Below are 108,523 nucleotides of genomic sequence, written 5' to 3' on the forward strand. Positions count from 1 at the left end.
TATATATATATATATATATATATATATATACACAGTTAGCACAGGTATGAAAAATCATCACTGAGTAGAAGGTACCACTTTTTTTCTCAAAAAACATTGCGTAGAAGACAAGGGATACATGGAATAGAAGGTACATGTTAAAATATGAGGACTCTTTCATTAAATTACCCTTCCTTCTGAAGTCTGAAAAGAGGGCAGGGAAAAGTACAATAGGAAAGAAGTAGAACTTGCATTATTATTTTTATAAATTATTTAAAATTATTTAATTTTTTTAGAAAAATTTTTTTCCATGGATACATGATTCGTCTTCTTGCTCTCTCAAAATTGTCCTAGGTCATTGCATTGCTGATAGTACAGAAGTCCATTACACTCAATTTTACCTCAATGTATCAGTCTCTGTGTATAATGTTCTTGTGGTTCTGCTCCTTTCACTATGCATCAATTCCTGGTGGTCATTCCAGTTCACATGGAATTCCTCCAATTTATTATTCCTTTGAGCACAATAGTATTACATCACCAGCATATACCATGATTTGTTCAGCCATTCCCCAATTGACAGACATACCCTCATTTTCCATTTTTTGCCACCACAAAGAGCATGGCTATAAATATTTTTGTACATGTCTTTTCCCCATGATCTCTTTGGGGTACAAACGCAGCAATGGTATGTCTGTATCAAAAGATAGGCAGTCTTTTAGAGCTCTTTGGGCATAGTTCCAAATTGCCATCCAAAATCGTTGGATCAGATCGCAACTCCACCAACAGTGCATTAATGTCCCAATTTTGTCACATCCCCTGCAGCATTAATTACTCTCCCCTGCTGTCATTTTAGCCAATCTGCTGGATGTGAGGTGATACCTCTGAGTTGTTTTGATTTGCATTTCTCTAATTATTAGAGATTTAGAACACTTTCTCATGTGCTTATTGATAGTTTTGATTTCTTTATCTGAAAACTGCCTATTCATGTCCCTTTCCCATTTATTGATAGAAGAATGGCTTGATTTTTTGTACAATTGATTTAGCTCCTTGTATATTTGAGTAATCAGACTTTTGTCAGAGTTTTTGTTATAAAGATTTTTCCCAGTTTGTTGTTTCCCTTCTGATTTTAGTTGCATTGTTTTTGTGCAAAACCTTTTCAATTTAGTGTAATCAAAATTATTTATTTTACATTTGGTATTTTTTTCTAACTCTTGCATGGTTTTAAAATCTTTCTTTTCTCTGAGATCTGACAAATATACTATTCTGTGTTCATCTAATTTTCTTAGAGTTTCCTTCTTTATATTCAAGTCATTCACCCATTCTGAATTTATCTTGGTGTAGGGTGTGAGATGTTGATCTAAACCTAATCTCTCACATATTGTTTTCCAATTTTCCTAGCAGTTTTTGTCAAATAGTGGATTTTTGTCCCCAAAGTTGGGCTCTTTGGGTTTATCATACACTGTCTTGCTGACGTCACTTACCCTAAGTCTATTCCACTGATCCTCCTTTCTATCTCTTAGCCAGTACCAGTTTTGATGACCACTGCTTTACAGAACAGTTTAAGATCTGGTATGCAAGGCCACCTTCCTTCACCTTTTTTTCTTTTCATTATTTCCCTTGATATTCTTGATCTTTTGTTCTTCCAAATGAATGTTATAGTTTTTTTTCTAATTCTGTAAAAAAGTTTCTTGGTAGTTTGATAGGTATGGCACTAAATAGGTAAATTAATTTGGGTAGAATGGTCATTTTTATTATGTTAGCTCGTCCTACCCTTGAGCAATCTATGTTTTTCCAATTAGTTAGAATCAGTTTTAATTGTTTGGAAAGTGTTTTGTAGTTGTGTTCGTATAATTCCTGTGTTTGTTTTGATAGATAGATTCCTAAGTATTTTATATTGTCTATGGTGATTTTAAATGGTGTTTCTCTTTCTACCTCTTGCTGCTGTGATGTGTTGGAAATATATAGAATGGCTGATGATTTATGTGCATTTATTTTGTATCCTGCAACTTTGTTAAACTGTTGATTATTTCTACTAGCTTTATAGTTGATTCTCTAGAATTTTTAAAGTAGATCACCATATCATCTGCAAAGAGTGCTAGCTTAGTCTCTTCATTGACTATTTTAATACCTTCAATTTATTTTTCTTCTCTAATTGCTACTGCTAGTGTTTCTAGTACAATGTTAAATAATAGAAGTAATTATGGGCATCCTTGTTTCATGGCTGATCATATGGGGAAGGCTTCTAATTTATCCCCATTACATATGATGCTTTTTGATGATTTTAAATATATATTTATTATTTTTAAGAAAGGTGTTTCTATTCCTATACTTTCTAGTGTTTTCAATAGGAATGGGTGTTGTATTTTGTCAAAGGATTTTTCAGCATCTATTGAGATGTGGTTTTTGTTGATATGCTTATTGATATGATCAATTATATGAATGATTTTCCTAATGTTGAACAGTCTTTGCATTCCAGGTATAAATCCCACCAGATTATGATGAATAACCCTCTTGATCACTTGCTGGAGTCTTTTTGCTAGTATTCTATTTAAGATTTTTGCATTTATGTTCATTAGGGAGATTGGTCAGTAGTTTTCTTTCTCTGTTTTTGATCTCCCTGGCTTTGGAATCAGTACCATATTTTGTGTCATAAAAGGAATTTGGAAGGACTGCTTCTTTGCTTATGTCAAATAGTTTTATAGTATTGGCATTAGTTGTTCTTTGAATGTTTAATAGAATTCATTTGTGAATCCATCAGGCCCTGCTGATTTTTTCTTAGGGAGTTCTTTGATAGCTTGTTCAATTTCTTTTTCTGATATTGGACTTTTTATGTAGTCTATTTCATCTGCTGTTAATCTAGGCAATTTATATTTTTTGTAAATATTCATCCATATCCCCTAGATGGCTATTTTTATTGCCATATACTTGGGAAAATAGTTTTTAATGATTGCCTTAATTTCCTCTTCAGTAGAGGTGAGGTCTCCCTTTTCATCTTTGATACTGTTAATTTGGTTTTCTTCTTTCCTTTTTTTATTAGATTTACTAATACTTTGCCTATTTTATCTGTTTTTTCAAAATATCTGCTTGTAGTCTTATTTATTAATTCAATAGTTTTACTTTCAATTTTATTAATTTCACCTTTGATTTTTAATATTTTTTAATTTCGTTTTCATCTCGGGATTTTTAATTTGTTCATTTGCTAGTTTTTTAAGTTGCATGCCCAATTCATTAATCTCTGCCCTCCCTGATTTGTTAATATATGCACTCAGTGATATAAATTTTCCCCTTAGTACTTCTTTGGCTGCATCCCATAGTTTTTGGTAAGAAGTCTCATCATTGTCATTGTCTTCAATGAAATTATTAATAGTTTCTGATTTGTTCTTTCACTAACTTATTTTGGAGAACCATATTATCTAATTTTCAATTAGTTTTTGCCTCTCCATGAACTCTTACTAATAACTATTTTTATTGCAGTAAGATCTGATAAGGTTGCATTTATTATTTCTGCTTTTTTGCATTTGTTTGCCATGTTTCTATGCCATAGTACATGGTCTCTCTTTGTGAATGTTCCATGTGATGCTAAAAAGAAGGTGTATTCCTTTTTGTCCATGTCTTTTTTCTCCATACATCTATTTTTTATTTTTAATATTTTATTTTTTTAGAAAAATTTTCTGTTTCATGTTTCTTCTTTTTACTTTCCCCTTCACCCATATATCTATTAACTATAATTGTTCTAGGGTTTCATTCACCTTGCTTATCTCTTTCTTATTTATTTTTTGGTTTGATTTATTTAGATCTGATAGGGGAATATTGAGGTCACATACTAGTATAGTTTTGTTATCTATTTTGTACTTGAGCTCCACTAGCTTCTCCTTTAGAAATTTGGATGCTATACTGTTTGATGTATACATGTTGAGTACTGATATTTCTTCATTTTTTATGCTGCCTTTTATTAGGATATAATTACTTTCCCTATCTCTTTTAACCAGATCTATTTTTACTTTGGCTCTGTCAGAAATCATGATTGCAACTCCTGCCTTCTTTTTCTCAGTTGAAGCCCAATAGATTTTGCTCCAGCCTTTCATTTTTATTCTACATATTTCTGCCTGTCTCATGTGTGTTTCTTGTAGACAACATATGGTAGGATTTTGGTTTCTAATCCACTCTGCTATTTGCTTCCATTTTGTGGGCAAATTCATCTCATTCACATTCAGAGTTATATTTATCAACTGTGTATTCCCAGGCATTTTGATTCTCTCTCTTTGTCCTGCCCTTTCTTCTTTCATTATTTCCCTCTATACCAGTGTTTTATTTCTAATCAGTCCCTATAATCCCCTCCCTTATTGTACTTCCCTTTCTCTCCTCTCTCTTCTTATTCCCCTCTTATTCTTCTTTAGGGTGTTTCTAAGCCATCACCTCACCCTCTCCCTTTCTAGTTTTGCTTCCCTTTCCACCAGTCCTTTTGTTACCCTCCTACTTCTCTATAGGGCACAAATCAATTCTCTGCCTCAATGGATCTGATTGTTCTGCCCTCTTTAAGTTGATTTCAATGCACTTACGTATTAAATATTTCCTCTCTACAACCTCTTTACCCTTCTAGTGTATTGTTACTCTTCCCTGTTCATCCCATGCACTTCTTTATGGGATAAAAATTTACCCCATTTTGTTTGTTTTCCCAATTTTCTTAATATTGCCTTCTTTTTCCCTTTAGTTATACATATAAATATATATATTTATACATACAAACATATATATACATATACATATATATGTATCTTGACATTTCATCCTATACAGTTTGTCACTGTTCCCTTTAAGTAAATGTCTTCTACTTACCTTGTTGATAATAACAATTTTTAATATTTACCAATATCTTCTTTTCTTCTAGGGATACAAATCAATTGAACTTATTGTGTCCTTTAAAGAAAAGATTCCCAAACCCTCTCTGATCTCTTAATTACCTTATGGGGATTCTCTTCAGTTCTGTGTTTGGGCAGCAAATTCTCTGTTTAAGTCCAGTTTTTTCTTTATGAATGCTTGCAAGTCCTCAATTTTATTGAATGACCATACTTTCCCCTGCAAAAATATAGTCAGTTTTGCTGGATAGTTGATTCTTGGTTGTAGACCCAGTTCTCTTGCTCTCCAGAATATTATGTTCCATGCCTTCTGGTCCTTCAATGTATATGCAGCCAGAACCTGTGTTATCCTAACTTTGGTTCCCTGGTATCTGAATGACTTCTTTTTAGCAGCTTGTAATATATTTTCCTTGGTCTGGCAGTTTTTGAATTTGGAGGTGATGTGTAGGAGGTGATGTGTGGATTCTTTCAATTTCTACTTTTCCCTCTTGTTTGAGGATGTCAGGGCAGTTTTCTTAGATAATTTCCTGTAGGATGATGTCTCAACTTTTTCTTTTGTCATGATGTTCTGGTAAACCAATAATTCTTAAATTGTCTCTTCTAGCTCTGTTCTCTAGATCTTTGGTTGAATCAATGAGGTGTTTCATATTCTCCTCAAATTTTTCATTTTTTAAATTTTATTTTATATATTCTTGCTGCCTTGTGAAGTCATTTGCTTCTAGTTGTTGAGTTCTATTTTTTAAATACTGAACTTCATCCCTTGCCTTTTGGTCATCCTTTTCCTTCTGGTCTGATTTTCTTCATAGATCATCTTTTGCCTTCTTTGCTTCATTTTCAAGCTGGTCAATTCTGGCTTTTAAGACTTTAATTTCTTGTTTTTGTTCATGTATTTCCTTTTTCAAATTGTCATTTGGCTTTCTTGATTGCTTTTTGAGTTCCTAAAGTTCTTGAGTTAATTGAATTTTGAGATCTTCCAAAGCCTGTGTCCAATTTGCTGGAACTTCTTTCTCTTCTTCTATTTCATTTGCTCTCTTTTCACTTCCTTGAAAGAAGCTGTCAATTGTCATTTCTTTTCTTTCTTTCTATTGTTTACTCATATTTTTTCCTTTTCTGTTCTGCTAGTTTAAACAGATTGATTTTATGAGCTTTGATGAAAGATCTTCCCTAAGGTGGTAATGGAGGTTTCTAGTTACTTTTTCTGCAAGTCTATTGGGTAGGGGTGTTGGAGTTTCCATGTCCTCTGAAGACTTCTTGTCTGTCAAATTGATGGGATTAAGCCTGTATTGATTGGATCAGTGTGTATTGCTTAATGTGCCCTGAGGCTAAAACCTCAAGTGGAAAAAAAGGGGGGGGCAAGATAGAGTGTTTTCACTGAGCTGTCCAGCAGTAGGGTCCCCCTGCTCTGTCCTGCTGTTTGTCCTGATTTTCTTTCTTCTTGAAGCCCTTTGTTCTTTATCTTGGTATGATAAAGCCAGGAGGTCTGAGTTTTGGCTCCATCTAAGCTGCCATCTTCCGAGTGTTTTTGCTGTGTTTCTCTGGCTTTCTCCTCCAATCCCCTCCCCAGTGCCTGTGTTCAATTCCCCAAGTCTAGCTCCAGCAAGGCACTCACTCCAGGCTGGTGTCCCCTCCCTCCAGGAGATTTCAGGGGCCACTGGTGACTCTGCACAGCAAGTGAGGAAGGGGTCCTGGTATTCCCCTTCTATAACCTCAAACCCAAAAGTTCAAGAATTCAAGCCTTTTTCTTGGCATACCTATTTAGCTGTCCAGCAGTAAGATCCCCCTGCTCTTTCCCATTGTTACATTTGGTCCTCTTTCTTCTCAAAGAGCATTGTTTTTCATATTGGTGTGGAAGGGTGAGGAAGTTTTAAGATTTGCTCTGTATAAGCCACCATCTTCCCAGAATTCTAGAACTTGCATTAGAAGAAGGAACTTTGACTCTCCACCAACTTTCCTTCAAAGGACAGATGCAGTAGAGATAAAAAGTGTGAGGTCAGATGGAAGTTTTTTTTCTTTGCATAGGAAATTTTTCATATCATAGTGAGGCAAGCAAGAAGGAAGCAGGAGGTAAAAGTTGCCTTTTTGCTGGCATAGCTAGAAGTTGGACAAGTATAGCCCCTTACTGCCTTTTGTCAGGGGATAAGCACAGAAAAATAAGGAAAGCACTTCATCAGATGAAGAGTTGCCTCCTCTTTTCACTTGAGGCACTGAAGATCAGGTGGCACAGTAGAAATTTGTAGATTCCCTACACAACCTTATCACACTTATCCAACTTGATAATTACTCAATCCTGGTAACTCATCAAAATAAATAATTACCATCACCAGGAACCTAGAAAATTAGCTAAGAATTATGGGGAATCAATTTAAACCTTCAAAATTTAATGCCTTTAGAAGAAGTATTTGAGTTCAAAATCTGGCTCTACCACTAGCTTCCATATGACTTTGGGCAAGTCTTTAGCCTCTGGTATATGAATAAATGAACAACAACATTTATCAAGTGCTTACTATATACCAAAACCTATACAAAATTCTGGGGATATGAACACATAATAGAAGGTAGACTATCCTTAAGGAGCTTATATTCTTATAGGTGAGATAAATAACAGAGACAGTGGTCTTGTAGCTAGAGAAGTTAATTTTGATTTGGACTATTGCATGGATGTTGAGTGAATCCATAAGAAAATAGAATAACATACTCACAATAACAAAAGAAATGTTCGCTTCATTTGGTTGTGATTTCAGAACAAGAAAGCAGGAATTCTCTTATAGTAAATAGCCTGGCAACAGACACAGAGATGTTTAGGTAGCCAGTCAGTCAGTCAGTAAACATTCATGAAACATGTATTTTGTGGAAACACTGTGTTAAGTATCAAAAAATAAGAAAATTGGTTAAAATGTAGTCTTTGCCCTCAAAAAACTCCCATTTGAATAAGGGACAAAATATGAAAATAATGGATCTACAAAAGAGATAGGGAGTAAATAGGAAGGAAAACCCCTAGTAGAATTAAGGGGAAGGGAACAGGAAAGACTTCTTCAAGAAAACAGATCATGAGCTATGTTTTGAAATAATCAGGGAAGCAAAGAGGCTTTTTGGTTAGTGGAAGAATTCCAGGTATGGGGAACAGACAGTAAAAATGAATATTATTTCTTTAAAAAATTGCAAAGTATTAAATTTGATCATGATAGAATGTCTCAAATCATTAAATAATAAGAGAAATGTAAATCAACACAGTGACCTCACACCCTGCATATTGGAAAAGTTGACAAAAGATAGGACTAGTTAAAGTTACAGGAATTATGGGCAGAGGTACACTAGTACATTGTGAGCTTTGAATTTGTATGACCATTAAGCAAAGCAATTTATTTATAATTGTATTATCTAAAATTATGAGACTGTTTGTAGCTTAATAACTTTATTAAATCAAAGAAGTATTAGTAGAAAAGAGAAGGAAAAGTAGGAGAGAAGTCGAGAGATAACTTAGCTTTCTAATCTATTGGCTGCCATAATGGGCCTTTAGCTAACCTCCAAAAAGGGTTCCCTCAGCTCCTCCATGTGCAAGCCAAAGACCCCCACTTCCTGCTGGGTCTCCCCTTATAAGCTGTTTTCTCCACCCACTAACTCTCACATGTCACATCTTAGGAACCAATCACAGTTTCTTAATTTGCCTGTGGAATCAGTTTCCTATCTCATTGGTTCCTTGGTTCTTTAACTTCCTTTCTCTGAGGGCTTATGCATGCTTGAATATACTCAGTGATATTTGACCTTCAGGTCACTGAGAGATGACATTAATAAAATGGTGACACTGGAGAGAAATAAATTTGCTTCTGACATAATTAAGCAAACAAAGAGACTAAAATGTCAAGATTCTTTGACCCAAAGATTGAATTATTAGTCTTATACCATTGATTTGGGGATAGTCCTCATATACACTTTTTGTGATAGCAAAGAGTTAAAAACAGACCAGATGCCCATAAGTGGAGTGGCTAAAATATTTTGATTCATGAATGTAATAGAATATTACTGTGAAGGTAAGATGAACACCAATTAAAGAATGATTAATTGTGTGGAGAATGTATTATGATATATGAATGTACCATGTAGAAAATGAATTACAAATACAAAGAACCCTGTAAATATTTACAACCAATGCAGAATGAAAAAAAACAGAAACAAGAAAATGACTAAAATAATATAAGAGGAAAGGACAACCACATTAAAAAAGAAATCAAACACAAACATCCCAAAACTATAAAGAACAGGCATTGCTCAAAGAAGAAGAGAGACTACTGAAGGGCTCTCAATAATGAAATTAAGAAACAAATACAAATTATTCCAATATGAAAGAAAAAGAGAAGCTCTTGTTGATACAGGCATAGACATATATTAAAAAAAAAAAAACGATACGTATACAATAAGGGAACATATAGTCATATAGTAGCCGAGAAAAACAAGAGTTCCAGTAAATAGCCAAAGAAACACTAAACTTCAGAATAAGATTTGTCTAGTGTTTAATATAAAGAACAAATAATGCTTAAAAACCTGTTTGGGAGAGAAAAGAAAGGACGGAGAAGGGAGATGACTTCAGTTTTTATAATGATGATACTGTACAATATAGAGAAGGTAGATTTGCTCATTACTGTCTCTTTTTTCAAGAAGCTCTCATTTCTGCCAAGGAAATACTCTGAACTAGGAAAAAGAAGCCAAAAATCGTTAACAGGGAGTTGTAAGCAAGAAATTGGTAAAAAAAAAATTCCCAGTGATGTGATTTCAAGTCACCAGGCCTGGACAAACTACATTGCAGGTAACGAAAAGAAATGTCAAATATGATTACTGAGCTGCTGTCAGCAGTCTTTGAAAAATTGTTGATACCAGAAGAAGTGCTACAAGACTAGAATCAGACAAATGTTAGCCTAATCTGCAAAAAATAGGAAGAGAATGGAGTCTTCAAATTTTAAGCTGGTGAGTTTCACTCATGGCAAAAATCCAAGAATATGTATATTTTAAATGTATTATATCTATTATCAACAAAACAGTAAACACAGTGATATTTTCTACATGCCTTTCAATCCATATTATTTAACTGTGAAGATTTCATCATCTTTAGAAAATTGTTTATGAAAGCCTATTTTTCTCTTTTATTTGTCGAGAAAGCCTTTGATTCAAGTGTATGTAGGGGACACAACAAATACTTTGGCTCTGCAGGATTGATTTGATGATTGTTGCTTTTAGCTTGATATCTGGTACAGTCAGGGCTCCTTCATATTTTTTTTTCATCAATTCCCTTGATATTCTTGGCCTTTTTTCTGTAGATGTGGTTACCCTACTGGCTTGCCTTGGAGTCAGTTGTTTTTGTCAAGCTATATTCAATACCTACTCCCAGTTCCCCATGGTTTTATGGACAGGTCTGGTTCCTGCTTTTGTTCCAAGTTCTGTAAATTCCTAGAGATGCTTTGTGGCCTGAACCACATTCTCTCCTCTCACCCAAGTGAGATGGTTTGCTCCAACTTTCCTTTGTTTTGAGGTATATTATTTTATATATTTGCATATATAGAAGGATCAGGGATGCACAGTTTTCTTGACTCTACCATCTGACCTCCCATTATCCCTCAATCAATTAAATGTTTTATATCTTGAAACCTTTCTGTTTTCCTGTCTCCTTACACACTTTCCCCCTCTATATATTGTGAGATCCAGCTATACTGGCTTACTTGCTGTTCTTCACTCACAATACTCCATCTCCTGACTTTTATCAACCTATGTCTGAGAAGTTCTCTTTTCTTTTGTCTTTTGGCTCTCATCTTTCAAGACTTTGTTGTAATGTTACCTTTTGAAGGATGTTTCCTTCTTTCCCTACCCTAAATATACTTCGTGCCTTCTCTCTAAGATTGTTTTCCCATTTCACTCTAGGTACTATATACATATATCAATATTTGCTTGTTGTCTGCTATACCTGAAAGTGAAGTTTTTGAAAGCAAGTACCCTGTTTTTCCCCATTTTTTTTTTATTCCCAACACTTAGCACAGAGGCTAGCACATATAAAGTGTTCAATAAATATTTGATTAGTGTCTGAATGACTTTGTTACTTGCTCCCAATCTATTTTTCCATACTTTAGTCTCCTTTCCATAATCAGCCAAAGTTGTTTTCTAGTTGTTTCTCATACACAACACTACGTCTCCTGGGCCTGGGCCTTTATACTGGCTATCTTTCATTCCCGGAAATCACTCCCTTTCTTTTCCTTTCCTTCTCAGAATCCCTTATTTCCTTCAACTCAAAATACACCTCTCCTATAGGAAGTCTTTCTGGTCTCTAGTGCCCTGCATTATAGAATTACTATGGATTTAATTGATATATACGTATATATATATATATATATACATACATACATACATACATACATACATACATATATGTACATATATATAGTGGAAAATATAAGTAAGGTAATGGGATTACCAGGGATATTATAAATAAACTAAGTAGTTTATGGGAATACACTCTAGGATTTATGAGAGACTGGACCAGGGTGGAGAGACCAGGGTTTACTGGATTTCCACAGGAATGGCAGTTGATCTTAACTGTCACCCAGCTTCCACTAGGCCAGAGTATAGTAACAGGCTAACAAGGTAAAAGGGACTTAACAGCTTTAATTATGTTTGACTAAAAGGTGGGAAAAGGATTTCTATACTTAAAATCTAAAGGATAAAACCACAGGGCAATGGGAGGACTTATTCTACTCTTATCTAAGTGATCTAAACTAACAGGGCCCAAGGAGCTGTAAATGGAGTCTCTGCCTCAGACCTGGAACCTGCCAGGCTTGAGTACAGCTGGGGCTTTTGTGGCTTTGGGATGCTCACTGCAATCCACTGATGATTTCTGGATACCAGGAGTTAAAGTGGTCTCAGGTACCAGGTTGTGAGGGTTTTGCTTGAAGCACTGTCCTCCAGAACTCAAACTTCTCCTCCTCCCTTGGCTCTGTAGATTTTGTCCTTTTTGCTAAATGCCACACCACATAGGATCCCAGGGAAAATCAGAAAGCAGGGTGTCCTTTGCTCTGAGGTCTCCCAGGCTGGCAACAGTTTTTACCCACCACTAATGGAGTCCTCACTCAGGACCAAGTCACCTCTTCCTGCTCCTTCATTCCAACCTAGAATTCCCAGCTCCAGTTCCTTCCTGCTAGGTACAACTTAACCAATACCTAATCAATACCTAATCTAATCTTTCTCACAACAATATACACACACACACATATATATGTATGTGTGTGTTGCTTCCACCAATAGAATATGTTCATTTAAAATAAATCCTTTTTCTTCATTGTATTCTAAGCATTTACTTTATTGAACATCCCTAATATTCAACTCACATTTGAACATTTCCACTCATTAAGATTACCTCTTTACACAGACAGACTTTTCTATGAAATATGTCTAATTATTTGGTAGTTCTTTCTTTAAGTTAAGTACAAATTTAAGTTAAGTACAAATTAAGAACAAGATTAAGTTAAGTAAAATCTATCTCCCTCTTTAGTAATTTCCCCTTATCTTTTCCATTATTTCTAAATCTTTTTTCAGAATAAATGAATATCTATTATATTTTATATCATAGTACTTTAAATATTCAGAAAAATCTATCCTATTTTCACTTCTAAAGTTGAGCTAAACAGCATCAGTTCCTTTCACTATTTCTCATATGACTTTGTTCCTAATCCCCTTACCATTTTGGTCAACCAATTCCAAATTGCGGTCTTAGAACCAAACATATTAATCTAAATGTTGTCTGAACAGTGCAAAATATTGGAGGTTTAATCTTTTCCTTCATATGGGCATTACTTCATTTTTATTAATGGCACTTAATATTATATTAATTATTTTAATACATCATGTTATTAACTCAGATTGAGCTTAGAGTCAACAGACCCCACTATGTATTTTTTCCTTGTTTTCCTTTATTGAGTAGAATTAAAAAATTAATCTTCCATTATTTAAAACTATTGATATTTTTTATCTTAGAGTACCTTAACTTCTGAACAAAAAACTTCTCTGCTACCCAGTGTAATCTCATAGTTATTTATTTGTTTACATGTTATATTCCCCAGGAAAAAAAATGTAAGTCATTTGAGGTCAGGGACTCTTTCCTCTATCTCTATTAACAATGAGTATAATATGGCCTGATATAACATATACTTCATAAAATCTTATTGAATTAAATGTGGAGAGGGATTCACAAATATTCACGAGTGATTATGAAATCCAGGTTCTGTATGGAAGCAAATGATGGAAGAATGGGCCTAATAAACAAAAAAGCATAAAGATAGGCAAAATGACATACTAATGAGGCTCATAGAGAAAACTGAAGTGGTATAAGGTAAGTCATTTCTGGTTAGCTACAGTCTACTTTGATTTTATTAATTTAGAAATGGAATATGTTTGGATGAGCCCAAGGAATATTGTATATATTGGTGTTGTTGGTATTGGGAATAAGGACAAGTACTAGATATGATTTTAAAGGGTATTAAAGATATAAACTTTTAAAGTTCTCAGAGACCTAAACACTTTGACCTAGTACAGTGTCTTAATGTCAAAATGAGTTAATTTAAGCCTAGAGATAGTAAGTAACTTCTCCAAAGGCAGAATTTGATTGAGTGGTCAAATTGAGTTTATAACATAGGTCTCCTCACTACCAGTCAAAAGTTGTTTCCACCATGTCAGGAAACTTTTCATAGAGTTAAAATAAAGAACATTGGAGAAAATCTGAGACTAGGTAATTGTGTGCATCAACAAGATGAATTTTAGGAGATAATGATAGCCTGAATTACGGTAGTAGTCATTTGAATGGAGATGAGACTGGGTGTGAAAGATGTTGTGGAAGTAGAGATTGACAGATTTAGCAATTGATTTGTGATGGAAAGTGAAAAAGAGTGAGGTGAAAGATAATATCCAAATTATAAACTTGAGCTACTGGAAAGATGAGTGTACTTTCAACTCAAGTTAAAAATTAAGAGGCAAAGGTTTAAAGGGGGGAGATCATGATTTCAATTATGATTTTGAGATGTTTTCTAGACATTCAAGTACATAATAAATGTCCTTTGGAAAACTGATGATTTAGGACTGAAGCTCGAGGGATATTCTTAGCTTGGATTTCTAGATTTGTGGATCATTTGCATGGAGATGATAATTAAGTCATGTGAAGTAGGGAAGACACTAAAGAGAGTATATAGAGAAAAGGGGAACCTGAAACAGAACCTTGGAGAACACCCACATTTTGGAGACACTATAAAGATCAATTGGCAAAGGAGATGGAGGAAAAGTCAGATAAACAGAAGAACCTAGAAAGAAAAGCATCATGAAAACTCAGAGATAAGAATAAAAAAGGAAAGAGTAGTAAATAATGTCAATAATGTAAAATATAGCAGGTAAGTGGAGAATAATTATTAAAAGCAATTAAGAAATAATTGACAACTTTGGTGAGAATAATTTCAGTTGAATGATTGAGGATGTAGTATATTAGAGAAGATGGCAGAAGATGAAACTAAGAGTGCAAATAGAAGGGTTGCCCTTTGCAAAGAGAAGGACCACCTCATTTTAGGAGTGGGGTAAAAAGAGTGAGCAGATGACTATGTCAAGGAATATTGTAATAAAGAAATTTATAATTGACATTTCCAGCACAGTATGATGTGAAATCCTCAATGCTGAATAGGGGGAAAGAAAGGTATGGAAAGTTTGAGGAAAGAAAATAAATTTTAGAATAGTTTATTTGAGGAGCAGTATAAGAAATCAAATAGGAAGGAATAAAAAGACTGTTTTTAGTGAGCATCCAGTTGAAAGTAGATAATATAAATTTATAAAACACCAGTAAGCAAAATTGTCCATCTTCCTCAAGTTTGTTCAGCAGTCTATGAGAAGAGGCGGAAGAAGGAATAATCCAAGGCTAAGGTTCAGCAAGAAATGAATTAGGGGAGAGAATATGAGAAAAAAATGTTACTTGAGGGCAAAAGATAAGGTAGATTTGAAATGGCTGACTTATAGTAAAGAATAAAGGGAACAAAATCAATGGTAGAGCAGGATTAATGGCTTAAGAAAGCTGTAAGGGGTTAAAGAAGTGGACATCTCAGTGAGGATGAAGAATATGTTTAGGAAAGTTAAGGCTGGTATGATAAAAGATTATGGACATACAGAGAAATTTCCAAGTTTCTCATTAAGGAAGTAGGACATGTGGCTATTGATGATATCCTAAGAGTGGCTAACTAAGATGGAATGAAAAAATAGGTCATTAGATTTAAAAAATGCTAAAGAACTGAGAGGTTAGGAAGGTTGAGAGAGTATTGGTAGCCTTTGTGTGTCATCTGCCAGCTTTTGCGTTTTTTTTTTTGTTTGTTTTGTTTTGTTTTACCAAGTTTAACTGTTTGTTTTGGGTTTTTTACTTATTTTAACTTTAAAAAAGAAATGTCTGTATTTATGCCATTAGAAGGTAAAATATGTTGATATTATAGAACACTATATGTATATTTTATGCATTTCTGAGTTTTAAAATATTGTATGTGTAATCTGTTGGTCTTCACATTTCATCTGTGGCTTCTGCGAAACTCCTCTAAAATCCCATTTTAATTTCTTATGCCAAACCACAATATATCAAAACCATGATGGAAAATGTCACAACATGGAAGGGAAATCTGTATTATTAGAAATATGCTGGAGTTTGCTGATAACACCATGTTTCTTTTCATTGTCCTTTGAGTCACTGCAATTTTTGTCCTTTAAGATTTTGATGTATATACCTTTAACTACAGTATTTAATTTAAAAAGTCTTTTCATATTACTATTCTAAATAAAAATACTACAAAAATATGTAGCACTTGGATTTTACATAGGAGTTAAAATTTTATGAAAATACCTAGAGAATAGTAGGAGATGAAAATTAGATGATTTTAACTACATCAAAATAAAAAGTTTTAGCAAAAACAAAACTAATGCAACTATGTTTAGAAGAAAAACAACAAAGAATGGAAAAGAAATATGAGTGTCTCTTGACAAAGGCCTTAATTCTCAAATATATTGAATGGAGTCAAATTTATAAGAATACAAAGCATTTCCCAACTGACAAAGTGTCAAAGGATACAAATAATTCTCAATGAAGAAATTAACAGCATCACTAAGCATAGAATAAAATGCTCTAAATGACTACTAATTAGAGAAGTACAAATTAAAACAGCTCTGTAGTACCACCTGTAAGGGGTAGAAAGGGGTTTTGATTGGGTGAATATTAAAAGGTTTGGTTGACAGAGAATTGAATAATTATCAATCCCCAATTAAGGAATAACCTCAAGTCAAATTGACTTGTATGAAAGTTTATTTAGAAATGAGAAGAGGAAGTGGAAATAAGGATATGAGAGAGAAGATAAGATAGGATAAATAATCTAACACTAGATAATTTGCTCCAATCCCCTAGTTTAACCCAGGCAGACCTAATTAGCACTTAGCCGAGAGAGGCTCGGCCTTGAGCCCAAGGCTAAGGGTCAGAAGGCCCTCGAATTCCAGGAAGATTTAGTCTTTATACTCACCATGTGTAATTCTAAGAGAAATATTTAAGAATAGTCTCACCAAGGTTTTAGGGTCCCAGGTTCAGAACAAGAAGAGCTCCTTCAGATCCAAGACATGAACCAGAAGAGAGAAGCTGAATTCATTGAACTCTCTTTTAAAGGGGCTTCTTTGGCGTGTGTCACTTCCTGTGCCTTCCTCCTAGTTTACATGTCCAATTACAACAACTGCTTTTCTTAGGACTGCCCAGGAGGCAGTTAGTAAATTCTGATTCGTCACTCATTCTAGCACACAGGGGTCACAGACTTCCCAACTTGTGAGTTAAGTGGAGTTGTTTACACTTTAGGTGATTAGATTTGAGAATGGGCAAGGTAGATTTAATCTCATTATTACACACCTTATGCCTATCAGACTGCCTAAAGGGAAAATGATAAATTTTGGATGGGATAAAATTAGGACACCATTACTCTAACATTAAAGCTATAAACTAATGGAACAAAAACTGAAATTGTGCCCCAAGGGCCAAAAAACTCTGCATATCCTTTAACTCAGCAATATCACTACTTGGTCTATATCCAAAGAGATCAAAGTTAGGGGTAAAGGACCTACTTGTACAATAATGTATATAGCAGCATTTTTTTTTTGTAGTGGAAAAGCACTGACAGGGATGTCCATCAATTGGGGGAATGGCTGAACAAGTTGTATATGATTGTAATAGAATACTACTGCACCATGAGAAATAACAAACAAGAGGACCACAAAAATAAATAATAAATGAACAAATGAATGAATGAATGAACAAATAAATAAATAATAGCTGGATGGGCGGATAAATAAATAAATAAAGCCTTTAAAGATTTAATGAAGTGACACAAATTGAGCTGAGCAGAACCAGGAGAATCTTTTATATAGTAATGGCAATAATGTATGATGGTCAATTGTGAATAAATTTATAATAATCAGTAATGCAAATATATAGTACAACTCCAAGGGACTCACAAAAGAAAAGGCTATCCACTGCCTTAGAAGGAATGCAGATTAGGGGCAGCTGGGAAGCTCAGCGGATTGAGAGGCAGGTCTAGGGACAGGAGGTTCTAGGTTCAAATCTTGCCTCAGACACTTACTACCTATGTGAACCTCGGCAAGTCACTTAATCCCCATTGCCTAGCCCTTAATGCTCTTCTGCCTTGCAACCAGTACATAGTATTGATTCTAAAACAGAAGGGAAGGGGTTTAAAAAAGAGAAGGAATGCAGATTGAAGCACACTATTCTTCACTTTATTTCCTCCATTAATTTTTCTTTAAATAGAAAATATATATTTTCTTTCTCAACATGATGATTATGGAAATATGTATTGTATGATAAAATGTTTATAATCTATATCATATTAACCCATATCTTCAAAAGGGAGGAGTATGGAAAGGAGAGAATATGAATCACAAAATTTCAGAAAAAATAATTAAAAATTGTATTGACACTTTAAAAAATCTTAAGAAATTTTATGAGAATAATAAAGGATACTTTCAGTTACTTGAACCAGTAAATATTAGCTAAGCATAGATGATTGACAGAAAGAAAGAGGTAGTAAATAGAGCACTAAATGATTATCTAAAAGTAAGTTTCCATACTTAGTAAGGAAAAAATATAAGGAGATAAACATAAAATTTACTCTTTGAACAAAATTATATATTTTATAGAAAATTATATAGAAGCAAAATATCTAGATATAGACTGAATTAAACATTTGTCATAACAATTATAAACATTTCCTTAGTAAATTTTTCTTTTCTTTCTCCTTTAAGGATGGAAATGGAGTCTTATTTTGCTTTGAATTTTGGACTTGAGTTAATTGATGATTCTCAAAGAAAAGGACTTTAAAGTGTAGGCTCAATAATATTCTGTTTAATTAAAGAAAAAAAAACCTTCAAATATAATTCTGAAAGTACCATATTTTCTGTCCCAAAACTAGCTTAGTTAAGTACAGAGAAAACATAGTGCTAAACACAGGATTTTTTTTTTGGGGGGGGGGCATCATGAACCATGAATCTCTGCTTTTTTTTTTGACTCCTGTACCAGAAACAAAAACTTAGTTCATTCATATAAAGGTTATAAATGATATATGTAATTCTGAGCTTATAATTGCTGTCTTTTTCCTATAGCACTCTTAGCTAAAGGAAAGTCAAATCAAAATCAAACAATATACTTGTATTTGCAGTGTGGCCTTTTCTTATTTAAGAGAGTGCTTCAGGAGCATTTTCCTGACTCATTCAATTTCTCTTCCCTCCTGATTAATGATTCAACTCCATTTTGTAACATGTATCCTGTTTAATTTGTGTCTTTTCTTGCCAAAGACTTCCTAAAAACGTAAAGTTTTTCTCCTCAAATCTAATAATTTTAAAATACTTAAAAAAAGAAATCATTTGAGAAACACCTGTAAAATTATTATATAAATCCTATAATAGGATAACCTCTGCTTAACATATGAAATATGATGCAAATTCCTTCTCTTTTTGCCAGTGTTTTATATAATAAAGCACACAAACAAAAAACTAAAGAAAGGAAAAAAACTGAAAATGATCAGAGTAACTAGAGACAAGGCAGAGCTTCTCTGATACTGGAATAAAACCAAGAGCAGACTGCAATATAATATTTTCAAGTAGACTCAAAGGGGAAAAATGACAAAAATTTACAAATTCATTATAACATCCAAAGCGGATGATGACATGTGACTCCTTTGTTGTCATTGAAAGCTAACTGTTTTGATTGAATTATACAAATAGAAAAAAAAAAGCTTTTTCCAGAAGTTCAGATTCAAATCCAGGTCCTCTGGCACTAAATTCAGTGCTCTTAAATTTATGATTCTCTAAAAGAAGTGGTGAATGAATAAACTCATTTTCTTATGGCTCACTTTTTCAGATATGTCAATGACTTTCATTATCTGAAACACCTTAAGAGCTCAAGAATGTTAGTAACTAAAATAGTAATAACTACAAGGTCATTTTTGTGATACATTTTTTAAAAAGGGGTGACATTCAATTTGTTACAAAAGTATTCATATTGAGAGACCTGACACCTAGTATCAGATAAGGAAAAAATAAAAATAAAAAGTTACTTTTCATTACAAAGGGCTATAGATATTTGTTAATGACTGTCATTTCAAAATGGAACATATCAGATTACTTTGAGTTATATATCAAGCAAGGACAGCAGGGAAAAGACAAAAGCTGCATTAATAAACTAGATAATTTTAAGGTATCTTGACATTTTGTCATAGAAGCTATGTTAACATGACAATATTTGTTCTCTGAAATCCTATGTACATCTGAAAGACTTTTTAAAAGTCTAAATTACAATACCAAAACTCTAAAAACTGAAAGTTTAATGGATTTGGGCATCAGAAATTAGCCTGTAGGGACGGTAGAATGTGGACTTGATTCAACCTTAGGTAGGTACAAACAATGGTAGACATGACCAGACATTACATGCCTGGAAGCGTTCAGAGTACTCAAGCAGATAAGGGAGATAAATAATAGAGCTCTAGTTCTAAGGCCATTGCAACCTAGGACAATCAGTTGAAGTATGTATAGCAGAGAAAGGATTCACTTCCCAACTGGATACTGAGGAAGACTATGGGGTCAAAGCCAAAAATCCTATTGGGCCATAAAGACAGAGAAGCAGGAGGCAGCGATTGCAAGGAGAGCTAGGATGGATCCCAGCCACGCTAATCAGAACCATGACGATCATGGTAAACAGATGACAGGGGAGAACAAGGCTGAACCAAACTTGTCCTACTCATCTATGAGAATAAGAAGAGGTGGAGCCTAGCACTAACACAAACACCCATTCTGCACCTGGAGACATGAATAAACAATAAACCAGAGGTTGGGAACTCCAAATATGATGAAGCAATATTATGGGTTAAGTGAAGCCCCAAGACAATAAACCTTAAAAGAGAATAACACCAAAAAGTAGAAGTAGAGGCTTAAAAAATAGTTTGGTCAAAATAATTACAAGAATGTCTGGACAAAATGAAACAGTAGATTTTTTTTAAATGAATTGGTGCTATGAAAGTTGATAGTTCCAAATACTTTGGAACAGAATGTGAAAAATCTTACCTGAAAAAATAGAATGGAGTGAACATAATTCAATAAGTAAATTTAAAAATTGTTAAAACAAACTAAAAAAATTGAAAAATTAGAATAATGTGTAACATGTATTAATAAACAATGGGCCTGGACAATAGATATAGGAAAGAACTACTAAATTTCCTAAAACTCACGACCAAGAAATAAAAAAAATCCAATCCAATCATTAAGATTTTTAAAATATTAAAATTGCTTACATCTAAAAAGACAAGAGGGAAAAATGTAAATAGAATATCAATCTCTTCATGAAAGGCAAATAGATGGTGTAGTGGAGAATGTGCTGGTCCTGGTGTCAGGAAGAACTTGGGCACTTACTAACTGTGATACCTTGAACAAAACACTTAATCTGTCTACTTAAGTATCCTCATCTTGCATTCTTCATGCAAAAAGAAAAATGCAAAAAAGAAGATAGCTGTAATCTTGGTTGAGCATAAGCTCAAAGTGAGTCAAAATATGATTATTTTGCCCCAAATAGTGCCCCAAATAAATAACAATATTTGTTTTCATTAAGTAATGTACACTTTACAGATCATGGGAAAGAATAATCACATTATATTTTTCATTGGTCAGACCATATCTAGATGACTCTGTTTAATTCCTAGTATCAAAGATTACAACATATTCTGAGGTCCATGAGCAGTATGGTGATAGAGCTAGGACCTAAATAGATATAGGAAGGGTGAAAAGATCTGGAGGAGTTTTGTCCTCCTTTTGAAATGTAAACATGATGGATGTATCAAAATAGTTTAATGATTGTCTTGTGGAAGAAGAAATAAGTTCTTTTATGCTGCAAAGAACAGAGCCAGAACCAGTAAATAGAAGTTATTTAAATTTTGTTTAAAATAAAAAGACATTTTCGGTAATGAGAAGTGTCTGATGGAACAGACTATACCCAAAAAGGGGGTGGGGGGAAGGTTTCCAGTCAGTGAAAGTATTCAAGCAGAATCTAAATGATTTTCTGTCAGGAATATTATAGGAACTACTCCTGCTTTGAATTAGAAATTTGATTCACTGACTTTTAACATTGTTCTATCTTTAAGATTCCAGATAACTCTTGAAATTGTCCTAAGAATTTAGATTATTAAAAATCACTATATTGATCACTATGAGTAAGCTATTTTGGTATCATTTTGGGATATCTTTGACTCACCTGAATTTTAACTCTTACTCCATTTGAGTGTTAGTTTGGGAAGGTCCAATCATTCTGAAATGGATGCTCATATGGTATCAGTGGTACACTAGTTTTTTTTTAGTTTTTAAATTTTTTAAAAACTCTTACCTTCCATCTTGGAGTCAATATTGTGTATTGGCTCCAAGGCAGAAGAATGGTAAAGAAGGGAATGGGGGTCAAGTGACTTGCTCAGGGTCACACAGCTGGGAAGTGTATGAGACCAGATTTGAACCTAGGACCTCCCATCTCTAGGCCTGGCTCTCAATCCACTGAGCTACCCAGCTGCCCTCCTAAGTTTTTTTTTTGTTTGTTTTTTGTTTTTTGGTTTTTTTTGTGAGGACTATTACTACTAAGCTCAAAGACTCATCACTTGAATAGAGTATAAGGCTATACATTTTTGGCTACAGATTTCTCAGAGACAATAATGCAGTTATGACCTTCATTGGCAAAGGAAACAACCGTGCTCATTTAGTTACTATTCTATGAACTTGAAGTCATGCAAATGAGCTATTTGCATGATTCATTTCACTATATAATGCTAATGCCAATATAAGTTCTTTCATTTGGCTAATTGAGATGTGTGAGTTTATTCCAGGATATAGATGACTCAATTGGATTGATAAATGGAAATGCAGATGGATAAGAAAATTATCTTGAATTTTTAGTTCAATTCTGTGCATCATTTTTAGAAAGAATATTGACAAAATGGAGTCTTTAGAGAGCAAGAAGATCACATAATACTGAGGGTACTGGAAACTATACTATGGTAATTATAAAATAATTTTATTAAGAACAGGTCAGGTCATGCCACCCCCTACTTAAATGCTAGTGGCTCACTATTATTTCCAAAATGAAATACAAAAGAAATGTTCAAAGTCCTACATAACCAAGCCCCTTCTTAACATCCAATCTTACACTTTATGACCTGCCATGTATTCTTGGATCCAATGGTATTGGTCTCCTTTTTAGAGATATCCTGGCATTTTCTCTGGCTGACCTTCCTTCCTGGAATATTCTCCCTACCTGTCTTCTTCTATTAACTTCCCTGATAATTTACCTTCTTCAGTCTCTCTTATAATCATAATTTTCTACTATTATTTTTTTATTTTTCAAGTTTATATGACAATACAATTTTATTCTGATATTTTGCATCTCATGCTCTCTCTCCTGCCCACTGCTCCCTTGTCCCAAAGAAGGCAGATAATATGATGTAGGATATGCATATATCATCATGTAATAAAATTTTTCATATTTGTCCTATTGCAGAACAACACAAATGTTGCTTACACTAGAGAAAAATTCAGAGAGGAAATAAAAGTGAAATAAGTTTGATTGTTTTTTTAAACCTGCATTTAGACTCCATTTATTCCTTCCTTTTTTTGCCACGAGTCCCTTGGAGTTGGCCTATATCCTTGTGTTATTGATAATAATTAAGTCATTCAAGTTGATCATCATATATTATTGTTGTTACTATTTACAATGGTCTCTTGGTTCTGCTCATTTCACTTTGAATTGCTTCACATTTGTCTTTCCAGGCTTTTCAGAACTCATTTTGTTCATCTCTTGAGGATACAGACCTACCTAATAGTATTACTAGGTAAGAAGATATGCACAATTTTATAGCCCTTTGGAGATGGTTACAAATAGACTTCCAGAATGGTGGTATCACTTCAAAGTTCCATGAACAGTGTATTAGTGTCACAATTTTCTACTTCGACATTTATCATTTTCTTTTTTCTGTCATGTTAGTCAGTTTGCTTGGTGTGAGGTGGTATCTTAGAGTTGTCTTAATTTGTATTTATCTAATTGATAGAGATTTTGAGTATTTTTAATGTGTCTAAAAATAATTTTAATTTCTTCATCTGAGAATGGCCTGTTCTTATATTTTGACCATTTTTCAACTGGAGAATTCTATGTATTCTTCAAAATTTGACTTGGTTCTCTATATATTTGAGAAATGAATTATTATAAAGATTTTTCCCAGTTTCTTGTTTGCCTTTTAATCTTGGTTGCATTGATTTTGTTTGTGCAAACCCTTTTTAATTTAATGTAATCAAAGTTATTTTTCTTACGCCTTAAAATGTTCTGTTTTGTTTCACCTAAATTTTCTTATCTATGAGTCTGACAGGTTACTATTTTGTACTCCCCTAATTTGTTTTGAGTATCACCCTTTATTTCTAAATCATGTATCCATTTTGATTTTAACTCGTTAGTATATTGTATGAGATGTTGGTGGTCTAACATACTGTTTTCGTCAAATATTAAATTCTTCTTTCAAAAGCTTTGCTTGTTAAGTTTATTAAATGCTAGGCTACTATTGGTCATTTATCATTGCTTGTAGTGAGGCTAATTTACTTCATTGGTCTACCATTCTTTTTTTTAGTCTGTACCAGACTGTTTTGATGGTTGCTACTTTATAATATAGTTTAAGATTTTGTATATAATTCCCTTGCTATTCTAGGACTTTTGTTATTCTAGATGAATTTTGATAATATTTTTAGAGGTCTATGGAATAATTTTTGGTTAGTTTGATTGGTATGGCACAGAACAGGTAAATTACTTTAGGTAGAATTCAATTTTTATTGTATTCACTCAGCCTATCTATGAGCAATTAATACTTGTCCAGTTTTTTAAACCTCACTTCATTTGTGTGAAAAGTGTTTGAGGCCTGAAATCTTATAATTCCTGCATTTGACTTGGGAGTAGACTCCCAGGTGTTTTATATTATCTATAGTTATTTCAAATAGGATTTGCCTTTCTAACTCTTGCTATAGGGCTTTAGTGGTAGTGTCATGAAATGCTGATGATTTATATGGATTCATTTTATATCCTGCAAATTTGTTAAATATGTTAATTGTTTCTATTAGTTTTTTGGTTGATTATATTTCTGTACATATACCACATCTTCTGCAGAGAATGATAGTTTTGTTTCCTCATTGTCTATTTAAATTCCTTCAATTTACTTTTCTACTTATAAGAATAATGAGAGCCAACTGACCAATGTTACAATAGAAGGGAAGAGAGAGAGTCTATGAGGTGAGACTCTCTTCTAGCTCTCCCCTCCTGCCAAATATACACTTAGAGTCTTAGAGGGGGTGTCACCCCAAAAATGGGTGACCTGGATGATCGTGCCACCCCACAGGAGTTGGGGGTGAGCCTTCCCTATAAGATGAGGTATGTGGCACCCCAATCTGATTCTGAATAAGGTCGGGTTCACACAAACCTCCTCCCAATAAGTTAAATTCACAGCAGGGGTCTGGCTTCAAGATGGAGGCAGCCAGACCAAACTGGGGTTCCCTTCTCCCTCATTGTCTCCCAGGCACTCTGGAACACTATCTGACTAATGAATGGCTTTTATTAATCACAATTCAGGGATTGGGGAAAGGGATGAAGGGTAGAGGGATCTGGGGTGCCCTCTTCTCTATTCTTATGGAGTCTCTCTCTCAAGAGGGAACCTCTGGGGTTCCCACTCCCAAGTGTCTCCCCCCACCTCTTCTCCTTCAGATTCTATTTCTATTTTCTATTTCTATCCTTTTCTATAATTGTAAGTTAGACTGGAAAGAGTCTCTCAGCAAGGTTGGGTAGTTGGGAGAAGGAGAGTAAGAGATCGCTCCCAAAATGGAGTCCAAAAACTTAGCTGACTCGATGATCTAAGGCTTGCTGGGTGAGATGTGATGGAATCTTTGACCAGGGAATGGGGGATTCAATATCCAAATAAAGATCCTCAGGAAGCCCTCAGGACTGGATTCGAGCTGAGATATCCTCCTCTTTTTTCCTTCCAGTCTTCACTGGAAGACCTTCCCTCTTCTTCTTCCTCCAGAGAATTACCCAGAATCCCCCTGGTCTCAACTGTCACCAACTGTCATCAACTGTCAGCCACTCCTTCTTTGGCTCTTTTTGTCCCGTTCCCCTTGCACAAATCCCATCCTTACATATGCTTATTGCTATATGTGGCACTTATAATATAATGTTGAATAATAATTGTAATAATTGGCATCCTTGCTTCACTCTTTTTCTTATTAGGAGGGCATCTAGCTTATCCCCATTATAGATGTTTACTGATGGGTTTAGATAGATGCTATTCACTATTTTGAGGAATGTTTCATCTATTTCAGTGTTCTCTAATGTTTTTAAATCATTGCCTTCTGTCTTAGAATCAATACTGTGGATTAGTTTCAAGGCAAAAGAAAGGTAAAGGGCAGACAGTGGGGCTTAAGTGACTTACCCAGAGTCACACAGCTAGGAAGTACCTGAGTCCAGATTTAAACAAAGGAGCTCCTGTTTTTAGGCCTGGATCTCAATCCACTAAGCCACCTAGCTACCCCACATTATTGATTTTAATAAGAATGGCTGTTGAATTTTTTCAAAAGAATTTTCTGCATCTATTGAGATAATCAAATGATTTCTTTTAATTTTCTTATTGATATAGGAAATGATAATGATAGTTTTCCTATTATGGAACCATTATTGCATTTATTGGTAGAAAAAGTGATAGTGTATGATCATTGTGATATTCAGTATCTTTGCTAAGAAAACCCTAGGTTGAGCCACACAGAGTTGGGTATGTCTAAAAATAACTGAACATCAAAAAAAATACATATATAAATATACCAGATTAATTTAAAAGGTTACTGGAGCTCTCAGATAAGTCTGGGTTCCCCTAATATAAAAAGAGATTCACATATGGAATTATGCTCAGATTGATTTTATTTGTTATAAAACTGAACGTGAGTCACATAAGCACACTCATGCTAATATAAGATAACTTGACATACCTGTTGTTCTCTAGAGAAAGGTTTTTATTTTTTTCTCCTCATTTCTATTTCCCTTTAGGTCTTTAGGATTTAGCTGATGAAAACTTCCTATTACTCATCAACTTACTTACTCTATACAATTTTGATTCATGACATTACATTTCCTCCAAACACTGAATTTTAACTTTTAAATCTAATATATATGCAGAACTAGGCCCAGTTTTATTCTCCTCTTTCATAAAGTTTAATAAGTACTGGTTAATCCCATTTCCAAGATTCTTTTTGATTAGTAAAAACAAAATCCAACATAAAAGGTCATCTTCTGATCTATCCACCTTTTGAAGGATTTCCTTCAAAGTTAAGGAACTAGATTAGTAGATTTTTACACCTTAAAGTTCCTATAATTCAAAATTATTTAATTGAAATTCACTGAACTTTTAATGCCAAGCATTGTGTTGTACTGTGGATACAAAGGAAAAAGTAAAAAATCTTTGTTTATAAAATTTCTAAGTTTCTAAGTACACTATACCATATTCTAAGTATACCATATGTCCATGCCAGGTTTCTAATCTGTTTCCCAAACTTTTCATCTATTTTCCCTCCCTTTTCTAAATGGCCTGTACTATATACCAGAATTCCATGATCATTTTAGTTTACTTTTGCCCTATCTGCATCCAAATATTCTCCACTGTGCTTCTCCCCTCAACACCCCCAAGGTATTTTATGCACTTCACATTAATATATTATACAACAAACAGCAGCCTCACTCCCTTTACCTAAAGCATCCTACTTCTTTTCTAAAAGACATATACCTATACCTATAGACCCATGTGCCAGGCCTTGGGCTTTATCTCTTGAAATTTACATGAGACCATATTTGCCTCCCTAGGACAAAAATCTTAAATTATCTTCATTATTGATGTTTTGGGCATTTGCATGTAGATAATTAAACCATAACCTTTTCTACTGATTATTTTCTCAAATGTAGTTTCTTGTGAACTACTCCACTCTTCTTGAAAATTTGCCTCTTCTTATATTTAAATTCATAATCCAGGAATATTCATGTAATTCCTAGGACTAGCTTCATAGCAAATTCTTCTTTATCTATAGCCATTTACCTTTCTAGGCAAAGTTTACTTATACTGAAAAAATAATTTCCATCAACATTTTCTTAAGGATCTCTGATTCATGGGATTTATATTTCATTATCTATGCTATTTGATGCAGTATAAAATAGTTTGTACATTAGCTAGAGGCCAACAACCCTTTACTTTTGAACGTCAGGAAATTTATCATTACATAAGAGTGAGAAAACATTTTGATGTTATTATTTTATTTTGATTCCTAGATAGGTTAATTGCCATACCAAAGGTCACATAGCTGGTTTATAACAAGACTGAAAGTAAAATATATATCTGCTCACTCTCAGAAAAGTAGCAAATTAATAAATTTGGGCTTTACTTTTCAAAGTGTTATAGACCATGTCTTGGTCTTAATCCATAATATATGTGCAATCATTAAAATAATATTATTTTAAAACTTAGTTTTAATTGCTGGACAAGTATTAAGTAAATTAAAATGAAAAACAAATCCATTTTATGAAGACAAAATAAACGAGTGACTGGAATATAATAAACATACAAAAGAGCTTATTAGGCAAGGTTGTTCAAGGAAAACCATTGCCAGACAGTCCAAGAAATAATCATTAGGTGAAATAATAAAAGATGAAATACAGGAATAAGAATGCAATTTGACAGACTAAATAGCTTTTGCCCACTCTCCCTCCAAATATTTTGTTCCTACTTATGGCTTTCCTCAGGGAAAACGTGTCCTTGTTGAATATTCCTATTTAAATGTCCTGTAAAATGGTTATAGCACTTGCTGTGGAGTGACCTGACTGGTTTATAGCCACACAGATAGAGCTTTGCTGCCATAAATCTAAGAGCTGACACAATGTTCCTATATATTGCACTAGGACAACCTATGATTGTTTCATACTCTTTTACTTTTTTCTTTTACTCTCTTGACACAAATCCAATAGTGTTGTTTTTGGCTCTCAAGGTCAGTTGTGAAGGTCTGGAGTTCAAGTTGCAACCCCATAAATACACAATCTCTCAGACAATACCATAGCACCAAAACTGGAAGGGAACTCGGAGGTCATACAGTCCAAACTCTTCATTTTTCAGAAGTGAAAACAGCAATTTGAGAGGAAGTAGCTTTTCCAATATTATAAAGGCAACAATTGGTTGAGCTTGTTTTTGAACCAGATCCAAATTCAGGGCTAATTCCATTGTGCCCTGATTCTGTCTCATCACTTAATTATAACAATGAGGGAAAAAATTGACTTTTTCTAGAAATATAATCCCGATTTACATCTTAAATCACAGAATTTCAGATTTGGAAAGGAAATTAGTCTCTGCCCAATTCTTTTCAAACCTGAGGAAAGATATTAACTATAACAAACATAATGATTAGTCGTATATTCTCTGTCTGAAGATCTCTAATTTCAGAGAACAGTGTTACACCTAGAGAAATCCACTTATCATCCCACCAAAAATAATGACTTGATCCCTTACTACATGAAAAGCTTCAAACTAGAAAAGAGAATTTATTCCTCTTGAATATTTAAATCCAGATATTTTTGTTAAGCAATTTAAGTTGTGTCTTACTCTTCATGATTCCATTTGAGGTTTTCTTTGCAAAGATATTGGAGTGGTTTGAAATTTCTTTGTCCAGTTTATTTTACAAATGAGGAAAGTGAGGTAAAAATGGTTCTGACTTGCCCAGGGTCACAGAACTGGTAAGTCATCTGAGGCCAAATTCAAACTGAGAAAGATGAGTCTTCCTGGGTCTCGAACTTGCACTCCATTCATTGTACCCCTTAACTTGCCCCCTAATCCTTATTAAATATCTCCATTTCCTTCACTTGTATCCAAAATCCTTCATTATTCTGACTGGCTCTTCTAGATATTCTCTACCTTGTCATTGTCCTTTTTAAACTTTGGGACCCAGAACTGAATACTCAACCTGTGGTTTGTACAAGACAAAGTAAGCTATGATTATCTTCTTAAAAATGGAAGATATGTTTCTCTTAATGATGCATATAGTTGCTACTGTGGTTAGTATAACCTGGTACTGGAACAAGGAACCAGCTCTATTCAAATCCATCCTTTCACACAACTTAATTGTGTTAATCTGGGCAAGTCACTTAACCTCTCTCAACCTCAGTCTTCTAATCAAAAAAGTGGAGATAATAATAGAACCTATTTTGCAGGGTCATTGGGGAGATTAAAATGAAACTTTATAGAATGATTTGTAACCTTAAAGTTGTATATAGATACTAGCTATTATTATTAAGATCCATTTACTTTCTTTAAATGTATGTACTCAGTTAACCTGCTGAAACTTCAATCCAATAAAACTTTAAGGTGCTTTTTTTCATAGAACTGATTTTAATTAAGTCTAAATTTCTCTTGAACTTTTAAAGTTGATTTTTTTGAACCCAAGTTTAGAACTTTATATTTATCCCTATTGGATTTTATCTAATTAGATTCAGCTCAATATCCTACTCTGTCAAAAGCTTCTTGTACTTACTCTGTTATCTAGAGTGTTAATTATCTATCATAGTTTAGAGTTGTCTACATATTTGATAAGCATATCATACCTATACCTTTGTTTAACTCAGTGATTAAAAATATTAAACAGATTCTGGTAATTACAGATCCCTGGAGCACTCTACTAGAGACTGCCTGCCAAGTTGACATTGAACCATGAATGACGACTCTCTGAGTCTGGTCATTCAACAAATTGTGAATCTCTTTACCTGAGTTATCATCTAATCTGTCTCTCTCTATCTTTCCCCACAAGAATTCTATAAGTTTCTTGTTGTAAACAGTAATCACATTCCCAGAGATGTTTCTATAGAAACTATTCACTCTACATAATTGAGAGTAAATAGTGGTAGATGATGTTTACTCTTCCTCATCATGTCTTAGCCCATTGCTATTCCTCAATCTCTTAGGCTAAGAGCTTGTCTTTCTCTCTGAGACTGGGTCCAAGAATTTAGGTTTGTCTCATAAATCCTTTTTATATCCTAAAAGAAGAGTTCAAGATCTTTTTAACCATTATATCTTAGCCCTGAGCTACTTTTCTCACATAATCAGGTTTTTCTCTCCATGAATTCTTTGGTCACTGAAGCTATCTTTCCACACCTGCCCTACACACACCCCACCAACCCCCCGTTATGAAATATTTGGAAGTTGTTTTTTTTTTTGAGTAGGAAAAAGGCTTCTCTACCTAGGGATTGAAGTCTACTGTGCGTGTGAATGTGTGTGTGTGTACGTGTGTGTATCTGTCTCTGAGTCTGTGTGTGCTCATTTCAGTCATTTCATTGCTACCTCTCTCTGCATACATATTGAGCTTAAAAGCTCAATTATAAAGGTGCATCTAATATATTTTATGGCCATGTGTCTCAACTAATCTCACCACTGTGCTGTTAGGCACATTAGCCTGCATCCCCAGAATTCTCTCTCTAGTAACCTGGGAAGATTCCATAATTGCCTTCTTTCCTAAACGCCTTCCTCTTCCCCCAGGAATATTTAGATATTTCAATGATGCTTTCATGGTAATTCTTAGATACTTCCCAAATGAACAATCTTTTGCTCACTTATCTGCAGACAAGACAAACAAGGGCCCTTTACTGGGTGACCCGAGTGCTTTTACTCAACCCCAGAACATAATTATGCAACACTTCCTTCAAGACTCAGCTAGCATCCCATTAGCCACAGGAGACCTTCTCTTGCCCTTTCCACTGCCAGTGCTTTCTTTCCAAGATTATCTCCCATTTATACTCTATATATCTTGCAGGTATTTAGGCTTTTACATGTTGTCTCCTGCTTTAGATTGAGATTTCCTTGAGAAAAAGAAAAATGTTTTGCCCTTATTTCTTTACCCACTGTTCGCCACAGTGTTGGAGATACACTTAGTAAGTGTAAATAACTACATGATTAATTATTTACACAAGAGTTTGCATTTATATAAATAAGTAAATTTGTATTTAAACACTCAATAAATGATTGTGGAATGAGTGACTAAGTTTTCCTTTAGGCTCACCTGTAGCTTGGTGCTTTTGAGGATTTATATAAATAAACCATAGTAAATGAAATAAACATATCTAAAATAAACAAACAGCAAATAAACAAATAGTAAGATAAAAGAGAAAATAAACCCCCCAAGAAGAATCTCCTCAAAAGGAAAAGGCTATCTCCTCAATCAACTCATTTTAGAGAGATCTGCAGTTATAATCAATCTTCGATCCTTAGAATATTTTCATTTGATTCATCTGATTCTGAGAGGGGCAGGTTAATGACCTCTATTAAAATAGTTTTATTTTCTATTTCCTCTTGTAATTTGTGTAATATCTCCCTTAGGAATTTGGATGCTATGTTATTTGAAGCATATTTGTCTGATATTGATTGCATATGGTTCTTTTTTATAAAAATATAATTTCCTTTTTTATGTCTTTAAATTAGATCAGTTGTCAATTACTACCCCTGTTTTTTAAACTTTAGTAAAGCAAAAGATTTTGCTCCACTCCTTTACCTTTAGACTGCATATAGACATATCAAATGTGATTCTTGTAAATAGCATATTATGGGATTCTGGTTTTTAATCCACTCTCCTATACATTTCCATTTTAAGGGTGAGTTCATCCCCTTCAGATTCATAGTTATGATTACTGTGTGTTTCCCTCCATCTTATTATGAAAACTGTTTTATCCTTCTCTTCTCCTTTTAGCCTTGTCCTGTTCACAAATGTTTTTCTTTCTGACTACAACCTCCCCAAGTTCACTCTTTTTCCCCATTCTCTCCTTTTATTGTTCCCTCCTCCTATATAGTTAATTAAGTGTGGGCTATTTTTTCCATTTTGCACTCATCCTGATGAAAGTAAGTTTCAACTATTGCCCATCCCACTACACATTTCCACCTACTGTGTTAATTCTTACTCATCTCCTTAAGTGAGATAATTTACCTCCAACTTTCTTTCCTTTTCTCTTTTCCTAGAATATTTCTCTTTCTTATTCCTTGATTTTTTATATTATCCCATCTATTCAACTTATTCCCTATTTATTGTATGTATATGCTTCTATTCATTGCCCTAATACTGATAGTCCTTAAATATCATCTATATCATAAAGATCCTAAGTACTTTAGATACCTTAAGTACTTCAAGTATAGTAGATATCTTAAGTAACCTAGTTATTATCTATGTAGTAATATAATCAGTGGAAACCCACTGTTTCCCTTGGTTTCTTTAAGTATTTAAAAACTTTAAACATCTCCTTTATCATACATATCTTAAATATCCTAGTTGTCACCTGAAATAGTGGAATGGGGGAATCAGGAAATACTTGATATGACAGTTACACACTCAACTTAGCCAGGGAAACTAATTAAATATTTTGTGAGTCCTTTGGGGTTATAATGAGGCAACAGGAAGCAACATAAAATAATTTTAATAATTAAATAAGGTAGGGCAAGTGGGAATGTGACAAGGGTTTAGGTGGTTCAGGAAATCAGGGCAGGGAAGATAAAACTTACACTACACTAGACTAGACTAAATACAAGCTTGACAGGGTTTGGGGATCTCACAACTTGCTCCAATGGTGTTCTCTGCCGTCCCAGGGTCCAGGATGTTGGTACAGTCCACTACCTCTACGAGGTCGCTCCAGTGGGCTGTCACAGACCTGGAGGTCCGCCCTCAAAAGCTGCTGATCCAGACCTATTTTTGTAGTTCCTCAAGTCGGGTTTCTTCATTGAGATAAGGGTACAAACTCCTGTACCAGTGGCAAACTCCCAACTGTCCCAGAGTTCAAAAGCTCTGTGCCCTTTCTGCAACATTCCAAAAGCCCTTTGAATGTTTAACTCAAGCTTGCATTTTCCAATACACTTTTCTAAATTTTGCACTTATCTTATTCCTTATTACCCATCCTCCCAAGCAGGAATGTGATTAGTTTTATCTCATGAGTCCCTTGAGGTTTTCTTTTCTGTTTACCTTTTTATGTTTCTCTTGAGTGTCTAATTTGATAATCAAATTTTCTTTTCAGCTCTGGTCAGTTGTTCAAGAATGCCTGGAAGTCCTCTATTTTATTAAATATGTATTTTCCCCTGAAGTATTTTGCTTAGTTTTGCTGGGTAGGTGATTCTTGGTGGCTGTCCTGAGCCTTTGCCTTGTGGAATATCCTATTACTTAACTTCTGATCCTTTAACCTAGAAACTTCTAGGTTCTGTGTAATCTAATCCTGATTGTGGCTCCACAATATTTGACTTTTTTTCTTGCTGTTTCCAGTATTTTCTCCTTTGCCAGGGAGTTCTAGAATTTGGCTATAAAAATGATATTTTAAAATTTGCCATCTCATTCCATTTATATTTTCCCCTCTTGTTCAAGAAGAACAGTGCAGTTCTTCCTGATAATTTCTTGCAATATGGTGTACAGACTCTTTTTTGGAACATGGCTTTCAGGAAGTTGAGGTTATCTCTCCTGAATCTATTTTCCAGGTCACTTATTTTTACAGTGAAGTATTTCAGATTTTCTTTTATTTAAGAGCTTGTTTGTTTTTGCAAAGCTGGTATTTCACCTTTTGTTTCTTCCCCCAGCACCCTTTCCCTTCTGGGTAAAGTCTGAAAACATAGGCATAGGACATGAGTATCCTTCTCTAAACAGTAATAGAAATGTGTTAGCTGTGGGGAAGGTTGAGCTGTATGGACCCAAGAAGCTAACCTGACCTCCTTGGGACAATTCAGAAAAGACTAAGGATTATGAAACACCTGCCTCCCCCTACCCCAGCCCACTGATTAGTGTTAACAAATGCTTCATCTTCAAGTTTTGAAGTACAAATGATTTGGGTACAACTGCTACTGATATGAGGCTCTTAGGAGATGTTTTCCAGGGTATAAAAGGTGAGTTCAGGGGCCCTTGTTGAGCTGACAAGCACCCCCATGAATCATGAGCACCAGGGCACTATCCCGCTCCTTCATGTACTGGGTGGGCAGAGGCTGACCTTTATTCTCAGCCTGATAACCAACCTGCTTGAAGTTAAGGGCCACTTGCAGTCCCAGCTGGGTGATTCTATCTTCCTTGAGTAGCTTTAGGTGCAGAAAGAGGCCAAGGCAAAAGGCTTTGGCCACCTGCTATGTCAGTAGGCTGTGATCTGCAGGGTTGCTCAGGCCATTGTGCTGGTCTTCATTTTCCAGGAAAAACACCTCGGACCATCTAATGACTTTTCCATTTGCTTTATACTCCAAACCATAGAAGATTTTCTCTCATTCACTGGGTTTTTATTAGATTGCATATTCCACATGAATTCAACAGTGTGATGGTAGTCTTAAAATCAATGTGAACTTAGGCTACCAAAATGACCTTCCTAAATTTCAGGTCTGATCATGTCTCACCCCTCAATTCCAACTCCACTACTCAATCAATTCTAATGCTTCACAATTTCTTCCAGAATTAAATATAAAATCTACCATTTTGTTTTTAATGACTATCACAACCTGGTCCCATCTTCTCTTTCCAGTCTTCTTTCACATTCTTCCCCTCTACTTATACTATAAACCACCTAAGCTGATCTCCTTTCTGTTCTTCACAGGAGACACCTTTAAGCAAGCTTAGAGGAGGCTGATACCTGTAAACCTGTTTCCTTTCCTTAGTCAAGGGAGGATAGGCCACCTTCCAGCTGACACCAGCCTATGAATATTCAGTTGAGATCCTGAATACAGATGATCAGAAGGGGAGCCCTTTGTTTGCTAGGAGCAATGTCAAAGTAACCCTACAAGACTCCAGACAAGTGCTCATTGTAAGTCTTGAATCTTTGCTTCTGTAAGACTGCTTTCTTTGTTCTCTGAATGGGTGCCACTTTCTTTGGTCTATACTCCTTTCTTCATAGAAGAAATACTCGTCACTTCAGATATTCTTCAATCTTCTCGTCATCTATAGAATCCAGTGATTCTACTCCAAAGTTTTTGAAAGTCATCCACTTTGAACTGACAGACAGCTCTTATCACTGAAAAAAGGATCTTCTCCTCAGGATGAGTGACAAAGATTATCTGGTCCCCCAAAACCTTGATTGCTTTCTGGGAATAAGGCAGGCCCTCTTCAAATTCTTCTAGGAATATTCCCCATAAGCCTCTCTGGTCATGCTTGTCTAGGAGCTGAGGCAACTTGGTTCTTCAGGTTGTAATGCAAGGTGGCTGACAGAAACTTTTTGCTTCTGTAATTTCTAATGGTCACAAAAAGTCAGTTAAACATCTTAGAATCTTCAGAAAGTCAGTTGAAACTTGAAACTATAAATAGAGGTGAAGTTCCAACTGAGGGGGCTTTTTCCTTCTGGCTTTCACTGTGGCTGGAGGCTTTGCTTTGGCTTAGCCTATTAGCTGCGGCCTTTTGGCTTGGCTTTGGCCTAATTGCTTCAGCCTTGGCCTGTGCTTATTTGTCTTGGGGAAATTTAAATCTATCTCATTTCTCTGGACCTCTCCCTGATCTCTCCATATACATCCCTCCCCTTCCCCTGATTTTCCTTTGGGCCCTAGGTGGAAGGGAGGCTTAGTGATTGAACATTGTGGGTTTTAGTTTCTATAGACAAGTAGAGTATCCTCAAATAAGTTACCCCTAGTTTTAGTGATTCAATAAGGACTTTACTTAAAAGGCAGTCAAATCTCCCAACTGGGAGCTCAGGCTCTTTCAGTCTAAACCTCTCCTGTGGCCCATGCCTGCCCCCATCACCCCTCTCCCTAGCAACATTTAGAAAATCCTAAACCTTTTCCCCTTCTGACTGACCCTGGTATTAATAAATCCCCTTGTTACCTATTCAAGCCTCTGGTGAATCATTGTATCGAAAATTGAGGGAAGGGCTAATGAGGGAAGGACTCATTTTCTTTTATTTCTTGAGAGACCTGGGGGCATCCATCTTGGCAGGAAGTACCTACCCAAGACTTCCTCCAGCCATCAGTTTGACTGGCAGGGAGGGGCCCTCTCGACTCCTCCCTCAAGGGACTTTAGAAACTAACAAGAGAAACCCTCCAGCCAAAACCTAAACATTTCTTACTGGCCTTAATTTCCTCCTTGTATCCTTTGTCTCAAGCCTCTGGGAATAAACCTGTTTGAGCTGCCCTCTCCTCCATACCCCATTTCCTTTATCTCCTATATATCTTCCCTTACCTTCTTTTCTTCTCCAATCACCTTATAATCACCTACTTTCCCCTTTTATCTTTCCTCACACCCAAATTGCATTTGTGACCCAGTCAGATTACCTTACTTTTTATAACAAGGTTGTGCTTGGGCTTGAAGGCATATTTTCAGTCAGTACTTCAATTTTGGGGTGGTTTTCTAATGCCTCAACTATCAGTCATTTTTTTCTGCATGAACCCTATGTGCAAATGGTGGGTTTCATTCAAAATTTCTTCTAAAGTCAAGGGATATGTGTCAGCTCTTTATATAATTTGCAATATTTTCAGCAACTCCAAATTTAACACTTGATCCTCCAGAGAGTGCTTTGAAGTTAAATGATTCATTACTATGATCTGAATTTTGTTTTGAGCCTGATGATCCTCCCTGCTTGAGCTTGACTTGCTTTTTCTTGGATAATGATGATGACTCTGAAAGTATTTGATGTTTTTCTACAGATGAATAGGAGAGGATTCGTTTCTCTGTGATGTTTCCACAATGACATTGTTCTATTTCCCTATAATCTTATGTAACTTCTTAGTACATCTTAAGTTTAATAGATCCTTCTACTTACATAGTAAACACAGGTTGGAAATGGGGTTTACTAATTATTGAAGTAATCTCTATTGAAGTTCCTTACTAAAAGTGAATTCCAAGTAAAACATTTTAATGAGAATTATCTAAACATTCATTCAGGTTATCTTTGCTTCTTCTTCCAATTATTCCCTTCCATGCTCAAAAGTATTAAGACATTCCTTAAAATTTTGTTGGCTCTGGATACTAAAGACTGAGATTACTGATGTTATTTTCTCATTATCTGCACATAAAGAAGTCTGGAGAACTTTGGGAGGGACCCTTCAGATTTTTGGTTAACTTATTCAGCTCAATCAACTGAAGGGCTGTTTTAATTTCTATCCTTGTTACATATCCTTAAGTTGTTTGGCTGTCAATTTTTTTTTGTTGTTGACTGTTGAATATCTCTCTCCTTTCTTTCTCATATCATGCCTAAATTGCCAGGAACTGGTAGATAGGCTTTTAGGAGTGATATTTTATGGCAAATTATTTTCTTTCAATCACATAGAAGACTGAAAAATGTTTTAAAAACAATCATTTATGATTCACAATTATACTGTTTGAATGATACTCCATGTCATTCAAATTCAACTACTTTAAGCCCACAGAGTTACAAGGTTATTATAATAGATTCCTTGTGAACATTGTTCTTTCATTGCCAGGGCAGATGTGTGCAATCAAAAGAAAGGTGACATCTGTGCCTTACAACTTCCAGGTTTCCTTTGGGTGTTCTTCTTGCATCATTCTCTATTCTTTAGCTCTCTTGATATCTTTCCTTCCTACTATGATAATTGCTGTTTTGGGATTATACACATTTTCCATTGTTTATGAAGAAGCTATAGTTTTCAAGACAGATTACAGCTTTGTTAGCAACAGTTCAGGAAGGACTGAAAATTAGGATTGTTTTAAGATAATTAATACTAATGATCTTAATACCATCTCTTCTTTTGGGGGAAAAAGAGGAATATTTATCATTCCATTAGTGTTTACTATTCTCCCATGGTTATTTTTTACATTTTCTATATCTCCTCCATTCACAAGAAAAGTAATCTACATTTTTATGATCCAATTTCATCCTATAAGTGCTAGTTTATCAATAATTTAATAAAAGAACAAAAATTGAAATCACTTTACTTTCAAGGCAGAACAGCAACTTTTCCTTTATATTGCTAAAAATTGAATTCTATTATTTTTAATGTTAGTAAATGCTAGAAAAACAATTAAACATTTCGATTGACTATGAAAATGCAAGTACAATGACATAATATGCTGGTTTAAAATGGTAATTCTCTTTGCCTCCTTTGAGCTTTAATGGAAGAGTTGACTTCCTAGGAATAGAAAGAATAGAAGGAGGAAAACATGAAGCAAACTCATTACTCTTCTTATGTTCACAAATTTCCTGAAATATATAATATTATAATTTAAAGGGATCTTAAAAATCATCTAGTCAACAGCTTTGTTTCCATTTCCCCAAGTCAAAAGGAAGACCAAAGAGCTTGGTTGCTAAATTTACCTTTTTAAGAAACAAACCATTTCACATTCTTCCTTCAATAGCATTTTCTTTTCCTATCACCAGTTGTGATAAACTACCTATTCATTTGTAGTCTTCCTTAGAAATTCCAGAGCACCTCCAAGAGAAGTGGCATAATTATTGATGCTTCTTGACTTCCTAAAAAAGTAGTTTAGTAAAGGGTTCATTATATTGTCAATTATTTCTAAAGACTGACCATCGCTGGGGATGTTTTTAGCATAAATATATGAGTATTACAACACTTTTAATACATTTTGACACTGAATTCAACTAAATGACAGTATAAACTAATATTAGAAAAGAAAAGCATGTTACTATTGGGCTATAACTGGCTCACAAATAAACTGTAGTAAATACAATTCCTCCTTCACTTACTCTGTATCTATTTCAATTATCACTTTGAAAGGAGGGGGATAGTTTACTATAAGCTACTGTGAGCCAAATGATGCATGAGATGAACAGTGCTATTCATGTATTATCCTACTCAAAATGAAAAGCACAAACTATGTTACTTAAAAGGCCTTTCAAATGTCTCTGTATTATATTATTTGCTAAAAATGCATGTTTGATGAGGTTTGTAGGTATTTTATACCATCTCTAATATTTTCTGATTGGCTAGTTCTGGAAAAAGAAAAAGAGCAAAGCAAAGGGGAATTATAATTAGTTAAGTTAAAGAGTAAAACCTCAAAATAGCCTTTTTATGTACCATATTTTATGTTATTAATTAAGGAATCTAAAATGCTAAGCATTAAAAAATATTTTGTAAATCCACATATTTAGAATTGTGGTAAGATGCTGGCAGGTTAGAACCTAGGCTTTCTGAGATCCCCTACAGACACCCCAATAAACCTCTAAAAGTGCACCAGAAGGAATAATGACAAAGAAAACTAAAGGTAGTGCAAGGCACAGAGTATTTTTGATGCCTCAGCAACAATAGGACATAGAACAAAGACCCTGGACAGGTATTCTGTGACCTACCCAGTGTTCTGACAGTCCTCATTCAAACAATAACCATGTAGACCTCAACAAAACTCAGCACAAAAATAACCACAGGCCAAATCTAGCTTTCAGTAAAGCTTGATTAGAACCACAAGTAAGAAACAAGATCAAATAATTACCATTGAAGGTGGAGGCTTCTGTTAATCACCACACCAAGCATCAATTAGGTAATACCCACATCATCCAGGAGTGTAAGAGCAGAGTGTGACCTAAGCATAGATACTCAACAAAGAAAATGAGGATAGAAAGATGAAGAAACAGGAGGATATATTACACTGAGAAAGGAAGTATCTTGGACTTTACAAAGGATAATCACTAGAGAAGAGAATTTACTCTACAAGAAACTCAAAAGGAGATTCAGAGAAAAGATTTTCCTGGACTACAAGAGTCACTAGAATAAATTAAATTAAATAAATATTAAAATAGAGAAAAATGGAAAGGAGATTGAATATCTTTGAACAGTCAGTTTTAAATATGACCATAGAAATGAACTCCCTGAAAATTAAATAGAAATTTAAAGAGAAAGAGAACATTTCTCCATGAGTCAAAAAGAAATGTTTCCTTAAAAAACAACAACAAAAAAGGAAAGCAATAACATGTAACTAGCATGGGCCATTGTACCGCCAAATTATAGAAGTTTTTTAGGCCAAACTGTAAACAGGAAATTCCTTTGTTTCGACTCCCAATAAGACCCTGAATGGAAAATTCTCTTTGTGTTGTCCTTTAAATTTGAGATGGACAGAGAGATACACCTTAAGGCTATTCCTTGACCCCATCAGATTGTATCTTAGACATCCATCTGTCCTATAACTATGAGGGTCACCCCCTATGTCTTCAGGCAGACCCCAGTCAGATGCCCAACACCCCCCTATGCACACACACATACTGTGTCTGAGTGCATACACATGTATCAACTGTTGTAAAGACCTCAGATTTGGTGTCCTCTTGGAGGCAGTCTTCCACCTATGCTGTCCTGCTGGCCAGATTCAAGATTACCTTCTAAATTAATAAATTACTCTTTTTATTTCTAAGCCAAGTATTGGTGCCTTGCATTCTTGCAAAGGGTACCATTCCAGAATCCAGGGGGTTCACCTCAAGCACCCCCACAACATTCAGAATATAATATTTTTAATTGACCTTGAAAACAAATCCAGGAAGTAAGCTGATTATGATGATATGATGTATATGTAAATGTAATGATATGGAATTATATATGTATATATGATATGATATGTATGTATATGAATGATATGTAAAAAAATCAATCTAGGGCTAAAAGAAAAGGTTGCACAGAAAGAAAATGGAAGGGAGAGATACAATGGAGTATATTATATAACATAAAGTGGCATGGAAAATCTGTTCAGAGAGGGGAGGATAAAGGTGGTGACGAGCAATGCATAAACTTTACTCTCATTGTAAAGGGCTCAGAGTAAAACAAGTATACTCAGTGGGGTATAGAACTATATCTTATCCCACAGAGAAGTAATAGGGGAAAAAGACAAAGGAAGAGGGAGGTAATTGAAGGAAGTGGGAAGTGGGGGATGACAAAAAGCAAAACACTGGTGAGGAAGAACAGAGAGAAAGGGAATAGAGCAGGATTTAAAGGGTTTAATTTGATGGAGGGCAATACACAGTTAGTAATCATAATGCTGAATGTGAATGTCATGAAGTCACCAATAAAAAGGAAGCAGCAGAGTGGATTAAAAACCAGAATCCTACTTTATGTTGTTTAAAAGAAATATATTTGAAGCAGAGTGATATACACAGATTCAAGGTGAATGGCTAGAGCAGAATTTATTATACATCATTTAAAGTAAAAAACAAAACAAAACAAAACAAAACAAAAAAACCAGAAGCAATCATGATACCAGACAAAGCCAAAGTAGAAATTGATCTAATTAAAAAAGATAAGGAAGAAAATTACATTCTGTTAAAAGGTACTATAAAAATGAAGTAATATAATTACTAAACATTTATGCCCCAAATGACACAGCATCTAGATTTCAAAGGGAAAAATTAAAGGAGCTCAAGGAGGAAACAAATTTTAAGATCATATTAGTGGGAGATCTCCACCTTCCCCTTTCAGAACTAGATAAATCCAATTGAAAAATAAATAAGAGAGAAATATAGTAGAAGTATGCACAAAGAAGGATTTTTGGAATGTTGCAAAGGGAGAGAACTGGGTGACAGGAGAGGCAGTTGGAAAGAACAGCAAGGGTTTCTGGCAAAGAACTGAGAGGGGAGTTCATTGTTGGATTTGGGGGTGAATGGGGGATGATTATCTCACCTCAGGATTAAAATCCTTTTATACCTGGGTATTTTCCCAACCTTGCCCTTGTGCCTTGAAAACCTGATATTTGACCTGTTTTCTCCTGAATAACAACTAAAGAGGCTAGCTGAACAGTTTATAATGGCTGGAGGGGTTTTGGCCCAGAAAGCATGCTAAGCCAGCCTGAAGACAATTAATCCTCTCTGTGCCAACAAAAAAAAGACATTGCTACCTGCCATTAGATTAAGTTAGCAGGCAGAATATAGAAAGGGGAAAAGAACATTTTCAGGCCAAAGCCTTTGGCTTGGCTTAAGGCAAAGAGACCCCATACCTCCTTTTGTGTGAGAATAAGGATTCCTAGTGCCTCTCTCCTGACCCTTCCTTGATCCTGTGTTAAAAAACCACACTATTGAGATACAATAGCGTCAGATAAGATTTCTTTGGACGATAACTGGAAAAAGTGAGGGAGAAAGGGAAAATTCATGGAGATATTTCTAATAAACTTTGGTTATACCAAACCCGAAGCTGACCACTATTACTATCTCCCTGACAGGAACTGCATCCAGAGAGGACTTCCTGGGGGCCAGGCAAATTGGTTAAACCCTGGCAAAATGTCTACAACATATCCCATAGAAGTCCTTTATCTGAATACTGGTTCCTGTCCAACTCTGTTCTCAATATCATCACAGGGATATACCTCTTGAAACTCTCAGAGTTAAGGAGGAGAGTAACCCAATTAGGCTCAAACACACACTCAGACTAGCAAACTAACACATCTTTAGGGTTCCCCCTCTATACTCTTAACAGAAGTAAGGGAAGAGAATGAAATATTAGAAAAATTAGAGTTAATAAACATATGGAGAAAACTGAATAGGAATAAAAAGAAATATAACTTTTTCTCAGCAGTACATGGTATACATACAAAGACTGACTATGTACTAAGGTATAGAAACATTGCAAACAAATGCAGAACAGCAGGTATAATAAATACAACTTTTTTAGATCATAATATGACAAAAATTATACTTAACAAGGATCCATGGAAGGGTAAATTTAAAAGTAATTGGAAACTAAATAATATAATTCAGTACTTGTGGGTCAAAAAAGAAATCATAGAAACAATTATGAACTTCATTAAAGAGAATGACAATGAGGAGACATATTACTAAAACCTATAGGATACAGCCAAAGCATAACTCAGGGGAAAATGTATATCTCTGAATGTCTATAGCAACAAAATTGAGAGGAAAGAGATCAATGAATTGGGATTACAACTTAAAAATCAGAAAAAGAACACATTAAAAATCCCCAGATAAAAACTTAATGGGAAATCCTAAAAATTAAAGGAGAAATTAATATAATTGAAAGTAAAAAAAAAACACTATTGAACTAATAAATAAGACAGGGAGCTGGTACTTCGAAAATAACAAATAAAGTAGACAAAGTACTGGTTAATCTAACAAAAAAAGAAGAGAAATCAACAGTATCATAGCTGAAAATGGTGATTCCACCTCTAATGAAGAAGAAATTAAGATAATTATTAAGAACTATTTTGCTCAATTATATGACAGCAAATATTACAATCTAGGTGAAATAAGTGAATAGCTACAAAAATATAAATTGCCTAGATTAACAAAGGAAGAAATAGAATACTAAAATAATCCCATCTCAGAAAAAAATGAACAAGCCATCAAGGAACTTCCTAGGAAAAAATCCCCGGAGCCAGATGAATTTACAAGTGAATTCTATCAAACATAAAAAGAACAACTAATCCCAATACTATACAAATTATTTGTCAAAATAAGTAAAGAAAGAGTCTTACAAAATTATTTTTATGACACAAATATGTATCAATTCCAAAGCCAGGCAGACCAAAAACAGAGAAAGAAAACTACAGACCAATCTCCTTAATAAACATAAATGCAAAAATCTTAAATACAATACTTCCAAAAAGACCACAAATTATCACAAGGATTATACACTATAATCAGGTAGGATTTATATGAGTAATGCAAGGATGGTTTAATATTAGGAAAACTATCCACATAATTGACCATATCAGTAATCAAACCAATAGAGTTCACATGATGATCTCAATTTATACAGAAAAAGCCTTTGACAAAATGTAATTTCCATTCCTTTAGAAACACTAGAAAGTACAGGAATAGAATGATTATTCCTCAAAGTAACAAACAATATATATTTAAAACCATCTGCAATGATGACAAGTTAGAAGCCTTCCCATAAAATCAGGAGTGAAGCAAGGATAGCAAAAGTAAGAAAGAGAAACTCCATTTGAAATCATAATATAAAATATTTATGAATCTGTCTAAAAACACAGAAATTATATGAACACAACTACAAAATACTTTTCACACAATTAATACTACATCTAAATAACTGGAAAATAATTAATTGTTCATGGGTAGGATGAGCTAATATAATAAAAATGACAATCATGCCAAATTAATCTACTTATTCAGTGCCATACCTGTCAAACCACCAAAAATTTTTTTTATATATTTAGAAAAACATATAACGAAGTTCATCTGGAAGAACAAGAGATCAAGAATATCAAGGGAAATAACAGAAAAAAATGTGAAGGATGGGGCCTAGGAGTATCATATCTTAAACTGTACTGTAAAGCACTGATCATCAAAAAAACATGGTACTGACTAAAAGACAGACAGGTGGATCAATGGAATAGACTAGGGGCAAATGACTTCAGCAAGCTGATGTCTCATAAACCCAAAGATCCTGGCCTTTGGGACAAGAACATTGTACACAGAAACTGGTACATTATGGCACAATCGAATATGATAGACTTCTATACTATCAGCAATGCATTGACCCAGGACACCTTACACAGACTACCCTTAAAAATAAGAGTTCTGGTGAATACCTTAGCAAAACACAGAAGCTGTTGAAAAGGCCCATCAGAAAATTTCTGAACTGGACTTTAGAAACAATAGTTTTGATGAACTGTCTCCATAAGAAAAAAAGTCTTATGCTTTTACCATAATATTATTCCCTTCCTTCCATCCCAAGAACTTGTGGACTGGCCCCTATTTTTTTCAATAAAGATTATATTTCCTCTGCCAGCATCTAGCCCAGCATTTGTAATTCATGCATTTTGCCATGTGATGATCACCATTATCAGGAGTAAGTGTGGGGCTCATAACATAAGAGAAGAAATGAAAAATAGTGTAGTATACTGGCAAGAATCTTAACGGTTGAGTCAGGGAACCTTGGCTCAAATTCTGACTAGGTCAGATTCTACCACTTAACTTACAATTGAGGGCAGTAGGTGGGATGAACTAGATGGTTTCTTTTCAAGCTCTAAGTCTTTATTTCTTTGAAGTTTTGTAAGATTCACCCCATTCTCTCATTAACTCACCATTGCATTTTTACTCTGTGCTCCATTTTTGTCTTTTGTTTTCCTTGTTCTCCAGCTCATTCATGAGGAATGAGTTGTGAGCATATGTTTCTGCCCAAGTTCTGTCTTTCCTTCAGTCAATTTCCATGTCTGTTGATTTGGAGAATACACTTTATTATCCTTCCTTTATGGTAGCAAAGCCAGCAAAGAGCAGATAAAAAATAGAAATAGCAGATTATCCAATGTTAGCACACTGACATTTCTTAAACCTCTATTGTCTTATTCTTCTGTGTCACTCTGTTGAGCATCAGAGATGCAACAATAAATTAAATTATACCACTGGTGGCTACTATAAATTTAGTACCAAAGATACCAAAATCTTTCAGAAATAAAAATGAAACAAAACAAAACAAAAATCTTCACACTTAAAATAAGGACTAAATTCTTCCTAGTCCTGGTTATGAATGTTAATATTTTCCCATCTCATAACATGGCTTTTTCCATCATTTCCATAGTTTAGGAAGGATATTTGACTTCCACTATTTTCTTTCCCAGTACAGGACAGTTTCAACTGGATTAAATTATTTTCTGTAGATGGTATCATAAACCCAGGCAACTACCAAGAGAACTCTCCATAGTAAAATGCAAGGTCTTAACGGTTTTGAAGTTCTTAAATAGTTTACTAATGTGGCCAACTAAAAGATGAAAAAAAATCTGACCTTACAATAAAGGGATTACTCAGTGTACGTTACAGAAAACATATAATCTTATATTGCTCTGAAAGTTGCACTGGAGCTAGAGACAATTTCTTAGCTTGAAACCAGTAAATTTAAAAGAAGCTTTTCAAAAGCAGATGTAGGATTCATTATTTGAGGTTCTTTAGGCAACTACGTGAATAATCTCCTACACATAATTATTACAAATAGAACACAAACTCTTTAAGACAAATTACCCTTTATTCTGCTCTGTTCGCCTTTTTAAGAGAACTACATTATACATCATTAAGATGTCCAAGAAAACTGAAATTCTAGGCAACTTGCCTTGACTAACTCTCTTACTTGTCCCTAGCCTGGATGGCTGCAAGTAACAGTTTCTCAGATTCCAGTGGATCTGGATCATTCTTAGGAACATGCCAGAATAGGTTTCTTGGAGGCAGGAACAGATGCCAGGGGGAATATCAGATAACAAGTACACTCATTTGTTAAAATACATTTTTCCCAATGTAAGAATATTTTAATCATAATTTAGCATTTAAGTTCATATAAAATTGTTAAGCAGAGTACTTAATTTCCATATTTTTCCTAAAATTATATTTATTTTCATGATTTAAAATGCTAAATTACTTATTTTTATTCACATTCCTCAAATAATTCAAAACTTTTCCAGCTAAAACTAGATTGCAGATACTGAATATTGTGACATATATCAACCTTGTGAGTTACCAAAGTTTCTTCCAGAATGGGCTCAGGTTCTATTTCAGATTTGTGATAAGAGTAGCCTTCAACACACATCTAAAACCACAGTTAATTTCCATCAAAGCCTCCTTTATTTGCTGCTTATTAGGTAAAAGGGCAGGCTTGGAGACAGAAAACAGAGTTGATGTAAGCTCAGAGAAAACAGCTTCATAAGCAAGAAATTAATCAAGTTTGGCTGCATATAGCTAGTAGTGACTGTCACAAATAGCAGTGGGATGATTTTCACTATGTGTGGTAAGTATGGGTCAAAACCATCAACTTTAAGCTACATTATTTAATTCATCAGCTTTTTCACATTGTCAAGGGAATGATGAAATCAAAATGATTCCTTTCCCTATCCCACACTACCAAGTTTTAGATTCTGTTTAACATGAATTTCAGACATATTTCAGTCTCCCATGATGTAAGGTCATTGACAAAAATACTAATAATCTAAGATATTAATTGAAACTTATGCTTGCTAGTTGACAATAATTTGTAATGAAAAACAAGAAAAATCATTCCTGACACAGATCTGCCATATATGAAACCTCAACATCAGAAATATATCAGTTAGGTGGAAAAGAAGAGAAGAGAAGAAAAAAGATAAGAGAAGGGAAAGGAAGAGAAGGGGATGGGAGCAGAGGGAAAGGGAGGGCAGAAAGAGAGACAAAGAGAAGTTCCTATAATCAGACTTGAAGCTGGAAAATGTACTAGACAAGATATAGAGAGAGGGAGAAAAAGTAAAAAATAAAGCAAGAGGAATTTCTCTTGATGGAATCTTACTCCTGGTGGGCGAGTAATTTGCTTTCCATTCACTTTACTTCATGTTGGACTAATACTTTTGGACATTAAACCATCATCACTTCTGGGGGAAAAAAAACAAAACAAACAAAAAATGGCTTTTCCATGCTACTGTTGAGAAACAATGAAGTACTGTCAATAGGTTTTAAAGTCATCCATTGAACAAATAATTGACATGTTTTGTTACTCCCCTTTTTTCCCATTACTTCTCCCAGAAGTCAGCAATGTACTAATTAGGGAGATTCACAGTCTCTTATAATTGTAGGATAGGAAATCATAAGAAGAGTCAGTTTTCAGAAACAATCAATGGAGCAACCACTTATTAAGTTAATTCTTTATTATTCTTTGTCCACAATGATATATGAATATTTGATAACTCATCTCTCTCCCATGGCATCTCCCCTGTACTAGACACATTCTCCCTTTTCCCTTTTCTTGACTTGTTGAGTCAATTTAGCTGTACATTCTCTTCTTTTTAGTCCCAGATCCATTATTATCTAATCAGTTGTACCCTGCCAATCCTCAGTCTTTGATCCCTTCTATCATGCATTACCTTTACTACTACACATGTGCTACTGAAAGACAGAGAAAATGACTTGGCCATATTGATTGGGTCCTCTACAAATTTATGTTACACAACCTCACTTGGCACTCACTGAGAAGAGGCAATCCTGCTATACTTCCTTCATTAACTCACTATCCTACTCTCTACAACAGCTTTTCCAAATGTTTTCATCTCTCCTCAAACTTGCCATGACTTCACCTACCTCACTTTCTCATCTGATAATTTTAGCACATATTTTATAAGGAAAAATATGGCCATTTGTCATGAGCTCCCTCTTCTCCCCTCTCCTTATTTCATATCATGCCTTCTGCCACTAATTCTTCTTTTACCTCTACCTCACATATGGTAATCTTACTCATTATCAAAGGTAACATAACCCCTCTATCAACTCAAATGATTCTTTTCAATCCCATCTCCCTACATATTGGTTCCTTATCTAATTATTACCAGTATATCCATATCTTCCTCAACCATTAAAAAAAAACTTTCACTTCCTCCTTCCATCTTTATTATCATCTGTTATCTCTTCTACTCTTTGTACCTAAACTTCTTGTAAAGGTTGCCTAAATTTATGTATCTCTGCTTTCTCCCTTCTCATTCTCTTCCTACCCCTTTATACTATAGCTTCTGATCTTATCATTCCACTGAAACTACTCTCTCCAGAGTTATCAGTAATCTTATAGTTGCCAAGTTCAACAATCTTTTCTCAATCCTCATTTTCCTTGATCTCTCTGTAATCTTTGACATTCATGATAATAGTTTTTAAAGACAAAAAAAAGTTCCTATTACCAAAATTCTTTGCACTGTCAAAAGATTCAAAATCAGAAACTGATTACATTAAAAAAGAAGCATTAGCATCTATCTAAGGACCAAAGGACCTTTCCATATTTCTTGTTCCTGAAACCTTTTCATATATGTTACCTCACCCCATTACCATCTTGCTTAGCAACAGGAACTATCTAACTTTTCTATTTGTATTTCCAGCATGTAGCAGAGTGTTTTGTACATATTATGTGCTTAGTAATTGTTTATTCATGCATTTATTCAAATAAATATGTAGTGACATACTTATATCACATTAATTGAGAATGGTTCTCAAAGAATGACACAGAGTAAAATTTAGGTAATAAACAGGTACGAATAAAATTATTTTAAAAAGAAAAGGTAGAAGCTTAAAAATAAATATGTGAGTGTATATATTTATATGTGTGTATACATATAAGTATATTTATATCTATATATATTTGTGAGTAGAAACAATTTATATGCTATAGACCTTTTCCTTTTGCTAATAATATGATTTCAGGCACTCATTCGGGAATAGTTAGCTCTAGAATTCATAGGGAGACCCCTCAATTACAGTGATTGTTCCCTCATTCATCCCTCACACATACAGACTACATACATATACACAAATGTGTTTACAGTTGTTTATGTATCATCTCCTACTGAATTGAAAGTTACATAAAAGCAGTGATTTTATCTTATTTAGACTTTCCCTCTCCTTCTGTACCAAGTACAGTATTCTAAACAGAGAAAACACCTGAAAATATTTGTTTAATCAAATTTGTGAATCAAAATCCATTTATGTAGCACTTTTTTCACAAGGACTGGAAACATACATTTAAATGAGAGACAGTTCCTATCTTCAAGAAGCTCACATTAAAAAATGGAAAGAATACTGTGGAAGGCCAATTGGAGAAATAGGGTCATGCATAGGGCCTTTTATCTGGATTCCCATCATGATCAATACAGCCACTGATACAGCTTTGTGATTGATCCTGGTAACCTAAGCCCTGTAAAGCTGGGCTACCAGCTGGTTGGCTAAATCCAAAACAATTGACCCCTCTTGGAGGCTCATTTTATAATTGGAAGTCAATGAGAGAAATAGTCTTTAATAGATATTTTATCTGGATCCCATTATAAGATCAAAGGCAGGTAACACTGTGTGTGTGATCTTTCTGCACTGCATATAAGGAAGCAGACATAATGGGTTATCTAAGATAAAAATCTGAAACTCTTCTCTTTGATTCCTTTTATGATCCACACCTTTTCTTATTGGAAAGCATTATAATCTGATTTTCTAGGAAGCTTTAAGTTCTTAGTAAACCAGCACTTAATGAGTTAACAGCCTTTTTACACTCAGCAGAGTAAAGCTGCAGCTGTGGGTATATCTCTCTAACTGCTCCAGGCTTCCCAAGGTCACGGAGTGGCAAGCTCAGGCAAAATTCCACATTTAGATAAAGTGAGGCTCATTTTTAACCTTGGGACTTTTTCTCATCCAGCATTATCTTCATGAGAAAATTCTTTGTAAAACTATATATCAATAATGAGGCAATTCTGTTTCTGCGCATCTGTGAAACTTCTTTGGGCTTTGGGTGAAAAAGGATTTTGTTGAATACTGTATAAAATAAATCTTAAGCTCATTGCCAGTCAGAAGCAGCAGCCATGAGCTGACAGACAGATGGTCTCCAGTTTCATTATTTCTCACCTAAACTGTCCCCTTATCAGATTCCTGGAGCTGCTGGATGGCTTTCAACACAATACACATACACAAACGTGCAAAGAAGGGAAGTTTGATTTGAGGAGTCACAGAGATAGTTAAGTAGAGACATGAAAATTTTCATGCCCTTTTCTGAAGAAGAAAACATTGAACTGATCTTTACTTTTCCCAGAACAAGAGTCAGAATGTGAGGATGGAAAATGGCAGCAACAGCAGGATAGAAGACAAAATTCCCAGAACTGGCTTTTATGTTGTTGTGGGGTTGGATTTGGGGACTGGGGTACATAGAGCTGGTTAATTGAGTTTATATTTACTCAATCTTCTAGATCAAGAAAGAATAGAATTACAAAGCTAAAGTGGTTTTTCACTCCAGAAAAATTAGAAGTCTGTTTTCAGAGGGTGTTCCAAATGTAGAGAAGTTGGCAATAATAGTGAAGATGACAAAATGTCTAGGATAAATGGTTGGGATTTAAATTTGAATGATCCAGAAATCACTCTTTCCTCTTCATTAAAAGGTTTCCCAAACACTAACCTTAAGTATAGGTCTGACCTTTTGGTCTACAGCCAACTCACGTTATATGGGACAATTGAAAATAATTATATCTTTGTGTGCTATTAATACGACAAATTAATGGAATATTTGAATTTCTAATTTTCCCCATTAGAATGTAATTTCCTTGAAACAAGGTTTCTGTCCTATTTTTTTGTATACATATCACTATCAGTTTTTCATTAATGAACTAAACTGAATTTGAAGGTCCCTATCACCTACTAGATTTTGCTTTGGTTGTTTTGAAGTCTCAAAATTTCATTGGGAGTTAGATAGCAAGTAACTTTTTTTCTAGCCTCTTTTCTATCCAAACTTTCACCTTTATCTAATCTTTAATTTTTCAGTTAGAATATTAAAGAGTTGCAGTGTGTTTGACACAACTATATCCAGTCTCAATAACATGAGTGGTGGCCTAATTTTAAACATTTAGAAAGCAGTTTTAATCTACAGAAACTTCCAAGTAACTTTATTTCTTTAAAAAAATTGATTTTTAAAATGTTCTTCTGTTGACTTTTCTGACAGATACCTCATGTCCCAAATTTATTTCAAAAAGTAATAATGTAATAATTATGCTTTCTACTTTGAAGAAAAACATTTAAAATTGCTTTTGTGTACTGAGATGAGTCTCAAGATGACTTGCATATGAATTACTTTGTATTTTGGTAACTTGGGAATCACTTATGTTTCTAATAAACTATAAGAACAATATAAAGCTACCTTATGCCTGAACCATTAGGTTGATTTTCTTCCATCTAGAAATATATATATATATATAATAACTAGAACAATGAAAATAAAAACATGAAAACAACATGAAAGTGGAATGATTTTAACAACCTACTATTGCCTCAAAGAAGAGTAAAGAAAAAAAAACTTCCTTTATATAGAGAGGTAGGGGACAAAAGGAACATAATATGTTATCTGTTAGATGTGAAGATGCTATCAGTTGGTTTTGCTTAATTTGTTTCTTTGTTAAATTAATGCTATATTCAAATATGTGACAAATATTTGTGACGTAAAAACAAAATAAATTAATTCAATTCATCTATTTTTTCATAAACTGAAAAGTAGCCTACCTAGGAGAAAATAATTAATAAGTAATCATCAGGAATGAATGAAACCAGCAACACAGTATTTGAAATACCCAAGAACATAAATTAATTGGAGAAAAAAATCCATTCTAAACAAATTTTATGAGACCGTTGAAAGGAAATTTGAAAAAAAAATTAGGTATCGACCAAACTACCTATGTCATAAACATGAATGTAAAAGTTCATGTCATAAAAATAAAGAAAAGAGGAGCTATTTTTGACTAATATTCCCAGGGAGAAATTCTTAGCAAACTAAAGACTACAGGAGATCACCAAAAACATAAATGAATTTTGGTGACATGAAATTAAGGAGCTTTTGCACACATGTGTGCATATGCACACACAATCAATGGAGAAGTAAGCTTCTCTTTCCCAGGCAATTACACTAACTTATTTCTACTCCTTCCCCTTTTTTGTCTCTGACAATTCAACTCTGAACCTAATGAACAATTCAACTTTTTGCTTAAGACTCATGCCTTCTTCTCTAGTAATGTCCTTCTAAGCATCAGTCTTGTACTGCTCCCACTATCTACTACTTTTGTTCCTACTCAACTGCTACTTACCAGAGATAAAGAAATCCTTAAATTATGCTGACTGGATCCCCAAAATATTTGTCACACAACTTCAATTGAGGCTTTATTCGGGAATCATTGTATGCCTCACTAATTAAATTACTATCCCAATCACCACAGGCGATTTTTCAAATATTTCATTATTCCTCAAACCTTCCATGTCTCTTCTGCCCCAAATGTCTCAGCTTAGAATCTTGCCACATATTTCATTCAAAAATTTGAGTACATTACTCAAGAAGTCATTCTTATTTCCTCTCATCTCAAATCATTCTTCCACTATGTGTTTCTTCATCCCTGTTATATATGAAAAGGTAAACTTTCTCCTTCACAAAACAAACTCTTCTTCCAAAAGTGATCCTATCCCATCTTGTGTTCTCCAGCAGAATGGTCTGTCTAAGCATATCTAGGCTTTCATTTATCTTCTATCTCTTTCTGTCTGTTGGCTGACCACAAATACTCCCATGTCTTCATCATTCTTAAAAAATTCCTCACTTGATCCATCCATCCATCCCTACTAGCTATCCATTGTAAGAAGGCCATTTACAATATATGGTCCCATTTCCTTTTTGTTATATTCTCTTCTTAATTCTCTGCATTATGGCTTCTCACTTCATCATTAACCTTAAATAATTCTGTTCAAACTTATTACATTTCTCTCAATTTCCAAATCAAATAACTTTTTCTAAATCATCATTATTTTTTTACCTTCCTGCAGATTATTATACTATTCTTCACCTTGTATTACTTAATGCTATCTTCTCTCTCAGCTTTCCTGACAGCCTTCTCTTCTGATTCTCCTCCTATCTTTGTAATCCAACCTTGTAATTTTCCTTTGTTGAATCTTCATACAGTCTACAAATACTAATGAGAGATGTCCCCTAAGACTGTCCTGGACCCTCTTTCCTTCCCTGTATATATCATAATTTTTCAAAATACAGTCAAGGATTTGATGATCTACTTAGCCATAACTTCTCTCCTGATCTCCAACTACCTATTAAATATATCAAGCTGGATGTCTCACAAACATCTTAAACAAACTATCTGAAACTGAATTAATCATCCCTTCCCCCCAATCCAAATCACTCCTCTTTCTAAACTTTCTATTATTGTTGAGGATACCACCATCATCCCCGTTACTCAGGTTAGCAACCCAAGTGTCTTCCTTGACTCATGACTCTCTCACCCCCACTCCTACCCCACATCTAATCAGTTGTCCAGTCTTGTCAATTCTAATCACAAGAGATATTATCCTCTCCCTTCTCTCTTGTGACTTTGTAGCTATTCTATATTCTCTCAGTACGTCATCCCTGGACTATGATAAAAGTTTTTTGCTTGTTCTACTTGTCTCAAGATCCTTCTTTTTTAGGTCCATTCACCACTCGGCTATTAAAGTAACCTTCCTAAAGTATGAATCTGGCTATACCACTTCCTTTTTCAACAAACTCCAGTGGCTTTCTATTATTTCTAGGCGAAATATAAAAATTTTTGTTTGGCTTTTAAAGTCTTTCATAACTGGACCCCTTTCGACCTTTCCATTCTTTTCTGAATTTACTCCTGTACATGTATTTTGTGATCTAGTGACATCAGTATCTTTACCATTCTCTGAACAAGACCCTTCATCTCCTATTTACATTAATTTCTACTGGCTTTCCTTCAGTCCTGGAATGCTCATTCTCTTCATCTCTATCTCCTAGCCTCTCTAGATTCCTTTAGATCTCATCTAAAACCTCAAATCCAGGAATTTTTATTAGTAACTTTTTTATTATAGACACAATTTTAATAATCATTCTCTGATTTTAGGAACTTGAGGTAGGAAGTGATAGAATGAAACACTATGGAGTCCAGTTGTCCATCTCAGAAGCCAGGCTACTCTAAAACAATAATCCAAGGTCAAACCACAATGGCAAAAAAAAGGACAAGGATTGGTGCAAGTTTCTAGGCCATTTAGTCTCAGTTAAATAAGGCATATAATAGGAGCTATAAGTTACTGTGCAATGTAAATTGTGCTTAGGAAATAAATGTCTATCTCCTGCCTGCTTCATATTATATTTTAAGGACCAATTTCTCTCCACTTTTAGAGAAAACCTAGTTATGAACCAAAAACTAGACATTAAGTAGATCAGACAGGGTACCAAAATAAGAGTGAGTGAAACAAATAATATAAGGAAAGAAAATCTGATCAGTTTTCAACACAGTCCAAGCTACTCCAGGACTGAATTCAGTCTATTGTACATGTATGAGTCCAGTGAGTAGTCCTTTGCTGATGAGGGATAAAAGGATGTAGTGTTCCAGCCCTGGTATATTGTGCAATAGTTTTATTGTTAAAAAAAAAGGAATTCTAGACTCTAAATCATCATTTGGATGCTTCCTTTAAAATCACTAATGTTAAGAGAAAGGAAAGTGAAAACAACTCCAAAATTTTACTTCATGACCTGGAAACTGACATAAATGATTAATAATAATAGTAGAAATTATGATGAGAACAATATTATCATTTATATATAGCATTTTGAAGTTTGCAAAGTGCATAGGTTTTCTCAGTTGAGTCTCACAACATTCCTAATATGTTACTATTGTTTTCCCCATTTTACAGATGAGGACATGAAAGCATTAAATGACTTTAAGAAGGTGAGATTCTATTAAATGTCCAAGACAGTGTTTTAATTCAGTTCATATCTTCTACAATTACAGCTCTTTATCCTCATGCTATCTCACTGTCTCGAAAATGGGAAAATTATATGATAAAGGAAATCAAAAACAGAAAGAATATTTAATTTGATTGCATACAAAAATATCCATAACAACAAATACTGTGGTAGTAGATAGCTCGAAATAAAGTGAATGCCCAACAATTGGAGAACATTTTTTAAAACTATGATTAAACTTAGCCTGAAATATTAGCATGTAAGAAATAAAATATATTTTTAAAATAGAGAAATTAGATAGGTGAATACTGAAAAAAAATGTATTGTCATACTTTTCAAGATGGTAAGTTGAAACTTTCAGTGTCTCTATCTGGTCAGGCTGCTAGGCCCAAGAGGGCAGGCTTTAGATCTGAACCTACAAACAATATAATCTGACTACTATATTTGTACAACAAAAGAGTTTAATATAATAAATATGAACAAGGAAAGGGAATGGGAAGGAAGGCCAAGGAAATTACTCTAGCACTGTTATACTATTACTCCTCCCACCAGAAATGATAGATTCTCAAGAATCTGGCTTCTTTTGCTTGAGGCTGTCTGTCACCCTACACTGACTATCTGCTTCCCCCAAATCCCTAACTAGCTTCCCTGACTATGGCCACTCTCAAAACAGTCTGGATGAATGGCAGAATAGTTCAGATTGCTAGATAGGGTGGTGAGTCACCCAAGGTCTTACAACCAAGAGGCTGAAAGTCTCTTTGGAAACAGACAGGCACAGTCTCTCTTTCTGGTTGGCTTGCCTTGTGGAACAGCAATAAATGTTGATAAACAGATCAGGAACAAAGAGGTAGAAGCAGATGTTACTGTAGATGATATATCCAGCCAGAATCTGGAAAGCTGGTCTGAGGACCTCAACTGTCAGGTCCAATAGCTTCTCCCAGGAAAAGTCCATTAACTTCTCACAGGAAGTACTCCCTCCAAGTTCCAAAGAAAACAGGAACTCAGCTCTCCTCCAGTCTTCAAGTCCTCTCTTTATACTTTCCTGAAACTCTTTTTGGAACTCTTTCCTTGAGTTCCATCTGTAAGCTCTGTGAGCCACTTAATTTGCAACCTGTATCCTTTACAAAACTTACCTTCCTTTTCCCTATTTTAATAGTATAAACTTGAATAAATAAAAATAGATGGAATTAGGAGGGAAATATAAACTATGACAATGATCATGTAAATGAGATCAATGAAAGGAACCTAAATTATATATATATATATATATATACATATATATATACATATATATATGTAAATAATAAAACAATGAAGTTGCTTTGATGAAAATACGATGAAACATAACTTTCTTCTGCTAACAGATTGGAAGTGTCTACATTGTCACATACAGTCACTCTAATTGGTTTTTGCTTTATTTTTTTTTCTTTGTTTTAATAGAGAGTTCAAGGCAAAGAGAAGAAGGAGTGAGGAGAATTAAATATAAAGACAAGGGGCAATATTTTAATTTATTTAAGATTAACACAAAATAAAATGGATTGCATCAATTCCTTTTTTTAGTTATTTGATTTTTCTGTAACAAAGTTCAAATGAAAATATTATTTATATTCAACACAATTATTATATCTAGGGGTCGTTATAATGACATCTTTACATTTCAACCAGTAATTATGGGAATTTTTAAATGGATGTGAATGATTTAAGAAAATATCTGATCAATATTTTTAATTATTTCCACAATAAAACTTTTACTAGTATTGATTCATTCATAATTGTTATGCCTCATGATTAATCAAATCCAATTTTTATGTTAAACTTAACCTAGCTTATTTTCTGTTTAATTATTTTTTTACTGATTAATCAAAGAGTAGCATTCTGCTTTCTCATCTATTATCAGATCCCACTGACTCACACATCTCAGACAGCCTGGTACTCCCCTACTCTTTGGGATTCACAATGTTGCTGCCAGATGCTAAAATTACTATTGACATTGATTGACTTTAGCTTTCCTCTACCTCAGAACTCCTAAACTCAAGTGATCTATTTCTTGTCACAATTCTATGCTGCTTTTCTTACAGTGCCCTTTTTTCTTAAGTACTCTCATGTCCTAAAATGTATTACACTAATCTTTGTACATGTATTATTTCTTCTTATCTATTGTTGGCCAGTATACTAAAAGATCTTGGGAGACACCAGGAGGGACAACTATGAGAAAGGAAGTTTTGGAGCAGGCAAGGGAAAGTCCAATTTAACTTTACTTCTAGGTGAATGATCTTAGTCCCAGATATGGTTGCATTGCGCAAGAAAGGTATAGTGGCAGATTTTCTTGTAGGGCTTCATAAGCCCCAGGAAAACGCTTTGCTTACTGCTTTTACCCTTTGTAATAATTTTACAATTATGAAGTTCTTTTAAACACCTCAGGAACTGTTTTTTGTGTCACAAGTATTTGTATATATTTCTATTTGGAATTTGGTTACCAAATATGGATTTGGAATAAAGAGCAATGACACTGTAATTTTGTAAGCTTTTCCAGTATAGAAACTGTGTCTTATTTATTTTCCAGCCAATTAGTGAAGTGTACAAATTGGATTCTCATTCATGTTTTCTTGAATGAATAGAATATAGCAATAATTTGACATTTGAGCTTAAGTTAGTGATAACACTTTTCTGAATTTTTAATTGATATGAAAAAAATTGTTCTACATATCCCTTCCAATACACTGATATCTTATTGATTGTTTTAACTTACTTTCATTAATAGAAATATAATTTAAAAGTCCTAGATATTTAAGATTCTTATAAATCAAATCAACTAAAAAACTAAAGTTTCTGAATAAAAGGCAAAATACTTCTCATGTGAGTCTCTTATCTGCTTCAAGTTATTCTTCAAAGAAACTCTTTATAGTGCAAAGTAAGGTAATCCTGGGACTCTAGTATCTTAAAACTTTCTATGTGGCAAGGAATAGATATTTAAATGCCAATAAGCAGGAGGACAAGGAAGTCATCTCAAAATTTTTTGGTTACTTTGCTTCCTGTTACATTATCTCAAAGGAAGGGCTGGAGATAGCATTCAACATTCAGAAATTAGAAAAAAAAAACCTGAGATCATGATAGACCTTTATTATTTCAAATTCTAAGCTGTCTGTGTCCTGAACAACTTACATTTTTGAAATGTCAGCATGTGAGGACAAAAAGTATGACAATGTACAAATTACATCTACAATCAAAGGAATAGCTGTCTCTACTTATGGGATAGTCTTTCTATTAGAGGAGGTGAACATACTAAAGAAGTTTTTCTTTATTGTCCAAGTATTCAGAGAAAGTTAGTTCCTTTAGAGAATGGAAGAAATAAAATTACTCTGAAAAAGTAAGTAAAGAAGATAAGTAATTTGAAGGGTTCATTTGTGTCTGAACATCAAAAGAATGACAGAGAATATGGGAGCAAGAACCACTGAACATTTGGATTTATGAATGAGATGTAAGATGTGATTTTTTTCTGTTTCTATGTTTGAAAAGTTTCTGATTCTGCTCCCTGCTACAAAAGAAAAATAGAAGTCATTCAGTAATAGTAAGAAGCAGAAGAGATAAGTTATACCTACTGAGGAATACTGAGGATGCCATTTCCTTTTTTAAAAGACTTTGATGACTTTGAAACAGAGGTGTTTGCGGAATCTTCCTGGATTTGAAATCCAACATTCTTCTCCTCCCCTTCCTGGACTTATATTTAGAAAAAAAAAACTTTTGAAGGTAGAGATTGGTTTTTGCTATGCTATATTGTTGTTGCTTTTTTTCAGTTGTTTCAATCGTATCTGACTCTTTGTGACCCCATTTGGGTTTTCTTGGCAAAGTTAGTGGAGTGGTTTGCCATTTCCTCCTCTAGCTCATTTTATAGATGTGGATAACTCTGTCTTGGCTAGGGTTACATAGTTAGTGTCTTGAGGCTGGATTTAAACTTAGGTTTTCCTACTCAAGGCCCTGCATTTGCATCCACTGTGATACCTAATTTATCATGCTGTATTGGCCTCCACTAAAGAGAGTCCCTCACCCACATATCCATGTGGAAGCCAATGTGCACCAATCTAAGACTCATTATCTGTATCCACATTCCACCCTGGAAAGAGGCATCTAAAACCCACACTAAAAGTCGGGTTGGAACTCCCAAAACCATTTCATATACAGTCTTCTGTTCTTCTAAAATAAATGAGTCTTGAATATAGAAAAAAAGAAGAAAGTGTAAAAAATGGAGTCTTCCTAGAGCTCCAGATGACTTCTACACTTTCCCTCCCATTGTCCTCATCTTCTTCCTCCTCTTCCTCTTCATCTTTCTTTTTTCCTCTGCCCCTCATTTTCTACCTCCTTTCTTATTCTTTCCACATGTACATGTATCTGCATGCATGTTATATATATACACACACATATATATATATGCATGGACATACATATGCATGTGTTGCAAAACGTTATAATTTTCAAACTTTAAAGCTGGTAGGCACTTTATGGAACACATAGTCTCCTTTATTTTATACACAAGGAATCTAAGTTTCAAGTATAATAAGTAACTTCTTCCAGGCAAATGTTGATTAGTATGACACATGAAGGCTTTTACTTTAATAATTTTAATACATTGTTTTAAATATTTCATAGCAAGTATCTTAAAAACAAAGTATATTATGATTTTCTTAAATTCAGAAAACTGGGCCAAAATAAAACTTTCATATTTCATGAAATAAATAATTATGTGTTTATATACTGCATCTCCACAATTATGTACTTAAAAGTTTTTATACTTCCCTCCAAATAATTTTGTTTGCTCTCATGAAATTTATATTCCCTGTTCTTCAAATGTAATGATAGCAAGGACTAGTCTATCTTCAATTTATTTTCTCCAAAAAATATTTTGATGGGAGAATATTATACATGCATCTATTCCCAGAGAAAAAGCTTAAAGGAACTAGAGAAGCACAACATGTTGCATTTTTCATTAGGCATTTTACTTGATTGTATTTATACCATTTCTTATTGTTCCCTTCTAGGCAGAGGAGCCTACTGGTTTATAAAGTGATTGTTTCTTTGAATACCAGGACAGTTTATTAAACCTGAATATTGTAGCCTAGATGCAATCCCCAAACTTATTTTATCAATGTAAAAAATCTTTTTCTTGTAATGCATTCCCTCCTCATTTATTCTCTTCTTAGGTAGTTTAAATACCTTCTTATGCATGAACCCTTTACTAATATACCTAGCTTCTAGTGTGTCCCCAATTACTTTGTATTTATTCTGTAATTTTTGCATGTACAAATTGCACTCCACCTTTTAGATTTACATCCTTGAATACAGACTTTTATTTTTGTCTTTGTATATATAGTGCCTAGCAGAGTCTCTGTAGAGACTCAATGCATGCACATAGTAGGCACCTGATTAATGACTGTGAGTTGATTCGTTGTGATGTTAAACATAATGTTCAGAAATTCCAATTTTTAATACTAGAATACTCTACACCTGAATTGCAAAATGCATGAGCAACTGTGATCATACACCTTCTGTGTTTAAGGGAGATAAAAAGGGAGGGAGAAGGTTCCATTCATAGTTGAAAGATTATGTTGCTTCTAAATAGAATAAATGTACTCTTGTTTCTTCCTATTTTTATTACACACACACACATGACATTGTGATGGATCATATCGCACATTTCCTCAAATTTCTCTTTCATTGCTATTTTGTTTATGTTAGTATGGACTCATGAGCTATATTCCCAGGAAGCAAAATGTAGTATACATTTCAATGATCTATATAGCCTAACCTTAAAAGGCATGGTCTATGTAATTTTGCAGAGACATTGCATTCTGTGTCATTGAGATTTATGTGTGGCTTTGAAATGATTTCTCAATGGAAAAATATTATTTTCTTTTCTTCAAACAGGCAATAGTCATCTTGTCAGCTGAGTCACAAAAAGAACTCATCACATAAAAGCCAGTATCATAAATGTTGTACAGTCTTTTTTTCCCTTCCTTCTTTTCTTCCTTCCTTCATAAGAATTTCTTGTAAAGAAAAAAAAATCCTGCTAGATCTCATTTCAAAAGACACACGTTTGGAATTTGAAGTGAGATTACAGAATGAGGGCTATGATTTGATTCTATTTCATTTTCAAATCCAGATTTCATAAAGAACTTGCAGGAAGAGCCTGCTATGTCACATTTTGTTTCATAATTTAATTATGAGTAAACTTTAAAATCCCCTATACCATTTACTTGCAGTTGACTCCAGTAGTCTTTTTCTTCTAATATAACAATATTGCATTTCTATAGTATTTTACTGAGTTCTATGTCACATTCTGTTTCCCTTTGATGTTCTATCTCACTGCCGGTTTTTATCAGTCCAGCACTTGATATAGCCCAACAACCCTGACATTTGAAGCAGACGAGCTTGAATACCATGCACTTGGCATTCAGAATTTCATTTTACAGCTGGAAATTTCCAACACTGGCATCTTTCTCAACTCTAATCTTTTTATTCAGGAAATAATAAAAGGGCATGACACTACTCTCAGTACCATTTAATACCTGAATCCTGAAGCTATCAATATTTTGCTTCATGAAATTAAGTAAACTAACTTGATAGATCTAGTAGACCAGTCTTCAAATAATTAAATGAAAAATCAATTCTAGCAATCAAATTGCTGAAATTGCTATTCCCTCAAATATTCCTAGGATTTATCTCCTTTTATTTTTCATGTCAATTTAAGCATTAAACCTATATCATATATTTGTTTTTATTTTAAAAAATTGTAATGTTTTCTAATTGCAATATATAAACATACTACAAATTAATTATGCTATATTATAGATATACAATATGTATGCAAATATATGTATAAATCAATAGCATTTATTTAAATAAAATGAATATGTGTGTATGTGTAGACATATATATGTATATATATATATATATATCATTATCATTATCATTATCATTATCATTATCATTATCATTGTATCCTGTAGTGGTATGATATACTATTGCCCAAAAGCAAGCAACCTAATTCATAGTCATATTTTCATAGACCCATTCTAAATAAAATAAATAAAATCCCAATTGAAAGAATTAAAGATAACTTAGCAGGTTTAAGAAAATAAGAGCAAACAATATTAAAATCAGTGCCACTTGCTTGAAGTATAATATAGTCATGGGGGAAGATCATTAGGACACCCTTATCTTGGGTCAAGGCCAGTGAAGTGTTTGCAAAGCAAATAACCAGTATTGGAAAAAGAGTAAACAAGGAACCATCTTTTCAGATAATTGTCTGCCTTTTATTAGATAGCCATCTCGAAAGAGGCACTGGAATTGTGAACCTTGATGTGTCCAAGGTCCAAATAATTCATTCAAATATCCCAACACTTCCTTTCCTCAAATAAAGTATTATAGGACAAAAGAAAAAGAAAACATAAATCAGGCCTATATAACTATTCTTAGGAGAAAGCAAATATATTTCAGCATAGAGTCTAAAAACTCTAAATGATTGCTCTGGACCGCCACCACTTATCACTCCTACCCCATTCCCCAATTGTAGGGTATATAAACACTTTCAAAGTCAACCATGAACACCAATCTATTTCTGTATAGGGAAGGGCTCAGAATTTCTATATACCCTACAAGCAAGTGAATAAATATTGTGTTTTTATCCTCTAAGTATCATCTACCACCTCAAGTCATAAAATTAGAACTGACATATGGTGCTTTAATTTTACAAAGCTTTTTGCTCATGTCATCTCAATTGATCCACAACTTTAAAAAATCCTGTAAAACAAATACTATACATATAATGATCTCTATTTTACATGAGGTAAGTGTTACAGAAATTAAATGCTACTCAAAGTCACATAGCTAACAAGTGTCAAAGACAGAAATCGAAAGTATTCCTTCCTGATTCCATGGTGAGGTTTCTATCCAGTATAAAATTATATCTCTCAGTGGCTGGGCTATGCTGCTCTGTCCATATTTCAACAAACACCTCAAATTAACCTTTGCCACTTTAAGGCCATTTTAAAAGCAGTTTCTAAATCACTTCTCCCTAGAAGGAAAAAATGGTAACTTAAAAGAAAAACAATAAAATATTCATGGAGTGCAACAAAATAAATTTAAAATTGAGATCTGGTTTATTTTTGCTTGTTTTACTAAAAAAATTATTATTTTATTTTTCAAATTACATATAAAACATTATTTTTGCATACATTTCCTGAAATTATATATACAAACTGCCTCCTTCTCTCCTCCCCTTGAGATTATAAGTGATTTGATCTGGATTATACATGTATGATCTTGCAAAGCAATCCATATTGGTCATGTTTTGAGAAAATACTCATAGAAGACCAAAATTCAAAACTAAAAAAACACAAATAGAATGAAAAAATAGCATGCTTTGATCTGCATTCAGATTCCATTAGTTCTTTCTCTGGAGGCAAACAACGTTCTTTATCAAAAATTTTTCAGAATTATCTTGGATCATTGTTGCATTGCTCAGAATTTCTTTTCCTTCACGGTTTCTTTCTTTCACAGTTGATCATCATTCAATATTCCAGTTACTCCTGGAATCTCCTGGTTCTGCTCACTTCACTCTGCATCAGTTCATAAATGTCTTTCCAGATTTTTCTGATGTCATCCTACTCATAATTTCTTGTAGGGCAATAATATTTCAACACAGTCGTTTTTCATAATTGCTTTAGCCATTTCCATGTTGATGGACATTCCTTCAATTTCCAAATTCTTTGCCACTGCAAAAAGAGCTATTATAAATATTTATTTTTCTACAAATGTGTCCTTTTCCTTTTTTTTTCTCTTGGTGTATAGACGTAGAAGTAGTATTACTGTATCAAAAATTATACTTAGTTTTATACCCTTTTGCCTGTAGTTCTAAATTGCCCTACAGAATGATTGGATTGATTCACAACTTCATTAAAAAGTGCATTAATATCACAAATTTTCCCCAATCTCCTTCTATATTTATCATTTCCTTTTTATGCCCTATTAGCCAATAGGTGTGAGATGGTACACCAGTATTGCTTTAATTTGCATTTCTCTAATCACTAGTGATTTAGAACATTTCTTTATATGAGTATAGATAGCTCTGATTTCTTCATTAGAAAACTCTGATCAAATTGTGGTATCTGTTGGTGATAAAATACTATTGTGCTCAAAGAAATAATAAACTAGAGGAATTCCATGTGAACGGAAATGACCTCCAGGAATTGATGCAGAGTGAAAGGAGCCAAACCAGGAGAACATTGTACACAGAGACTGATACACTGTGGTAAAATCGAATGTAATGGACTTCTGTACTATCATCAATGCAATGATCCAGGTCAATTCTGAGAAATTTATGGAAAAGAATGCTACCCACATTCAGAGGAAGAACTACAGGAGTAGAAACACAGAAGAAAAACAACTGCTTGAATACATGGTTGAGTACAGACATGATTTGGGATGTAGACTCTTAATGACCACCCTAGAGCAATTATCAATAATATGGAAATTGGTCCTAATTGATGACACGTGAAGAAACCAGTGGAAATACACGTTGGTTACAGGGGGTGAAGGGAGGAGAGAGAGAGCAAACACATGAATCACATAACCATGGGAAAAATTTTTTCTAAAGAAGAAAATTTAAAATTTTTAAATTTTAAAAAATTAAAAAATTAAAAATAGAAAACTCTATTCATAATCTTTGACCATTTTTAAAATGGGGAATGACATATACTTTTAAATTTGACTCAGTTCGTTGTATTTTTTTAACATTTATTAATATTTATTTTTTAAAAAAGTTATCATGTTTACATGATTCATGCTCTTACTTTCCCCTTCACCTCCCCGAGCTCTACCCCACCCATGGCTGATGCATATTTCCACTGGTTTTAACATGCGTCATTGATCAAGACCTATTTCCAAATTGTTGATAGTTACATTGGTGTGGTAGTTTCGAGTCTACATCCCCAATCATGTCTGCCTCAACCCAAGTATTCAAGCAGTTGTTTTTCTTCTGCATTTCTCTCCCATAGTTCTTCCTCTGAATGTGAGTAGTGTTCTTTTCCATAAATCCCACAGAATTGTCTTGGGTCATTGCATTGCTGCTAGTACAGACATCCCTTACATTCGATTTTACCAGTGTATCAGTCTCTGTGTATAATGTTCTTCTGGCTCTGCTCCTTTCACTCTGAATCAATTCCTGGAGGTCTTTCCAGTTCACATGGAATTCCTCCAGTTTATTATTCCTTTGAGCACAATAGTATTCCATCACCAGCATATACCACAATTTGTTCAGCCATTCCCCAATGGAAGGGCATACCCTCATTTTCCAGTTTTTTGCTACCACAAAAAGAGTGGCTATAAATATTTTCGTACAAGTCTGTTTATCTATGATATCTTTGGGGGTACAAAACACAACAATGGTATGGCTGGATCAAAAGGCAGGCATTCTTTTATAGCCCTTTGAGCATAGTTCCAAATTGCCAGCCAGAATGGTTGGATCAGTTCACAACTCCACCAGCAATACATTAATGTCCCAGTTTTGCCACATCCCCTCAAGCATTCATTACTCTCCCCTTCTTTCATTTTAGCCAATCTGCTAGGTGTGAGGTGATACCTCAGAGTTGTTTTGATTTGCATTTCTCTAATTATTAGAGATTTAGAACACTTTCTCATGTGCTTATTGATACTTTTGATTTCTTTACCTGAAAATTGCCTATTCATGTCTCTTGCCCATTTATCAACTGGGGATTGGCTTGATTTTTTATACAATTGATTTAACTCCTTGTATATCTGAGTAATTAGACCCCTGTCAGAGTTTTTTGTTATAAAGATTTTTTTCCCAATTTGTTGTTTCCCTTCTGATTTTGGCTACATTGTTTTTGTTTGTACAAAAGTTTTTTTAGTTTGATATAATCAAAATCATTTATTTTACATTTTGTAATTTTCTCTAACTCTTGCTTGGTTTTAAAATCTTTCCTTTCCCAGAGATCTGACAAGTATACTATTCTATGTTCACTTAACTTATTTATAGTTTCCCTCTTTATATTCAAGTCATTCACCCATTCTGAATTTATCTTGGTGTAGGGTGTGAGATGTTGATCTAAACCTATTCTATCCCATATTGTTTTCCAAATTTCCCAGCAGTTTTTGTCAAATAGTGGATTTTTGTCCTAAAAGTTGGGCTCTTTGGGTTTACAAATCATTAGATCATATTGAAGCCCTTAAAGAGGCAAATTTAAAAAATATGAGTTTTCTTTTTTCACCTCTATTTCTTATTTACCTTTTCATGTTTCTCTTTGTTTTTGTGGTTGGATATCAAACTTTCCATTTAGTCCTTGTCTTTTCTGTACAAATACTTGGAAATCTTCTATCTTGTTGAATGCCCAAACTTTCCCCTGGAAGTATATTGTTAGTTTTGATGGGTAGGTGATCCTTGGTTATAGATCCAGTTCTCTTGCCTTTCTGAATATCATATTCCAAGCCTTACAGTCTTTTAGTGTGGAGGCTGCCAGATCCTGTGTGATCCTAATTGGTGCTACTTGATACTGAATTGTCTCTTTTTGGCTTCTTGTAAAATATTTTTTTTTACTTGGAAGCTCTTGAATTTGGCTATTATATTCCTGGTGGTTGTCTTTTCTGGGTCTAGTGTAGAGGGTGATCTATGGATCCTTTCAATGTCTATATTGCTCTCTTGTTGTACAATTTCAGGGAAATTTTGCTGAATAATTTCTTTTAGTATGGGGTCCAAATTTCTATTAATTTCTGCTTTTTCAGGAAGACCAATGATTCTTAGATTGTCTCTTCTAGACCGGTTTTCTTGGTCTGTCACTTTCTCATTGAGATATTTCATGTTTCCTTCTATTTTATCAGTCTTTTGACTTTGTTTTACTTGTTCTTGCTGTTTTGAGAAATCATTAGCTTCTAATTGCTCAATTCTAGCTTTTAGGGACTGGTTTTAGGCTATAATCTTTTGGTTTTCATTTTTAATCTGGTCATTTCTTGTCTTCAATTTACTTGCCTCACTTTCCAATTGTGAAATTCTGACTTTTAAACTGTTATTTTCTTGCCAGATTTTGGGTTCTAATTTATTTACCATTTTGTCTGATTTTGGGGCATCTTTGTCCATTTGGGAGTTTCTGTCTTCTAACCTGTTAATTTCCTTTTGAGCTGTTTCCCACTTCTCTTGCCAAATCTCTTCCATCTTTCTCATCATCTCAGATTTGAACTCTTCAATAGCTTGTGGCCAGTTTTCATTATTTTGGGAAGGTTTGGATATGATTACTTGTTTGTTCTCCTCTGCTGTTTGCTCTGTTGTCTGGATTTTCTCTGTGTAAAAGTTGTTGAGTGTTACAGATTTCTTCTTGATGATCATTCTCTTTTGAGGTTCTTGTCTCTGGCTTGCCATTGTTAGCCCTGTGCCCTCTCAGGTTTGTCCTCACACTCAGGGTCTGTCTTCACTCTTTAGGCTCCTGAGGTCTCAAGTCTAGTTGTCCTCAGGGTCAAGCCTCCTGGTGGTCCCCTTGCTTGTTCCTCTGCCCCAGTCTCCTTTAACAGTCTTCCACAGTTGTGCACACCTCTGCACATGGTCCCCACTCAAAGTCCATGACTGTGCTCAGGATCCGTGTCTGTGCTTGCATCTGAGCCCTCACTTGTGCCTGTGCTCAGGGTCTGTGTTCAAAGTCTGCAAGTTCTTTAGCCTCTTGGGGTATTAAGTCTTGCTGCTCTCAGGGGCAGGCCCTAATGACCCCTGGTAGCTGCCAAGGACTTATTCCGTGCCCCAAACTTCCTCTAACTCTTGTGCACTGGCTTTGGCATTGTTGGTGGGGTGGGGTGAAGGAGGGGGTTGCTCAGCTCGCATTTTAGTGAGAGCTATTTCACCCCTTTATAGCATGGAAATGCCCCAATTCCAAGTACCTCCAATGCTGCACCCTATTGTGGGGTCCCTTTGTTCCTCTGGATTTGTTTTTATGTCTTCTTGAGGATTCCTATATGTTTTGATTAGGAGAGGTTAAGCAGCTGCTTTTTACTCTGCCCAGTTCTTTGTATTTTTGATAAATGACACCTTTATCAGAGAAATGTGTTGAAAAAATATTTTTCCATTTCATTTTTGTTCCCTTCAAATCTTGGTTGCACTGGTTTTGTATGTACAACTCCTTTTTAGTTTAATGCAATAAAAATGTTATTCATTTTACATCATTTATTAACTTTGTATTCCCCTTCATTCTATTTTCCTTTTTTCTTCCTGCTCTTAATCTCTCCTTTCACTCCATTCTTCTTCACAAGTGTTTACATATAATAACTGCCATCCCTATATTATCCTCCCTTCGATTAACCACCCCCCTCTCTTTTCTTAACCTCTCCTACTTCCTTTTTGGGGAAAACTAAATTTCTATAACCAACTGAGTATGGATGTTATTCCTTCTCCGAGACGATTCCAATGAAAGTAAAGTTTAAACATTGCCTATCACCACTCTCATTCTTCCCTCTATCTTATTGGTTTTTTCGTGCCTCTTCAGGGAAAAATATTACCCCATTCTCCCTCTACCTTCCCACTTGTCTCGATGCAATCATCTTTTTCTCCCCTTGATTTCTGTTTGATAACATGTCATCTTAGTAAACTTATTCCCACACTCTTTCTCTATGTATACTTCTTTTAACTGCCATAGGAATGATAAAAGTTAAATATCATCTTCCCATAAAGTATTGTAAACAGTTTGACTTCACTGTATATCTTAACTTTTCTCTTTCCTAGGCCCAAAAACCTTAGGGAGGAAAGTGTGGTGATAGTAATTGCTGTTCATAGAATTCTCTGATGGCTATGGTAGAGGGGTAGCAGCAGTCATGATGGGCAGATAAGGTCAAGATGGTGAAGTTAGAAACACCTGAAACCCACCAACTACCCACTGAATGACCACAGAAGAATAAAAATGCCTCAAAATTAACACTGGGGTGGGAGTACCAACAGAAGAAGGGGTAAAGCAGAGTTTCCAGCTAAAATGTCAAGAGATGTCAAAAGGACTTATCTCACTGCTGTATAACAAAGGACTGCTGAAGAAACCTCAGGAACTAGGATGCAACATAGCCCAAACTGTGAGAGAAAAAGAAGAGCTGTCTCAGACCAGAGTAAGAATAGAAACTAATGAAATACAAAACAAGCAGTGGTTGGAGGAAAGTGGCCCAACAACATCCAGTCTCTTCAGGATTGGTCAGCACTCCACCTCAACCAGCTGAAATGAAAAGTCACAAGCTTCCACATAGCAGGACAACCAGGCCAACTCTTCAGAATACTCAATCTGAGCCTTACACAGCTGTGCTGACCTCAGGCATAATATAAGCCCTAGACATTACTCCCTTCATCCCAGAATCAGAGCTCAGTTTCAGCATACAGACAAAATCAAGGGCCCATGAAATTTTAACTGTTTCTTTCTGACTGATTACAGTGTTTTCTCATTGGATTGGGAACACTGGAACCTGACTATAATATTCCTGGAAGTTTTCCTTTAGGAATCTCTTTCAGATGATGATCAGTAGTTTCTTTCAATTTCTATTTCATGCCCTGTTTCAAGAATATCAGGATATTTTCCTTTGATAATTTTCTATAATAATATGATGTATAGACTTTTTCTTTTAATCATGGTTTTCAGGTTGTCCAATAATTCTTATATTATCTCTTCTAGATCTATTTTTCCAAATCAACTGTTTTTCTAATGTCACATTTTGTTTTATTTTTTTTCATTCTTTTGACTTTTTTGTTTAGTTTATGACTAGTGAAATAATTAGCTTCCACTTTCACAATTCTAATTTTAAGGAGTTCTTTTTTTTCTTTTTCCATTTCCATTTCTGCTTTTTAAAGCATTCTTCTCTTCAGTTAATTTTTGCACCTCCTTTACTAATTGGTGAATTCTGCCTTTTAGGTATTATTTTCTTCTTGCATTGCATCCATTTCTTTATCTCATTTTTCCTTTGGCTATTTTATTTGCTTTTTGAAATCCTTTTTGAGCTCTTTCAGAGCCTAAGGCCAATTTCAGTTTTCTTTGAAATTTTACATGTAGTTGCTTTGATCTCCTTCTTCCCTTTTAAGTCTGGCCCTTTCTTTACCTTGTGCACATAATAATATTTTAGAGACAGATTTTTTTTAATGTTTGCTCATTTTCCCAGGCTTTTTCTTGACTATTATTTTCATCTTAAAGGTGGGCTCTGTTTCTAGTTTTGAGGGTATACTCACTTAAACTTCAGTATTTTCTTGCTGCTACCCTCAGGTCTAGTTCTGGAAGTTGGCAAGTTTCACTTCTTCCATGGTAGTAGGATGGTATTTTGGCTGAGAGCTCTAGAAGACAGTTCTCCTTGCTGATTCAGTCTCCCTCAGGGCCTATTATTTGTTGCTTTGCAATAGGTATACTATCTATGCTCAGTGCCTCCCTGTGAGCTTGCACTGGCACCTGGGGCCTCACCAATAGCCTTACTGCGAGCTAGAATCTTTGAGGGTGTGAGTATATTTTGCTATTGGCTTGGGTGGGGTCTTGGTGGCTTATTTAAAAAGGGAAAATTAGGGTTTTGGTTGGACTGAATATTAAAAGGGGTGGTCACCAAGAATTGAATAAATATCAATTCTAAAATGATTTTTAGTAATTTATTTATAAAATATAGAAGTGAAAGTATAGAAATGAGAGAGGACAGAGTAAGAAATCTGGCTTAAGTAACTAGATTATGTTCAAGTCTTGGCTTTACTATGGCAGAACTCCAGAGGCCCCAGTGTAAGAATTAAAATTTAGTTATTATAGCTATATATTAAAAATATGTGGCCGCCAGGAATCAACAATTCAGGTTGATTCCGTAATTAAATCAGACCCAAGTCAGCATCGGGTTGAGGAGTTTATTTACAATCTGGTAGGTAAAAAGTAGGAATAAAGAGAAAAGGGGAGGTTAGAAGGCTAAATAAATGAAAGCTGTAAGCCACAAGGCCCAACAGCCAGATAGGCAGAGTTTAGAATTGGCCCAGCTAGGCCAAGGAAGCCAGCCTAACTTACCCACGTGACAATACAGAGTGTAAGCTGTCTGTGGTCTCAGGAGATGCTTCTTCCTCCAGTTCCAGACAGCAACTGCCCCCACAGGAAGTTCACTAACTTACTTAAAGAGATCGTGTCTTTCATCACTTCCTGTGGTCCACCTCTAATTCAAATGGACAAATGGCAATTTCTACATTGATTTGGACTGCCCAAAGGGCAGTCCCTTATTCTTGATTTGTTACTTATTGTCACGTGTGGGTAACTCGTCTCCCCTCCCCACTAAGGGAGGTGGGAGTGACATCATTAGCATGCCTGGGTTGAGTAGATTTTTGACTATTAATGGGATCTGGCTAATTCTATTTACACACCAGCTAGAGAGCCTAAAAGTCAATTAAGAAGATTTTTAGCCACAAGGTCTCCTCCTAATCAAGGGGCCCTCCAGAGGCTAGTACCTCCAGGAAGCCAAGGGAGTCAGCCTTTTTCACTCACCATGTGTAGTTCTAAGGGAGAGATTTAAGAACAATCTCACCAAGTTCAAAGTCCTAGCCAGAGATCCTCCAGGTCCAGTTCCAGGCTGAAGAGAAGAGAAGAACTGACACTCCAAAGAACAAACAAGAACTAACTCACAGGAAGTGGTCAATTCTGAATTGTCACCCATTCTTGCACATGTGGGTTACAGACCTCTTCCACTAGAGAATTAAGTGGTGGTGTTTATGCTTTTAGTGATTAAATCTAAAAATGGGCAGAGTGCATTTAATCTTATTATCACACTTGCTGTTGACCTGGGCCTAGGGAATCTCAAACAGTGTGGGGGAGTGCCCAGCTGTTGGTCTGGGCTAAGACCTTTCTCTCTTTATTTTCTAAATTGTCTTCTGGAGAAAAATTGCCTCATACCATTCCTTTGTTGGTTCTATCACTGTAACATTCATTTGGAATGTTTATTTTAAGGTTGTTTGGGGGGGTTCAGAGAGTTTGGGGTGCTCTTTACCTCCACTTTATCATCTAGGCTTCACTCTAAAGAGTTAGTTTCTTAAGATTTCTAAGGTGTCAAATCTTATCATATGGTCCATAGGAATACCAGGTAAGCTGCCTAGATTCACATTAATGTAATTGCTATGTATTCAGAATCCTTTGTATTTTATGTTATGCGTTTAATGTTCTGAGATGAGTAAACAATATTCATCAGATTCTGAAAGTGATTGATGGCACGAATAAAAATTTAAGAAATCCTAGCCTAGTAACATTTAATGCCTGTTCAAGTTCATATGATCCATTTCTTTTCTGCTTTATGGAATTTTTATTGAAGAAAAAGTCAGGAAAACAATCACAAATAATTCAGAAATTCTAGTTAGGAATGTTCCCAAGATTTATCCAGAGTTGTGGCTCTCTGAGTTAATTTAAATTTATGTGCTTCTTTTGGTAACCTCTTGCCTTTTCAATTCAAAATTGCTAAACCAAACATTAGGGAGATATGTGTCCCTTTAAACAACAGAACCCAAAATGTTACTAAATTCTCAGTTTCCTATTACACATAAAAAGAAGACACATCAATAGCATTTTGGGGAATGAAAAGGTTTTATGCAATACATGGCGCCTGTCTTGAAAGGCTTAAAGGAAAATAGGGGTTATATAAATGTCATTAAATAATAATAAACACATATACAGACACCAATGGTCATTCTATATCATTTAAGAGGTCCTGAATCTAACTGAAATAATTAATATCTTCTCTGATTAAATTATAAGACTGAAAAAGCTACAGCAAAATTATTATAAGTTTTCTTGGTCCTAAGTAGTTTCTATTCATTACTATCCATTGTCCACATATATGGATCCCTTACCACCACTTGCCTTTGTCTATTAAGTACTTTTCACATTTTTCTCCTTCAGTTTTTCTATTGTGATAGCTCCTGGTTTTCAGCATAATTTTGCCAAGAAGGCTGGGACAATTCTTCTCTATCATTTAATGCTATTAGGCCATATCAATCTCCTTCCCAAATCCTTGCATGTCAAAGGGTCAGTTTCACTAAATTTCTAAATGTCTCACATCAAATAAAATTTTTTCCAGATTCTCAGAACTTGAAACAATTATATTTCCTTTTCTTAATAGGTTTTATTCTCCATTACTTTACATGATCTAAAGAATACTCTTCTACCAAGAATGTCTCATGAACTTCCCAGACACTGCCCTTTTTTGCCTTGGAGATATGAAAATGTTATACCCTCAGAACCCAAATTGCTTATTTACTCCTCTTCACCAAATGACACCCCATATGTTTTAAACTACATACTTCCCGGTATTGATATTCTTAATACTTTTGTTGTTTCTATTGTTATTTGCTTGTCTATATAACTCTAAAATATAAATTCTTCAAAGGCAGAGATCACATTTCCTATTCATTTCCAGATGATACCACTTAAGTATCATATAGGCAGCAGGCACCCAGTACCCACTGGAAAGTGATATATTCATTGTTTTACAACTTATGGATCATTCTGGGAAGCAGGACTATTTCTTCAAATAATCAGTTTCCTAAATCTCATTCTTTTTTATTTATATATTCGGCCAACCACAAACTCTTGGCAATTCTTGGTTTACATTATTTCAGATATATATTCTTTTCTCTTTGTAACTATTTCTAAATCCACACTCTAAATTCCAGTGATCTCAAACCTGAAATGACTTATCTTCCTCACATTATCTTTGTGGGATGCTCCACACAGTCCCTAAAGCTATTGCTAAAATTGCATTCTTTTACTTTCTACTCATGCTTAACTTAAAGATTCTCCAAATCATAACTCTATCTAAATTCATCAGTTGTTTTCCTCTTCTGTATTTTTTATACAGTAAACTGAACTCCAACTTACTTGTCAATTACCCACTTATTGCAAACTCCTTATTTTATCTCCTGCTGACCTTGAACTTTAAAGGATACTTCATTTCACATGTATGACTACTATTCCCTTAACTCTAAAATCCATCTCCTGTTTCTCACTTCTGTACCTTCTAACTCTCCATTCCTCATGCCTAGAATACATCCTATCCTTTTTCCCCATCTCAAAAGCTTTTTCCTCAGCACCACTCTGCAGTTCTATCTTTTTTAAGCTCACCTTCCCTTTTTTAAAAATTATTTTCTCCAAAGAATTCCTCCAATTACCTTGTACATGCTTCTTCTATAATGTATGTTGTTCTTCAGTATTTAAGTTGTGTCTGCTTTATATGACCCTGTGGGGTTTTCTTAGCAAAAACAGGAGAGAGATTGATATTTCCTTCTCCAGTGAGTCTGTATTTTACATATTAGAAATTGAGGCAAAAAGGAGTTGTCACTGTCCAATTTCACATAGCTAATATGTGTCTGAGGCTGGATTTGAACACAGATATTTCTGACCCAGTTTTCTAACCACTACATCATATAGCTGCCTCTACATAATAGATAGTAGAATGTAAACTTTTTGAGATCAAAGACTGCCTGATTTTTGCTTTTGAATCCTCTTATTCCTAGGATCTAACACAGTGCATATAATAGGCACTTCAAGAAATCTGATTCAGTTGAATCAAAAGAAGCTACTTATAATATATATATATATATAGGTATGTATATTTACACACATAACACACACCACTCAATGAAATAAACATTATATTTTGGACCCAATTACACTCTCTTTATGGATAATAATTTAAACAAAATATCTATATATAATAAGAATGAGATTTCCTCTCTTTAAAAAGACAAACATTTATTCAGCTCCAAAGCAGAGAAGAGAACTAGTGACTGTGACTATAGACCACCAAGGGCCCTGATCACAATTCAGGGTGGATAAGAGTGCTTGAAGTAAAGAGAATAGAAGCCCTGATCTCACTTCCAGTGCATAAAAGGACACTAGCACTTGTGGCCCAGGAAAATAGGAACACTGAACAAACTTACAGAGTTAAGAGAAGTGATAGAAATTGTGGCTTCAAGATTTCTTCCTAGGGTAAAGTTTCAGAGGGCTTAGAATGTGATGTTCTAGAAACAAGAAGAGCTAGAATTAGAACCAAGAATAAGCAACCCAGAAAAACTGAGAATAATCTTTTTTGGGGAACAGGAGAATGAATATTAATGAAATAAAGAACTTTTAAGAATTTTTGATGAACATACCAGAGCTGAGTAGAAAATCTAGAATATAAGAGTCAAGAGAAGTACAAAAAGGTAAAGATGGAGAACAAAACTTAATGGATTTAATATGAATAAATTATTTGCATTCCTATTTGCCAGTGATGGTGAACTCTTTAGAGACCAAGTACCCAAACAGCAACCTTCACACCTCATGTGAGCTTCCTGCTTCCAGCCTTATCCCAGAGAGTGGAGGGAGAAAGTGCTCCCACTGGCTGCTGGGCAGAGGATGGGTCATATGAGAAATGTCCTCAGGCAAATGTGGAGACGGGGAACGGAGCAGCCTGCTCTGGCACACTCTAGCACTTGTGCCATAGGTTCACCAACATGGTTATATGAAAGAAGGATACATTGGGAGATGGAGAAGGAATGGAGAAAAGAAAAAAGGAATGGAGAAAATTATCCCAAATTAAGCAGCATGCAAGAAAGAGCTTTTATTTAGAAAGAAAATTGGGGAGGACGTGGTCAATGCTTACAACTCACTTATTTGAATTAATTCAAAAGAGATATAACATGCATACTCATCTGGCACAGAAATCAATCTAATCCAGTAGATTAGAAGGAGGGGAAGGAGATAAAGGAAGAAGAGATGGAGGTTACTGCTCATAGTGGTTAGAAGCAAAATTAATTTTGGGTGAGGGACAAGATAAGAAGAAAGACAAAGAAGTATTAACCAGAAAAAACAGTATGTCAAGAAATAATCACTAATTATAAATATGAATGTGAATGGAATGAACTCATCCATAAAATGGAAATAGATAGCAGAATAGATTAAAATACTAGAATCTAATGATATGGTGTTCATAAAAATAAACAATACAAAAAGACATACATAAAGTCAAAATAAGGAGCTGGAAAAGAATCTGTTATGTTTCTGATGCAGTAAAAATTTCAGGAATAGAAATCATGATTTTAAACAAAGTAAAGCAAAACAAATGACATAATTAAGAAATAAACAAAGAAATTAAATTTTATTCATTGGGACAATAGACAAGATAATTGGTAGTCTACTGCCATGACAATCTCTGGGATTATATGAGCACAAATACAAAATATTTTCCACACAGAGAGTCACAAATAGATACAAAAAGGGAGAAATATTAATTGTTCATGCGTAGCCTGAACCAATATTAAAAAATGACAATTCTACCTAAGTTAATTTGCTTATTTGGTGTCATCTCAACAACAATTCCAAGTAATTATTTTATAGAGCTAGGGAAAAAATAGTAATAAAATTCATCTGGAAGAATTAATGGTCAAAAATATCAAAGGAATCAATGAAAAAAATGTAAAAGAAGGTAATCTAGCATTTTCAGATTTCAGAGTATTTTACAAATATAGAGTATATTGCAAATCAGATAATCTGGTACTGGCTAAGAAATACAGTAGCTGGTCAACGGAATAAATTAGGTACCTAATACAAAAAGTTGCGATGGTAATCTAGCATTTGATAAACCCCCAAATTCAAAAGTGTTAGGGAAGACCTCAACATTTCAAAAAAATAACTATGAAAAATGGAAATATCTTTGGCATAATCAGGAAAAAAATTTGCACTGTTTATCAAGTAATATAAAACAGATTAATAATTTAGACAAAAATATAATGAATAAATTAAGGAAGCATGGAAAAATGTATCTTTCATATTTATGGATAAAGGAAGAGTTTATGGCTAAACAAGAGACAGAGAAGATCAGAGAAAGTAAAATATATCATTTGGGTTATAGGAATTAAATAGCTTTTGCACCAACAAAAATAATGCAGCCAAAATTATAAGGTAATCAAGAAACTGTGTGTGTGTGGGTGGATTATACTAAGTTTCCCTGATAAAAGTTTCTTTTCTCATATGTATATGAAACTAATCCATATTTAAAGAAATGAAAGCTATTCCTTGATTAATTGTGTTTTTTTTAATTTTTGGAAATTTTTACTTACTTAATTTAGAATATTATTCTATGGTTAAAAAATTCATGTTCTTTTGCTCCCCTTCCCCCTTCTGTAGCCAATGCGCAATTCCACTGGGTTTTACATTTGTCATTGATCAAGATCCATTTCCATATTATTGCTATTTGCACTAAGGTAATCATTTAGAGTCAATATCCCCAATCATATCCCCATCAACCCATGTGACCTTGATTAATTGTAAAAGGATATAAACAAGTATTATTCAGGAAAAGAAATCAAATTTATCAATAGTCACACAAAAAATGCTCAGAATCACTACTGATAAAGAAAACACAAATTAAAACAAGTTTGAGGTATCATCTTAAACCTATCAGATGAGCTAACATGGTAGAAAGGAAAATTACAAATCCTGGAGGAGATGTACAAATATTGGGCCACTAATGCACTATTGGTAGAATTGTAAACTTGTCCAACAATTCTAGAAAACAATTTGTAACTATAAAAAAGAAAACAAAACTATAAAACTGTTCATATCTTTGACCCAGTAGTGCTGTTACTAGTTTTTTATCCCCAAATAATCAAAGATTGAGAAAAAAGACCTATATCAAGAATAATGTTTATATCAGTTCTGTTTGGGTGGCAAACAATTGGAAATTGAGGGGATACCTGTCAAACTAGGAGTGGTTGAACAAATTGCATTATGTGATTTTGATTAAATATTATCTTTCTATAAGAAATGAGGAGCAGGATGGTTTCAGAAATACCTGGAAAAACTTATATAATCTGATTAAAAATGAATTGATTAGGGGGCAGCTGGGTAGCTCAGTGGATTGAGAGCCAGGCCTAGAGATGGGAGGTCCTGGGTTCAGATCCGGCCTCGGACACTTCCCAGCTGTGTGACCCTGGGCAAGTCACTTGACCCCCATTGCCCACCCTTACCACTCTTCCACCTATAAGTCAATACATAGAAGTTAAGGGTTTAAAATTTAAAAAAAATGAATTGATTAGAACAAGAACATTATATGTAGTAACCACAATATTGTAAGAATGATCAACTATGAAAGGCTCAGCTGCTTTGATCAAGACAATAATTCAAGCACATTCTAAGGTATCTCATTTAAAATGCTATTTACCTCCAGAGAAAGTTAGAGAACAAATAAACTGAATGGAGGCTGAGGCATACAATTTTTCTTTCTTTTTTTATTATTAAATTTCATAGGGCACCCATTTATGACTTATTCAACTTATTTTTCTAAAATAGAATTAAATAATTAATTACTTCTACCAATGTAGAAAATACATGTTTTCATAAGAATTTATCAATTTTACTTAAATTGTGAGATTTATTAGCATATAATTGGGCAAAATAGCTTCAGATAATTGCATTTAATGTCACTTTAATTGGTAATGACTTCATCTTTTTAAGTTTTTTGAGATTAGTAACTTGATTTTGTATTTTTAATCAAATTAACCAAATGATTTACATACTTTATTGCCATTTCCCTCATAAAACTCTTCTTTGATTTTTTTCTTTTTTTTTAACCCTTACCTTCTGTCTTAGAATCAATACTGTGTATTGGTTCCAAGGCAGAAGAGTGGTAAGGGCTAGGCCATGTGGGTTAAGTGACTCGCCCAGGATCACACAGCTAGGAAGTGTCTGAGGCCAGATTTGAACCCAGTACCTCCCATCTCTGGGCCTGACTTTCAATCCACTGAGCTACCCAGCTGCCTTCCTTTGATGTTTTTTTTTTTTTTTTTTAGATTTATATTTGGGTTTTAACTAGGGATTCTCAATTTGTTCTTTATTTTTTAACTGAATGTCCAATTTTATTTATATGTTCTTTTTCTATTTTTTGACATAAATATTTGGAAATATTCCTTTACAGGATAATAGAATTTTTATCACAGGATAGTTAAGACATTTTCACTGTCTATCCCCTAATGCTAGAACTTTTTCCCTCCTCATTTCTGCCTCTTGACTTCCCTATCTTCCATTAAGTCTCAGTCAGTTCTGCCTTCTATGAGCAGCCTTTCTCAGTCCTCCTTGATTTGAGTGCCTTCCCTCTAAAATTATTTACATTTTAATCTGAATGTATCTTGTTTATCCATGTTGTTCGTGTTTTTTTCTCTGTAACCAGGGTCATTGTCTTAATTAGGGTAGCTAAGTCTTTCATGGTTGATCATCCTTACAATATTACTGTTACTGTGTTCAATGTTCTTGTTCTGTTCATTTCCTTTTTAATCAGTCTTATGTTTCCCCAGCTATCCCCAAAATCCTCCTGCTCCTCTTTTCTTATATGGCAATAATATTCAGTCACAAATTGTTCAACCACTCCTCATTTGATGAGGATTATTTTTTTTCTTTCTTTGAATTCCCAGCATAGGCTCAAGCACATAGTAGACACTTACTGAATATTTCTTAAATTAAACTGAATTGAGTTGGAGTTAGGAAGAGTTAGGAAAAAGGAGGAAAGGCAATCTGGTATGCAGAGTATTAAAAAAAAATAACCCTCAAACTTTTAGCTGTGTTGAAAGCAGCTTCTCTGGCTCATACCTCTTTTTATGCTTCACCATATTTTGTTTTGTTATTTTGTGGAAAAAATAAAGAACTACAAGCAACTCTTCTTTAGGTCTACATATTGCTGGATTTCCTATGTCTATGAGACTTGTGGGTACTGAAGAACCAAGTAAGTTCTCAGAAATGCTGAGAATAGGATGGAACCCAAATTATTACCTGAATTATGAAAAAGGACAAGAAGCAGAAGAATGTATATCTTCTCTATTGTAGCTGACAGCATTATTAAAATAAATATCCTCAAGAGTATAAGATTTTTTTTCTTCAGCTAGTCTAATCATTCTCAAGAGAAAAGAGTTGGTAGTAATGAGCTCAGTAAACTTCCCAAGGGAATTCTGGGTTTATTTCATACCTGTGAAGCATCTATTAATATAATTATAAGATGAAGAGTAATCTACATATTTAGCAGAATGACTACTTAGCTTCTGGAAGAGATACTCGGCAGCATTATTAATAACTTGAGACAGATTGCCTCAGAGCTGTATTCCTATTAATCCAAATATATCCCTCCTGACATTGAGATTAAATTAGTCTCTGTATACGAATTTGCCTTTAAATCTGTACTTTTGCTTCCTTTAGTGAATCCTCTAAGTTATTACGTCGTGTTTGTGTTAGATATGTGTAAAATACTTTGTAAATAGATCCATAAATTCAAGTTGGTTAAATGTAATTTTCCAAAAATATATTTACAGTATTTGGGTTATGTGTATTGCATTCTATAAATCTGAAAGTATAATGTGGAGCTATTGCACACAAGTGATTCCTTTGTGACCTTATTCATAGCTCTAAAATTCACCAAGATCTATAGAAGGGCAGGGGCAGACAATGAATGTTAATCAGGAATGTGCAAACATTCAAAGCTATATTTGATTGCTTCATGAAATATAGTGGCAACCTCTAGATGGTGCTCATTAAATTCATCAGACAACAAAATGGTGCAAAATTACATTAAAAGAATGTTATTTCTAAGCCCGTAAAAAACAAGTTTTTCATTGCTGGTTTTTAACTTTTTCCTTATTTGTATATTTTGTGTTGATTTTTTAAAAATCAGAAAATTTAATTTCTGCTAATTTGAGGCACTTTATGCACAAAATATATGTTTTTTTATATGTAGAGAAATGACAGTGCCTTAAATTCTGATGTGACATTTATCGTTCCTACACCAGGCAGCTTTACCAGCAGTGTGACCTTGATTAAATTATCAGGTGTTGACTCTTCAGTGAAGGTGAATGATGGATCAGTGCTTATATGTTGTATATTATCCACAGTCATCCATACTTCATACTTAAGGGACATTCATAGGAAATTTCTTCCATATTTTATGTTGTGATTTGATCTAACTTCATTTTTTATAATGAAATTTATTCCAATGTAAGGACATAAAATTCATTCTTCCCCAACTCTTCTATTTTATCATGATTGTGTTCTCTTAATTTGTACCTTATTCACCATATTCAGTTATAATTAGATATTCTTCATATACCTACAGTTTAATTTAATGATTATGCCACAAGGTGAAATAGCACAGTATAGTGACTAGAATGTAGGAATTTGAGATAGGAAGACTTCTTTTAATATTTTTTTTATTGGTCACTTGTTTCAGTTGTATTCGACTTTATGGTCCTATTTAGAATTTTCTTGACAAGGATACTAGAATGGTTTGCCATTTCTTTCTTCAAATCATTTTACATATGAGGAACTGAACCAATTAGGATTAAGTGACTAGTCCAGAGTCACACAGCTAGTAAGTATTTGAATGCAAAAGGATGAGTCTTCCTGATTCTGAGCCCAGTCCTCTATTCTCTACTCTACCTACCTGTTCTGGACAGCATTCCACCTCTTAACATTTACTATTTGTGTAACTGGAGGCAAATTACTTAATTTTTCTGGGTCTTATGTTTATCATCTACAAAATTATGATCAGAATAGCTCCAGTACCTACTTCACAGAATATAAAAGTCTCTGATGACATAATCTGCCTAACATACTTTAAATTCTAAAATTCTACATATGTGGGAATACTGGAATTTATAGATTTACTCTGCTTTAGGAATACTAACCTTAGAAAACTATAGTTATAGATTTTTTAAGGAGATACAGATATCTTTCCAGGATAACTGATCCTTTACACTGATCCAGATTATTGGGGCACAAAAAAATGAAAAAGACTGACAGTCAATAAACACTTTTTAATATATGAATATCCTTACCTGAAACATTTAAATACTTAAAAAAATAAGAAACATGAGATAAATATGAAATTTTTAAAATTATATAAAGATCAGAAATAGCTATCTTGAGAGCCAAGGATATGGTCTGTAGTTTTTGAAACTTTAATCTTATAAGTAGCCTATGCAAACTTTATCTTGGTTTGATTTGAGTTCAATATTTTGGAAACAGATGCCATTCTGAATGAGTCTCAGTATTTACAAGTTCTGGACAGGGTTGGAAAATATTCTGAATCAAACATAATGAAATCTGACACATTTGCATTCACAAATATCAATAGATTTTGGAGGGTGAATAAGTTAAAAAAGAAGGAACAAAAGAAAAAAACTGTTAGAATTAAGGGAAATACACAATTAGAAATTATATGATTTGTATGAATTCACTTATAAAATGGAAATGGATAGCAACATGACTCAAAAACCAAAGCACAACAATATACTTAAGAAAAAACATTTAAATATGAGAAATGCATATAGTCAAAACAGAGGAATAGAGTAAATATATTTCAGCTGACAGAAAAAGTTAGGCTAGCAATCAAGATCTCTGATAAAATTAAAGTAAAAAAAGATCTAATTAAAAGAGATAAACAAGGAAACAACATTATGTTAAAAGGTATCATAGATAATGAAGCATTATCAATACTAAATTTATGAACAACAAATATTATAGCATCCAAATTTTTAAGGAAAAGATAAATGTGGAAATAGATAGCAAACTATATAATAGGATATTATAACCTTCACTTCTCAGAATTGGATAAATCTATTCAAGGAAATAAATGAAAAAGAATTCAAGGATATAAATAAAGTCTTAGAAAAGATAGACATGATAGATATCTGGAGAGAACTGAATGGAAATAGAAAGGAATATATATATATATATGTATATATATATATATATATATGAGACTAAATAATTTCATCTTAAAGAATGGGTGGGTTAAAGAACAGAAGTTAAAAAAGCAATAAATAATTTTATTAAAGCAAATGATAGTAATGTGACAACATTTTTTTGGTCATATATACTAAAAGGTGGTTGCCAGGGGAAATTTCCCCAATTAAGGAATAACCTCAAGTCAAATTTTACTTTTATGGGAATTTATTTACAACTGAGAGGAGGTAGAAGAAATAAGGAAATAGGAATCTAACACAGTAGGTAAATTGCTATGATTCCCTAGGTAAATGTAATTATCCCTCAGCTGAGAGTCAAAGGGCCAGAGGGCCAGAGGCCAGGATGTGAATGAAGCAAAGTTTCAGTCACAGAGTTTCTATTAAAGGGAAGTTCCTCAAGAGAAGTTCAAGAAGATTCAGTCTTTAAACTCACCAAGTGGAATACCAAAGAAGATATTGAGAGCAGTCTCACAAAAGTCTCAGTGTCCCAGCCGGTACTCCTCCAGGAACCAGGGAATTAAGGATTATTATTATTATTATAGGATAATTATAATTATGGCTAGCAAAAATTCTAATACACTCTTAAGTAACACAAATCAAGAATCATTTTCTATATGAAGTTTTTCTTGGTCCCTCAAACCAGTGCCTAATCTTGCCAATTTCCTTGTAGATTTTTGTATTTACTATATTCACGTTTACTCTGGATATAATTCTATAAATACTTGTCTCTATCATTAGAAAATAAGCTTCTCAGGCACAGGGGTTATTTCCATTGTTGTTTTTGCTTTTTAAGTACAGTGTATAGCAAGTGCTTAAAATGCTTACTGGTTCGTTTTATAGGGGGCACTAAGAGAGACCATAGTATCTAGTAATAAGGCCTTGATCACCCAGCAACAATCTACTAGAGCAGGGGTCGGCAACTTATGGCTCTTTCTGCAGGAGCCATAAAGTCAATTTTTTTCAGGTACTGTTACAGGAGTGCACACTGTTACAGGAGCACACACTCTGAGCACTGTACAGCTCTCACGAAATTACATTTTAAAAAATGTGGCATTTATGGCTCTCACCGCCAAAAAGGTTGCCGACCCCTGTACTAAAGTGTGCTCAACTTTAGGAACAACTTTTTTTTTTCTTTTAACATTTTATTCTCAATTACATGGGGGAAAAACAATTTTGAATCTTCATTAAAAAAAAAAGTTTTAAGACTGAGCCAAATTCTTCCCTTCCCTATTTCCCTTCTTCCCACTTCTCCAACCCAGAGATTTTATGTGATCAATAATATAAAATATTTTCCATATTAATCATTTCGAGCCACACGTTTTTGGAAAGGATGGATCCTTAATAAACTTTGTCAGTCTTACACACTGTAATGGATAAATAGGGGGTACACTAAAGTTAGGGGTGATCTCCTTCCCTTGCTGAGTGACAGAGGGGTAAAGGGTGATGGAGGTAATAGGAGAGGAATGAAAGGGAAGGCTGAGTTCAGGGAGGAATGGACAGGGCGGTATTTGGATGGTAAGGGTACAGGTGAAGTATTCAGGAGAGGTAGCTAACACAGACTAGACACCCAGGCTAGAGACAGAGGATATTGGGGTAATAGGCTGAACCCTTTCAGGCAGGAAAAGTACTTTTACAGACACAAGGAATAGGGCCAGACAGAAGTGGTTTGAATCTGACTTGAGGGCTTTCTTGTCAGTTTCTCAAATCCTCAAAGGAGGAATCACAAGGCTCCTCCTTGTCAGTGAAATTGAAGAGATTCAGGAGGAAGCATTGGGCAACTACTTCCTCCCAAGATGGATGCCTCCAGTTTCCCTTAGGAAATAAAAGATAATTATTCCTTCCCTTTCACCCTTGCCTAATTTTTTCAACAGAAAGATTCTCCAGAGGGTTTGATTAGGTAACCAAGGGTTTTATTAGTGTTTCAGGGATGCTCTGGAAGGAGAGAGCGGTTTGGGGTTTCTGACAGCCACTAGGGAGAAACTCAAGATGGGGGAGGGTGTCGGGAATTAAGGTTAGACTGAGAGAGAACCTGCTCTCTCAGCCTGGGAAGATTTGGCTGCTTTTAAGGTAGAAGGTATACTAAAGGGATAGTTTGAATTCAAGAATGTCCTACTTGCCTATTGGGGAAAACTAAACCCACAAAGTCTTTTCACTAAAAACCCAAAAGCCACCCTGCCTCCCAGAGCCCCGGGAAACAGGCAGGGAAAAACAGGGAAATAATATGGAGAAGGTCAGGGAGAGATCCAGAGAATTAACTAGGTAGAAATTGTCTAAAGACAAGGCACAGTCCAAAGCAAACCGAAAGCCAAGCAGAGCTCTGGTTAACCCTTGCGCCCTGCTCAAGCCTCAGGGACCAACTGAACTTTCTCTCAGAATTCTAAGGCTTAACTGCCAGAAGTTTTCTGTTGGCCCCCTGCAAGAGCAAAAACTTCTCTTGCATCTTTTGCATTACAACACCTATACTCATTCATCTTTTCTTTCAAAATCCTTCTCTTCCTTTGAGGATCTATTCAAACACTTACACTTTTTTCTCTCTTTATCTCTCTCTCTCTCTCCCTGTCTGTCTCTGTCTCTCTACCCCACTTATCTCTCTTCACCTCTGTCTGTCTCTGTCTCTGTCTCTCTCTTTTCTTAGATGCATAAGCTATGTTGCCATATGCATGTCATAACTTCTCTAAACTTATTTTCCTCAGAAGGGGAAACATATAGAGTATAAATGTAAATAGAAATATGAAAGAATATCAACATATACATATATATCTATATAATATTTCATATATATTTATAATCTCTATATAATCTACATATGATAGATGGACTATATGTCACATATAATAGTCTTCATATATAATCATGAGAGAAAATTATTATGGTTATATATATTTTACATATAAATGTATATATATATATTATATATAAATGTACTAGTAATATCACACACACACACACACACACACACACACACAGGAGCCTACAGAAAAAGAAGACATAAGGGGGACACGAGAGCAAATATTTTAAGGACTGTGATAGGGAAGAGGGATTAGTTTAATTTTCATTGCCCCAAGGTCAAATTTGCAGAGACTGAATTTTGCTGAGAATTAATCTTTTCTTGAAAATGTAACAGGTTGTCTTGTGATGTGGTAGGTTCCCATCAGAGACTCTTAAAAGGCATTTTTTATAGGAAATTCTTTCTATCCTAGTTTCCTTTATAAATTCAAGCATATTCCTTTTCAATAAAACCCAGTATGTGAAAATCTGGATTGACAACATGGGTAGCTGGGACATGGGTATGTCCTTTCTCAAATTATAGAATAGTGATGGAAAGCAATACAAAGGTCTGAGCAAAGCAACCACCAACTCTTAGTAGAAGTGATCTAGTCATATCACTACTCACATCTATAGACACAATGGGGCTCCGAATCATTATTTCCCTTACTATTTATATATTCTGGGACAATGGGAGGGAATTATTGTATTGTAGTGGACATTTCCACTAATATTCAATTTTTTATATTTGATATATGATATATGAAAATTTTAATAATTTTTCTGCTTTTTTTGTACCAGATTTGGGTACTATTTGTCATTGATAGGTTATGTTACCCATGACTGTGAAGTTCGTTTTTAGTTTCACATTCCTTTCAGTATCAGTATCAGTCAGCATAATAAGGTCATAGTTCCAGTATCCAGTAGGTAAGTAGTCAATAATTGAGCCTATTTTTAGTTGAGTTATTTAAGGAATTTTAATAGCAGTTATTTTTCAGCTAGACTTGTTTATATTTTCAAGAGCTGAGCGAGTTACTATGTATTTCCTTGGTGTTCCCCCTCCACCCTTGCCCCTTAGAATAAAAGCTTTTTGAGGGTTGAGACTATGACTTTTTTATTTGCAACCCAGGACTTCGTATGGTGTTTTAAACATTTAAACATAATAATAATTTATATTTTATTTTTCATTAATTCAATGAGAAAGTAGAAGAACATTTCAGTTACTTTTTTCCAATAATTAGACAGGTTAGCTGAAAAAAGATCAAAGAAAGAAGTACTTTTGAGCTTAATAATTGGGAACAGAATTACAATTTGATATAAAAAGAACTTTAAAAGTGATAGCAGTAAACAATCCCCTAGACAAAATAGCATTCAACCTTATCTTAAAGACTTCTAGTTAAACCTATTCATTTCCAAGCCAACCAAATGAATTTTTAGTTAACTACTTAGTTTTTAGGAAATGTATCTTCATTTCAAGCCTAAACCTAGCTTTTTCAGCCATTAAAATGTATTCTATTAAATCTCATTGGATCTGCAAAGAACCAGTGAATTTCCACATTCATATGACAGTCAATATGTAAATGTAATCTTTTCATGTCTTCTCTTCTACAGGATAAATTTCCAGAGTCTTTTTAACTCCTCCTTATATTAAATATTCTTCATGTCCCTTACTATCTTTATAAGTTTTCAGCTCATTTTGTATGAAGCTAATCTAATGGACCTTCTGTGTGAACGTTCATAGATCTATAGATTTCTAATCTGAAATCAATAACTTTAATAATATTTTATTTTATAAAATCCTTTGCCTTCATTGATGTGGGAATTTTCTCTTCTAATGCAGACTTAAAGGCTTTCTGAGGTGTTATATTGAATCTCTGGGAGCTTGAAGTTCACCTTTGATTGACAAATAAGTCAGTTGGATATTCCCAGGGAGGCATGCAAGAGGCAGGGAGGGGCAGTTGAGAACCCTGAGGAGAGATTTTGGGTCTTTGACCTGTGCTGAGGCTGGAGATCGGTGGATCCTGGTCTTGGAGTGAGAGGGTGCAAACATCTCTCTGCAAACTCTTCCTGTACTTGAGATACCGTTTTCAACCTGTACCTGACCACCACCTTGGTGTCTACTGCCCCTAGATATTAGGAATTTCATCATCTAGATATCTAGGTTTCCCAGGGCCCGGGAGGGATCCAGGAAGTGGGCAGGAGACGAAGAAGAGGGTGGAAAGGGTGGACTTAGCTCAACTGTTAAGGCTGAAGATCTACAGAAGAAGAAGCTGAAGATTTCCCAGCAGTTTACCTACTCTGGTTTAGTCCTGGCCAGGCTGAACCAGAGGGAATCTACATTGATTCTTCATTTGCCAGCAGTTGGGAGTTTCATTAGTAACAATTAGAGTAGGGTCTCCTATACCACAGTCCTTTACCCTTATCCTTCCTGTTTAATATATAAAGTTTAAAGTACCTTCCTAAATCAGTTTCAAAGCTTGTTTTGGGAAGGGAGAAAACGCAGTCAGAATATCGTCATTATCCTAGCTAAAGAGCCCAAATCAATATATCAATTAACCCCAGGTGGGTCCTGAAGGGATATACCTCTTTGACCTGAAGGATCCTGCCTGGGGAACTGTTATAAAGGAGAAGGGTCATCTTATTTCTCTCTGTACATCATTTCTACCACCTCAAATAGATACAAGAGACCTCCCATAATTATAACAGAGGTAAACATTAAAAATTAGCGTATACCTTGCCAACAAATTAAAATGACATTAATATCAAAGTTAATTTAAAATTTCAAAACCATATATATGATCAACCTTACCAGCATGATACTTTACAGAGCTATTTTTTTTAAACCCTTAACTTCTGTGTATTAGTTTCTTGGTGGAAGAGTGGTAAGGATATGCAATGGGGGTCAAGTGACTTGCCCAAGGTCACACAGCTGGGAAATGTCTGAGGCCAGATTTGAACCTAGGACCTCCCATCTCTAGGCCTGGCTCTCAATCCACTGAGCTACCCAGCTGCCCCCAAGAGCTATTTTTTAAATTAGAGAAATAAAAAAAAATATCTAGAATATCATGAGGAATAATGAAAATATATAGCAATATTGGAGAAAAGCACTTCCAGTTTTGAAACTATGTTTAAAAAAAGCATCAGTCATCAGGACTAAAAATAGGTAAGTTGATCAATAGAATAGACTAGTTAACTAAGAAAAAAATAAATTTAATGCCCTAGCATTTGATAAAATGTACACATAAAATTAGTGTTTCTAGAAAAAGAAAGGAAGAAAATACCTCAAGAAAACAAACAAACAACTTTGGAAGCAGAGCCAAGATAGAAGCTTAGTAGCAACTAAAGCTAAATCTGCTCTGACAGTCCTTCCTAACAAATCTTTTAAAAGTACCTCAAAACAAGAGGTAAAACCAACAGCAAGATGGAGGGAAGAAGCTCTTCTGCTGCACACAACTTATAAGTTAAGCAGTGTGAGTTGATTTATACAGGATAAGAAGGAACTGAAAGCAAAACTACACACAAACCCACTACACGCCCTTCCCATGTACTTTTCCAGGTTCTGCAATTGGGTATAGGCTAACTTCAGGATCCCAGGATACAGGCTACACAATCAAAAGTGTACCTCAGACCCACCACTTGAATTCCTGTTTGCTCATAGCAACTTGCTCATAGCTGCTTCTCCTTCACTGGCAGCATGGAGTTTCATTAATATAGATGTCAAGACTCATTTCACACAAAAAAAACCCAGAACTTCGCAGTTGCACAGAAATTACAAATTATGTCATATCAAAGCACAATAAAGTTATAGTTTTACAAAGAATTTTCTCATGAAGATAATACTGGATGAGGGAAAGGTCCCAAGGCTGAGTCTTCTACCTTATTGGGAGGAAAGCACCTGCTGGATGAGTCTCATCTAACTTTTGTCCTGTTTTGACCTTGACTATCTGAGAAAAGTTTTGAGTTTAATTTTCTGTATTTCTGTCTTAAAGAGAAACTGTTTACTTCTTAACTGCTAGTTTACTCAGAGGCATTTTATAATACTTGAGGCTGTCTTCAAAACTAATTTAATATGTTTTCAGTAAGGAAGAGCCATAGAGAGGGGTTCAGAAAAAATATCTATGAGAGACTGTTTCTCTCAATGGCTTCCAACAATATCTTATTGAAAAAATAACTACCCTAGAAAGTGGATCCAGGAGAGACAGTTTAAGAATTATTGAAATACCTAAAAGTCATGACAAAAAAAGCCTACACATTATATTGAAAAAAATTATCCAAGAAAATTGTCCTGGTATTCTTGAATGAGAGGGTAAAATAGATTGAAGGAATACACAGATTAGCTCCTGCAATAAATCCCCAAATGACAAATCCCAAGAACGTTATAGCCAAGTTCAAGAGCCCCCAGGCCAAGAAGAAAATACTATAAGGTACCAGAAAGAAACAATTCAAATATCATGGATTCTGGATTTTACAGTATCTAACATTTTCCACACTGAAGGATCAGAATGCTTGGAATTTGATATTCTGGAAGACAAGGCAACTGGATTTATAACCAAGATTCACCTACCATCAAAGCTAACTATATTCTTTCAGGGGAAAGTATGGTAATAATATAGATTATTGATAAAATAGAAGATTTTTCAAGAATTCCTGAGGAAAATACCAGACTGAAAAATAAAATTTAATGTCCAAATACAAAATTCAAGAGAAGCATAAAGAGGTAAATAAGAAAGAGAAAAAAAAGTAAGATCTTCAATTAGGTCAAATTGCTTATAATCCTATATGTAATTATAATATCTTGTAAGAGGGAAATTTAGGTATTTTATAGATATGTATTTAAAGTGTGGACACCAGGAATCAACAATTCAGGTTGATTCCGTAATTAAATCAGACCCAAGTCAGCATCAGGTTAGGCAGTTTATTTACAATTAGGAAGGTAATGGTATGGGAATAAAGAGGAAGGGAGAGGCTAGTTCAGGCCTGCGAATGCCTGGACCAGAGAGAGAAGGTTAAAAGGCTAAATAAATTAGGCTGCAGGCCACAAGGCCTAGCAACCAGATAGGCTAGTGCCTACTTAAGGCAGAGTTTGGAAGCGGCCTAGGTAGGCCAAGGAAGTCAGCCTAACTTACCCTTGTGATAATACAGAGTAGAAGCTGCCTGAGGTCTCATCTGAGATCCTTCAGCACCAAGTTCAAAGCAGGGACTGCCTCCACAGGAAGTAACTAGCATACTTAAAGAGATAGTGTGTTTCGTCACTTCCCATGGGTCCACCTCTAATTCAAGTGGACAAATGGCAGCCTCTACACTGATTTTGGACTGCCCAAAGGGCAGTCCCTTGTTCTTGATTTGTTACTTATTGTCACATGTGGGTAACTCGTCCCCCCTCCCCATTAAGGGAGGTGAGGATTTCATTATTTTTATGCCTAGGATGAGTAGGGTTTTGACTATGAATGGGCTAGAGCTAATTCTATTTACACAATTTTTAACTCTTAAAAAGTGTTGTCAGTATCATAGAAGTTAGGAATAGTATGTATAGACAGAGGGTGTGGTAATAAGCTGTTTAGGATGATATGAATAAAGAGAACTAGGGGTGAAAAAGGATTATAGAGAAGAGTCAAATTATATGAGCAACAACTATCAATTCAAGAATTATAAATGATTGACAGTCATATGAGAGGAAGTTCTAAATCATTAATAAGAGAAAGGCAAAAACGAAATAAAGCTTATTTTTAGGTCACATTTAGCAAAATGAAAGGGAAAAATATTACAATATTCCATGTCACAGAGATAGAAAGCCATTGCTGATGGGTCTGGAAATTAAGATAATCAATGGAGAATTAATTGAAATTATGCTAGGAAAGAGCAGAAAATGACTATAGCTTTATAAGCAGGTATTTCATCACTAGACAATAATCCTATTAATATAAAAAATGCCCAATTTGAACACAAATATTATTTATAGAAGCATTTGTTGGTAGCAAATAAAGGAGAACAAAGTAGATTTCCTTTAATTGGGGAATGTCTAAAACACTGTGATACATTAATGTAATGGAATAATAATTTGCAAAAAATATATAAATATCATGATTGCAGAGTAGCATGGAAGATTACATGAATTGACACAAATGAAGTAAGAATGGCTGGAAACACAATATATACGATGACTTCAAAATAAATGGAAAAATAACAGCCATAAAAGAATCAATATTCAATGTTCTAAAAGAATAAAGAACAAGTCGACTCTAAAGTTAGTGGGCTGTTACTGACTTCATTAGATTAACTGAATTTAGGACAATTGATTAAAATGCACTAAATGAGTGCCCAGTAACTATATCTTAAAGTAATTACCATTCACTAACTCAGCCCTTGAAAATAGGTAAGGATTTGAGAAAGTAGATAACACCAAGACAGAAGAATGGCAGTTATTCAGTTAGTACAGTGAGCCAGCCTCCAGCCAGCTGGGGAATTAAAATGAGAACTTATATATCTTAACTAGGCTTCTTCTAGGTTAAGGAGAACAGATAGGAAACAAAAACAAGAGTCCATTAAGGTAAATAATTAGGGAGATGGGAACCAGGATTCCTTAACTGGGTTAACTATGGACAAGGATCAGAGACAAGGGAAATGCATTTCTACACTGAATCTAACACTATTGAGATTCAAGCAGGATGGAATAATTGGAGTCTTACTCCTGGATGCTTGTCCCTCCAGCAGTGGTCTCAGATGTCCCAAGGTCTCAGATGATAATCAGGCAGTAATTCCAGTAGGTCGCAAACAGTGAGCTGGTAGAGAAATGAAGCTCCACCCTGCAAAACTGTAAACCCAATCTCCAGCTTGCACTTGCCCACAGAGTAGATGGTATCTTGGTGATGCCTTTGGGAGTTCAAAAACAGACTTACTCCTCAGTTGCAGCCACACACAATGCTATATTCTAAGATTTCACAGAATGTTCAGTTCATGCCACCCTGCTTGGCAATCTTTCTGTCTACACTGAAATCTCTCTATTTATCTTATTTTATAAGTTTGCCTACAACAGTCCCCCCTTTGCACAAAGCCAAAATAGTGTTCCATACAATATTTTGATATATGTGAGCTATGGACAAAACTAAAATTCTAACCCAAAATAACAAACTATACAAACTCTATCTTATCCTATCTACTCTATCTTACTCTACCCTATTCTAGGGATTTCAACAAGAAAGGTAAAGGGAAAAATACATTGAATAATTACATAGTTCAAAGTATAGAATAACAAGTAACAATGCAAAATTTCCAACAAAATTAACAAAAATGACAAGAAATTTGAAATATCTGCACCAATTTCAAGCAAAAACATCAAATGCAATTCCTATACTAATACAGAAACATTCTACTAACTTAACAAATGCAAAAAATTTTGGAAAATACACATTGAACACAACAGTGCATAAAATTTACATCAAAATTACACAAAATCATAAACTCCCTTATGCAAATTACATTTAAATGTTTGCAACTCAATATAAAATTATTAACAAAATTTACATATATATGCATACATATGAAACATACATGCAATATATACACATAATAAATATAGGTTTGATATACATGTATGTACACATAATATATACATATCAAATATACATAGGTACGCCCTTTACATATATACAATACTTACACTATAACACAAATTACAATATATATACACTATTTATACTTAATTATACTTCAATTTACATTATTTTATGATATGTGATCTGTAAAATGTTATATATTCTTCATGTAATGCAATTTTGTTGTTTGTTGTACTTGCACTGTAATGGTCATTAGTACCTTATCTTATCTTATCCTCTAATTTAATCTAATACTATTCCCTATCTCACTAAACTATTCTAAACTATCCCTATGATATTAGTATATTAGTCTAACTAAATAACTAGCTAATTTTGTTAGTAACTAACTATCCTTTGTTAGTACTTACTTATCCTAAAGATAATTCTAATCTTGTTAGTATTTATACATTGTTTTATTCCATAAGGAATATAATGTATCCTAACATGTTTGTGTTTTTATGTATCTGATTTGATACGTTGTTACTTTGCTATATTGTGTTACAATATGTTACTGTTGGATGTATGATACATACCAAAACTTCATATTTCCTTCAGATCTCCTTTCTCCTTATGATGTTCCATTCTTTGAGGAAATCTTTTCTCTCTAATTTCCTCTTCTCCTTTTCTCTATTGAAATTCTTGATAATGTTATGTGTAATGTTGGATGCACATGAGTATGTAGTGATACTATTTACATGACCCAAAATCTTTCAAACCATTTAGTCCATTAGTCCATGATTAATCCTCTTCTTTGGAAATTCCTTTAAAACAAAGTCTTTATGAATTCAATGTTATAAGTCCATCAATCTTAATACAATGTCCATTGATCCTGAATCCTGGATCCTCTTCATCCATGTCCTCTTCCATCTGAATGTCCTCTTCTGCTGGAATGGTGCTCTCCTTACTGAACTTTCTGACTGCAGACTCAAATTGACTGAAGATCTCAATTTTACACAATTCTTTCTTCTCTCGTCTCTCTTCTCTTTTCTTTCTTTCTTCTTCTTCTTCATTATTAATAATTTCTAAATTTTCATCATTTATACCATGTGCTAATTTAATATGAGAACAATGATACCATGAAACTCTACCTAATACCTTTACTGAAGATAGTGAAACTAATACAACTGTATAAGGACCTATACAACTTTGTTCTGTTTCCAATGTTTTGGCAAAATTTTTCACATAGACCATATCACCTGGTTGAAAATTTTGAAGAGAATAATTCAAATAACCAGATTGAACTAATAGTCCCATATCCTGTAATTAATTCTCTTAGGCTCTGCTGTAAAGCACTTAAATATGAAGCAATTTGGCAGTCACCTCCCTAAAAGGGATGCATAAACAGCCTTACAAGTCTTTGCTTGTAGTGTCCAAAGAGCATGTCCAAAGAGCATCTCATATGATGATATATGTAAATCCACTCTTGGTCTTGTATGTAGGTAAAACAAAGCTATGGGAAGAATATCTGACCTTTTGAGATGAGTTTCAGCACAGAGTTTCCCAACCATAGTCTAAAGTTCCCTATTCATACACTCCACCTGACCTGAACTTTGTGGATGTTAAGAAACATGATATTTAGGTGTTATTCCTAGATTCTTATAGACTCTTCTAAGGATATCCTGAGTGAAATGAGATCCCTTATCCAAATCTATAGTTAATGGTACACAGAACCTAGGCATAACTTCCTTGAGTAACACTTTCAGCACAAAGCTTGCTGTGTTGGTATTTGATGGAAAAGCTTCAGGCCACTTAGTTAGTCTATCAACAATCACAAGATAATACTTTTATCTTCCAGCTTTAGCCATATAGAGGCAATCAATCTGTAAACTCTCGAATGGACAGTATGCTAAAGGTCTACCACCCAAACCTTTCTTTCTGAATGCACTTTGAAATTTTGGCAGACTGAACAACTATTACAGATCTTATTTGCAACATTATTCATTCCTGGCACAACCCATTGTCTCCTGATGGAATCTATAACAGCTTGTATACCAAAATGATCTTTTGTGTGGATGGCTTGACGCAAATAGGTATATAAGTCTTTTGATAACAATGGTCTTCCTGTATCAGTAATTCATATCCCATGTTCTTTCCTAGCTCCAAATTTATCCTTCCATTTCTGGATATCTGAGTCTACAAAAGTTTTTTTCTAGATCTTCAGAATCAATAGATGTTAAATTTATTAATTAAATGGAGCTTCCTGAACAGCATATTTAGCAGTGATATCAGCCCTATGATTACCTTTAGAGATTGAATCTCGACCACTAGTATAACTCTGGCAATTGATTACTGCCAGCTGTTTAGGCTTTTGGATTGCTTCTAACAACTCACTTATTATTCCTGCATGTGCTGTTGCTTTTCCTGATGCAGTAATAAAACCTCATTGTTTCCAGATCTTTTCTGTTGCATGGCAAACAGAGAACACACATCAAGTCAGTGTAAATATTTGGACTTTTACCTTCAGCTAGAAGACAGTCTTGCTTCAATGCCACTACTTCCATACCCTGTGCAATAAGATACCTGTGCCCTAGGTAATGAGCCATACCACAGTTTCTCAAATTCTGTGACGACTACAGATTTAGTACATCTGATTCATCACACAAATATGATGATCCATCTGTGAATAGTACCAAGTCTGGTTTTTTGAGTGGAGTGTCTTTTAAATCCATCCTAGTCATATCCACAAGATCTACTACACCAACATATTCATGAAATATGTCACCATTCTTAGGTAAATCAGGAAGAAGAGTAGCTGGATTTAATATACTATATGTCTTCAGGACTTCTGCGCAGGTGGTCTTCCAGGTCTGCTGGAGTTTGGTCCAGTGGTTTTCAACTGTCTCTCCCGTGAGTCCTGTCAAGGCCGCGAACTTGTTCTTGATTTCGCAATTGAATGCTTCTTTTTCCTCTCTGGTCTTTAGATCTTGCACATTGTACTTGTGGTGTAATCTGCCTGAAAGGTCATTGAATGATTTCAACTTGGTTCTAAAAGTTGCCACCAGGAGTTGGTGGTCCAAGGCCACATCTGCACCACAAGAAGAACTTCAAACACAGTACTGGGAAATTAACCGTCAAGTCAAGAAGAGCACAAGATATGATAATAGACAGTTCATTCACGATATGACCAAAGAGGCAGAAACAGCAGCTGGGCAGGGGAACATGAAGAGGCTATACGAAATAACAAGAACTCTATCGGGAAAGAATTACAACCTTAGCAAGCCAGTGAAGGACAAGACTGGCAAGACAATAACAAGCAATGCAGGGCAGAGAGCCCAATGGGCAGAGCATTTAGAAGAAATCCTGAACCGACCGCCTCCACCAACTGTTCTGGACATACCACTAGCCACCAAACTGCTTCAGGTGAACACGGGCCCACCTACCAAAGTTGAGATCATCAAAGCCATCAAGACCATGAAAAATGGTAAGGCTGCAGGTCCAGATGGCATCCCCCCTGAGGCACTCAAGGCAGACCCAGAAATGTCAGCGGAGATGCTACAACCCCTCCTCCAGAAGATCTGGGAACAGGAACAAGTCCCGACAGACTGGAAACTAGGCTACCTAGTGAAGCTACCCAAGAAAGATGACCTATCCCAATGCAGCAACTGGCGAGGAATCATGCTTCTATCTGCTCCCTGCAAAATCCTGACCAGAGTAATCTTAGAAAGACTGAAGGAGGCCTTGGACAAGAAGCTGAGAATAGAACAAGCAGGGTTTCGTCAGCTCAGATCGTGCACCGACCATATCGTCACCCTAAGAATCATCATCGAACAGTGCATCGAATGGCAGTCCCCCCTCTACATGACTTTCGTGGATTTCGAGAAGGCATTTGACAGCGTAGACAGGAACATCATCTGGAGATTGATGCAGCATTATGGGATTCCCCCAAAGCTCATCAACATCATCCAGTGGTTATATGAAGACTTTGCCTGCCAGGTCATCCATAATGGGAAACTGATGGCTCCCTTCACAGTGAAGACCGGAGTGAAGCAAGGCTGCATGCTTTCACCCCTTATCTTCTTGATGGTCATAGATTGGATCATGAGAAGAATTACCAAGGACAATAATACGGGCATTCAATGGACTCATACCAAACAGCTTGAGGACCTTGACTTCACAGATGACATCTGTCTCCTTTCTCACAAGCAGCAGGATGTGCAAGCCAAACTTGCACGTCTCTCTGAAGAAGCGGAGAAGACAGGTCAACAAGAAGAAGACCGAGGTGATCACAGTCAACAGCAGACAGGACCTGCCAATCCAACTACAGGGAGAAAACATCAAGGAGACGGACCACTTCACCTATTTGGGTAGCATAGTCAGTAAGGACGGCGGAGCAGATGAGGACATCAGAAATAGAATCAACAAAGCCAGACAGGCATTTAACACCTTACAGTCTGTCTGGATCTCCAAAGCACTGTGCTCTGAATCTTCAATACCAACGTAAAGGCCGTCCTCCTATATGGATCAGAAAGCTGGAGAGTGACGAGCGCTAACACCAATAAACTCTAGGTCTTTGTTAATAGATGTCTACGCTACATCTTGAACATCAGATGGCCTGAAAAGATCTCCAGTGCTAGTCTCTGGGAAAGAACAATCCAGTATCCCATTAGTCAGGACATAAAGAAACGTAAGTGGAGATGGATAGGACATACGCTACGAAAACCGGAAGACAATGTAGCCAGACAAGCATTGTGCTGGAAAGTCGGAAGACCAAAACAGACCTGGCGAAGATCTGCCGAAAATGAAACAAAAACAGTCGGAATGACATGGGCCCAGCTGGGGGAAGTTGCCCAGAACAGAGTCCGCTGGCGTGAGATGGTTGCGGCCCTATGCTCTTAAGGAGTCAACAGGAATGATAATAATAATAATAATAATAATAATAATAATAATAATAATAATAATAAAAATATGTCTTCAACTGGATGTTCTCACTACCTAAGAGAATAATTTCATACTTAGATATTCGTTGGTCAAATATGCTTGAGTATGAAATTTCCTCATTAGTGCTTCTATTTGATATGAACAATAGACCATTATAGGACATCCCAAAACTAAACCAGTTGACTTCTGGACTAACACAGCCACTGCTGCTACCCCCCTGAGACAGGTATTGTACCCACAGCTATTTGATCTAGTTGACAACTATAGTATCCAATTGGATGATAACTTTGTCCTAGAGTTTGTGTAAGTACACAAGAAGCTATAGCTTTTGTTTCATTAACAAATAGCTGAAAAGGTTCCTCATAGTCTGTGATTCCTAACACAGAGGCAGATAAAATAGCTTCTTTAAGGTTATCTAAGACTAAACGATGTTCAGGCTTTAATTTCAGAGGTTCTGGTTCTATATTCCTGGACAAATCTGTGAAACATTTTGTGATCTCACTGTATCCAGGAATCCATTGTCTACAGAAACCAGTAGTTCTAAGAATAGCTCTAAGTTGTTTTTTAGTGTTAGGTGCACTTAATTTCTGGATATCTGCTATTCTCTTTTGAGTGATACTTCTGGAACCCTCTGATAACACAAATCTAAGACATTGCACTCAAGGCAAAACCCTCTATAATTTTGCCTTGGAGATTTTATGTACTTGTTTATATAACTCAATCAAAAGAATATTGCTATCTCTAAGACACACCTTTGCATTTAGGGATGCTAAAAGAATGTCATCCACAAAATGCACCAATTTACTCTCTTTAAACTTAATTGTTTTTAGATCTCAATTTAGAATTTGAGAGAATTGGCTAGGTGAGACTGTATATCCTTGTGGAAGACGAGTCCATGCTCACTATGTTTTCACCCAAGTGAAAGCAAAGATCTTTTGAGAATTCTTGTGAATCAGTAGTGAGAAAAAAGCAGAGCATAAATTTACCATGGTGAAATATCTAACCTGACTTGGAATGAAAGAAATTATAGCAGCTGGACTTGGCACAACTAGGTGAGTTTTGATGACATAATCATTTACCACTATCAAATCTTGGATAAGTCGGTAAACAGTTCGGCCATTTTCATCTAGTTTTGGCATTTTTGTAGGCAAAATTGGTGTATTGAACTCAGAAAAGCAAGGTATAATCATCCCTTGTTGGATTAGGGACTCAGCAATTGGTCTTATACCTTCCATTGCTTTCTTAGTCAAGGAATATTGAGGCACACAAGGAACTGGGCCTTCCTTTGTCCTCACCCTGACTGGAGCAGCTGATTTCAGCAATCCTACATCTGTGGATGATTTTGACTACAAGTCCTTAGGTATATCCTTAGGTATTGGATGGATACTACCTAAGTCATCCTTTCTACTGTTGGAATTTAAGAAAAGCAATGGAAAGGCTTTCAAAGATTACTCTGTGAGATGTAAAGAAATATCACCAGATTCAGTATATTGGATAGTAGCTCACAATTTACACAGCAAATCCCTGCCCAAAAGATTCATGGGACATCTGGGCATATAAAGGAAAGGATACTCCACAGAGAGGGATCCAAGAGTTATCATTTTGGTTGTAATTTAGCTACTTTCTGAGTTATCCTGCAGCAACAACCACATCCATTGTACCAACAGCTCTACAATTCTCAGGAAAACATTGTAAGACTGATTTACTGGCTCCTGTATCAACCATAAGGTCATAAATCTGGTCTCCAATAGTAACAGACACATGTGGTTCTGTGCTATTGGGAGGTTGGAGAGTTTCTAACACAGGGGCTAAAACAGTAACATCAGAACAAAGCTCAGCTATTTCCTGTCCATCCAAGTTAACATTGTCTTGAATTACAGAATTTTCCCAGTATTTTGCACCTTTGGTCCTTTTCACCTCTATTTTTGTATCATTGTTCTTATTTACAGTCAAATTATCCTTAATCAAATCACAATTTCCATTATTCTTCTTAGTTACACAATTACTAGAATTTCCAACAATATTTACAAGTTTTCTTTTTCTAATTATTATTTATAATACTAATTAAATTATTATCAATACCAAATAAATCATTATCAGTCTTAGTCAAATTATTACAAACACTAGTTAAATTACTACTAAGAGGAGGTAAATTACTATTACCATTAGACAAATTACTATTTGCAGTGGGTAATTTACTATCAACATTAAGTAAATTACCAATAACACCATTTACTTCAGTTAATTTAGTACCTGCACCACCTAAATTATCATTAATTCTCTTTAAATTACCTTTTACATTGATTAAAATTTTAAATTATCATTAACATCGATTAAATTATTACCATTGTTAATTAAATTACTATTAACACCAATTATATTATTATTAACACCAAATACACTATTACCATTATTCACAATTACATGATCATTATCCTTAACACATACAATTTCATCAATATTCATTTCATTCCCATCAATTTGGTCAATTATTTCTGAATTTCAGGCACACCTTCATAATGAAGATGTCCCTTCATTCTGGTTACCATGATTACCATTCCCAGACACAACTTGGCTATATTTTGATTGTATACCAGTTCTAATAAAATCTTGCATTGTTTTCATATTGGATGCTTGCATATCCTGGCAACAGGCATTCTGACACTTGTGATAATTACATTAAGTCTACACTGCCCATCTTTAGATTTAATCACCAAAGCTGAGAGCACCTCCAGTTCTGGGAGGTCTGTAACCCACATGTGCTAGAGTGGGTGACAAATCAGAATTAACTGACTGCCCCCTAGGCATTACTATGAGAAGCATCCATTGTGATTGGACATGCAAATCAGGGAGGAGGCACAGGAAATGACGCGTAAGTGACCCTTTTAAAAGGAGAAGGGCTGCTGGTGAAGAGGGCTGCTGGTGAAGGAGCTCTTCTGGTTTGTGGAGGAGTGCTGGCTGGAATACTGAAACCTTGTTGAGACTGCTTTCAATATCTTTTGAATTCCACCTGCTGAGTTTAAAGACTGAATCTTCCTGAACTTCTCTTAAGAAACTTCCTTTTAATAGACTCTGTGAATGAAGCTTTGCTTCATTCACCTATTGGCCTCTGGCCCTCTGACTCTTAGCTGAGGGTTAATTAGACCTACCTGGATTAATTAGAGGATCGTAGTAATTTACCTACTGTGTTAGATTCCTATTTCCTTATTTCCTCTCTCTCTTCTCAATTGTAAATAAACTTCCATAAAAGTCAATTTTGACTTGAGGTTATTCCTAAATTGGTGAAATTTCCCCTGGCAACCACCTTTAAATATATTGAACCACAAAAAACTGTTTTTCCCCCTTACACACTGGAAACCATTCTGTTGATTGTACCCATATCAAAAATTCCCATTATTATTATTCCAATTACCTCTTCTATATCCATAATTATTGCTATTATACCTATAATTCCTATTACTATTATATCTTTGCCTGTCAAATTGTCCTCTGAATCTACATTGTCTCATGAGGTGCCCAAACTTGTTGCATAGGTAACACCTTCTAGGCCCTTGGTATCTAGTGTTTGCACTGGCAGTACTTCTATAGTTGTTATTCTTCATCTCATATGCCCTTAATGCAGCCACAGCCTTGATGTCATTGATCTCTTTTTCATTGGCTTTGCCATTAGCCTCACTAAGTTGCTTTCAGAGACTATTATTGCACCTTTCTTGTCATTTATCTTATCTTTCTCCTGGGCAAATACATATGTAGCCTTTTTCTTTAATTCCTCCAAGGTAAAAAATTCCAAATCTGGACAATTATCACTGAAAAACTTCCTCACCTGGGGAACAGCATTTTTAACAAAAATTCATTTCACATGGTCTATGGTGGTATCATTTAATATATCCAAGCCTAAATATACCTCTACTTCCTCAATGATTCAGTCAAGAAAAGTTGCCAGTGTTGCTTGATCTGTCTGCCTGACCTTCTCAAATTTAGACCATGCATTTGGTCACTGGGAGTTGTTCTCTAATACCTTTATAAAATATTTTCTTGCCTGTTTCAGCATTTAGTAGATGGGCACTGAATTTAAATCCAGCTCTTCCCAATTCTCAGGCCATGGTGTTAGGCCCTGAGTATTCCTAGTCTTTTCTATAAAATTTTGCCTATCATTTTTGGATAATAATTCTCCAAAGAGAAACCAAAAATTGTTAAAATCAGGATTGAAGGTCTTTACCACTGATCTTAAGATTTTTATAAATTTCCCAGGATCGTCATAGAATTTTGGGGCTTTTCTTTGAATAAATTCAATATCCTCAAGCCTGAATTGAGTATGTTGCTTCACGTGGAAGTTTCCTTCATCTCTAACCACTGGGAGGTCTTGTAAAGGACAAAGAGTAACTGGGGTATCACCGGTATCTTGAGCCTTTTGTTCTTTTTCTGCCCTTGTTTCCCCAAAAGCCACATCAGGATTTTTACCATTATTGTGCACAGCCATAGCCTTGGTTCTGTTGCTGGTGTATATGCAGCTCCATATTTTGTATTTGGATTTGCTATAACCTCAACATCAATTTCACTTCTGATTCTCTGCACCACCAAGCGACTATGATCTTTACCTTATACGCCATACAAGAAGAAATCTATCTTATTCGATATGGCAAATAGAAACACAATAGTAACACAAGTGTGTGTGCCACTATGTCTAACACAGTAGTTTCCCAGATTGATTTAGCCACCTCTACATTTATAAAGTACTTAATATATTTAGGAATTCCTTTAAAAATCACATAAGGGATACCCCATAACAATTGCCACAAATAATATACACATAAGCCCATCACATCCTCCATGATCACTCTAGCCAGTATCTGTATCACAAATAAACTAGGTGTTACACTAACAGTAATGTTATGATGTCACATTGGATTGGCTTATAAAGGTACACAACAAGTGTAATATTAATTTCTGAGAAGAAAATGGAGACCAGGATGAATGACATCTAAGAGTTTAGAACTTGGAACTTACCCAGATGCCATGAGCCAAGGGGCAAGAGGCAGTTGCTGCCAGCACTATAAAAAGGCAAAACCTAAATTGAACTTTTTCTCAGTTGTGAGAAGGGGACCCCGGGTGGCTGGATGGGTAGGTCAAGCAACCTGCTTAATTTACTTTTATCCTGTTTCTAATCCTGTTTCATTGATTACCACATCACCAATTTTGGAATAGAGGTATGAAATATATACCAACTATCTGATTATCAAGAAGAACATCATCAAACTCACACCACCTGGTCAGGGCCAAGTTACCAGCCTGACTAGGGCCAAGAGGGAGAGGAACCTCTCCAGCCAACTGACACAACCTGATTTTCAATTGACCATCTCTATTACCTATAGTCTAGCATAGATTCCCAACACCTCATTCCTCAACCTTGATCCCTTTCCCTGAGTTTATTATAATTAAATTCTTAAAATCTATTTAGGTGAAGGCTGTTATTATCTTAAAGATCAGTCTAATAGTATTGCATCCAAAGGGTAAAGGGAATACTTTAGTTAAGTCCCAGTCAACTGTGTTATCTATTCATCATCAACATCCATCTTTATCATTAAAGTTTATCCAATCAATCCTAACATCTATCTATCAACTTAATCCCAAGACAAATAGCCAGAGAAGCTGTGGGATTCAGTTCACAGCTCCTCACATAGTCACCTAGTCTTAGGAACTATAGGTGGGAACTAGTGATTAGTTGAGCTACAAATATTTGGGGACTTTGTGTTTACTATGTCAACCTTGGTGCTCACTTTGGCTTCTAATCCTTACTCAATTTAGGTCCTTATAACACCTGAGGAACTTGGGCCATCTCTTTATGAGGCCCAATTCAGAAGCACCATACCACCCATAATACAATATTTAACAACAATAACCACAACCCACCAAAAAAAAACAAAAAACAACCAGGTATGAAAAATACACTAGAGAGGAAAAAACAGCAAGGAAAATGGTCAAAATCCCTTTTCCTGAGACTTTTAAATGTCCAGGAGTAGTAAAGAACTTAGGAGATATTTTTTCAGTGGACTCAGTGGGGGAGTAGTCTTCACCTATTGATTTAGAATGTTCAAGTCTCAACCAACCAATGAGGAGATGAAATAGAATGTGGAGCTCAGTCTGCTGCTGAGCCTCCCATCTGAGGTTGCCAACAGAAATAAGTGGAACTGTTACTGACTTCCTTAGATTAACTGAATTTAGGACAACTAAAATACACTAAATGAGTGCCTTGTAACTATATCTTAAAGTAATTACCATTCACTAACTCAGGCCTTGAAGATGGGTAAGGACTTGAGAAAGTGGGTAACAGCAAGATAGAGAAATGGCAGTTATTCAGTTACTACAGTGATCCAGTCTCCAGCGAGCTGGGGAATTAAAATGAGAACTTATATATCTTAAATAGGGCTCTTCTAGGTTAAGGAGAACAGACAGGAAACAAAAACAAGGGTTCATTAAGGTAAATAATTAGGGAGATGGGAACCAGGATTCCTTAACTGGGTTAACTATGGACAAGGATCAGAGACAAAGGAAACGGATTTCTACACTGAATCAAACTATTAAGATTCAAGCAGAATGGAATAATTGGAGTCTTATTCCTGGATGCTTGTCCCTCCAGCAGTGGTCTCAGATGTCCCAAGGTCTCAGATGATAATCAGGCAGTAATTCCAGTAGGTCGCAAACAGTAAGCTGGTAGAGAAATGAAGCTCCACCCTGCAAAACTGTAAACCCAATCTCCAGCTTGCACTTGCCCACAGAGTAGATGGTATCCTGGTGATGCTTTCGGGAGTTCAAAGAAAGACTTACTCCTCAGTTGCAGCCAACTGTCCCAGAGCTCTGTGTCACACACACTGCTGTATTCTAAGGTTTCCCAGAATGTTCAGCTCATGCCACCCTGCTTTGCAATCTTTCTGTCTACACTGAAATCTTTCTATTTATCTTATTTTATAAGTTTGCCTACAACAACTCCTAGAAAGAGATATAAGATAATATTTATTCACATCTCATTTTTAAGGGGAGCAAATGTGAATAAATAAAATAGCAACGATTGAAACATAGGCAATATATTCTGCTTATCCTATGGCACATGACCCAAGTCCTCATTTTCAGGATCTTGTTTCTACCTCTGAGTAAACTGAGTGCCCACTTGGGGCAGATAATAACCAAATACTGTTTCTAACCACCTCCTGTCCATTACAGCTAGCAAAAGCTTATCTCTTTACCTTTATACTCTTTAGCCCTAGGTACAATGTCATAATCTCATTGTTTGGAGTGGTGGTTATGGTGGCTACTGTCTCAAAGAGATAAAATAGACAGTCATCAAGAGAATTCAATAGCCACACTAGCAGAATATAGACCTTCAATGATGATTCCACCACAGTCCTCCAGATTATTAGGAAGGGATGAAAAACAACACTTAAACGCTTAATTGAAAGATAACTGAATTTCAACAGGACCTAGGGAATCATTTGATGACTACTGTAAACTTCAATATACTTCTTTTACATTTGGGTAAAATCTAACATAAATATAAGTATAAAAGGAGTTGTGGATCAGGACTGAATAACAGAATAATAGACATGATTCACCTTGGAAGATTACTGAATGATATTCTTAAAGTATACACTTCTTTTCAGCATTCCATGACACCTTTACAAAAATTGACAATGTGCTAGGACATAAAAGACAAATAAATGCTAAAGGTCAGAAATATTAAACACATCCATGTGGATCATAACACAATAAAAAAGCATAATCAATAATATATGAATAAATGTCAGGCTTGAACAAAGACTAAATAATTTAATTTTAAATAATGAATCAGTAAAGAGACAGCATAAAGTAATGAATAGTAAACTGATTGCAAGTTAAGCAAGACCACAGGAGACAAGCAGAGATGGAATCAAGTGCTCCAGCAGATATATTGGCCTTGGCAAGGAGGAAGAGTTACTTGCTTCTTTGAGAATGGAGCATAGGAAAAATAAAACATGCCATTCTTCTATATTCACTCATATATTATAAGTCCTTGCTTATGTTTTGCTCAAATTTTTGGTGCAGTTCAGATGACATATATAAAGGAAAAAAAGCTAAGTGTTCTTTGGAATTCCAGTGATGTATCTTGATAGAACCACACTTCTCTAGGGGTCAGAAGTGATCTAACACCAACATAATTGTGACCTTGGAGAAAAGCTTGTTAAAAAGGATCCTTTCATTTGTGGACAAAAAGAAAATTCTTATATCAGCAACTGTAAGACACAGGTATATATTGATCAAGAGTGCAAATTACAGTAAAAAGGTTTTACCATTCTGATATTATTTAAATATCAGTTAACTCAGAAATATGATGTCTTAAAGGGGAAAAAAAGCACTCTCAATAATGTCTTCAGAAAACTTGAATCATGTACTTTGCTAGGGGGTAGGAAAGGGAATCTCTGTCTAAAGAATCACAGATGCCTACCCTTTGATCCAGCCATACCATTGTTGGGTTTGTACCCCAAAGAGATCATAGATAAACAGACTTGTACAAAAATATTTATAATCACATTTTTGTGGTGGCAAAAAACTGGAAAATGAGGGGATGCCCTCTAATTGGGGAATGGCTGAACAAATTGTGGTATCTGTTGGAGATGGAATACTATTGTGCTCAAAGGAATAATAAACTGGAGGAATTCCATGTGAACTGGAATGACCTCCAGGAATTGATGCGGAGTGAAAGGCGTAGAACCAGAAGAATATTGTACACAGAGACCAATACACTGTGGTAAAATCGAATGTAATGGACTTCTGTACCAGCAGCAATACAATGACCCAGGACAATTCTGAGGGATATATGGTAAAGAACACTACCCACATTCAGAGGAAGAACTGCAGGAGTGGAAACACAGAGGAAAAACAACTGCTTGAACACATGGGTTGAGGCGGACATGATTGGGGATGTAGACTCGAAACTACCACACCAATGCAACTATCAACAATTTGGAAATAGGTCTTGATCAAGGACACATGACAAAACCAGTGGAAATGCGCATCAACTATGGTGGAGGGGGTAGTGGGGGGATGAAGGGGAAAGTAAGAGCATGAATCATGTAACCATGTTAACTTTTCTAAAAAATAAATTTAAAAAAATTAAAAAAAGAAAAGAATCACAGAGCTCATGATTGGAATCACATTCTTATATGTGATTGACCAGAATATGAAATATGGTCTATGGTTGCTTATAATAAGTTGGGTGAATTTGTATTCACTCACCAATCAGAATTACTCAGACCTAGTGGGGAGGGGTTCAATGAATTCACTCCTCCAAGAAAAAAAGAGCATCGTCTCTGGAGCTCTGATTCAAGTGGCAAGGCAAATGACTTGGTTTTCTGGTTGATAACTACATAGGATATGTAACATTAGACAACCATGCAAAATTTTGAGTGGAGCCAACTTTAGCTCTAAGAAATCTATATTTCACGCATGGGCTGGGTTTTACCTTCAAATTTTACATTCCAGCCATATTGGCCAATTTTCTGTTCCCAGAACTTAGCACTGCATCTCCTGTTATCTGGGTTTTTGATTTGTCTATTCACTGCTCCTGGTATGCATACCCAGCTAACCTTGAATTCTTAGAATCCCTACCTTCCTTTAATGTTTAGCTGATATGTAATCTCCTACAGAAAGCCCTTCCTGATTCTTCCTCATTATTACTAGTCTTCTACTCCCTTAAATTATCCTGGACTAATTTAAATATTTCCTTTCAAACATTCTTTTAAAAAAATAATAAACCCTTACCTGATGCCTTAGAATCAATGCTAGGTATCAGTTCCAAGGCAGAAAAGCAGTAAGGGTTTGGCAATTTGGGCTAAATGACTTGTCCAAGATCACATAGCTAGGAAGTTTCTTTTTTTTTTTTTT

General features: G+C 34.9%; 1 pseudogene; it reads right to left on the reverse strand.

The window, feature by feature from the left end:
• Positions 1-35,268: 35,268 nt before the first annotated feature.
• On the reverse strand, positions 35,269-103,088 carry LOC123241849 (annotated as a pseudogene).
• Positions 103,089-108,523: the final 5,435 nt, after the last annotated feature.

This window comes from Gracilinanus agilis, chromosome 3 (assembly GCF_016433145.1).
Source record: "Gracilinanus agilis isolate LMUSP501 chromosome 3, AgileGrace, whole genome shotgun sequence".
Lineage (NCBI taxonomy): Eukaryota > Metazoa > Chordata > Mammalia > Didelphimorphia > Didelphidae > Gracilinanus > Gracilinanus agilis.